The 143,605-nt window shown below is 40.3% G+C and overlaps 5 protein-coding genes across 7 annotated transcripts; 3 read left to right on the forward strand and 2 right to left on the reverse strand.

The window, feature by feature from the left end:
* Positions 1-980: 980 nt before the first annotated feature.
* LOC137294673 (homeobox protein NOBOX-like) lies at positions 981-5,010 on the forward strand. Its single transcript, XM_067825743.1, has 4 exons — positions 981-1,023; positions 1,822-2,007; positions 3,291-3,451; positions 3,770-5,010. Exons 1-4 carry the CDS (start codon positions 981-983, stop codon positions 4,814-4,816), a joined length of 1,437 nt encoding a protein of 478 aa, XP_067681844.1. The 3' UTR covers positions 4,817-5,010.
* A 2,389-nt stretch (positions 5,011-7,399) lies between these two features.
* On the reverse strand, positions 7,400-75,006 carry LOC137294671 (autophagy-related protein 2 homolog A-like). Of its 2 annotated transcripts, XM_067825740.1 has the most exons (44): positions 74,755-75,006; positions 69,432-69,600; positions 67,000-67,161; positions 63,100-63,202; positions 61,866-62,058; positions 60,305-60,499; positions 59,768-59,864; positions 59,380-59,568; positions 58,989-59,120; positions 58,213-58,281; positions 56,964-57,234; positions 56,384-56,570; positions 42,826-42,942; positions 41,367-41,552; positions 39,693-39,796; positions 39,008-39,180; positions 38,771-38,870; positions 38,380-38,590; positions 37,245-37,387; positions 36,606-36,769; positions 36,179-36,333; positions 35,848-35,980; positions 35,263-35,465; positions 34,817-34,897; positions 34,543-34,649; positions 34,004-34,036; positions 32,911-33,003; positions 32,476-32,543; positions 31,811-31,878; positions 29,999-30,169; positions 29,366-29,495; positions 28,401-28,621; positions 27,456-27,660; positions 26,751-26,787; positions 26,372-26,492; positions 19,615-19,782; positions 19,381-19,482; positions 18,707-19,032; positions 17,809-17,878; positions 17,518-17,600; positions 16,547-16,668; positions 15,658-15,812; positions 13,601-13,747; positions 7,400-13,398 (listed from the first exon to the last, which is right to left on the reverse strand). In XM_067825740.1, the coding sequence occupies exons 1-44, from the start codon at positions 74,920-74,922 to the stop codon at positions 13,165-13,167; spliced, it is 6,366 nt and encodes a 2,121-aa protein (XP_067681841.1). In that variant the 5' UTR covers positions 74,923-75,006; the 3' UTR covers positions 7,400-13,164. The 2 variants fall into 2 exon arrangements, with proteins under 2 accessions (XP_067681841.1, XP_067681842.1); XM_067825741.1 differs by lacking the exon at positions 34,004-34,036.
* Positions 44,663-50,934, forward strand: LOC137294672 (leucine-rich repeat-containing protein 15-like). The gene is made up of 2 exons (XM_067825742.1): positions 44,663-44,869; positions 46,298-50,934. The coding sequence occupies exon 2, from the start codon at positions 46,324-46,326 to the stop codon at positions 48,901-48,903; it is 2,580 nt and encodes an 859-aa protein (XP_067681843.1). The 5' UTR covers positions 44,663-44,869; positions 46,298-46,323; the 3' UTR covers positions 48,904-50,934.
* Positions 75,007-79,372: 4,366 nt separating the features above from the next.
* Positions 79,373-87,953, reverse strand: LOC137294338 (26S proteasome non-ATPase regulatory subunit 8-like). Of its 2 annotated transcripts, none has more exons than XM_067825339.1 (8): positions 87,786-87,953; positions 84,601-84,673; positions 83,438-83,540; positions 83,105-83,198; positions 82,664-82,762; positions 81,202-81,275; positions 80,466-80,577; positions 79,373-79,940 (listed from the first exon to the last, which is right to left on the reverse strand). In XM_067825339.1, the coding sequence occupies exons 1-8, from the start codon at positions 87,933-87,935 to the stop codon at positions 79,806-79,808; spliced, it is 840 nt and encodes a 279-aa protein (XP_067681440.1). In that variant the 5' UTR covers positions 87,936-87,953; the 3' UTR covers positions 79,373-79,805. The 2 variants fall into 2 exon arrangements, with proteins under 2 accessions (XP_067681440.1, XP_067681441.1); XM_067825340.1 differs by having other exon boundaries at positions 80,463-80,577; positions 87,786-87,920.
* Positions 87,954-90,567: 2,614 nt separating this feature from the next.
* On the forward strand, positions 90,568-101,147 carry LOC137294011 (protein FAM98A-like). The gene is made up of 11 exons (XM_067824924.1): positions 90,568-90,692; positions 91,952-92,100; positions 93,523-93,579; positions 93,858-93,935; positions 94,287-94,387; positions 95,734-95,844; positions 95,967-96,161; positions 96,889-96,988; positions 99,130-99,212; positions 99,665-99,752; positions 100,139-101,147. The coding sequence occupies exons 1-11, from the start codon at positions 90,655-90,657 to the stop codon at positions 100,588-100,590; spliced, it is 1,452 nt and encodes a 483-aa protein (XP_067681025.1). The 5' UTR covers positions 90,568-90,654; the 3' UTR covers positions 100,591-101,147.
* The last annotated feature ends 42,458 nt before the right edge of the window (positions 101,148-143,605 follow it).

The following is a 143,605-nucleotide window of genomic DNA, read 5'->3' on the forward strand; positions in this document are numbered from 1 at the left end:
CACGTAATAAATTAAGTTTATATGTCTTACACGTTGCGAGACTGGAGGCTTCAGCTCTCAATGGCTGCCAATGAGTGACGTGATAGATCACAGAGTGGTGTACAAAGCGGGTTGGCTTACAGTGTATGCCTACCCCTCTGACCAATGTGAAGCCGAATCTATACACTTCTATCCTACAACAAGAGGAGGGCGGTGCATGAAAACAAAACAAAATGGGGATTTACGCAACAATGCACTCTGGGAAACGAGTGTAGGTTAATGATTTAACTGGTTGAGTGGCTATTGGGGCGGGATTAGTTAATACAAAAGAGACAATAGGTTATGTTGACAGCCCTAAGGAGGAAATGGCCCGTTAGCGCATTTACTTAAGTCCTTCTCAATCCTCCATTGCCGCTGTTTGTGTGGGAGAGCTCGGTAAATATGATCAGGTTGTTAAAAGTTTGCGCATGAAACTTGGCTCCAATAGAAAAATGACTTTTATCTACGATGTCTATGTAACTATGGAGAAAGATAACAGTTTACTCTAGCAAGACTGATTGAGCGGACGCGTTCGCGCTGCTCTCCGCCGTTCGGCGTTGACACCTGAGTGGAGGCAGGCAAGGGGATGCATTTAGCCCTAGTTTGTTTAGCAATACCGCGGACAAGTTGCAGGGACAACCACGAGCGAAGGAGGTGACAACCGGGAACAGCCCCACGTTAGTGCCATCACCTTGGACTTGAGGCAGGTTCATTTCACCAGCTTACTATTACTTGTATGTAGCTATATCATCCTCAGGCCCACCATGTTGGGCAGATACAGTCACCTGCAGTGTTCTGACCATCGACAACACAGCTGACACCTGGATACAGACCCGAGAAGGATTTATGTGCTGGCGACATTTACCAAACTGTGGACAAAATTGGAATATACCTATCTGTGAGATTCAAGTGCAAAGGAAATATTCTGTAGTTTGAACTTCGGGATTTTTAAAAATATCACCATGATTCAGATTGACAGCCTGAGACACTCACATGGCCAGCAAGGTAAGCTATATCAAGTAAAGTACACTACAATATTTCGTTACATTCTTTTGCGTGATCAGTGATACCACATGACAGCTAGAATATGGACAGTGTGTGGTGTGTGTGTGTGTGTGTGTGTGTGTGTGTGTGTGTGTGTGTGCGTGCGTGCGTGTGTGTGTATACTCCACTAAATGATTCTGACTAAAATTCGATTTTGCTATTTTACTATTTGGTTTTACTATTACTATGTTCTTACTAAAATTCGGGTTCAACTAATGTATGTACTATGCATTAAATTAACAAACTGTAATGACTGTCAATTTGAAACATTGTCAAATTACAAAGTGTATTTTTTTTCGAAACACACTTTTTGTTTGACGTAACAGCTTTGACAGTTGTTCACAGATTCGATACACAAACAGATAAATAATATCTTACTTAGAATCAGTTGTTGACTCTCCTCTCTAGACAAACCTCCCTTGAGTAACTTATTACTTGTTAACCAAACAATGACTTCTTTCTGGAGAGTTTGTTTGTGGACGTTACCAAGAGTTATCTCATCTCAAGCCTGTCGGCGCCAACACAGGCTTCTCTCGCAAATTGATAAGGTTCTATGCTAATATTGTGACACAAAGCTGTTGCTTAATGTTCTTTATTTAATATCATATTTATACATCGAGTTTCTTAAGTAATCAAGTTGAAATAGCTGGGGCAGATTTCAATAACGTTTTGACCTGTAGTTCTTTTCAATACAAGGAGACAAGACGCGATGACGTCTTCTGAATTGTTCCGTGTTCATGTGTGACTCTCTGCTTACAGGTCTGTCGAGACAGAGTTTTGAGTCTTCCGATTCTAACAGCTCTACCGTATCCTCCCCTGGCAGCACGGCCTTCCACCCCCTACCAACAGCCTTACCCCCCGGGGATAACAGGAACAATGGGATAATGCCCTGGACGCAGGGTGGGGCAACATTCCCCGCGGCTGAAGGATCAGATGATGACGACGGTAAGTGTCCATCACGTCTATTTCTAACGCAACAATTCCAACAACCCTACCGAAACAGAGTGTATGAAGACATCTTATATATTTATGTCAAAGGGCGAAAAAACGACATAAATAATGACTGAAATGTAATAAAAAATATAGTTTTTGTTGAGCTTAACACGACTGACTCTTCAATGTGGCCTTGTTAAAATACCTTTAATTAGCATAATTAATTAAGTAAACGTTTATTACACACTGCCCAGGTAGTGGGTCTGGTCAGACTCTCTGTCCATTAATCGGCGGGTATCAGTTACACGGGCCCCTCTACAGTAATGGTCAGTGTAAAAGGGGACAAGGTAGGGGGTTTAGGGGCAATTATCCCCAGTTAGGGGGCTCAGGCTGCACCTATAGCCACCAGCGGGGTCCCAGTGATTACAGTCGCATTCATACAATAATAGGTATTTTTCATTGTCAAAATCCGTTAATGGTTAACCGCTTCCTCAGATCCGTTTTTAACGTAGTCGTAGTTTTCATGAATACATGTCGCTTTGTTATCAAGTACAATACTTAACCAACATTTCCAAATTTTGTATATATATTTGAATATATGGGAAATGACTTATATTTAGTGCTGTAAGTAATATGTTTTGTGTTTTGATAAAACTATCCCAGCTATATATGGGGTATAGTAGATGAATTAGGTCGTGGTATAGTCACAGTATATAGTAATCATTCTGAAAGGCCCAGGGCTATCTTCCTACAATAAGTAATTATAATTAGTTAATCCAGTCGTGAGATTAATGAGTGAAAATGACAAGGATGGTTGTAAATTGCCTCGCTTGTCGACCGCATGAAATGAACAAGCTGATGACACTTGACAGGTGCTTGATTATTATGCCGATCAGCTGATTGGCATTTACTCGTGACATATAGGACAATCGTTGCTATTATTCATTGCTATGAAAAATGTATATTGCCATTCGAATGAGATGATCAACCATTTACATCGGTAATGTTAAGAATACAATGTCTTTCTATTGTGTTAAAATAAAAGATGACTGTATGGTTTTGAAATATGCAAAATACGTACTTAGTCATTTACACCAATTTCTGTTTACCTAATACTCCTTTACATCGAGGAAAGGCTACCTGCATTAGTGTTTGAATGTTGGCAAGAGTTTAGTGAAAGAGAAAAATATTTTAGCGTGTCGTACATGATACATCATTCACTCTACAGCTACCCGATAATGACACACGTCCGTATGTTAACCATGAATTAACTTTTTAACTCCTTTATTTTTCAGAATACCGTCCCTTCACTCCTCCACCCCCACGAGAGAGACTAAGCTACACCCGCTATCAGCTTGAGTTACTGAACGCCATCTACTCCCGGGTGAAATACCCCAACAGTACCCAAAAACAGCTGATAGCTAAGAGAGTCGGCATCACACGTGACCAAGTGAAGGTGAGGAAGATGCTTCATGTCTACGTCACTCATTTGCTATTAATATCAATCACTTGTTTCTATGGTCCATATTCGTTAACATGCTGTCCTCCGTCTGATGCGGCATTAAACAACATACACTCAGTTAATACAGACTTAGTGACTTTTTAAATATGACAGGGGTGTAATTTATTTGTTATATCGTAAATATATATGAGTAACTACGGTGTTCATTGCTCTTCCGGTTCCACAGTTACAGAGTATATTGACTATATCTCGTACTATTCTATTGGTTTAGGATTTCATGCATACATCTATAAAGTGTTCTTTTTTGTTCAGATCTGGTTTCAAAACCGGCGCCGCAAGGACGTCGTCGGGCGTAAACCCGTGGATAAGAAAGATGTCGCCGAGGAGAAGGCCGAGAGTCCGAAAAGTGAGAGTGCTAGTGCTGAAGCCGCGCCCAAGGACGCGTCACCTGACGCCACTGATGAAGACGCAGCCACAAACGACGCAGATGAAAAGGTACTTCCCCCTCTCGTCATGAAGAGCGTCATCGCTGAGCTGATGAGGTTCGAAAACGATCCTCTGAAGAACAAGAAAAATAAGAAGAAGTCTAGAAAGCGGCCTGCCCCAGCTCCTGCTGTTGGACCCAAACCTCCCCAGCCCTTGTTCCAGAGCTACGATATGATCTCGCCACCGAACAAAGTCACGCCAACCGCTGCCTTGCTGAACACCGTGCCCAACAAGTTCAACCACTCCAAGAGTGCTTCCGCTTTCCATAACCCCCGCAATCCCCGCTTACCTGGGCAGATGATGCTTCCTGGGCAATCCCCGTTCCTGATGGGAATGCCCCACCCTCCGTCTGCTAGCAGTATAACTGTGCTACCCAATGATTACATCAACCCCCCCAATACCACTGTGCCACAGAGCCTGCCGCCAACAGGCAACCATTCTTTATATGACAGTATACCCGTTCTGGCAGATCTCCTTGGTTACCGATCCCACGTTGAAGCGTCACGTCAGAGGGAGCATTCATTGTCTCAGTCTCACCTACCCTCACAATGCTCAGCAGTTTCTAGTCGCAGCCCTGAGAACAATGTATCAGAAACGCATGTTCCCCCTACCCAGAGTGCACTTGGGTTAAATCGTGTGTTCCCCTTCCCGTTCATCGCTGATCCCCCAGTGATGCTGTCGTCCATCCGCCATTCTGACCCCTACAGGCCACAGCTTCACTACCAACCTCCGTCGTATTCAGATGAACACTACCAGCCTCTGGTCATTTCGTCGCTTAGCAACCCATATTTTAATGCAACATCATCGGTCTCATGGGCCAATCAGAACTCAAGTGACGCTAGCGTTCACCCGTCCTCCTATACACAGTTATAACTGGGAAACGTGAATATGTATATTGTGCGTGAATGGAATTTACAGAAGAGTATTTGTGTGTGAATGTTTATCGTCCAGTCATTTCTGATCTCACAGACACCCTCCTCAACTACCCGTGTTGTTTTTTTGCTTTCACGGCCTCGTGTTGTAAATATACAATTATATATTTTATTACATAAAATATACAAATTCAACCAATATCTCTGTTGTTTAAAAGTTGCCACAAAAGTGGAACTACTGATACCGATGTAGTGCAGTCGATGTAGAAACTCGATTTCAAGCAGGTGAAACTGATATGGCAGTGCTGCTGCAACTACTACTACTACTACTGCTGCTGCTACTATTACTATCACTTCTACCACTAGTGTACTGCTTCTACTACTAATACTGCCGCTACTACTACCACTACCACTACTATTACTACTACTACTACTGCTGCTGCTGCTGCTGCTGCTACTACGACTACTACTAAATGGTGGCTGGATGCCAGTCTACGTCACTACCAAAATATGTTAAAATATGTTACATGTGGTCACTGCCTGGAGCTCGACATTAAAGGTCTGGGTCATTCAATACATCAGACACAGTCAAAAGTACACATATTTTCCATTCAGTACTTATCAGCGTCGTATTCCGGCTGGAGACTGCATGGTGATGCCATAGTTTGGGGTTATCAACAAATGGATTGTTATTTCTGTCACGTGTTTTCTTGCCGTGGCATGTAACTCCAAGTTGGCAATTTTTCACTCAATCACTCGAATTATTGTTACCCATCTACATCTTGGTATGACTGGATGTAACTTTGACAGAAAATAAGACAACCTGCTGAATCATGAAACTGAAAAGAACCAAAGAGAGCACTTTTCTATACAACAGATACTGGCACCTAGCAGCATGAGTGTAGGGTAGCAAGTCCAAGTATCAGTTCGGACAAATGCACTTGTCCTGCACTGTCTCTGCCATCGCGCTGGACTATTACTAATAGTGTACATATTCCACAGGACAGTAATGTTTCCTGAATGAAAGCTAGTTCAGTTGTGTCATCTCTGTACGTGTGTTTGGTGGTTATGCACAGTTCGTTTTCACCTGTTTTCACCTGCAGCATTCATCAGGGTCGTGTATTGTGTCATGTGACTGACTGCAGTTTTGAGTTTATTTTCCCGTCTCTTTTGGACTGAAAGGTACTGGCAGCAAAGGAGTGATGCGCTCGTATTATATCAAGTGTGGTCGTGAAGAAATCTGCGCAGGAAGCTTGACTTCCTTGGTCACCTGGTCTTGCCAGTGCTTTCCATTTCAGAGTGTCATTCCGAACAGCGATTCGCGGCATGTGCTTGCTTGCAAATGCTGAGTTTAACACCGCAGAATTACTCCCAGCATCCGATACAGAACAACCACCACTTCAAAGACATGCAGCTTAGACAAATTCTACCCGTTCGTAACTAACTACAGTGCCATTACTCCTTGAGCTGACGTCATACTACGCACTTGAGAGTTATTCCCCTTTTGTTTAAAAAACCGTAGCAGGTGTTAAGTCAAATTTGTAACCCCTAAAATTTCACACCCTCTTACTATTGCTAAGATGAAATAAACGTTCATGCTGGCAAGAATCACAATGGCCATGAATTTTAATATGGCACATGAGTAATTTACGGGTAGCTGTTATTTACTTGCACACAATATGTGGTATAACCATGTATCATGGGCACTTTATCCTTTTATCAGGTTTTGTAAATTCCACGGGTTGTATAAACTGAATATAAGTAGATCTAAATAATTACAGTGCTGTCAATACAAATGAAGCAACAGCAGTTTAATCATAATGACCAGCAACACAGAGTTGGCGAGTGTCAGCACAATGTAATCAAACTAAGAGAATGGCTGGCTTGCTGTGGAAGCTACATATAAATACTGCTGGATACTACAGTTTCCTCAAACAGGTACTGTAATATAGTACGGGGCAGGTACTGTAATATAGTACAGGGCAGGTACTGTAATATAGTACAGGGCTGTCTGACAGTGAATATATATAGAGAGAATCTGGACATTAGCTGAGACCCCTGTGATGGAAGCTTGTTGTGTTAGTCCCCGAGATACTGTCTGGCGAATACTGAGCTACAAATAAAGCGTTGTGGATCCACTGATGTACTGCTTTGTTTGAAAGACTGATATCAGAGACTAAATAGCCTGGATATTTGTATTGGATGTCAAATGAAACACATGAAACTGGCCCTTCTTTGACTGTTGTACCTCCATCGACTGAAGCACATCCCTGGCACTCCAGCACTTTCAGATAAGAATTCAGGATGGCATTGGACTACATTCATCTGGCAATATCTCCGTAGGTGGATAACAGAAATTGATCAGCTATCAGTACCAGCAGCTCAGCTGCAGGACCAAATCTTTATTTTTCACTGTTTCTGCACTGAATACTGCTGATTGCAGAGTAAGTTATTACTCTCTCCAGCAGAAGAAATACAACAAAGTATGTTTCCAAATGCAGCTATTTAATTATGATATTTTACACATTCATTTCAATCACTTCATGTATGCATACCATTTACAAAGAGCACATTTTTTGGAATAAATATTTTATGTACAGTGTGTATGCATAAATATCCTCCATCCTTCACTCCTGTCGAGTATCACTGAACATTGCACAGGACTCTCTGTACATCCAGACACCACATGTCCATCACGGCTCACTAGCAAAGTCAACAACTGGAAGTGTTTTTGTACAGAAAATACATTCACTCTTCATGAATTCCACTGCAGTATCTTGACATACCTTTCTAACACAATGTAGCTCTCATTGTACAGACTAAATGTCTTGTGTTTTTTCCAAAAGCATATATCAGAAGTATTGTGCATTTGTTATTTGTACAATAATAAGAATAAATTAGAAAATAACTTTCAGTACAATATAGAATCAGATATGTTGATTGTTCTAAATTCAGTAAAATCAAATCAAAGAAAAACAAACACAAAATGGTTCTTTGTTGACTTTTAGGGTATAACAGTGTATGAAAATGAAAAGTTAGTAAATAGTTCATGGAGAAGAATTTGAACAGAATCTTAAAGGACCCATCATGCTTCCTGACAAACTTGTGACTTATTTTTGAAAGATACGAGTCATCACTCATTCCTGCCTCCATCGCAAGTTTTTACACTGACATATTTTTTGACATTCCAAAATGGCAAGGTTGTGACACTTCCTTCAAGACATGTTTTAGAAATACACAACACTCATATATATTCATAGGTGAGTGCCTGTACATGAGATTTTAGATGAAGAAAAGGCTGAACCTCAGGTAATATTTAAGGACATGTTAATAGGAATGATATAACTTGATTACTGAAGTATCAGTAACTAGTTCACAAAATCTGTTATTTATCAGACGTCTACAAAATTTAACAAACTTTTACGTGAAAATATATGTTCTAGTCCACACCTGTGAGATGTATACAAACATTACTGTTTACAAACCCCATTGTTCATAATTATCTCCATTTTAAAGATCTTTCATATGAGGTGTTCGCTGCATGTCAACTTACACAATAACAGAGGTGTACAGATTTACAAATGCAGTTGTCAGAACAAATACTTTAGTATGAAACCACTGAATGTTACCCACATAAATTAAAAAGCACATGTAAAAAATTCCCACAAATTTTCAATATCTAGATGTTACTATGGAGAGCAACAATATTGTTACTAAAATAATTTTCCATACAATCATACACATGGGTGTGGAGACTTTCTACAAGTTAGATGACCTGAAGTACACAGCAAACAAAGCGACAGCAGCATATTTGATCAGTGTGAAAAATCCTTCTCCCAGAAAACTAAACAAATAGCATTTATAAAAGACATCAAACTCATAAAAACCGGATCTTAGTGCTGTAGTGACACTAAGATCTGATTGATGAGACTGAGAAGACGTCAGCAGGTGCTTGTGATGAAGGATGTGCTGATATGAACACACGTACATACAGATCATCATTAGTTCCTATTATACCTCATGATCAGGAATGTTTACTAACAGGAATATTATACTCTAGAGGCAGGAACATGTAAAACATGCACACTATCGGTTCATATGTTCTAACAATGATAAGCCTACCAACAGCTCACACACAGCAGATACACACAGGACACTAAACCTCAACAAAAGCTAGGCATGTGCCTCAGTGCCATTGCACTTTGTGACATTCTTGTTTATTGTCATATTTGTTTGGATCTCAATATTTGAATATTGCGGAGAAGCAAGCTAAAGACGTTCCAAGACTAACTGATCATTCCCCATGTCACAATTAGTCATTGTCAGTCTCTGTTGGGAAGAGGTAGGGGCTGTTACAGTGATGATTTGATAAGCTTTCTCATTTCACCTAGCATGGTTTGATGAAAGGATGGCCCATCACTGAAGGCAAGAAATGAGCTAACCATCCCCTCAAGCACAAAGCTCACAGCACACATACAGCAGCATGGCAGTATTATGCAGCATTCTGAAGTTAACATCCACATGTCACCCACTAAATGATCACTTAAAGAGTCCGAGTCCATCCGTCTAACAGTTTGGACTCTTGAGTTAGTTGAAGTTTGGAGTTTGAACAATCTATGACTATGACAATCACATCATGTCAACATTATCCAAGAATAGGTGCTTAAAGTGATGCCTGCAAACAATGTAATGTGCTGATAGACAAAGGATCATAACTGAATCAAATCTCGGACTCAAACTAGGACAAACAGATCCTTGCACTGACAAGGGAGGCAACTCAGTGCAGTGAGGTCCAGTTCCTTAGACTGCTTGGACAGTACTGGTTCCAGCAGTTGAAGCCAATCAAGAATTCAGAAGATAAAAGAGGGTGGTTTATACCACGGTTTAGACAATAGCATTTCTGTAATTTACTGAGTATAAAATATAACATCAAGGCAAATAACACATCATACATGATTACTCAGCAATATTTTTGGCTAGATATATATACATATAAAACATCTATGTCAAAAGTGGAGTGGAATACACACTGTCTCAATCTTATATCAACAAGTGTCCCATCCCTCAGGCCCTACTGTGAGAAACCTCCCTGTAAATTATGGCCGACATTTGCAGAACTATATAATTCACCATTACTGTTAAGGAACAAAGCTTAACAAACTTATATACAATGTACATTGTCTAAGAAAATAAAGAAATATACACTAAAAACATCACTCATAAAAACCTGATAATTTCTATGAGACCAATAACCAAAAGGTCATGTAGCTCACCTGCAATGAGGAGGATCATCTTGGAAAAAATAAAAGTTTAACATGAAAGGTTAAAAATTAAGAGTAAAAAATAAAGTCAAGCAAGCTGACTTTACCACAGATGGCAAACGAGACCAACAAAATGTTCAAACATGGGTAAGAAATTTGCAGATTATTTTGGATAATATAGTCATAATTGTTCACTAAATGGTAATCGGATAATCTTTCTGTCTATGGCTAGTATGACCGCCATGTTGGAAAGTGAGCATTAGTTGTCAGGAATTTTGCTCAATGAAAAAAATAAATGGGTAATCAAGGATTCAATACCAGATTATCAGTTCTTCATACCACCAAAGGATTTAGCAATACAACAATTGCAACTCAAATGCTATGATGAGGACTTACGACAGTCATATTGCTACGAACACTTTGTGAAACACGGCTCTTATTCTCGAAACGTTCGTGCGCTACGAATTCTTAAGCCCATTCTTAACACATGGGCTAAGATCAAAGTTGGTAATTCTTAGGGCTACGAACGCTTCGAGAATAAGGGCCCAGGTCAAAGGTCCCTGGATGGCTAAGGAAGCTCAGTGACTAGCAGTATCAAAGACCACAGACCACACTCTACCTTCCTTAAACGTCTATCTGTCCAATACACAGAATCCTACATGTACACATCACTACATGTGAGATCCATTCCTATATACAGACACACACTTCCAGATGCAGTGGGACTATGCCTCTACAACTTCAGAGGATGTCTCTAACATGTTTCCACCATTTTCAAGCTTACTGAAATAATTATAGTCATTTCTTGGCATGCAGACTTTCCATACCACTTGCATTGTGGCTACAGTGCCTTGGTTCTACAACATATAAACACCTCTAGAAAGGGATATATCATAACATACCTGAATATGACCTTTGATAAAATATACAACTCAGAGAATGAATGAAAGACAAAAAACATATATATGCCTGTCTCCACACTATGACTACATACACAACTCGGGGTGGCGAGTATGCCTCTGTGTTTAGATATAGTTACATAGAGTTCCAAGGGCCAATAGTAGCAGCAGCAGCAGCAGCAACAATGACCTGGAAACGGACACAATTTGATGCTGTTTCCCTATCTAAAGTTCTGTAGTACCACAGAGAATTTTTTTCAACAGTGACAGCTTTTCATAGGTTCATTTTGTTGGCTATTTAGTAGCTGTGCTCCAAGGAAGCGTACACATGGCTTCACTACAGAGTAGTTATCAGATTGACCTGACACATTCATAGGGTATTTCGTGGATGTGTTTTAAAGTACACTTGCATGTCTTTGAACCACCCACAATACAGTGACAGATTGATCTAGGTACATGAATATTTCATTTAGTAGCTGTGTTTCCAGGTACTACTGCATGGCTGTACTACAGAGTAGCCATAATACATTGATAGACAGACACTGATAATATATAGCTAGTAGCTGTGCTCTCAACTACTAGAACATGGCTTCACTACAGGGTAGCTGTGATACAGCGATAGAAGAAATTCCTATCACTGACTAGTTTTTATGCTCTATGTGTCAGCCAGCAGGAACTAACACAGCACAGTATGAATGACACTCTACAAAAAGCAGCAGTTCGATTGAAGCACCTATCATAGACTAGTCTTTATGCTCCATGCTTCAGCAATCACAGACTAATCTTTATACTCTGTGCTTCAGCCATCACAGACTAGTTTATGTATTCTGTGCTTCAGTCATTACAGGCTAGTCTATATACTCTGTGCTTCAGCCATTATAGACTAATCTTTATATGCCATGCTTCAGCCATCACAGACTAATCCTTATACTCTGTGCTTTAGTCATCAAAGACTAATCTTTATACTCTGTGCTTCAGCCATTACAGACTAATCTTTATATGCCATGCTTCAGCCATCACAGACTAATCCTTATACTCCATGTTTCAACCATCACAGATTATACCATATACTCTGTGCTTCAGCCATCAAAGACTGATCCTTATACTCCATGCTTCAGCAGTCAGAGATTAAACTATATACTCTGTGCTTCAGCCATCAAAGACTAATCCTTATACTCCATGCTTCAGCAGTCAGAGACTAATCGTTATACTCCATGCTTCAGCCATCAGGGACTAGTTTGTACACTCTATGTTTCGAATAATTGTAAACTGTTCATGGCACGATATTCCATGATTATCCTGACATCTCCATTATCACATATGATCACCAGCCTCTCATTGTGAATAAAGGCAGCAAAGTAATGGTGCTCATGGATAATCACAGCCAAGTAACATTCAAGAAAGTAATCAGCAAAGCTGCTGCTGCACCATAAGTCTATGTTAAGGTATAGGCATTAAGATCCACTGGGACAAAGATTGCTTTGCTTTTACCCAGGAGTATGCTGAATTGATCGGTGTCCGTACATAAAGCAATGGCATGTGATTCTTTTGGACAGTGAGTTAGAAATATTTTGTTTAATTGTCTTTTCAAACTCCAAACAATCCAGATCAGTTTGGGATAGACTTTGTTTCAGGTTAAGAACCCTTAGAAATAGTCACAGTCAGGGATCTTGAAGTGAGGCAGGCAAACAACAAATACTCAAAGATAATCAATGTTCGCGAGCTGTCACTTATGATCTTACAACCTTGTTGCCCTTATTCATTCACAGCAATTTCTAATGCAGAAATTATCATATACACCTTCAACATCAACAACAATCATCATCATCATCATCATCATCATCATCATCATCATCATCATCATCAAACAATTACTCCTGGAAGACATCAGTCTTAAAACATCCTTTTGTGGTAACATCAGTTGTCCAGCAACTGCCATCACCTCCCTTCCAAGAAGCAGAAAGCATCATGGTTCTCACAGCCAACAGAAGTCTTCTAACAAGTGCCATTACTTCATAATTCTTTCTACTTACAATGCAACAGTGTTAAGAATCAACATCACAGATAACATCAGCCATCCAGAATTTTACCTAACCCTGACATCTTTTGAGATTTCCATCCAACATTTGACGTCTGCCTTCCACCTTCCACACAACCACACATACACACAGCCTGGTATGATTCTCTCATCAACTCTTGTCTCCTTCTCTCCACTTCTCCTCATCCTCTTTCTTGGCTTCAGGGCGGAGCTGGTTCCTCATTCCACCCAGGACTTTGGATGTGGCTTCAGAGGCGATTATCACTGGCTGCACGATGGTGGGTGGAATCTGACGGAGCACGCCTCCTACAACCCCCGTCAGCCCCTTCTGTTCTTGCTCCTCTGTGGCTGCCCGTACCAGGTTCTGGGCAGTGTCCGAAATACCCTGAATAACACAACATCAAACTACAGCCACATTCATTTCAACACAACAAACCAAGACCTTCATATAATGTCCTAAAAACATTAATAAAACATGAAAGAGCCTTTCTCTCACAACTGTTTCAACTACTGTTAACTAAACATAATTATTGATCCCCCTTGATGCTATTCCATTAAAATATGGCACAGTTACAAAGCTGACCTACCTCTCTTATGACAATGTAAGCATTGGTCATTCCTTCACGCATGTCTGATGGCTGACCCCGGCGGACGTGTTGTTTAGAACGGCGTGTGCTAGTCTTGCGAACGCTTGGCCCCGGGGACAGCATATCGTAGGTCAACTCAGCCACATACTATGAGGACATACAGAATAAGAAGAGATCAAATAATAGTTGCATATAACAATCATAAATGGTCAAAAAACAGGAGGCTTCTGTCAGAATGTCATGCATGATCTGGTACATGGATAGATGAGTGTTAATGACTGGGTACTGTACAGCACAGTTAAGGTGTGACAGTACAGCCATGGTGTGACTCTACTGACAAGTAGTGACTGTGCACACAAGGTGTGACAGTGCTGACATGGTGTGACTGTACTGACAAGGTGTGACAGTGCTGACAAGGTGCGACTGTACAGACAAGGTGTGACTGTACAGACATGGTGTGACAGTGCTGACAAGGTGTGACTGTACAGACATGATGTGACTGTATGGACATGGTGTAACAGTATGAACATGGTGTGATAGTACTGACAAGGTGTGACAGTACAGACAAGGTGTGCCAGTACTGACAAGGAGTGACTGTATGGACATGGTGTGACTGTACAGACATGGTGTGACAGTGCTGACAAGGTGTAACAGTACAGACAAGGTGTGCCAGTACTGACAAGGAGTGACTGTATAGACATGGTGTGACAGTGCTGACAAGTTGTGACAGTACTGACAAGGTGTAACAGTACAGACAAGGTGTGCCAGTACTGACAAGGAGTGACTGTATGGACATGGTGTGACTGTACAGACATGGTGTGACAGTACTGACAAGGAGTGACTGTATGGACATGGTGTGACTGTATGGACATGGTGTGACTGTACAGACATGGTGTGACTGTACTGACAAGGTGTGACTGTACAGACATGGTGTGACAGTACTGACAAGGAGTGATTGTATGGACATGGTGTGACTGTATGGACATGGTGTGACTGTATGGACAATGAGTGACTGTATGGACATGGTGTGACTGTACAGACATGGTGTGACAGTACTGACAAGGAGTGACTGTATGGACATGGTGTGACTGTATGGACATGGTGTGACTGTACAGACATGGTGTGACAGTACTGACAAGAAGTGACTGTATGGACATGGTGTGACTGTATGGACATGGTGTGACTGTATGGACAAGGTGTGACAGTACTGACAAGGAATGACTGTATGGACATGGTGTGACTGTACAGACATGGTGTGACAGTACTGACAAGGTGTAACAGTACAGACAAGGTGTGCCAGTACTGACAAGGAGTGACTGTATGGACATGGTGTGACTGTACAGACATGGTGTGACAGTGCTGACAAGTTGTGACTGTACAGACGTGATTTGACTGTATGGACATGGTGTGACAGTACAGACGTGGTGTGACTGTACAGACATGGTGTGACTGTACAGACATGGTGTGACAGTGCTGACAAGTTGTGACTGTACAGACGTGGTGTGACTGTACAGACATGGTGTGACAGTGCTGACAAGTTGTGACTGTACAGATGTGATGTGACTGTATGGACATGGTGTGACTGTATGGACATGGTGTGACAGTACTGACAAGGTGTGATGGTGCTGACAAGGTGTGACCGTACAGACATGGTGTGATGGTACAGACATGGTGTGACAGTGACAGTGCTGACAAGGTGTGACAGTACAGACATGGTGTGATGGTACAGACGTGATTTGACTGTATGGACATGGTGTGACTGTATGGACATGGTGTGACTGTACAGACAAGGTGTGACTGTACAGACATGGTGTGACAGTACTGACAAGGAGTGACTGTATGGACATGATGTGACTGTATGGACATGGTGTGACTGTACAGACATGGTGTGACAGTACTGACAAGGTGTAACAGTACAGACAAGGTGTGCCAGTACTGACAAGGAGTGACTGTATGGACATGGTGTGACAGTACTGACAAGGTGTGATGGTGCTGACAAGATGTGACAGTGCTGACAAGGTGTGACAATACAGACATGGAGTAGAAAAGCAACCCACCTGGATGGACTGCACCAGTTTGTTGGTGAGCTCCAAAAGAGCCATGGCCGTGGATGTGGTGAAGGAGCTGGCTCCACGCTGGAGACCACGGACAATGCGGCCATCTTTGCGGTACTGCTCCACTGGCAGCCAGAAGAGATCCCTCATGCCGTGCACTGAGGGTGAGACAAACAGGACACGTGCAAGTATCATTGTTATGATGAGGCTTTAGTTACTGCTTCCTCTACAGAGGTAACTCTCCATTAGGGTACGCTGTATACTTAGCCTGGGGTCTATAATTTTCCACACAGTCATCCAAGTACTATGGCTGAAGGTGTATGTTAAACATGGGTGCTATGATTGTCTTTGTGGTAAAATAGTTTTGTTAACAGGACTTAGGTATATTTCCAGAAGCATGTTACAGCCACAGTCCGAAAGACTTTTATGATCTATGTAAACAATACTTGCATTTATGTAAACAATACTTACATAGATATTTTCATTTACACAGATACTTTCATCAGCATACAAAATCTTTCACAACTCCATACATGATAGCATAACGTTGCTGAGAATGCAATGTTACTCTTGTCAGAGGGGTGAATAAAGGATGTACTCCAAACTACTAGTTATCAGACTTTCAGTTTGAAGAGTTCTGGTGGCTGAGTGGGTATGATCACTGACTTTCTATGATGGCCATTAGACGTCTCCTTCTGACGGTATGGGTTCACATCTTGCATTGAAGTCAACCACAAAAGAGTACAATCATTTGTCCTGAGAAAATGTAATCCTACATATAACGTGATACAACATGCCAGTACATCATCATTATCAGCGGTAAATCTGTTAGACTATCACAGTAGACACTGGTTACACAGCCTGCCTTTGAATGCATAGTGTTGTGACTCACCTATCTGTACAAATGAGTACATAGGTCCCACTCCCCCAAGGATGCTGGGTAGCTGGGTCTTCTTGATATCATTCAGCCACTCACTCACAGCATACTTGGCCAGTTTGTCCAAGCCCAGCAAGCTACACAGAGAACAACAGTTTACTGACCTGTGTTCGCTACCAGAAAATGATCTCAGCACTATGATGGATGCAATTTTCATACTTCAAAACAGGTTTATGACATAAGGCAAGAATTTTATGCATGTCAATTTCTTTACTGTGATGGACACAACATTTCGAGGTATATTCTTACTCCTCCATCAGGTGAATGAAAGAATTAGGAAACAGACAGCTATATGTGTACATGCCAAAACAACAACAGCCATGACATAACAAGGGAAACCAGTAGTAAGTGGCACTAAAGTGGTAGATGGACAAGTGGAAGACAACGGTTGTTAATCCAGTCATTATTAATGGGATAACAATAGTATCAATTATCAATTTAACAAGGAATAAGGAAAAACAAAAGGAAGTCAGACAGGTTAATTAGTACTAAATTTGTGGATGAACAAGTGACTCATGACAAGGTTTCTGACAGTTGTAAAACTCTTTGTGAATAGGTCTGGAGCAGACTGCCTGGACCCGTGGAAATAATTCAATCTTAGAACCAAACAGGTGCTACAGCCAGTCAGAATAAGTGGCAGAATTTACTTGATTAAACTTCACTGGAGTTAGAATTGTTACTCAGAAACACATACTTGCCATGTGAGGTGACAAATGTGATATTGTTGACTGAGGTACCAAACAGTATTCATTCAATCATGTCATATCAAACATGAATGGGAGAAAGAAACAACATACGTCTGGCTACTTTCTAGACAATTACATCACTCAGAATATATATTGGGGACAGTAAAAGGTATCTGATTTCAGTGTGTCATCTATTTTATATTTCCCATCTTATATGATCTTTGCATATATTTCACTTACCCATGCTTGTAGTTGAGACGCTTCAGTTTGAGTTCAGATGAATTCAGTTGAGCAAGGCCGACCAACAATCCAGCAAATGTTCCCTGTAAAAATATTTAAGAGACTGTGGTCCTGTAAGTGATAGCTAGAGATAGCTAGAGAGTAATTTACCTGTTGCATGTACACCAAAATATTAGGATGAATTTTTCAGTATTAGGTTCTGCTAATGCATGTTTTATATAGTCAAATCAAGACCTATGTATGACAGACAGCACTGACATACATATTTTTGAGAAATAAAGGGTATCTCACCTGCTCCATGTCAACTCTCTTCCCATGGTAGTCAAGCCGTATTGGCACATCAGGTGAAAATATGAAAGACCTGCAACACAAAGGTGACAACTAAACATTCATATCCAACATCAAGTCTGTACATGCATTCGGAGGAGGAAAAGACAAGAAAGTTTATTGGACAGTAATAAACAGTGCAGTAAGTCAAAGTGTAAGTGAAGTGGTTGAGTACAATGTAAGCCGTTCTTTTGGAAGAGGTTGGGGAAATAGGCAAGGATTTTGACTGTGAAAACACTGCATAATTTTAAACAAAGTATTTAAAATGTGATGATTTTGGTGAACAATTTTAATTCTAATTTGGATCAATCAGATGATAACAAAATATGATGATCTATCATTTGAAAATGACATAAATGATAATGATCCATATGACAATGAAAGTGATCTTCAAATTATCTACTATTGAATCATTTTTTTCTGAATCTATATCATGGTTGTTGATCAATATGCTCAGCAAAAAGGAATTTATTCTGGTTGAAGAACTCTTGATAAGATACAGGTTTAAACACTACTGTGATCTTAGCGCTATGACAACCATACATATATGTTAAAGAGAGTGGGTTATGATAATCTCAGAACTACAAATACTTTCTAGAATGCCTTCAGATTTGCTTGTGAACACACAAACTATGTCAAGTGAAGCCCATTCCTTGATTACATATAATATCTAACTCTAGATACAATAAGAAAATTGCACAGAATGAGTAATCAGCTGTGAAAAAGTCAAATAATGACTTGAGCATAAAATGCTCATTGAACTTCTTATATCATATGACAGGTAATTTCAATAATCTCTCCATCTCAAGGAAATGACGGTCAGTGAAGCAGTTGTGAGTAGGGCATGCTTAGTTGTACTAACTTGAAGAAGACTGGCTGAGACCCATGATCCGATCCTGTGGATGATGTGGTGCTCTCAGTCAGTTCCTCGTTTATCACAGCATTAGAATCCAGGTTCATCTCATCAAACATGATGAGTAGATCCTGCTGATCCGGTCCAGCCTCTTCCTCTGGGCTCAGATTGACGGCCATCACTGGGGCGGGAGGGGCAGGTGGTGTGGAGGAGGTGGTTGCTGGCTTAGGGCTGCCAACAGGACTCTCAGGGACAGGCACAGACTTGCTGTGAGGAGAGGGAGGACTCCCTCCAGACAGCTCCATGAAGAACTTCCTCAAGAAGAACAGGGCATCCTGTGGACAAAACATCCACTGACTGAATAGGATTCCGAACTCTGTGCTACAGTGGCAAATTATTTACTGGAAATCATTCTTGTGCTCATTTGTTTTACAGGATATATTGTTGAATCACTTTACTCACTGGAATTGGACCTATTGAGCTCCACTAACAAAAATATATTAAAAATAGACATGATTTAAATCCATCATTACTGAATGAGTAATTTCACAAGCACAAGATGAGGAGACTTTCCTTGCCCTGTTTTAACATTTTCCATTCATATTTGATTACATCAAACACTGGCATGATGATAACTTGGCTGGACTGTTTAGCTAGCAGTGTGGACACGTGAGGGTACTGACCTGGTCAATGTTGAGTCTGAGAGGGAGGAGGGACACCCGCAGGGTACATTCCTGCTGAATAGGGGAAGACTCTGGTCGGGTGTGGAGTGCCTTGACCAGCAGCTGCAGTACAAGGACACAAGATGTCAGCGGTAGCACAATAACATAGCATCACAATGATTATGACAAATAATTAAGTCCTTAAACTACACATGACAATTAACATCTTTGATGATCTTTTTCATATTTCCTTACCATATTGGCATGTGTTTGTTTTGGCATGTTCTCGGAGGTGTACTGGTATAGGAACTTGTTGATCTGTGACGTTGCTAGGCGGTCTCGGACTTCAAACTCGGAAATGATGAGGACTTGTCTGGACGCTTGCCTAGTGTGTACAGGGTAGACCTCGTGTTGACATCGAACCTAGGGAAACAACAAGGCTTCACCTAATGACATGTAGTGGAAAGCACCTTAGGATCAGGAATGAACACCATCATCATCACTGATCTCAATGAGTCACTTCCATAGTGTGTGATGATATTATGACAGTGGGCAACAAATGGTACAAACAGAATAGCTTCACTGATTATTGCTGCATAATTATTTGTTACTTACCATTAAAAAAAATAATGAAGTTTTCTGTAAAAAATTGATATTTTATACTTATCCTGACTCATGCTTATTATGCTTACCTCTTCCCTCAATGCAAAGATAGTGGAGCACTTGAAATCCCTAGAAGTTCCCTCCTAACTGAAGCAGACGTACAATACACTCACCCCTCAGCAGCCTCCCTTTCCTGCCAATACAGTCACAAGACCAGCCATGCTTGCCACTCTGAATCTCTGAATAGGGCTGACATGAGAATTACTGTGAATTCAACATGCCTTAAAGGGGACACCATGAGTCAGGATAAATATAAAATATCACTTTAATTCAGAAATTACATTTTTTTCCTTATCCCGACTCATGCTTATTATGCTTACAGAATCTGACGGAAATGGCGGTGGGTCAGGCCATGCTGGAGTCAGTTGCCTACCATATAAGTATGTCCAGTACTTACCCCTCTTCAGGAACTACAATGGCGATAGTTCTGTCCTGTTTTTCCAACATTCATCTGTGAGATAGGGGGGAATCACATCCAGTCGAACGTCTCTTCTTTGAAGCATTTGTTGAATGGAACCCGATGATACAGAGATCAGCTAGTGTCCAACTACTGGCCACCTAGTGTATAGTGCAACTGTATCTCAAGATTTCTAACAAAACCAGTTGCTACCCTCCTTCACGTACAAGCATCTTCACTATGAAAGCAGGGTCAGCATGGACTCTCAACCATTATACTCTACAGAGCTTCTTGGTCTCCACACGTCACATGATTAAAGGGTGAGTGAAACTGAGTGCCTTTGTGGAACTGTTGGTTGTTGTGCAACAAGAATGCCAAATTGGTGAATGCCAGTGACATGGAGATGGAGATGTCCCGTGGGTAACGGTTGGCAAACACCACATCTGATTTCCAAAAGCAGCCCTCTGTTATAGTCATAAGCAAGCAGCTTCATGTAGATAGATAGATAATTTAAGTTTTAATAGGTGTTCGGGCAACCAGCTTCATGTAGAGCCAGTATCGACATCAAGGCTCTCATTTCATGTGGATTGGAAGCATGGGGAGGTTCGAATCCTGCTGTTTTGTAGTGCCAAGAATATAGCAGCTCTGATCAATACTGAGATAGCCTTGCAAGATACTTCCGTAGGTGTCTCAGTAGATAATGGGATTAGCATATGCTTGAAACACTGTGTCCTTGTCTTAGTAAGTAGGGGATATATTTTCAACACTCTGATAGGGCATAATGATAAATCCTGTGTATTATGTGTCTCAAGGACTGTAGATAATGCAGGGATGTGGAATTGTCTGTCCAGTTGTCCAGGCAGTTTGATTTGGGGCAATAAAATCCCATTTCAGTCCTAGATGTACAATCTCATGATGATTGGAGTCGATTCATGTAAGATTGAAGTCCAGAGCATGTATTTCTGACATCCGTGCTGCTGTTGCTAGGGCAATTAGGAACAGCATTTACCGTGTCAATAATTCAAGTGATGTCTGGTCTAGTGGCTTGTAAACATCACCTGTGAGGTGTGGTAGTACGACATCCAGATAACAAGCTGTGGGTCTTCCAGCTTCATCTATTGTAGTAAGGCAACTAGTTCATTTACTTTAGTCAGTTGATATCCATTTTCATGGTGATAACTAGGCTGAGTGTGGCTAAAGGTGTCGAAAGTGTAGAACCTTTCAGTCCTCTGGTATGTCGTAGATGACATAAGTAGTCCGCTACTTGAGGATGTGTGGCCTTCATTGTAGTGAAGCCTTTCTTTCTGGCATATGTTTCAAACCATTTATCATCATCAGGGACAGTTGTAATAGGCATAGTTCTAAACATCCTTGTCTATTCAAATCTTGTGTTGATGTGAGCAGGCTGAGCGGACATTGTCCTTGTCGTAGTGGTAATGGAGAGAGTAGAGCTTGTTCTATCATGGCTTGAATTTAGGCTCACAGATCCTCTGGGAAGCTGATGCGGTTCAACATGTTGTACAGGAAGTGGTTGTATGCTGGGAGTTGAAGACTTCAGTCGTTCCGAACCTGATCTTCAGTGCTCTTGCCCCTGGGTGGATGTCCTGTTCCATGGGCTCCGCCACAAGCATTGTACTTCTTGTCTCTCGCTCTTTGGACTCCAGAGTACTTCAACTTGGAGTATTGCTGACAAGACTCTATCATCATTACCTTCCTGGAGTCCATAGTGACTGATTTAGTGACGTCCTCGGTTCTGCCAACGAATATCGTAGATGCAGATGAGGGGCCTCGATATAAAGGTTAAGTAAAGTTGTAACCCAAAGCACTTGCTGATTCAGTCCTGCAGACGTGGAGACTAGATGCTATCAAATGAATTGCTGATCCTTCTTCTGAGTGGCGAGTGCAGAGTGCAGAGAGGATCATCCTTTCTTCTTCTTTCTCCGGTTTGCTGAACTTGGAGATAACAGCCTCCTTGATAGCCTTGGACTGCGTGAGTCTGAAGAAGGTGCGCCAAGTGGTTGTATCAAGTTGAGCCAGTCGCTTATCCTCCACTTTATAAATAGGAATTGTTGCGAGTTTCACTGATGAGCTTGTATGCTTCATCTACTTCCAGGGCTTTCACAAAGAGCTCCACATGATGTAATGCTAATTGACAAACGTTGAAGACCAGATTGTGTCATTGATGATACTTAGTCGCCGTCTGAAAGGCTGCAGACAAAGCTTCCAGGATGGTAGATATCGTCAGAAACGTCAAAGTGTCGATGTCCTCATTACTCATCTTACATACGAGGGGATGTCAATAAGTTTTGAGCCTTGCATAGAAAAACACAAAATATAGTCCCCTTGTGAGTCAAGACACTTGTTCCATCTTTTCTGCCAGTCGCTGATGCCATCTCTGTAGAAGGTGCCATTTTGGTCCTCAAACCAAGCCTCAGTAGCAGCAATAAGCTCATTATCATCCTGAAATCTGTGTTTCTTGAGATTTGGGAACAGACGGTAATCACTTGGTGCCAGGTCTGGAGAGTAAAGGGGATGTGGCAAGATTTCGTACCCGCATTCCTGGACAGCAGCGGCTGCAACGCGAGAGGTGTGTACTGGAGCATCGTCTTGATGTAGAAGAATACCTTGACTGATCTTGCCCCGGCGCTTCTCCTTGATTGACTGTTGCACTTGCCTCAACAAGTTAGCGTAATATTCCCCATTCATTGTTCTTCCTTTTGGTAAGTAATCTATGTGGATGACACCTTTGCTATCCCAGAAGACTGTCGCCATTACCTTCTGCACTGATCTGGAGGCTTTGAACTTTTTGGTCCTGGGAGAAGTGACATGTTTCCATTCCATGGATTCTTGTTTGCTCTCAGAATCACAGTGGTGGAACCAGGTTTCATCACAGGTTACTAGCCTAAAGTGAAAATCTTCTGGATTCTTGTTGTATCTGATTAGCACCCATCTTGCGCACACCTTAGACATGACGAGATGTTCATGAAGAATTGTCTCGATGGATCCGTGTGAAATGCCTGTGGTCTCCTCTAACTCGTGGAGTGTGATTCAACGATTTTCCAGCACAAGTCTATGCACTCTGTCAACGTTTTCCTGACTAGTGCTTGTTGTTGGGCGACCTGGACAGGGGTCATCTTCAAGACTCTCTCTACCATGCTTATATTCATTGACCCATCGTTTGATGGTAGCAGATGAAGGGGAAGACTTCCCATAAACTGCTGAAAGCCTTTCTTCAATGTTCTTCGCAGAGTTTCCTTCAAGAACTAAAATCTTAATTACTGCTCTATACTCAATTTTATTCATTTTCACTGCCGTGAGGGGGGTCTCTTTCTGTCAATGTGAGCTGTTCAATAACTTCTGAGAGTCGGATACCAAAACTTATATATCACATCAGCTACACCCCAAAGTTCAATGTCGTATCATAGGCTGTGACACCTGGGTATGAAAAATGTTCAAGGCTCAAAACTTATTGACGTCCCCTTGTATGTAAGCTTCATTGGAAGCCTTCAACGGTGAGGCTAAGTCCAATCCGTCTGTGATCCATGACATGATCTGACTCTGAGAAGAGGGCTTACTCCGGTGATGGAGATCGACGACGTCTATCTCCGTCTTTCCACCAGTACATTTGTGAGTGGGTGCTGATGTCATGCAGCGAGTGTCATCATAGTGCTCCTGACTATATGTATCCCTGGAACGACTAACATTCCATGAATGCCTACGTTTATGCCTGACAGAATCTGTTGAAGACCATAAACTATGAACGATGACTACGTTTTTGATGAATGTAGGATGTAGACAGAGAAAGCTTGTGGCTCTAACCAGATCAAAGAGTGTGGGCACTTGGCAAGTTGATGGAATGAGCATCGTCCATACTGCAACATGAAGATAAAGTGGATGGTGATGGTTTCCATGAACGGGAGCGTGCATACGATGCTTCCTCTTCACTCGGCAGACCTAATGCAGTCGGTGCACCATAGCTGTAGCACCAGTAGTTGTAGCTGCTGACTGGCATTTCCATTCCTGTTCAAAATGGCAATCCATCAAGTTCATCATATGATTGGTGAACTGTTGTATGAAGAGGCCGGTGTTCAGAGAGTGCGGTGCATGCAGTGGTGGTTGATTTGCAGAAGTTTTCTGACATGTTGAGTGTTGACGTTGTAGATGTCTGCATAGATGGTAGTCTCTGACGGATGCAGCGTTGTTGTCAACTTAGTTCATGAAGGCTTAGTAGACATTGATCGTGACAGCTGACAATCTGTACCTCAGAGGGTAGTAGTGGAGGTTTGTCATAGATATGAGGCTCGTCGGGAGGAATGATCGCATCACTGAAGGACTTTGTAGGAGTCATGGAGTGTAGTTTTAGTGCATGTCTAGTAACTGAAGACTTAGTCTTAGAAAATGATGACTTCAACTTCTCAGGTTGAGATGATCCCAATTATGACAACGTCCTCTTCTGTGATCTAGACCAAGTCTCACTGCAATCTTGACCATGCACCCGGGGTACGTCAGGCTTCATCACTAAAATTATGAAAGCCAGCTGTTAACGAGGGACAGTTGCTAGACGCAGAATCAACTGATTTAGACATGACTAGCGAGGGCCTAAGTTGTTTGTCCTCAGTACGCCTTTGAAAATATAATGCAAATTCTGAATCCGATAAATTCTTGCCAAGTTCACTGTGAACAGTGGAAGAACATATAGCTTTGCATGAACGACATACTACATGTGGATCAACTGCCAACAGTCGTAGTTTAAACTGGGAGCATGATTTCATCAACTAAGACTAAGTCAAAGTTGAAGAAAACATGTCCAAAACATGTGAAAATTTTATAAACTTCCACAATAATTTCACAAAATTATGATAATAATTACAATCCAAATACCGAATATGATACAATTTAGATTATACGACCGAAATATAAGCAAAAACTTATATTGCCATATCAGGACCCAGCCATCGTTGTTGGGGGATGAAGGAGAGAGTGACAAGCATGGTTGGTCATGTCCACTTCAGTTAGAAAGGAACTTCAAGGGAATTGAAGATTTCCACTTCCTTCGCATAGAGGGAGGAGATAAGCCTAATAAGCATGCGTCAGGGTAAGGAAAAGTAATCAAACTTTGACAAACAAACAAACAAACAAATAGTTGGATGGCTACATCTCTAGTGCATGCAAGAAGTGTATTATCATTATTGTATCAGAATGGATGGGTGTGCAATCAACTTTTCATTCCTTTATGTAAGGAGTATATAACCTAACCTGCCTACGAGGAGCGAGAAGGTTTTTAGTACTTCACATGGCAGTATCCCAGTAATGTGATGCTGGGGCCCCTTTCACAAAACTCTCGTAAGGCTAAGGTCTTGTAACTTTTCTCGTAGCATTCGTACCTCCTATACTGTAATGTAGGAATTAGGAATGCTACGAGAAAAGTTACGAGACCTTAGGCTAACGAGAGTTTTGTGAAAGGGGCCCCAGGACTGTAAATAATAGCGCCTTGTCACAATCCTGAGACTGACATTATGAAGACTGATGCAAACTGTCATCCGAGTCTGATCACAAGAACCATGTGTCACCTCATACAGCAAGCACTGGCTGCTGGTGATCAGTTCTAACCCAGATACAACCCCTGAAGGTCCCGGGGTAGAATAGGCCTTCAGCAACCCATGCTTGCCATAAAAGACTATGCTTGTCGTAAGAGGTGACTAACGGGATCGGGTGGTCAGGCTCGCTGACTTGGTTGACACATGTCATCGGTTCCCAATTACACATATTGATGCTCATGTTGTTGATCACTGGGTTGCCTGATCCAGACTCGATTATTTACAGACCACCGCCATATAGCTGGAATATTGCTGAGTGTGGGGTAAAGCTAAACTCACTCACTCTCTCTTACCCAGATACGCTGCAGAGTCTGTCAAAACTGAAATATTTCTTCTTTATTCTACTGACACCCACCTTGGAGAGCTGCAGCTCTATGAGTGTGTTGAGATCTCGCTGTGGCCCTCCCCTCGACTGCCAAGTTGTGGGCTGTCTGGTGGATTTTTTCATCGCGCCTCCTCCCCCATGGCCCGGCAGTCTGTGGTCACATTCCAACATCAGCCTGCATTATTATACTTAGCAACCACTCAGATATAAGTGATATGGTAAACTGGAATCAGGTGAAACAAATGCTTTTAAGAAGTAATTCACTAAACTAATCGGTCATATGTTTGTTGTCCTTTTACTGACTGATATCAGAGTACCTTGGATTATTAAATACCCCACAACTAAGTAAAACAAATATTTACAACCATTCATAATGTATATAATTGATGTCAGCTAGTTGACAAATTACCTTGGGTGTTTGGGTGATGACGATGCACTCGAAACATCTGAAACAGGAAAAGAAATAACAGTCACAAGCACTGAACCCTGGCTCTAGTTCCTCAAAGTAATCTCAACTCAATGGTTATTGTAAACTCACTGAAGTATGGTACTGGTAGTTGTGATCATCTTAGTGTTAAGATTACTTTGAAGAGCTGGTCCTAATATCCAACAGGGTTCAGCTACTAATAGAGGATGCATCCATTTAAGTCTAATTTAATTTAACTTGATGTTAAAAAGAGTTGTGAAAAATATCATTTCGTTGAGAGCTGAAGTGAGTGAGAGTTTAGTTTTATGCCACACTCAGCGATATACCGCACTCAGCAATGGCAGCAGTCTGTAAAAGCAGACAATCAAGTGATAGACAGCATGAGCATTGATCTGCACAACTGGGAACCAATGACACATGTCAGCTAAGCCTGACCACCCAATCCTATCAGTCACGCCTTACAACAAGCATGGTCGCCATTTGTTGCTGAAGACCTGTTCTACCCCGGATCTTCATGGGGCAGAGAGCTGAAGACATTTTGTGCAATAGTATTACCATATTATTATTATAATGTACCAATATTAGTACATTTTCAGATTAAGGTGTACAATCGTTTCAACAAACTGAAAGCGATTTAGTAAATAGTTTACAATGACTATGAGTCAAGTACAGCCTTAGATGCCTCACCTGTTCTCTCCCCAGAGAAGTCCTTGCCCCCGTACATGTACCACACCAGGGTGAGCTCCTTCAGGGTGTAGCGGTACTCTGCCGCAGGAAAGTGTTCTGGTGGTTTCAGCTGGTCAGTCTTACCCAAAGGCTGACTGAAATAGTTGTCCTTGATACAGATTGGGCCCTTGGTCAGCACACGTACCACTGGCTGACCGTCGCGTGGCTGGAACCAAAGTTAAACGATGCAATTTGGATGAAATCAAACTTAACTGGACCATCATATATTTGATGTCAAGGATGATTTAACAAGTTCCATAAAGATCCATGAAAAATCAAGTCTTATAAAGCCTATATTTCAGCATTTTCACAGCTAAACATTATCATTTAGATGTAAACATATAAAAACAAGACATAAGTTTATATGCTTTACTTTATGTTCATTATTTACAATGTATGTAAAATCTCTACCTTCAGTACCCTTCCCAAACTGTAGACACTGTCATACAATATGATGTGTAACGCATACTTGTTCACAAAATATACTGAACAACAAAAGAAATGCAATTTTATTTTTTGTGTCAAAGTTTTAAACAGAAGATATAAACGAGAATGCTTAGTTTTATGACATTTCATTTTCTCAATTCTTGCCTTATTTTTGCTGCTCAGTATGTTATCATGGTACCGCAAGCAATCATTTAGTAGCATGGAGATCTGCTTGAAATATGAGATCACCAGGCTTGTAATCAAAGTTCTACAACTCTTCTAATTTCCCCTTCACAGCCATGAGAGTAGTCTCCCTTGAACACACTTTCATATCACCCAGGCTCATCCTACATGTTTAATGGTCTCAAATTATTTAATTTCATTGTGAAAGCACTGAAGTAACTATTTGTTATTTCACAAAGAATATATAAAAGGTTTGTTACTACTGTTAGCTTCCCTTCATACAACTCGTCAACTTACGGCTATCCCCCAGCCAGGGTCATCAATGATACAGAACTCATCATCATCACTCAGCTTCTCAGTGCGGTCAGACAGGGTGCTGCTGGTCACAGACTCTGCACTAGTCGAGATGACGATTGGGCGCAGCCCAGCAGGAGGTACCTGACCTTCACCTTGGGTTTGAGTATTTGGCAAGAAGAAAACTTGTGTCTTGTTGTCGGAGCTTTGTCTTTCGGGAGATTCTGGAAATGGTAATCATTTTGAAGCACTAACATTCAATTTAATTCAATAACATCCATGACTGGCACAGTAGGCCTGATTCTTATCATTTCTTAGTGTTCGTTTAAGGACAAAAATGTTACAAGACCTGCTAATGTCAAAGCAGTAAGGAAACAATTTGGACTAAAAATAAATGTTATCCATTTTTGTTGGAGCTGTTTAATTTTTAACATTCACTGGGAAATGAATGCAGCAGCACATGACTAGTCAATGACACACAATATGAGACTGCTGTATTGTGGAAAGACTTTCTGAACGAATATTTTGTACAGCTTGTCTCATCCCTTCTCAAATAGTCTGAGAGGCTCTTATCATTACAATCCACTACATTCAGTATAACACTAATCACGACATTCATCATGACACCCACCACTACATTCAACATGGCACCCATCACTAAATTCAACATGACATCCTCTACTACATTCAACATGACACCTGCCACTACATTCACCATGGCACCCACCATTACATTCACCATGACACCCACCACTACTTTCAACATGATACGGGGTGGTGGGGTAGCCTAATGGTTAAAGTGTTCGCTCGTCACGCCAAGACCCAGGTTCGATTCCCCACATCTGTGAGGCCCATTTTCTGGTGTCCCCCGCCATGATATCGCTGGAATATTGCTAAAAGCGGCGTAAAACCAAACTCACTCACTCACTCAACATGATACCCACCACTACATTCACCATGATACCCACCTGAGCTAGACGAGGAGGCCTCTGATTCCTGCATGGCATCCACCATCATGGTGCTGACATGCTCCAAGCGGGACTCTGTCATCAGGTAGCTTTCTGGGACAGTTTCAGGTACAAGTGAAGACTCCCGAGACTGTGAAACATAAGACATCACCATCAACTGAACATACAGAATCAAATTACATCTGCATATTTTACAAGTCTATGCAGAAACCTTTCGTAACAAGCCAAGCCTGCCTCAAAACATCATTTACTGTAGATTTTACACAGTATCTATTAGCTGAAGATCTTGGCAGACTGAAAAGCATTTTACTGGACACGGGCTTCAGACTAGTGTCTGAAGTTGCAGACTATAGGCTAGTGGCCAACAGAATGTCACTGAAACATCACCTAGATGGTATTTATATGGTAAGCCTTTATGACAAACATAGCATGTGTGTGATGCAGATCACCACTCTAATGTAGACTGGAACTAATGTCCTGTAATAACATATGACTCTTCCCCTTCACAATCCTTTCTGAAAAACATTGCATTCTAACAGTTACAGAACGGAGTAAATCCGCAACTAATAAATTCAGCGGTGACAATGAAAGGAACATGTCACTTGGAAAGAGTTGTAAGGTGAGAGTACTGACTGAGTTGCTGGGCATGAAATGGGAGGCCTCCTGAGGTTGGCTGTCGGTGGGAATGAGGTCCCCGTCATCGGCAAAATAACGTATCAACTCTGTAAGGGCCCTACACGAGTCAGCACAAGTGCGGATGTTCACACGATTTGTAGATATTCTCAAGTCTGTCTTGGCAAACTTCTGTAAAATATATGATAATAACTGATACAGAACAACTGTAATTCAGGTAGACATATATAACACAAAAACATCAGATTATTTGAAAGGACAAATCATCTGAAGGTTCCTTGATGTATGTTTTAGACTAAGTTTGAATTGTTTTCCATGGAAATCATGAAAAATATAAATGCCGTATATAAAAGGCACCACTTCAAGATCTGCCTCTTATATCTGCCAAGATCTGTTGAAAGATATCAAATGGTTTTCGAGTTGTGCTCCGGAAACGAAACCCATCCCTCCATTTTGAGTCTAAAACGTTTCGATGGAAACTGAGAAAATGATAAATCACAAAAACCTGTAAGTAGCAAAAGGCACCGCTTTAAGTTTTGATTGATATATCTACCAAGTTTTGCAGAAACATATTGAATGTTTTTTGAGTTATGCTCTGGAAACAAAGCCCATCCCTCTATTTTGAGACTAAGTCCGAAACATTTCCATTGAAAAAGAGAAAATAATACATCACAAAAACCAGTAGGTACTGATAGGCACCACTTTAGGTTCTGGCTGATGCATCTAACAAGTTTTGCAGAAAAATATTGAATGGTTTTTGAGTTCTACTCTGGAAACGAAACCCATCCCTCCATTTTGAGACTAAGTCCGAAACGTTTCGATGGAAACCGAGAAAATGCTAAATCCCCAAAACCTGTACATAGCAAAAGGCACTACTTGAGGTTCTGATTGATATATCTAGCTAGTTTTGCAGAAAAATATTGAATGGTTTTTGAGTTATGCTCCAGAAACGAAACCCATCCCTTCATTTTGAGACTAAGTCCAAAACATTTCCACAGAAACGGAGAAAATGATCACAAAAACCTGTAAAGAGCAAACGGCACCACTTCAGGTTCTAAATGATATATCTACCAAGTTTTGCAGAAAAATATTGAATGGAGTTTGAGTTCTGCTCCGGAAACCAAACACACCTCTCACTTTTGAGGCTATGTCTGAAACATTTCCATGGAAACCGAGAAAATAATAAATCACAAAAACATGTACATAGCAAAAGGCACCACTTTAGGTTCTGATTGATATATCTACCAAGTTTTGCAGAAAAATATAGAACGGATTGTGAGTTCTGCTCTGGAAATGAAGCCCACCCCACCATTAGACTAACATTTAACACCATGTTCCATGGAAAAACAAAAAAAATAAAAATGCCAAAAATCTGTAAATAGCAAAAGGCACAACCATAAGTTGAGATTATTATATCTATCAAGTTTGGTCTAAAAATATCGAATGGTTTCTGAGTTATGCTCTAGAAACAAAATGATTACGGACGGACGGGTGGGCAGACAGATGGACAGACGAGGTGTCGACTATACCCCATTACATGCCAGGGGGATAAAAATCACAGAATCAGGTAAATAGCAAGGTAAGGTCAATGTTGAATGGCAAATTTGGACATCTAGTCAAGGGATAAGTAAAAATCTGCCTGCTCAAAATCTCAGTTCTTAATTCACTGCATCTGACATGTCAGATTTGTTTGGGAAAGATGTTTGGATTTGAAATGATTTCAAACACATTCCGTACCTTTATAATTTTCAGAACCCCCAATACACTAATCTACTAGTGTCTATACACAGGTCCAGCTGCAGCTCCACCTACCTGGTCCTTGCCATCACTAGTCCTCAGGGAAAGCTCAAACCTCTCCAGATCCGCTACACACACGTAGTCTGTAACACAATGTACAGCTTGCAACAGAGCATCTCATACGTGTCTGGACACTGTTACATGACATGACGATAGTGACATCACAGTTCCTACACGAACACCAACATGGCAATTGTAATGTCATGAAACAGGGAGTTCATCTTACAGAGAAATATTTAAATACAATTGTATTTGATCATACTTCACACAGTGAATATCTTATATTGCAACAATATAAGGTACATGTTTCAGCAACAGCAAAACTGTTAGTAAAGAAAAAAAAAAAATGTCATAGTTCATAGCCTCCGTGCTCTAGTGAATGCAGCCTCTTCACAGAGACTGTAAGGTCTGTGGTTTGATCTCTGGCTGCATCTTATCAATAATGTTACAACATGGTAATTGTTGTGGCCATGCCAGGTGTTAATATCTAAAGGCATAAAATAATATCTGAAATGGCATCTAAGGTAGCCAGCCTAGAGCAGGCCAAGCACCCACATAGACAGACACACCGCTTAATAAAGTCAGTAAGCCTGAACTCTAAGCCCTATTGCGCTTCACCTCAGCACTAACATTGTCACTCTAGTGGTGGAGGACAAAGTTATACTGTCTGTATGTCTTACCTCGTCTAAGATTCACCTCCATGTAATTCTTGATGGACAGAAACAGAGCTGCATCATCAAGGTGGAACCTGACAGGCAAAAACGACAAGTGTGAAGGAATGCATAAGTATACACAAACAGACATGAACAGTTATCTTTTAACATAACTACACACCAGTGAATATCCAGGTTAGACTTGATCTTCAGTAACCTATGCTTGTCGTAAAAGGCAACTAACAGGATTGGTGGTCAGACTCACTGAGTTGATTCAGTAAATCACTGTATTCCAGTTATGCAGAATCGATGCTGATGATGTCAGTCACATGACTGTTTGGTCCAGTCTCGATAACTTACAAACTGCTGTCACAGCTCATGATTGCCGCATGCAGCTTTAAACAAATACATGACTAGGGTTGTATTGGTGGTTTTGCATGAGAACGGTCATGAAAGTTTTACCTGAGTAGGGTTGTTGGAGATTGGGCTACAATGTTGCTTGATATACTAAAGGTTTCGGCAGTCAACATGGCCCGTTGAGCAAGATGAATAGGTCTGGAACATACATACAAATGCTAGTTATCATACACTTATGGCATACATACATGAACCATTCTGTTATTTCTCAGACCAATATGAGTTAATTTTTTGTGTTACCGATGAACCTAAATTTTCATTTCTCAAAACAAGAAATGTAGGTGGTCTGTCTTTCATATCTGACTCAGTTGTGACAGTGATATACCGAGTCTCATCGGAGCATCTCTACATATTAAATATGTCAACACAACCTGATCAGAGCTTGATAGTATACTGCTTGATGATGTGTTTGCACTTTTATCCATAAATGTTGCTAAGTTTGGGTATTTATGACATGGGAGCGAGTGTCTATTTGTGATTCAAAATCAGTCTACAAACGTTTCTAGCTTGGGAACAATGACAAGATGCCTGAGTGAAAAAGGTAGTACTGACCAGCTTCATTGTGTTCAGTTGCAGAGATATCAGTTGTGTAATATTGATCATGGTAACAGTTGACATCACAATGATCTGAGAGGAGAATCGCTGACAGTGGTAATATTCCCTGAGTGATATCAGTTGATTGGAAGATGGTTTCTACTGTGGCAGCCATTTTGGGCTGATATATGTACGACATACACAGAAAGCATAAACAATGTTAAACAGGTGACAGGAGAAGATCAGTGCTTTGGTCACAACAGAAGCTGGTGTTTGAGTGAGTAGTGTAAGTACTACTGAGTGTGTGGGGTGATGCAGTCAGTGGGAGTTTGCAGTTGCAAGAAAGGTTTCCATGCAGCCATATTAACTTAGAGATGGATTACAGTATCAGCTTGAGAACTATCATATAGGATAACATCAAATAACGAGTCACTGAACGTCATATTCTAAAGGTTTGACTGATGAAAGTGTATCAAATTAAAGATTGCAACAGTTTAAAATTTATTCTGTCTGGATGAATTTCAGCAATGCTGTAGTTATTGAATATCAAAATGCAAGGCACTGATTTGGAAAGCAAGGGAAAGCTATAAGTTAAAACCATTACTCAGCAACCAATTCATCTCTGTCTTGGAACGGTCTGAATGTACACACAAACAGATTATTACCATCACTCACACAAAGACAATTTTTCACAATTTTCATTTAAGTATGAATCACTGAAGCTCTTGTGAGTTTGTCAGTATGCAGTGATTCGTAGCTTCCAGCAACATGAATCCTACAGACACCCGGAAAATGCTTCACACCTTGTAGGTAGGTGTGTAACTGTATTACAAACTGAGTTTCCAAGCTATTATTATTTCCTTAAACCCAAAGCTACCCTACCACTGTAGAAGAAAGAAGCAAATAAAACTAAAGAACAAAGTATCAAATAAAAATGAAAATCTAGGCACCAGTGCATAAAATCCTTACAACATTAAACACAACACAAATCATGATGGAGAACAGCATGTGTGTTATTCCTTAAAGACACATCTACATATTAACAGACATGCTGGATCTAGACAATCCAACAATCAGTACAAGTGTGACTCACAACAGTAAAATTACAACAGTAAAACAGTAAAGTACAACAGTGCTTCTGACCTGTAGTCTACAGCACAACTCCATAGATGAACATGAAGCTCTGTGATCACCTTGGGCTCAACATAGCCGAGGATCGGGTAGTCCTTCACATCCAGGAAGTCTAGACACTGTTAACAGAGGAGGGCTGTTACAGTACTACAGGGAAACACAGAAAAATCATTGTATTCACAGTGGGAGTATACAAGCTGCATTGTGAGCAAAGTGATCTTACAGAAGTGATTTTTTTATCCAAAACACCCCAAAACTGGCTTCACACATTATTCCAATAACATACCTGGGAAATCCAGCTCTCTCCACTGGCAACCATCTTGTGTCGTAGAGTTCCTCCTCTCACATTTACTGACACAATGAAGTCCTTGAACATACAATGTACAAATTTTAAAGATCAAAAACAATCAAAACTTATGCTGAGTTACAGTTCCAAATTTTTCATGATGAAACCTATGCTGACTTAAAACTACTGGCACAGACATTGTTCTCATGTTACAAAAACATGTTGAGTCTCGGCTAAAAATGTGAAATATTCTGACACTAAAATTATCTAACTCTTAGCCCAGATTATTCCTATGATCTACCTTTCCTGAACAGAACTGGTGTCATTTCTTTTGGTTGTGTACACTTCCATTGTATCCACTGCATATTTGGGAATAGAGCCGACATGTTACACATAAATGCAGAAAAGACAGGCTGAGTATGAGATGTCTCTGACTAGTTCCTTACCTTGGTATTGTTGAGTGTATCTAGTTTGATTTTGATGGCCAAGCTGACCATGTCCGGGCTATCTGAGCCCCGCCCTACACAACTGGCAGACTTGGAGGCCACACCCATTTCTGACTTGTATATTCGGGGCTCCAGGTGGGCTGGGAGAGAGTCTTGTTTCAGGGGCTCTAGATTGCCAGGTATTACTGGGTTACTAAGGTTACCTAAAAGCAGAATATCAAGTTTTCATTCATCAAGAATGCCAAGAACGTTACTTGCATTGAAAAGGTCCTGAAAATTTCCTTGAATTGACTATTATTTGGTTACAGCCAATTACAGTTTCAATCATTTGACAACAAAATGCCTGCCAGCATTATGTAAGCCTTAAAGATATAGGTTAGAACTGGTCTTCAGCAACTCATCCTTGCAGCAAAAGGTGATGGGGTCATGTGGTTATACTTGCTGACTTGGTTGCACAGATACATTCCAAGTGCAGCTTCAAAGAAGAAGCAGAGCAAAATGTAATGCTCAAAGATTGAATCCTTTGTATCTCTCTGGGACTGTGTGTCTTGTTGCTGTAATGTGAGGGTTAACAACTTATCCTACCATTGTTACTCATGGCTGCCTTGTTAGATTGGAAACAGAGGTATCTGAGGTCAGGGTCACCGTTGTAGCTGATGACGGAGAAGAGGACAGCTTCATCCACCTCCAGACACACCTCTCCATGTTTTCCTTCCTCCTGGAGTGAGGCAAGTAAATATTTTGCACAAACACATCAATATTTAACATCACAATGGAACAGGATGTTTTCATATTGGAACAATAGTTCTGTAATGTAATTTTGCTATGACAAGTGTGAGTGTTAACTGTATATTAAATGTAGCAACACATTTTATTCCTTGCACCATATTATGAGGCTTAGATTTAGATAACTCACCTTATGTGGTGTGACCATAAGAAGTTTTCCTTTGGTGATGTTGAGAGAGAAGCAGAACTTGCTAGGAAGCTGTTGTTTGGAAGTGCGGTGGCTGCGAGAACGGCTATCATGGATGGAATACTGGTAGTCCTCCGAGTCTGAGTCCGAACCAGAGTCTGGAACAGTCGGCAAATGATTCGAGCTGCCTGAAGAGCTGACTTCGAGATGTACGGATAGGGTTTACATACTGAAGAGCTGACTAGGAGATGCACTAATGGTGGTTACTGTACCAGTGAGCTGACTCTGAGATGAAGAGATCCTGTCTACTGTATTGAAAGCTGACTAGGAGATGTACTGATAGTGCTTACCATACTGGAGAGCAGACTCTGAGATGCACTAATTGTGCTTACTGTAAAGCACACTTTGAAATGCCAGTGATGGTGCTTACCGTACTGGAGAGCTGACTTGGCCATTTGGAACTTCTCCTGGTCCCCTGCCTGCTGCAGGAGGTGGAGGATGTCCAGGTTGGCTGGATGAGCCAGGTTCATAGACTCCTGTGTTCTCAGTGGAGATGGAGCACTTGGTTCCCACAGTGTCAGGTCATTGTTTACCCTGTAGACAAAACCACAGACACCATAGGTGATGTTCTAAAACAATGTTTCATCTTCCATGTGTGAACATCACATATGTTGGTATAGCATTCACTACAGTCCACCACTCATATCACCTTTTCATACATAGTGAGAGACAATACCTTGATAAAATGAAAACAATTCACACCCTGAAATCTTTCTTTGTGTGTGTGAGGTAAAGAAAGTTAGAATTATGAGACTTATGAGTATCTTAGGACTTCAACTAGCTCCTAATTTATTGAGAAAATCATTCCTGGGCCCCATTTCAGCATAACTCCCCTACTTTAACATAAACTTACAACCGTCGCATCGCAACAATCACTTTGTGAAGTGTCCCCCAAGTCTTTAAAGTCCATGAAACAAATATTCACACCATACTAGTACAGACAGAGGGTTGGTCTAATGAATAAGGTGTCAGCTTGGTATGGCCGACACAAATGTTTGATTCCACTGACCTGTTGTAGAGCACCTCAAACATACTCCTGCTGGGGAGGCAGGCAGTGACAATCGGCAGTGTGATGTCCACCAGCAGCTTTGTGTTGTTCATGCAGAAGTCCTGGAACCCTCGCATCTCCTCTTTGTCTCCAGGAAGAACCATCTGGTAATTCATGCATGAGTAGCATATATACCATTTGAAATTTTTAAAGAGATTGTGACCAAACTGTTTGTGCTGTCCTTATTCTGTTGTATCATGTAAATTTCATACTTAACATGTTCTCTGTTGGATTTTCCAGCTGTAAAACCATCACTCAGCTTTCTTGATGAGTGTGCTTGTTCTTAAGCAAGTCTTACGTAGACCAATCAAGATATTTGAACACCCACCTCCCTGCTTTGGAATTTCCACAATTTCCAGCTGTAAAACCATCACTCAGTATTCTTGATGAGTGTGCTTGTTCTTTACCAAGTCTTATGTAGACCAATCAAGACATCTGAACAGCCACCTCCTTGCTTTGGAATTTCCACCAAGAATAATGCATTCCAGGTTATACATGCACTGAACCAGTATGCACTGGATGGACTGAACCAGCATATGCTTGCAGGACTGAACCAGTAAATGACTGATGGGTTCAATAATGATATCCTTGGTGGACATGTAATAAACCAATATATGCCTCATACACTGAACGAGGGAGCATGGTTTTATGCCACGTTTAGCAATATTCCAGCAATATCATGACAGGGGACACCAGGAAAGGGCTTCACACACTGTACCAGTGTGGAGAATAGAACTTGGATCATGTTTCACAAAACTCTCGCAAGCCTAAGATCTTGTAACTTTTCTCATAGCATCCGTAGCTCCTGTGTTACAGTATAGGAGGTACAATGGCTATGGGAAAACTTATGAGGTTTTAAACTTACGAGAGGCCCTGGGTCATATGTTTGACAAGCAGATGCTTTAACCATTAGGCTACATTCGCCTCAAGAGTATTTATGACGGACTGAATCAGAATATGCATGGTAAATAGAACCAATATACACAACACATAATAAACTAAGACATGTCGAATCGATTGGACAAGCACACATGCCTGATGCCTAGATACACTGGATAAGCAGAAACAACACATGCCTAAAGGAATGAAGACTCACCTCCTCGCTGGTGTGCTTGCTCTCAACCTTGTCACCCAGACTGCTCAGATCCTCCTGTTCATACATAGACTTGCGAGCTGAGAAGGGTGATGGTTCAGACCGATCAAACTGACAAGCTCCATTCAAAGAATCCATTGGAAGGGAGTCATCAGTGTCTGCCTGGTCATCCTCCAACACAGATGGCTCTTTCTGGCTTGTCACAATCACAAGTCTGCCCATGTGCAGGAATACATTTTAAATTGGGAACAAAATAAAAAAATACTACAGGGAGGTGTCATTACAAGAAAAATTAAAAACAGTGGACACATATTATTTCCTGACATATTCAGAGAAAAAATATTTCATAAACAGACAACATATACAACTCAGTGAGTCTGCTGGCATTTCTCACCGTGGCCAGTTGAAGCCTTTCTCTGACGAATCACAGCCATCATCAGAGGAAACCGACACCAGTAACACAGGGGCATCATTGGGATCCTCTTGGAAGTAGCCTAATAAAGAAAGGCAAAATGCAACTGCACATTCTGTGATAATTCTGTACAAAATGTACTTCTGTATGAAAACACCAGAAAGGCTCTTAAAGTATCTTTGGATACGTAACAATATTTATTTAGAAAATTGTTTGGACCTGCAATATCACTGCACATGAATTCCATCTTCTGCTGTGGTCCTGAGTTGCCCAGATCTGTCTGGAAAGTGAAGTCCTTCATCTCCAGGATCAGGACTTCTTTGTGGAGGTTCCTCTGCCACCAGGGCTGTCTCATCACCTGGGGCCCTGTCCTCAAGTCAATGATAGGGAACCTGAAAATTGCAATAACCATTACTTGATCATGAAAAATATATTTCTATGGACAATACGCTGGCATTACAGCAAGGTTCATACAATGACTTGTCCTGGACCTGGGATATATTGTGAGGACCTGTATATTTTTCCAAAAATGCAGCACCCTGGGTCATGTTCAAGTCCATAAAAAATATCTTTATACTGGATCAAATCCTATCTTCCTAATAGAGAGATTTATTCAGTTAAAAAGCCACAACATTTCTACATGTTCTAACAGATATACTTATGTGCATGTTCCAATAGTGACAATTTTGCTAAGTTCCTAAGTTGAACTGTCAAATATACTCCAGCTTATATACCAGTTTAATAGCAGTAAACGTAAAATAAAATTATCTAGTCCATATTATTTAAATTTGTCTCCAGAAGTTTGTTTTGATAGCCATTCGACAACTTTACATTTACAGGGGTGTTCCAGATAGTAAACATACATAAAGAAACAATATGGAGATGTATGGTTGTGCTATCTGACCTGACTCTGAATGTCGACCCACTACTGGAGATGTGCAGGTCCATCTGCTTCTGTTCCAACATTGGACCCTCTTCCATTGCCGAGCTGAAACACTGTCGTCCCAACTGCAACCAAGACCATCCATGGATTAAACTGGCACAAATAAGGGGGTGGAAGGGTAGCCTAGCTAATGGTTAAAGGTTTTGCTTCTCACACCAAAACCCTGGCTTTGGGTAGCCTAGTGGTTAAAGGTTTTGTTTCTCACACCGAAACCCTGGGTTTGGGTAGCCTAGTGGTTAAAGGTTTTACTTCTCACACCAAAACCCTGGGTTAGGGTAGCCTAGTGGTTAAAGCTTTTTCTTGTCATGCTTAAACCCTGGGTGCAATGTGTGAAGCTTTTTGAGGTGTCCGTTGCCATGACATTACAGATACTGCTAAGAGTGGAGGAAAAACACACTCACACTTGTACAATTAGGGACCATGAATACTGCTAGGAGTGGAGAAAAAACATACTCACACTAGTAGAAATAGGGACCATGAATACTGCTAAGAGTGGAGAAGAAATACACTCACACTCGTACAAATAGGGACCATTTATATGCTGAGTAGCATGAAGCAATGCAAGAGTTATGCCCCTTTGGTGAGATTTGTAACTGGAGTGGGGAGTGAAATGCATGACAGTGAAAGTGAAGGAAAGGCTGAAATGTGTCACAACAATATGGGATGGCCATGAGAATTTGTTTTCACACAAACACATATATACCCCATAAGTTAAGGATCATTAATCCATGATAGGACTGTGTGGTGGGCTTGTCAGGAAAATACATACTTAAGAGTGATGCAAAAATGTTTAACAAACTTAATGGTGGGAGCATCACCAATATATGGAGTCCTCTGCTGAGGCCAATTATAAAGAAAATCTAGACCGTGGTGTGTGTGCCACAGAGCGATCAAAGCAAACAATGATTGTAAGCCCATGTTAAAGGATGACAGTGAAGATCTCCTTTGTGCTGAGATCATTTTGTGAAATATGGTTCCTAGTTGTCAGGAAGGGCTTAGGGTCTTGCGTGGAACGTATTTGAACTTTACTAACAGTATATTTATTTGTGTGGGTCTCATATCTACGACCTGCTTTCATTCTTTCCACACTAAGGAGTCATTTAACAACAGAGCTGAAATACTGTTCAAACAGTAAGAAACTCACACATTACATTACATTTCATGAAAGGCTTGGCTGTCAAAACAGAACTATTTAACTAAAGCTAAGAATAATAATTGGATTCTATTCTCGAAAAATTACATATGATTTGCAGAAATTCTGCACATTTTATTAAAAAAAGAATCTGACCTGTGGTATATTTCTGAGGAGAGTGATTGAGTGAGCGAGTGAATGAGGTTTTACATTGCTTTTAGCAATATTATGGCAGGCGTCACCAGAAATGGGTTTTACACATTGTACCCATGTGGGGAATCAAACTTAAGTTTCAGCCTGATGAGGGGAGTCTTTAAAAAATAGGGAATACCCACTGAACACCAGAAGCCAATGTCACCTTGTGTTTTTCTAGTCTGTAGGTAGTTTGTAACAATAGAATATGTGATGTGGAGCGCTTAATGGCAACAGGGGAGAGGGAATGAAATATATGAACACTAGCCCACAGTTCTGACAGTGAAGGATGAAAAGGAATATGGTCTCACCACACTGGTTTGTTGTTGCTGTGATGTCTTGAACCTTGCACCACCTCCATGGTCAGTTGGGGCAGTAGGTTCAGGAGACAACAGGGCACTGATGCGGTCCACAATGGTGATGTCAATTTCAGATGTAAACTGACCAAGTTCAAAGTTGATGTTGGTTTTAGGCAGCTTGCGTGACTTGGAACTCGACTGGAACATTAAACATGGAATAATGAAGACGCTGGGGTTCTGTTCAATACTGTTTACATCAGAGACGTGTAATTTCTTGTTTCAGTATGCCAAACATCAACATTCTGTTTCCACTTTCATAAAATATAGGTGCCGTCATGTCTTCAATATCAGAGGAAACTTTGTTCCAGGCTCACTGAATTTGCAATACAACTGAGTTTTTAGTGTGAAAGATTCATGTGAAAATTATATATTTTTAATATTTATCCAAAATACCTGAAAATTAATAACATAGTATAAGGATATATCCATAAATAAGAGCTTTAGGATATGAATGTTCCCAACTGCTAAAAACTATACGAAAACTAGTACTGTGTATCATCGTATCTCAGAACAACATAATGGTGTATCAAGTCCATCAGTAAGTCTGCACCTTTGACAACTCTGGGGCCAAAAGGAAATTCTTTCGTAACATGATATAACAGAATCACATGGACATCCACAAAAGTTTATGTCACACAAATATAGTTTTTATCATAAATTTCAACATACTATATCTCCACCCAGGAATGTTTTACATATCTGTCACTATTTTAAAATAAATTAACTGTCCAAGAGATCAATCAATCACACAGGATAGTTACAATAAATTTTCTCGTCCATGTTTCCCGAGATAACAAAGGTGATCTATGTGCCCCATCTAATCCCTAATGTCAGTACGCACTGACAGGTAGGCTGAAATCAGGTGATAATGAAGACCCTGATAACAATAATACCCTGCCCAAGGCCACTGCACTGTACCCAAGTAATCCTACAGGTTGTACTGACTGTGTAAGTAGAAGCAGTCAGTCATGACTATCGCTAACTCTCTCCATACTGCCTCAGGCCTGGACCCCCCCTGTAGAGCCAATATGCTTACATGACACCCACAATAAACTAATTACTGCAACAACCTTGCCCTTAGCTGGCAGTTGACTGCTCAATGACTTTCACAGTGTGTGCAGCAAGAAAATAATCTTTAAGGAAACACAGATAAGCGTGAATTTGAAATAAATAAACGTGACTTGTCTGTTCAACACAAGCCTTAATGGTAAGATGATGAATCATTAAACAAACACTCCCAGCTGTGATGAACATAAAAAACATGAAACATCTCTTTCACAGTTTAAATTCACTACTTTCACATAATATATATTTTGGATAGATAAGTTCCACCTATGTAACTGAAAAAGGAGCATGAGAACTGTTGGTAAACAAACGCATGTCAATTTATTTTTGGTGACAGTAGTCTTACCTTAATCCTGTCAGCGGTGACGATGTTGAGCTTGACAGCTGGTGCACCGCCATGCATGCTGCTGTACATGTTGCTGGGGAAGGCTTCAGGTCCATCTTTGTTGTCAAACACCAACAGCTGAAAAAAATAACAATATGTTTCACAGCATCAAAGTGGCATGAATCTACAAAGTTACTAGACACTATAGTATCTTGGGTACGATCTCATTAAAACACCTAAATGTGGGCGCAAATTTGTCACTTCACCAAATGTGGCTCAACATCAACCAAAACTCGTAAGAAATATATATTAGGTACAAGTCACCCTGACACAACTAGCATATAGGCAACTTCATGTATACAATTGGTCTGTTGATTAATGCTGCACTCAGCAATATACCAGATATATGGTGGTGGTGTGTAAGTAATCAAGTCTGGAGCAGTAATCAGTAATCAACAGCATGAGCAATTGGGATATGATACTGTCATACGTATATAACATGTCAAGTTGCCTAATTTTGTTTCATCACCATAATTTCTTGTCTAAAGCAACTTTGTGTTTATAATAATCGTTTTTAACCTTTATCATGTGTAAACCATTATCATAAATCAGCTATTGATGATTTTCCATGTTGGTTTGATGATTACAAAAACTTAAATCATACACACATAAACAGATCCATCTGTAGAGTCAGTGACAAAAGTAAGGAAAAGCTTGCAAAGTAAATAAACTGATGAAAATTTAGAATTGTAAATCCAATGATATGAATTAAACTAAATTAAGGGCAATGATTAAGATGAAGTGGGTGGCTAGTACAAGGTAAGGAAGCTCCAGAAGTCATAATACAACAATGAGTGGGCTGAACCTTGTCAATAACAGTTTCAACACAAGCAACTGCTTGAGATTTTTCTCAAGTTACATCATGACTTGGACACACAAGAGGTGACGACTGATTCTACACTACATGCCAAATCCCACTACACACACGCACTCTCATTGAGTTGAGAAGTCAGCTAGCCCACAAAACACATTCTACTCCCTGCATGTTTGATGAACAAAGCTGTAAATATTGAAACATGGCCAGCACATATCTGACCAAGAGCACCCTCTACTACACAGTTCAGGAATTAATCATACGGTCCAGACCAACAAACGCTCTACTCGTCACTGTTGTACAAATCATCTCAGCTGCTAACTGATTTATTTAGAGCAAACAGTCAATATGCTGCTCAACCACAAGCAGTTTCTTCTTGTCTTTCAGACTTGAATTTAAAGAATTAGGGAAGTGACAAAACCATTTGAGCATACATGTTTTCTATGTTATTCAGTTTGTGTTCCGTTCATTCGGAACTGTAAACCTTACTTGATGATCGCCTTCAACGCTTCAACATTTACTGTCAACACAAATTTGGATGGATGGATGGATGGGTATATAGATGGATAAAAAACTTGATAAGTAAATATCTTCATTAATAGCTCTTGAAATAAATAAATAAATAAATAAATAAATAAATAAATAAATAAATAAATAAATAAATAAATAAATAAATAAATAAATAAATAAATAAATAAATAAATAAATAAATAAATAAATAAATAAATAAATAAATAAATAAAGAAAGAAAGAAAGAAAGAATGAAAGAAAGAAAGAATGAAAGAAACAGTGAACATTAGCCTCAGTTAATGCTGATTGCCCCAACTGCTTTATGCTCCTCAAGAATTTCTTTACCTGTGCATGTGACTCTATTCAGAGACATACAATTGTCCTGCTGCGACAAAGTGTGACGAAAGCAGAGAGCTGTATTCTGACTGGCTGAGCCTCTCATGTTTGTTGCACAGGTATGTGGGCGAGTGAGTCATAGCAAGGGTGATCCTGCTTACAGGTAATGGACTGGATAAACAGGTAGACGTTCACTTGGAAGCTGGACCCGGGACAGTTGGAGTTTGACATTGTGACAACTGTACGTAATGTTGGAACCAGACCAGCTGGACAGTCTATTACCTGAGGGAACATTTACCACTGTGTGTTGATGCTGAGACCAACAAGTGTACATCTTACAGCCAGGTGTGTATCTAGGTCATGTGAATAGTGGTATGTGAGACTCTTACCTTGACACTAAGATGTTAGGGAACATATCCCAAAATAACATGGCTAGACTTTTTAATCTCTTTAGATATAAAACACTGGTTAACACCTATAGACAAAAGGATAATTGTGACAGGGCAAAGCGTCGGCTAGTATTTACAATAATCTCACATCAACAACGACACAGCAATATCAGCGTTCCTCACAACTCTGCTGCATAAGGAGCAGAACAAAGGACAATAAGTATAGCCAATTCTGGTGAGGTAGCCAGACAAAGGTGTTAGGTAATTACATTGACACACTAATTAGCTAGTGTCCAGTGTTGACCTAATTAAGGCCAGGTTGTTGATACCTGTGTGAGTGATTACATGAGAAAGGTATGCAAGCCTCCGTCCCATTCAACACAGCAGTCTATAGTGGGGAGTGACCTGCAGCTGGTGAGACAGACTCTGACACTGTATCAACTCTTGTGTTTCGTTATGGTGTGACAAATGTTGAGCAAGGAGACCAGGACTAGTGCTACATGTTGGATTCCTGCTGCCTCATTCCATCAAGGTGATAGATAATATAAATTATGTTCTTTGTTTTAGGTATGTAGATCATTATTTTTCTTGACATGGGTATTAGTGTAGAGACATGAGCATGAAACATGAACTGTTTCAATATTCTTTGTGGAAATACACAAACTTGAAAATAGATTCACTGTTTCCATGCATGTTTCCTACAATGATGAAAAAGATGTAATAGAAACATTTCATAGCAAATGAACAGGTAAGACCTCTGACCGAAACACCTGCTTAAAATGTGAAAATGGAAATGGGTTTTGTAGTGAAAATAAAGATTAAAAAATAAATCAAGTAATCTTGACAATAAAGAAACCAATGAAGTATGTATAAAGGATTTTCAAAAATATGAGGGTTAGAGTTAGAGTTAGGGTTAGGGTTAGGGTTAGGGTTAGGGTTACTGTTAGAATGAAAAAAGAAATCAGTGGAAATCGCCAACAAATACATGTGAGGGCAAGAGTTCCGCCCGTAACCGAATTGTAACCTATTTATTATGATTATTTCTAGGGGTTAGGGTTTAGGTTTAGGGTTTAGATTTAACATTATGTTAGGTTTAGGTTTGGGGTAGGCAGAAATATTTCCGAAATGAGTTGGCAAACTGGGGGTTGCTAAGTGTCCACTCCTTGATATTAATAGTGCAGAATTTATGACTCAGTATTGGAACAATACGTACTAATGACAACACATGCATTTCATTTTTCACATTTTGTAACACTTTGATTAAATACATGTTATGCTTGTTAATATTATAGTATATTGGTAGTGATATGAGCTCAAGCATACACATACTGTATGGAGTTGGTGCCATAAAACTGGACTCATTATTATTATTCATCCTTTTCAGATTAGTGACAAGTTTCCACCTGCATCATGATGAAGCATTTCTACTTGACTGCTGTGGTTGTGTATATAACAGCAGGATTGTACAGTGTAGCCTCTGTGCCAGCAGACTGTCCTCAACTCAAAGCCATTATACCACAATGTAACTGTGAAAGCAGTCTGGACCAAGCCACTGACATAGTTATCAACTGTCGATATAAAGGCCTGTCTACCTTTCCAACCATTAATGGATCTTACCCTGGATTAATCTCTGAATTGACACTGGCTCATAACAACATTGAGACAGTACCGGACAATGCTTTTCAAGGACTCCGCATCAAAAGCCTGGATTTGACCAACAACAAACTGTCCAACATTTCTGATGAGGCATTCCGCAATTTAGAAGCTGACCTCGCAGTGCTGAAACTCAGTGGAGGTGTGAATGGCATGAGCGCACCATTCACTGCCATTCGCAACCTGGTCAACCTTCAAGAACTGAGTCTTGAAAATTTCCTGATTCCAAATGGAGACTTAGAAAACAGTACCCTCTTCCAGCCCTTCTCTGCACTTCAGAAACTGACTCTTAATAACTGGAACCTGAAGTCAATTGGCAGTTCAGCTTTCACAGGTCTGATAAGCTTAAAAGAGCTGTACATACAGCAACAACCAAATCTCACAACACTGCCTGTTGGAGCTATCAACCTAATGGCGGATACCATGGAGAAAATTGAGGTATCAGACACGAAAATTGAAACGCTATATGCCTACAGTTTCCAGAGAATGAAGGTCTTAAAGACAATGGTGCTTACTTCAAATGAAATAACAGAGCTAGAGGATGATTGTTTCATAGGTTTGGAAGACAAACTCCAATTTTTGGACATGAGTTTAAACAAAATTCCATTGTCAGATTTGTCCAAGTTGCAGGTCCTGCGTGACCTACAAACACTCAAATTACAAAACTCTGGATTAACAACTTTTCCAACTAGTGCAGCACTTTTCCGCAACAAACCAAATCTACAGATTCTAGATCTACGAGGCAACCACTTGACAGATATACCTAATGGAGTATTCACAAACCTGTCATCGCTGTTAGAACTGGACCTTTCTGAAAACCAGATTGCAACAATGGGGGACACTTCTCTCAGTGGACTGACAAGCTTGAAAAAGCTTGACCTTGGTCGTCAGGGTCTGGTGGGCAGTTCCCTCACATTACCCTCTCTATCGTCCCTGTCCTTGACAACCCTAATTCTGGTGAACACGCCCCTTTCCGCCCAGAGTTGGAACAGAATTAGTCAGGCTAGTTCACTGACAACACTCAACTTGAGACAAACTGGCCTTAGCAGTATCCCTAACATGTCTTTCAGGGCAATGACAAATCTAAGTACCCTTAATCTTGGAAACAATCAAATCACAACCATTAATCAAGAAACATTTGTAGGTCCTAAATCCCATTTAACAAGCATTGATTTATCTTCAAATTTGATCAATTACTTTGATAGCTGCACTTTCCATGAATATGGCACACAGTTGAAGTTGAACCTGATAGGCAATCCTCTCCATTGTGACTGTCATCTCTACTGGCTCAGTAAGGCTGTCAAGGATGGACAAATCTCTTTAGAAACATATCTACCGAGCACATGTGTATACCCATCTGTAAGGAATGGTTCTGATTTCTCATCATTCAACCCTGCTGACTTGTGCTCAACAGCCCCAACTACAGCAGTGTGCATTGACTACTACAGCCCTACCACCACGACCACATCAACAACTACCACTACCAGCACCACCAAACCAAGCATTGCCATGACGGTCACCTTAGTGAGCGCCACTCTTAACAGCATCACTATCTCTTGGACAGTGGACCTACCCGAACTTTTGAATCACATCACAATCAGCCACATAGAAGTACCTGGTGGCACTACCCCTAGTTATTCAAGGGAAGTCACCCCAGGTAATTCACAATACAGCATTGCTGGATTAAAACAAAATACAGCATATGAGATTTGTGTTATATTAAACAGAAAGGATGGCCAACCTCAACAAACATGCATCAGAGAAAAAACCCAAGCAATTGCAACATCATCACCCCCTACTGATGACTCAACATCAAACTCAACAGAAATAGGACTTATCATTGGGTCCATTATTGGGGGGCTAGTGCTGATAGCCATCCTTGTTGCAATCATCTATCTTATGTTTCTACGGAAAAAGTCTCCCAAAGAAAAATATCCTGTTCAGCCTCGAACCTTCAAAAGATCCGAGCTTCCCCAAATGGGATATGATTCCAAAAGGTATGGCAGAAAGAAGAAGAAGGATACTACAGATGGTAACCAAAACCAAGTCACTGTGTCAACAGTAACAGACGGTAAAAATGGCCAGCCTAACCTAGGTCGTATTTCAGCTGGAAGTTATCAATACTTGGATGAAAAGCAACCAATCAGCAGTAACCCAGTTCCTCCCTATGTTAATGATGCAGCAGCAAAACAGTTGTCCTCTCCATATGAGAATGATGTGGACATGCGTCCACTACCACAGAAGCCACAAGACTCGACTGGTTACTATAACCCAGCCTTCCGGAACAGCATGTACCCAGACCAACAGCCCCATACATACTCAGAGATACACTTGTAGAGTAAGTAAGCCAATATGTGCCTCTACAAATCACCTCTTCAATGTGCCTTGACACACAAAATCAGTGACTCCGGCAGATAATCCAACATCAAGTTGGGTCAGTCCCAAGGTTCCACACATGTGGTCGGTGTTCCTGGTGCAAAGGCTTCAGACTGAAGAACATGTGCATGTGAAAGACGTACTTACAGGTACATAATACCCAACAATCCAGTATTTGTGGAATGATGTCCACATTATTTTCATGGAAACAAGATCTGTTTATCACGCAACAGTACTTAAGGCTCCATAATATATTTCAGAGTCCTGACTATTCATGCTTATGTTTGTGTGGCAAAAATTATGTTACTTCCTCAAGCTCTTTACAGCATAGAACACTCCAGCAGCAGGAAGTGCTTACTGGTGCTTTGAGGTGCATAGTACAAGGTTATCTAAATGTGACTCATCTCAAGCACCTAACAGACTTGTATCTGGTCTAACGGAGGATGTGCCTTTCAGATGGAACACTTAACAAGACTCTGCAGGTATCAAACAACAGGCCTGCCCTCCCATTTCACAAAGCATTTTGGGGACTAAGGAGTTGCAATTAAATTAGCACTAACACCACTTTGTGAAAGGGGGTCTTGATCTTCCAACAGGTTTGAACAATGTGAGTGCCGTCCATCAACAGTTTTAGACATAGCAAAGACTTGTGATATTAAATATCAGAGCATTTACCTTCCATGGACATTTCTACAAAACAGGTGAAACTGTCATACTTCAAAATAAAAAAGCCCTGCTCATTTGATATCCTACATGTAAAATATATTTTCAGTGTTGTGAAGTTATTTGACATGACTATAACCTAACCACTACAGTCAGCATGTGGATGTTTCTACATTTAGGACATGCATGTAAGGATATAGTTTGTCATCAAGTAATCAAACTGAATTTTTACCAAAACTTGTCATCTCATTACCTCACTTTAAAAGATTTTTTAATGAAATATGAATTCATTACATTTCAATGTTGAAATCATCATGATTATGTGATCATAACATTAGAGTATTTTTGTACCAGTTTATAAATGTTTGACTATATCCAGATCCGATTCAGGAGTAATACACTCACTCTGAAAATAACTGTGTAAATGTTGGGTAATAATGTATTTATATTTGACAGAATGTAATGTGAATCAGGAACTACTTCCTGGACCTATTATGCCAGGTGCATGAATCCAAAGGGCATGTAAATGAAATTTATGAATATTCATGAACCAAGCCACCCTTGAGGCAAATGGGGCTTTGTTTCATGAATATTGATAATTTAAAGTCCCCTCATCCAAGTCGACGTCTGATTCTGAACCGACCATGTACAGCCTGAGATCTCAATCAAGTGCTAGTCGAATTCTCCGACATCATGTACATGCGTATTGACTATTGGTGAACAATGGTCCCTGGCAAATTATGTGTGTATGCATTGACCAGAGATAGCTGAATATTATATACATTCCAGTTGATTTTTGTTCTGATATACTTTGTATACCACACTATACAGTTTTATTTTCATGTTTTAGCTTGTATATAGTGTACAGATGTACATATCTGATATTATAAGTGTGTAAGCAGCTAAGGCAGCCAACCGTGGACAGATGACCCTTGCTTATCTCCATAATGACCATCTAGGTTATCTTGGCAACTGACAAATCATGGTATTATGTTAAAGGGGGACTACCCTCAAACAAACTGACCAGTACTTGTTTCAGCATCTCAATCTTGTGGTTAATGATTACCTCATGAATTTGTATCCCATGATGCAGTGACAACCTGGTGCTTAAAATTCCGACAACTGTAAAACACAGTCCCCCTTTAATGGTTTTAAAGCAATCATCAGTAACATAAGGTGTCCATTGTGCCTATCTTAAGCCTGTTCCTTTGTCCAGAAGTGGTAGAGTATACACTGGTATGTAAACAGATATTATGTACAGACTTTCTTATATTCTTATGGTAATAAATGGAAAATTATATTCTTATGGTAATAAATTCTTAAAACCAATTGGTAAATCTGACTGTTTTAACTCCTCTTGCTATGTTTGTAAAACTGAAAAACTGCTGTGTGTACCATGGATGTGACACCTGTGGATCAGGGATATGAACAGAAACATCTGGACTACTGAACACGATTTCTGAATCAATATGACATGTCCGGAATTCTCAAACATTGATCATCAGCAGCAGTTCAACTGATTCCGATTATGGCATGTCATATGATCCTACTGTGGCATTCAAAAGTGTGATGCTGAATAAAAAGCATAATTCTTATTTCTCTGTTCTCAAACCTTACTGAGAAATAGCAGAAAAAAAACACACACAAATAATTTGTCACCGTATACACAATTTTTCCTCCTTTACCTTTCAATGGTGAAACTATCTAGGGAGCAAAAATAAGATGGCTAGCAATGTTACTAACTGACTTTCTGAAAATATTGCAATACTTGCATACCCATTAACCCACAAGACCAAAGCAAATGTGTGGAATGTTCATGAGATGGAGTTTTCTACCTCTTGAATGTCAACAAAACTTAGTTCTAGTTTTCTCAATTGTTGTATTGTTTACAATGCAGAACAGTAAGACAACCTGAAAGTCTATCAGATATATGTCATACAGCACTGACAAGTATAATACAGTAGAGACAACACAGGGCCATATTATATCAGCACTCAAGCCAGGATTTACGACTGACTGGCACACCCAGCTGCAAAGGATGTAGGAGAATTCCCTTGTTATTTGTATTGCCAGCTTATCTATCACCCCACCAACGTGACCATATTAGGGAACTCTTGATTCAGCCATGCTTGATTGTAAGCTTGAGGTTCAAATATGTTAAACAAGAGGCTTTGGGTGACAAATTATGAAATGTGATATATCTAACATGCTGAGATTTTAAGTTGGACAATTACAGGATTTATTACCTACGAGGCTGAACATATTTGGGTTCATATTTTTCATACGATGCCTTAAGGCAAAGTATCACTTTGTAATGGTGACATGATGTCATGAACAATGCTATGATGTCACGGTTCTTCTGTCACTTTGCGTTCTACATGTGGTGACGGCATGAAGTCAGCCCATGTTTGAATGTAGATTTGGGTGTATTTTCCTCAACTTGATGACTTCGGTATGAAACAGAATATTATACTTGAGCCCCCGACATACTATGTTTACGACTCAATGGGAAATATCAACACTCGTGTCGTAAACATAGCGTGAGATGGGCACTTATATTATATCCTCTACGTACCCTCAGTCAAAAGCTCTAGAGGAATGAACAAACCTATGATTCAATCATGTTTGTACACATTTCAAGAATGTAAGGTATGCTCAGTCTCAGTAAAATACAATGAATATCTATGTAAATCTCAGTGTTTCTTATTAGAATCGTATTAGTTGCGAGCAGTGGTGGAGCGGTCAGTATTGTTGATTACAAGGAAATGAACAGAACACCACCAGTCCCTGAATACAGTCCCAACATGTCTCAGCTGGTTGCTGCCATTGTTGACGCTGGGCAAACACACGAGGTTCGAGCGCTCATGACAAGCTCATATCAAACATCTGACCCAGGTCACTTTGCTTGCCTAGTTGATACCTAGATAATATGTAAATTTTCCAAATACCTAACACTACTGTAGTCTCATTCAGAGGTGAATGAACACAGTGTGAGAAAGCTGTGTTGCTAGTATAGTCCATTGCCCTCCATGTCAGCTCATCAAGTGTGTTTAAGTACAACTCTTATGTTACTACAGAGACAGATACTTAATTGTAACATGGACAAATGTTATTATTCCAAATATACGACAAGATGCTTTAAATCAAAGCTGTGTGCATTACTAAACACGTTGGGACAGATCTTCACACATGTGACACAATGACAGATTGGAGTGCAACCTACTAACATGGTACAAATCATCATCATCATCATCATCATCATCATCATCATCATCATCATCATGAGAAGTAAATGATCAACATAAGAAAACAAGAAAGAACATGAAATGATGAAGCATCTAAAAGTATGGCATAACAGAATATATCAGGATGTTAAAAAATGATTCTAAAATTATGAAGAATGGAAAATCTTTCATACTTTCATAATTTTCAGAACAATAAGCAATACGGCCATGACAATACCAAAGAATATTTGTACTTAATCTTGAATTTTCAACATTCTTTCAAGTAAAACTGAACCAAATAATGAGAAATTTTTAAGAATGTGTGAAGGAAACTCATGTGGACTCTCAAGCACACCTGTACCACCTGCGTGTGAGTAATATTGATGAGGGATTGACCAGCCGGAACTGAAGCGCTATAAATAGCTATGACCTCCTGCTACAACCAACACAGCTGAATAATACGCAAACAGCTCTCAGTAACAAGGGACCCTAATGTTAGATAGTTGTCAGCAAGCTGTGCTGGTATACAGCTACCAAGTGGAGAGTTGACAAGGCAGACCTGTGTAACAGGCTGCCAATACATTCAATAACAGTCACTTCAATATTGGACTTACAAATGGGTTTTCCCGGATTTCATCTGCGTGTCTGAAGGACTAGCTGAGTCACCCCAAGATCTAAAATGGGCCCGGAAAACAGTATGCAGTACATGAATTCAGCTGGGGCTTTGATGATGAGACTTTCATGATAAACTAGGATGTAAGATAACCTGTATGCAATATTTGTGACATTAAGTGCCCAGGTCTGATATGAATCCTGAGACCAAGTCTGAGTCATGATTATATTTGGAACATTTTGAGAATTACTATAATAGCCTGTGTTTTTTTTGTTCACATTATTTCCCCCAATCCTGAAACAGCTTTGAAACAAGGGGTATACATTTTATATACAGAAATTAAGTTTTAAGTTTCCAAAATAACAATACTGTGAGGTATCTTGCCATTGTATTGCAGGCCCTGTTTTTTTATGAAAGATAATAGGAATTGGTAAACAATTCCTGTGACAGCATTAATATTTTAAGTGAAACATCTGGCCACATTAACATCAACATCAGACTCTATTCTTCCCTTCTCAATCTCTGATATGAATTTAAATATGTTGTGTGGTTTAAATTTGTAATTTTATTTTCCTATTGCTGACTGTGGATAGACATTATGAATATGGACAGCACATGAAACTGTACCAGCTCATGGGCATATGACATTCATCTCATTCTCTATTATAGGCGTACCTGCTCTTCAGTTCAGCTGTGGAATAGAAATTATATTTGGAGAAGTAGTCAGCATTGACATTCAGTACTGTATGTGGAAGAATCCATCCCTTCCATTGTGCCTGCCATGCCCTGTTGATTACAGGTGAGATCACACTACCAGGTGACCTTCGTCTCACCTGTGTCAGGGTGGGTCAGACGGAAGCACCTGACAAACAGCTCACATCACATAAATCATAAAATAAATCATTAAATAACACATAATATGTGGATATTTAGGGCGACAGGGTCATCTGCTATATCACTTTTTACAAAACCCAAATCTTTAAAATTATCACAATAAAACATGGCAAGAAGTATCATGGGGCATTTCAGCATGAAACTTCTAAATTGTCCATTTGAACTTTTAATCCCCACAATGCCATTTAGAAAGCTTTTAATTATAACATGCAATATTTAGGGTTGCATTTTCTCAGTTAAGTACAGATTCTAGTACTTTTGTTACGCTGAGTCTGACTTCTACATTTAATACGTCAGAATTCAACACATAGATTTACCTCCTTATTCATCATCTCACTCACAGAAACAACTGCAGATATGTGTACACAAAGTATACACTCTCTACAGAGCTGTATATTGACACAGGAGATAAGACTTTGTTGTGTACATAGGTTATACAAAAGTTGGTGAACACCACAAATATAGTACTAGATTATATTACTATGGTGTGGACACTTAATTCATGAATGAAATCATGAGACAACACTTAAGAATGGGTTGCCATGATATATCATAACCATACAGGGTGAGGAGTGTTACAAAATATAGTCTCGAGACACAAACACTCACACCTACACTCACATAATATTGACATACGGGTATGTTAATGTAGTTTCGTTAGCAAGGTTCATATTAAAAAATAAGCGCACCACTGAAAAGTTCATATTCTGTATGTGGTATAATAGAATTTCACACCATAGAATTTCATACAATACACAACTACAAAATAAATGAAAATAAAGATGAAATGAAAATACCTCATTCTCAATGACACTGAACACAGGTCAGTATTGTTCACAACAGGAAAATAATCATGTTGAGTGAGTGGCTCACAAAGAGTGGCTCAGCAAAACAATTCAACCAGAAGCTTCTTCATCAAAACCTTCAAACTACATGCCATGTTTCACAAGAAGTCATCAGTATCCCGCAATGGCAAAATTTTCCTCACAAATATGCCTACTAGTTATAATAATATAAAATGTTTTGGTGTGTATATAGAAAAGTGGACAGAAAGTAGTGAAAGGTTTTTATGTTCTGCTCTAGAAATGAGTACTACTACCACATTCAGTCAAAGTCAAACTTGTTGGCATGGAAACACCAAAAATATCTTAGTCAGAATTCCAAAACTACCAAAATGCATTAGTACACCACCTGACCTTTCCATATATGGCAAGTTTGGTAAAGAAATATTGAACGGTTTTACAGTTCTACTCCAGAAAAGAACACTACCACAAAATTCAGTCAAAGTCAAACTTGTTGCCAAGGAAATGAAAAAAAATGATTTTATACAGAAATTCAAAATTACCAAAAAGCACCAGTACAGCAACAGACCTAACTGTGTGGCACGTTAGGTGAGGAAATAGTGAATGGTTTTGAAGTTCCTCCACGAAAAAGACAAATATGCATGAACACACACATGGACCGACAGAGCACATTTTCTAAATCACATTGCAGGGGATAAAAATGATATCGTTCTCCTGAAAATATAACAGAATATTGCTCTGTTCACAAAGCTACAGTTCCAGAACACTGTTAAATCTAACTTGAGTGCCCCATCAATGTTCACTTGTTGATAAGAACAACCTCTCAGCTGGGTATAATAGCAGAGTGAATGAGTTTAGTTTTATGCCGCACTCAGCAATATTCCAACTGAATGGCAGTGGTCTGTAAATAATCGAGTCTGGACCAGACAATCTTGTGATCAACAGCACAAGCATAAGTCTACACAACTGGGACAGAATGAATGTGTCAACCCAGTCAGCGAACATAACCACCCAATCCTGTAGTCGTTTCTTACCACAAGCATGGATTACTGAAGATCAATTCTAGCCCCAATCTTCATGGGTTATAACGGCAGAAGTTCACATATGAGGTAGGCATGTATTGACACTTCCAGTTGTCTACATGTACCTAGAGTCTAGGCAGCACATGGAAATGGCACATGGTTTCCAAAAGTCTATTCGTAACACCTGACCTCAGCCAGAAACAGCAAACTTAGACTCCTTACCTGGCTGTACTCAGGCAGCTTGTTGTCAATGGGTAGACTGAAGCCCATCATGGAGGCAGTGAAGTTGCGTCGGTCAAACAGACACTCAGTTGCCTCAAACATTCCGATGGTCACGTCTAGACATAGACTCTGAACATGCTGGGACGTCTTCTGGGCACACTCCAGGGTCAGGGGCTTCCCTAGAATCCTGAAGTCACAAAACATAATCAATGATGTGGTAAATGGTGTATACAACAGGAATATAACTGTGGTGAAAACACAAGCAACAAAAACAAATACTTACATTGACTCATATATCAACTCAAACTATCTACATGTATGTAACAGAGCCTTAGTTTTGACTTCATCATCATATCAAATCCTTAAAAGTTTACCAAAACTACTAACTGTGCTAATGACAAGTAAAAGTCCACTGACAGCACTACTCATTTATGAAATAGAGTCCAAATTTGGACTGCTTTCTCCGGAATCAAATGGGGCATAGTGTTCCAGTTACAGTTACCTGCCCCTGAGTGAATAGTTATTTTAGTAACCTCTACATTTTTTTACATTCATCACATTGTAAGCATTACCAACTCACCCAATGTGATCATATGGCAACGCTGTGGAGAATTTCTCTCTCAGATCCTTCAATGTGGACGTCATGCCGCTGAAGGCAATCAACTTTGCCTTAGTGAAGTAGGTGTCCGAGATAGTCTTCAGTTTCTCTGAGGCGGGCACCTCAGGGGAGAAGTGGTCCCCTGGGGTGGAGGTGGGGTTCTCATGGAGGAGGTTGATGGAGATAAAGCTCAGCTTGAGTCTGTATCTGCTTAGTTCCGCTGACGGGTCGTCCAGCAGTTTCTGTATGTGATCTGCAGATAGAGCCAAGCTGACAATGAGCAATGAGTCATGTTATATGCCACTTTCAGCAAAAATTCCAGCAATGCCATTAATGTGACAACAGCAACAGGCTTTACAAATCATAGGCATTGAAGGAACCTGGGCCTTCAGTTTTTCAAGCAAATGGATTACCCTGCTCACTGTACCCACTTCCCCTCTCCACCCTGTCTGGTTATAAACAATCATGAGAATATGGATATTTGTTCCTTCCATTTTCTTTAATACTGCACTCTGCAATATGGCCAAATGTATATGGATGAATCCAGATCAGGAAAAGCAATGTCTGACATCTGGACTATCAATCAGTACAAAAGGGTCAAGATGACATACATCAACCAAGTTGGCCAGATTACCCAACTGGTGCTATCAGTTGCCTCTTAAGAAAAGCATGGGTACTCTGCTGACAAATTCTAACCTGATCTACACAGGCTTCTTACAAATCAGGGAATAGAATCTGGACATGTAGCATGACAAGCAAATACAATACCCACTGGGCTATCCCACCACGGTGATAATGAACAGACACCTGGATATCATTATAGGACTTTTCGACATAAACTTCATTGTTTGTGTAGGAGTGAAGGAGTGAAGGATTGAGTTCAGTTTTACACTGCTTTTAGCAATATTCCAACAATATCATGACAGGGAACACCAGAAATGGGTTTTATACATTGTACAAATGTGGGGATTTGAACCCAGGTTGAACGCTTTATCCCACCACCCCTGTTTATGATGGATGTGACTAAGTCAACTGAATATCACATTTACAGCAGTTGTATAATGCTGTGAAGATTCACAAAATAGTATCCCATAATACAACCGTCAGTGATATCATATGATCATATAATCATTCGTTTCAGGATTAACAGAAATATGGCCGATGTAACTAAAAAGGCCTTAAGAGTTATGTCCCCTGATTATCCTCTTCACATGATATCTGCTACTTGTACCTTTAGGTGACTTTGGTGCTGATGAGGAAGTTTGTCTTCTGTAATCTGTAGACTCACTTCTGGGGAATGCTGAAAAGTATTAAATAACAGTCAGATACAAAATGAATAAAAAAATTCAAATCAACTTGTGTAAAAAAATGTGTCAACTTATGGTATTTCAATACAAACATTAATTCAAATACCAAATTTTCGTAAGAGGTCATAAGCATGAAACCAACCCAAATTATCTAACTTTCTAACTTAATCACACAATACATCAGTTTTCCTTTCAACTGACAGTGACACATATGCTGTTAAATGACTACTGCGAGGAATACTTCTACTTCAGCATAAGAGGAGATCACAGGGGACCATAACAAATTTTAACAGGATTTCTGTTTTCAAACTCCATCAAGGCATTCATGTTGTGAAAACACACACCAAGTTTAGTTTCCATATCTTTGACAGCTTCTGAGAACATTTGTCCCCACTGGGTCCTCATTGTGCACAAAGTCAAGAAAAGCATGACAAGGGACACAACTGTCTACCACATTGTAATGCTGTTTCCAATATCAAACTCCATCTAGGCATTCATGTCCTGAAAACATCCACTTTGTAGCGGGATTCTCTCTCTATAACAGTAACTGTGAAAATCTGTTCCAATTGGGGATAACATGCACTATGTCCAGGGATTCCCATTGGCCCTCCCGATTTCCTAGGAGTCCGTTTTGATCATTCACATAATATACAGGTAAGAAGTGAGAATGGCACATTGTATGTACTGAAAGAAGGCTTACAAGTTGCTGTGGTGGCAGTCTTGGTGGTGCTCCCACTGTAGTTGCTGGAGAAGGAGGACTCCATCTCAGACTGAGCCGAATCTCGAACCCCACCATGCATGGAGTAGTACAGGTCTTCATCTTTCAGCTCATCTGCAGAAGGACTCAGGAGGAATCAAAGCTTCCAAGCCAATGCACATACATAATTCAAACCAAACCAGTATCTAATCCTTGACAACTCAAAGGATGGTCCATTTGAAAGTTTTCATTGGCCCAAAAAATGAGCATATTACCATACTGGCTTGATGAAACAAGCAAAGGTAGGTTTTTAACAGTATGAACAAGGGTTCGAAAATCGTAAAATGAAATAAAAATTGACTTCTATGGTTACAGATTACTGTATGATTCTCACCTATAGATTCCATCATGATGTCCTCCTGCATGAACACTGGTGTTTGTGGTGCCAGATGGGCCAGGTGATGCTCCATCCTCCCGGTCTGTAGATGGCGCTGTAGCTCATACTCCACTCGCTGGAAGTCAGCAGCCTTCATAGGCTTGTCTTTGCTGGACCGTTTCTTGCCATTGGAATCATCACTGTTAGCTGAAAGATACACAGGGGCATCCACCAGAAGGTTAAAACATAATTTTCAATGTAAACATGTATCTCTTCAGAATAAAGTTATTATTTATAATTATGCAGTTGCCTGATGTCAGTAATTTGTTTCATTGCAAACCTCTTTCAATTTCATAACACAGTGAGGAACAGAAACAAAGTAAGTGGACCTGTCATGGTCACTCACCTGGGGAAGCAAGACCACTGAATATCTCTAGAATCCCATGGAGCTGTCTGGGTGATAACAACAAATGAAGGGCTCCAAGCTGACAGTCAAGCTCAAGCTGAAATATATTTGCAATCATTAATTCAGCTGGAATGTGATGATGTGACATATGTTGACAACTTGAACAGACTTAAAGAGCTGTGCTAAACATGATGCAGCTAAAGATTAGCATAAAGGTTCTCTTACATTTTCCTGATCTGCAAAATATTGGTAGCCTTATGACCAGTCGTGACTCTTTAGTTTGTCATAGGCCTAGGAATGTCACAATTACGAACTTTTTTTGGTTCTGGGCCCTGTCCTCTAAGGCTACATTGCTACACTGGGACCCATTAATACTGATGATAGCACTCCATGTGAAATCTGCAAGATTACAAATGATGGATACAAAATAATCTTTTCAGCAGCAATATTCTGAATAGTACAGTTTCCTGCTCAACAAGTCCTTATCCACAAGGTTTTGGTGTACACACATAACACATACTACTCAACAACTGATACCTTTGGTCCAGGTAGTGTGTCCACTTGTTTGAGCTTGGCCTTGAGTTCCTGTCTGCCAGAGAACACTGCCACCTGAATGGGCTGAGATCCAGACACAAGGGATGCCCCCAGAGACTTAGGCTGTGTGGTGATACTTTGGCTGACCAAATTCTCCGCTGTGCTCTTGTACATTGAACTCACTGTAGAATCGTACAGCTAAAATACGAAATAACATTGACAATTACCAAGTGAACAACTGAAAGTACTGAGATACATCACATTTCTTATATTTGTTAGCTTCTGTGTAATAATGTAGGGCCAAACATGCCTTGCATCTTGCACAAAATGAAACTTTACATTTCAGAAACGGTAATGTTTCCAAGATCGAGGAACACCATGAGACCAGATTCCAGTCAATTTGCATTTTGAATTCGCACATTATATAACATTCACACATTACATAACACAGAAGTCCTTCAATCCTCTCATGGGGCCAATGATCGCAGATCTCACAATCATAACAACACAGACTTTCCCCCTTTCACCTGTACACACTGGCATCACAGATGCATCAGAGTACACCATGACTTGGAAAATTGGCAAGGACCACATTGCACACATTTCACGCTTATTCCAAGCATCTGGTCCACAAGGGACCTAACTCCCATGAATCAACATGACTCCCAACAGCTAAGAAAACTTGTCGTTCCAGAAACTATAATAATTGATGTTGATCTAAACAAATGGAATATGATGACATGTTGGAAGGGTGACCACCCGATTCTGTTAGTCACATCTTTTCTGAAGATTGTTTGCTGAAGATCAATATCAACATGGATATTCATAGGTACCAATAAACGAAAGCTTCCATGAAGATGCAGTCTGTTATAACTGATCTTAGTGCTTTCTACTGCTACACAAGTATCTGAGGACACATGACACAAGATCACATGACAGATACTGAAAGAAAGATGATCAATCAAAAGTGTAAATGTATTTTGTAATAATGAAACCTTGTGAAGGTTATTTCAGGGCATATACAACAACAGTTAAAGGTTGAGTGATCATGAATGCCAAAATTTGTCTATTTGTCTCTTTCCTTCCATGGGATTAACAGATGCAAAGGAAAAATTTTTTTCCAGAGTCCAATCTTGAACAACTATTCGACATTTTTGAATTTCCTTTCTTCATTTTGACATGTCATTGTATACCACTTGCTTAGATAGGTGCTCATGCTGTTGATCACTGGATTGTCAAGTCCAGACTCCATTATTTACAGAAGACCACCATATAGCCGGAATATTGCTGGGTGCAGCGGAAAACAGACCTCACTCACTCACTTTCTCCGTTTTGCATATTTGGAATAAAAATATTATGTCATTGCACAATCTCAAATAAAAGTTGCCATTCTGTTTACTAGTTCTCCTGATCTTGAGAAATCTGCTTCATGACAGGTTAATGTGAACAGTCTGTGTTTTCCAGATTTACTGTAGAATAACATTATCTGTGGAATGTTGTTATATCGCTCACTATTGTTTCTCACAACACTCATTCAGCATATACATTTGCTTGAATGTCTTACTCTTGGTGACAGCTCAGGTGAGTCGGGCCCTTGGTGCTGGCAGGGGTCTCTGAAGAACTCATCAAAGAACAGTGACACCCCCATAATATGGATGTTCTTGTGAGCAATGCCAGCTGGCTCAGACAAACTTCCTACTGGATCATCAACAGGACTACCATCCTGCTCAGTGGCAATGTCGTCAAAATATTCCATCCTGACAACAGACAATGAAAGCAAACCTATATAGATATATTTCAAGCAGTTTGACAAAGGGCATTATCGACTGTTCCAGGATGTTCAAACTCGATCATCCAAAATATTCTTCCCAAAATCTCAAACGCAGCCACACCAATATTTCTTTTGTTTCACATTCAATAACCTTCAACAGCATAGAACCTTTCAACACCATGGGACTGTAGAATTGGCACAAATTTCATGAAGGGAGTATGGCTTTTTTTCATGAAGGGAGTATGGCTTTTTTAACTCTTTAAACTTTCATGTGGCAAGCATGGCATCATTGTAACATGTTTATCAACTTAACAAACAGATATGTAGGATGGGGATACTTTTTGGATATGCAACTTCTTTGTTTTGTACAGGTCACATTTCAAAATAGATTCTAATGTCGGTGTCTACCCAACTTCTGGACTGCCAATCAAAGAAAACAGATATGCATAAAAACATTCACTGAAAATGGGGGACAGTGGGGTAGTTCTAATGGTTAAAGTATCCGCTTGTCAAACTGAAGAAACTGGTTCCCACATGGGTACAATGTGTGAAGTCCATTTGTGGTGTACTCCACCATAATATTGCTGGAATATTGCTAAAAGTGGCACGAAACCCCACTCACTCACTCACTCACTCACTCACTCAGAAATGGCAACTAAGCTTATTGTAAGTGGGGACTAAAAGGATTGGGTGGTCAGGTTTGCTGACTTGGTGGACACATGCCATCATATCCCAACTGTGCAGATTGATGCTCATGCTGTTGATCACTGGATTGTCTGGTCCAGACTAGATTACTTACATACCGCTGCCGTAAAAGCTGGAATATTGCTGCAGTATAAAACTAAACTCACTCACTCACTCACTCACTCACTGACAATGGAACCATATAGTGACAATGACAATTTTTACCAAAATGTGACATGTCCATGTAACCATAGTAACTGTCTAGTCAGTTATTGCCAGGATCAGTCAATAAGACTGAATTATCTCTGGTTCTCACATACTACACATGCAGGCAACAGCATACCTTTCAACCTTGAGCTCCAGAGCAACTCCTCTGTCTGCACCCTTGTGGAGATGCTCTAGCCTGATGGTGGTCTCCACGAAGGACATCTTTATCCTGGACAGAACTGGAACATACAGTCATCTACATGAACCACTAATATAGTATCCAGCAGTATTGCCATTCTCAATCAGACAATAGTAACAACAGTCAATGTATTATTTAATATCAGAAACAACATAACTATTTTTTCTCTTCAATTTTGATGCACTGGAGCAAAACATAAACCTGCGAATATAATCCAGGGATTTACTGGGTGTGAATTCTTGCATCCTATACACATAAAAATCGACTGTGGATGCACAGAAATTTATCAGTTCATCCAGAGGGGCACAGAAAAAGTCCAAATATTTTACAAAAATATAATCTAATCTACTAACAATAAGTTCTCACTGAATTTAATACTAGTTGGTATATGGTATTCATTACTGCAACAATTTATGTGTTGATCATGATACACAATACAATAACAGAATTAATAATGATATTTAAGTGTCTATGACCCCATTTTCTTGTCCTTTTATGAGCATGCATCCAAAGGACCCTCCAATACAGGACTCAAGGTAAATCCCTGATAATCACATGTAGTGTCTGCCTACTCCATCATTTTACACATGACAGATACTTCCACTACCAATTACAATTACAACTTTGAATGACAGAAAAAATGACTAACAGGGAGTTAACAGTAACCAATCAGAAATCTGTGTTCTTCACATACTCAGTCTAAGTAAACTTAGTCTCAGTGTATTTCGTTACACTCCACCGCTGAGTCAGTCTAAGTAAACTTAGTCTCAGTGTACTCCGTTACGCTCCACCGCTGAGTCAGTCTAAGTAAACTTAGTCTCAGTGTACTCCGTTACGCTCCACCGCTGAGTCAGTCTAAGTAAACTTAGTCTCAGTGTACTCCGTTACGCTCCACCGCTGAGTCAGTCTAAGTAAACTTAGTCTCAGTGTACTCCGTTACGCTCCACCGCTGAGTCAGTCTAAGTAAACTTAGTCTCAGTGTATTTCGTTACGCTCCACCGCTGAGTCAGTCTAAGTAAACTTAGTCTCAGTGTATTTCGCTACACTCCACCGCTGAGTCAGTCTAAGTAAACTTAGTCTCAGTGTATTTCGTTACACTCCACCGCTGAGTCAGTCTAAGTAAACTTAGTCTCAATGTATTTCGCTACACTCCACCGCTGAGTCAGTCTAAGTAAACTTAGTCTCAGTGTATTTCGCTACACTCCACCGCTGAGTCAGTCTAAGTAAACTTAGTCTCAGTGTATTTCGCTACACTCCACCGCTGAGTCAGTCTAAGTAAACTTAGTCTCAGTGTATTTCGCTACACTCCACCGCTGAGTCAGTCTAAGTAAACTTAGTCTCAGTGTATTTCGTTACACTCCACCGCTGAGTCTAACAAAACCTAGTAGAAGGTCGGGTCAGGTAACCTTTCAGCAACCAATGACCACCCAATCACATGCAATACGGTTAAATAGATTTAAACAATCAGACAACGGCTATTACTTAGGGATCGGAGGGACTTTCAAAATATTCAGGTCACTGACACAGATCTCTCCACGAACAAAAATCTGCATATAACACAGTTATTTGACCTGCAGTATATATGCTTTGGGGTTTCTGTTCACATGGTTACCATTAGCTAATATTTCCGCAAGATAACATCCTTGAATATTGCCAAAAACAATATTTTGAGTGACAGTATACTTGTCATTGTCATGGTTGTACGTACGCTGTGTGCATGACGCGGAAGCGAGTGTAAGCTAAATACCATTCGGAATTGTTCGAGATAAAAAGTTCAAAAGTTATGTGCGAATGTCCACTTTCGCGATTTGGTAAGCTGTGTTCCCATGAGGTTTTCTTTAGACTCAGTGGTGGAGTGTAACGAAAAGTACTGAGACTAAGTTTACTTAGACTGTCACATGCTCAAGATTCAGCATGTTTGGAGCACCGTTTACAAGCCACATAAGCAGTCACTCGAGTGACACACATTGAACATGTTAACTTGGGCAACTTACTCCTGAAAATAAATTATAAAATCATTGACACCCTCCTTCCCATAATTTTTAAGCATAATAATTTAATAGTTTTATTCACAAAACTGCTGACTCCAACCTAGTCCATGTGTACAAAACTGTTGACCTTCCTACCTCCCTAGAACAAGATGGGCGACGCCACCTTAAAATAATCACACTCTCTACTCACCACACACCCACACAAGCCACTAATTGCCATAAATTATGAACGTCCCCTAACCAACCAATACCTTTCCCCGTATGAATATGTATACATATGTGTTTAGTTTAGTTAGAAAATCTAAGATAATATTTTCAAGATAATATTGATATAAGACATTTGTCGCAGGATTCACAGTGACCAATAATGACAGTGACTTTTACACTCATACTGATAACAAAAGAAAATTTTTATTTGCAAGCTTAATTGGGGCAACAAATATGAAGTCGATATACAATATTGCAAACATTTTCCATATTGAATTACACACATTATTTCAGGAGAATGCCATTAGCACAATAAAAGTGACACTGACATTTGACAGACTGCCACAACAAACACATTACATATGGCAGTTGTAGATTTTACTAACTATATTTATTTTTCACCTATTTCAATGCAGTTATTGATATTTGCTGCTATTCGCATTGTATAGTGAGGCAGTCAACTGAACTGAAGCATTAGACTTTTTTAAAAAAAGACAGTGTTTAGTAAGTAATCAAGTTTGGACCAGGCCAAACCAATGATTGATATTATGAGCAATTCACATTTAGAATTATAATTATTAGCTACATGCCATGTCGATTAAGTCTGACCAACAAATCCAGGATGTCAAATCTGAAGCCGTTTCAACCCATGGCATCCACTAACCTGCATCAATGGTCTGGGCAAACATCTGCACTCCCTCAAATCTGAAGCCGTTTCAACCCATGGCATCCACTAACCTGCATCAATGGTCTGGGCAAACATCTGCACTCCCTCAAATCTGAAGCTGTTTCAACCCATGGCATCCACTAACCTGCATCAATGGTCTGGGCAAACATCTGCACTCCCTCAAATCTGAAGCCGTTTCAACCCATGGCATCCACTAACCTGCATCAATGGTCTGGGCAAACATCTGCACTCCCTCAAATCTGAAGCCGTTTCAACCCATGGCATCCACTAACCTGCATCAATGGTCTGTGCAAACATCTGCACTCCCTCAAATCACTCCCTCAAATCTGAAGCCGTTTCAACCCATGGCATCCACTAACCTGCATCAATGGTCTGGGCAAACATCTGCACTCCCTCAAATCTGAAGCTGTTTCAACCCATGGCATCCACTAACCTGCATCAATGGTCTGGGCAAACATCTGCACTCCCTCAAATCTGAAGCCGTTTCAACCCATGGCATCCACTAACCTGCATCAATGGTCTGGGCAAACATCTGCACTCCCTCAAATCTGAAGCCGTTTCAACCCATGGCATCCACTAACCTGCATCAATGGTCTGGGCAAACATCTGCACTCCCTCAAATCTGAAGCCGTTTCAACCCATGGCATCCACTAACCTGCATCAATGGTCTGGGCAAACATCTGCACTCCCTCAAATCTGAAGCCGTTTCAACCCATGGCATCCACTAACCTGCATCAATGGTCTGGGCAAACATCTGCACTCCCTCAAATCTGAAGCCGTTTCAACCCATGGCATCCACTAACCTGCATCAATGGTCTGGGCAAACATCTGCACTCCCTCAAATCTGAAGCCGTTTCAACCCATGGCATCCACTAACCTGCATCAATGGTCTGGGCAAACATCTGCACTCCCTCAAATCTGAAGCCGTTTCAACCCATGGCATCCACTAACCTGCATCAATGGTCTGGGCAAACATCTGCACTCCCTCAAAGCCCGTGGTTTCATCTGATGCTTCTTCTGTCAGCTTCTCAGATTTGAGGACTTCCTGAGCTAGCTGCATGCTGGATGTCATGTGCATGCTGTTCAACATGGAGAGTGTGTCCAGGCTGTCTCCTTCAAATACATCACAGTGTCTTATACCAAGATTTCAATGTGATTATGTCAGGGTTAGGACTAAACACATCCTAGTAAGCCAGGGCTTCAACAAATTCCTCAAGGCTGGTTATAAATTTCCAGATTTATGGTTTAAAATTACTTAGGTCTAAACCTGTTCTGGTAACATGGAAAAAACTGAATTCGGCTCAGACATTGGCAGAGCTCATCTTCTTATGATAAGTACTAGCCATGTTAACCCAGAACAAAGAATGGCCTGTCCTGCAAGCCTTGAAACAATTTATCCAAGAAAGCCCATGCAAGTCCAGAATATATGGCAATACTACATTACCACAGTTACATAAAACCAAAGAAAGTCTCTAGGCACCTTTTCATTACAATTTATCATTATTCTTTATGAACCTTGCATTCTGTAATATATGTTCATTTCAGGAACTAGATGTGAGTATAACAAACTGGTTTCAGACATATAACCATGATTATAACGCTCAAAGCAGGGCGTTGTTGTTTCTGTGTGGCATGTGGTTAAACCATGACTTTGTTAGTAGTTAGTGTAGTCACAAGAAATAGCACAAATCAACCTCATGTTTGCCTGGACTGAGTCTTTTTAAATTTTTTTCAGGCCAGTTAAGAATATTAACTTGTCAAGGTAGGGAAGGAAACTAATAATATATTTTATCAGTAGGTTACACATTTTCAAACATGTTAAATGTAAACTTGATACTGATATATCAAGTGATCTCTTTTGGGCCACCTAGTAGTAAAAGCATCTCTTCATCACGCCGGAACTGGGCCCTGTTTCATAGCTGGAATATTGCTGAGTGCAGCATAAAACTAAACTCACTCACTCACTGTTTTACTATGCTCTTGCAAGCTTAAGATCTTGTAACGTTTCTCGTAGTATTTGTACTTCCTATGTTATAACATAGGAGGTATGAATGCTACGAGAAAAGTTACAAGGTCTTAGGCTTCTGAGAGCTTTGTGAAATAGGGCCTTGGGTGCAATGGTTAAAATGTTGGAAGCTGATTTTGGGTATTCCCTGCCATGATATTGCTGGAATATTGCTAAAAGATGCGTAAAACTAATGTCATGACACTCATTCTTTCAAGCACACACCCTGAGGATTTAAATAAAAATCGAAGGGGGTGAAGACATGGTTGAAAACTCTGACTTCCAGTACATATGTGAACCACAATGACTGGACGGGTGATAGCAAACATCTGAGATCATGTAAATATAAAATTTCAGACTAAAAAGTGCTCTCCTACTAGAATTTAAAACGGAGAAATACTATCTGGGGTTTCAATACCAAGGAATTTGCCTAAAACAGGACAATAATCAATGATCAGATTCCTTGTATGTTTAAGGAAGAAACACTGAAAACATAAATAATGTCCATGGGTTTAGGCCACTGGCATATATATATATATACAGTAGTGGCTTTGAAGAACAATCAAATTACCATATTTCCCCTGTTAAACAACAGTAGAAAAAATTGGCACAAACTGTCCTGCTTGTATCTTTCAGTGTTACACTGACTGTCTACTATTAGATATGATGTATTCTGCTTAATGGTAACTGTGGCAATATACATGTTACAGAATCCAAGACTATATCAGAAGAGAAGGATACTAGAAGCAAAAGGAGTAATAATTACATATCATTCATGTGATTTCATCAAAAGATGTACCTTAGGTTCTGTCAGAGACCCATCATCCAAAAAGACCCAGTTTCTAATGTCTGGACAGAGTATATCGGTGAGCGAGTTTAGTTTTATGCCACACAAAGCAATATCACAGCTGTATTTCAGCAGTCTGTAAATAATTGAGTCTAGATCACACAATACCGTGATCAACGCATGAGAATTTATTGGGAACTGGGAACATGTGTCACCCAATTGGGAACTGATGATGTGTCAACCAAGTCAGCAAGTCTGACCACCCAATCCTGTTAGTCACATCTTACGACAAGCACAGTCGCCTTTTTGTGGCAATTATGGCCTGATGAAGACTTAGTCTACTCTGGTCCTGAGCATATGCACTGTGGCCACATGCACAAAGTGACTACTGAGCTAATATCTTCTTAGACCTCTGTTAGAGCATGGGACTCATGATCATCACAGCGCTAAGACTGCTTTGTGCAAGAGGCCCCAAGTATACATCCTGTGTACTCAGGTGACAAGGCATCAAATAGAGGAACTACGGTATGGTTCAGCAGCTGGCACCTTAACAGCAACTACTAAAAGTCTCAATAGGCATTAGGTCATTACCACTGTCATCCCATTGTTTGGGTTGTATTGTGAGCTCGAGGCCAGTGACCTCTACTGTGGTGCTGTCTGTTAGCAGCGAGGTCCATGGGATGGAGACTGAGATACTGCCAATAAATCCATCCACGATTTCAAGGGGGATGTTGACACTCTCCAGTGCCTCGTTGAGTGCCTGTCATTAAAAAAAGTCATTAATACTAAGAACAGCTAGATACCAAAATTCAAATAAAACAGCGTTGTTAGCAGTTTCTCCTCAATAATGTCAAATGTCATTATTTGCACATATGTTTGAGTACCATGAGTCAAAGCTATCACCAAAAACAAAACATCAAAATAGGGTGTCATAGTCTAACAAAATGTGAATTTATTCCCCTTTCACAACTGCAACAGTCATACAGCAAGAGTGACACAGTATCACTGCAGTGATGTCAGAGACTATAACATCAACCTGTAATGATGTTGCATGTTAAAGAGTGAGGGAAATTTGTAAACACGTTTTGAACTATTTGCCAAAATATATGAACACAATTATTAACAAATTATGAAGTTTTGTTATCGATGAACATATTATCCACCATCCATTTCATTCCAATATTATGACAGGTGTGACAATCTGATACAGCAACAGGGCTGCATCAATGTCACTATTTGTCAGATCAATAGAGATGGGCCACTATTGAGGGCCAAACCATTTGAGAGAAATTACTACCATAATGGCTTGAACCTTTCCAATCTACACCCACCTTATAGCATTACCTGGTGAGTATCACTATGCCATAGATATCTTGTAAACGTCGCTGAAACTACAGCTTTCAGCACAGACAACTACTTAACCTTAACCTTAAGCAATGTTCATTACTTCAACAGACAGGATACTGGCCAGCTTATCTACTGGCTGATGTGGTACTTTGTGAAGGGTTATCTATTTAACAATGAATCAATTCTTTTACACTTTGCTACAAGAAGACATACAGAGAATACTAAATGATAACCTGTGTAATACCATATTTATGAAATGAGTGAATGGTTAGGTATCTAACAAACGAAAGTGAGTAAGATACCGATACTATTGACACGTTTCATAAATATAGTACTATACGGGACATGGTTTAGTATTTTATTTAGTACTCTCCCAACACTAGCAAAATGATATTAAGCGAAGGACTTCTTTCCTAAGAATTCAATGAGTATGGTCAGCTTTAAGCAAGTCAAGCCAGGTCTAACACTATAGTGACAGAGGTATTAGCATTGTGATGTCATAACTGTGAGTCTCTTTGACTTCATACGTACAGCATAACCTGATGTTATTTTACAATGTATAATAACAATGTAAAATTATTAAACAGTGATATCGTCAATGGAGGAGTAATAAAATGTATTCTTGTACACATGAATCCTTATCAGTATACATGCAGAGGAAGGAGAGTGGCTGATCAATCTGGAAGTCAATTTGAATCCTCATTTCAATAAAAATTCATGCACACATCAATAAATACTATATACATGTGACAAAACTGTTTGTGTCCACTGGTCTGATAGCATGAACAAGATTCTTTGAAACATTTTCTACAGATGTCAAGGTAGTTGATAATTATTTAGTGTTAATGGAAGTAAGAAGTAACACAATTTCTTCATATTAAAAAGGGAACAAAATAAGAAAGAAAACATACTAATAGAAATGATAGAAAGACTTAATAGTGACTTTAATATCAATGTCAGATTGTTAGAACAATTAAACATGAAACAGAAGACATGAGAAAACGTAAAATGGAAGGTATTTTTTTAAAGATCATGATGGGTTTAAAATGGAGAAAAAGTAACAAGGTATTTTTGGTGTCTACATATGAAAAATTTTGTATGCAAAGTAATAACTCATATCAAAAAGCCCAATGGAGTTGTTTTCACTTAGGAGAGTCAAACTATGGAGAAACAAAAATCTTCCACAAGAATTTATATCAAAGTGACAATGTCATGAACAAGACCAGTTATGATTTGAACAGTTTACTGTGTGATGGCAATATCCTTACTTTGAGTAAACCATTATCTGAAAGTTTAGAAACTGCCCTGAAATATGAACTGAGAGATAAAAATTGTGCTTAATTTGTGTTAAATACTGAAATGGCATGGAAGAAATATCTTCAGTATGCCCTGGTGGCAAGACTAAAATTTATACAGATAATACTGACTTTGATTCATTTAGTGGTAAATGAGATAAATTCCACCTACTCTAATGGTTTAAAACATATTTTTGTGCATCATCAAACTATTCTCAGAGACAAACATGAGCACAGCAATTTGAATGCCAGTGGGTATAACAGGAAATCCAACTTTGGATGATAACATAGTTTGTGGGTTAGTTTATGGGTCCAGGTCAACTGTTCTTGCAGTTATGTGTTCAGGAATCCAGGTCTCGTGTTTACATAATATGTACTGATTTATTAAACAGACTGAAACGACATAACTCTAGCGGTGATTTAGTTGTATCCAAAATCAAATTGAAAATGATCGAATTGAGGGTCCAATGATGAAAATCGAATCAAGGTCTGGGTGATTTGTTGTAGACCTGCCATGACATAGGGCAGTGGTCACGAATTGCGTCTCACCCTCTGACAAATTTGGCAGATGTCGCCAGTGGTCAGATAGAAATCATCAACCGCCAGTCCCAGTGTCTGCCTGAACATTTCACAATGTCTTTGTGTGAAGTTGTTATTTGCGGCATGTGACACTTGTTTGCTGTTTAGAAATCTAATGTTTATCATATAATGTTTATAATTTCAATGCCAATTATAAGAAATGTTAAATCTAAAATGTTTATTTAACTTAATTCTGTGGGTCCTGTGATTTTTCAGTGGGTAACACAGACATCTGAAACTTACAGGACCCAATGACCTGTTACTTTGAAACACCATCGTGAACACTGATACGGACCTGTCAACAAGCCAGAAACATGTCATCCAAATGGACATAGGCCTAAACAGTTTTTGTGGAATAAAAATACTGACGAGATTAGTTGTTGCAGTGCTTGAAATGAGAATATGTCAGAGAATTCATCAGTGATGTGCAGCAGTAATCACTTGGTATACTGGGATATTGGCATAATCAACAACACAGTTTTAAAATGTCTGTCCAGTATTACTAGAGCATTTCAGATCCATATCAATTAGACTTAATAATGGCAATAAGAATCTAGTTTGTGGTCTGTATTTGAGAGAATGACTACATATAGAGAGGATATTACTAGTATATGAGTGCCCATGTCATACTGTACTTATGATTTGAGTGCCTAAATGTTGGTATTTCTCGAGAAAGAGTGGGGGATACACTGATATTTAGACATGAGTGTCATAAACATAGTATGTTATGGGCATGAATGTGATATTCTGTTTATTACTGAAGTCGAATTGAGGAAAATAAACCCAAATCTACTTTCAAACATAGGCTGGCTACCAGCTGTTGCTGCATGTAGAACGCAACGCAGCAGGGGACATGTAACGTCATAGTGTTGTTCATGGCATCACATCACTAAGACAAGGTGAAATTTTTGCCCCCAGTCATTGTATAAAAAATATGAGCCCCAATACATGTATTTCCACTCTTGTAAGTAATAAAGACTTGTATTGTTGCATAACAATGATATGGGGCATGCCAGTTGATCATGATATAAACAGGACTACACTATGTTTTATAGAAATCCAGATAAACCAGTGGTCAATGGCATGAACAACTTGTCATGCAGTAAAAGCATGACACAATCAGCCAGATCATGCATGACACACTGTTATGTAAACACATAATCTCCTTCTTAATCAACTCTTACTTACAAGCATAGGGATCTGGGATTGAGCCTCTCTTAAACCAGCATGCCTAACTTCCATACATATACTTAGCATGTTTTAGTTTTTCAGCATATAATGTTTCAATGACAGCAATTAACACATAAGAAATTAGTTTTGATGAAGTTAGAGATTCATGATATATGATATGATATGACTGGGTCACAGTGACATACAGCTACTAGTGTCTGTCATGTTGCTTTCCATTATATCAATTTTCCAGCATTATCACTGAGGAAGTAGTTCTGATGACACGTGAGATTCATGACCTTGGTATCACTGGGTCACAATGACATACAGCTTGTACAGTCAGACTGATTAGTCATGATGAGAGTTTGCTGGGGAGGATGCCTTTATGAGATCAAACTGTATGCATTACTCACTTAAATTTTCTAAGATAATGAGTAAGTGAGTTAAGATTTAATGTCACAACAGCCATATCATGACGATTCTATGATAATGATGTGGAAAGACTTATAGATGTACATACCATAAAAGTACCCAACATTAATCTGATGTATCCCCTAAATTCATTCATATTTTTTTTACGGAAACTATTTACGTTTTGTCCATGCTTACTTGCATAAATAGCACATGATAAACATGATGAAGAGTAAGCAGGTAAAACAAACTGTCAACATTATTCAGTAGGACAGTTGAGACATTCCCTTTGTTTTCTTTGTTCACAGAGTCAGTCATCTGTGTCAGCATAGCTGGCTATCAAAGGTTCACATACATTTACATGCATTATACTGAATCTCTTTATAATCCATTTCATGATGTAAATACTTGTTTGCATCATTGTTTATTCAAATCAGAAAATATACACATAATATGCTGATAAAAACATTTTTGGCAGGAACTGGCTTGACAGCTTTAATACCCTTACTATTTTAACCGTTATTCATGGTAAAAAATGCACATTTCAAGAACACAAAATCTTAATTCAACAAAATTTGAATTTGTGGGGTAACAGCATAGACATTACTGCTGGCAAGTTGCAATCAAACCACAACATAAAAAAGATGACGTATGTTACTATTCTGAGATGAAAATAATGACATATAGTGCATTTATCAACTAGCTGTTTAATAATCACGTTATTTTAACATGTTTCAGAACAAAAGATTCGTGACATATTGGCAATATGTCACTTTCTGGCCTTCGTCACAACACTTTTATTTTCTTCCTGGCATTGCTTAATTTTGCAACAAAACTACGAATAATATATTCCAATAGTCATTAGTTATGATCGTGTTGAGACTACAACTTGTCTAAGGCGAAATAATGTTGGAAACAAAGAGAATATATTACATATTACTCCGCAAGAGCCATGACACAAAAGTAAACAAACGAAGCTAAAGGTCGAGTACTGATGTGATACGATTTTGTTGTTATTGTCAACTGTATTGGTTGTACGAGTGAAATCAAACGGGATATGTCTTGACATAAAATCAGGAAAACTGCCCTTGATAGTTTTCTCATTATCTTACCTCGACATCTAAATTTAGCTCTTTGATGACACCTTTTCCACTGTACAAATCAACGCTCAGCTGATCCAAAGACAGCTTTTCTTTCAAGAAATGACCAACATATCTTTGGAGAAGATATCTACATGCTCTCTTTTTCCAAGACTCTGGAATTAATTTGTACCAAGGCATCTTGATTCCCTGGTAAGAGCTGTACAGTTATGATGAAAACAAAGTACAGTCTCGCGAATCAAAACAAAACTACGCCATTTTCCTTGTAACGGGACTAGCGCGAGTATTTTCAAGGGAGATAATGATTTATGTTGTCGAACACACGCGAGTATGCTGAGCGCGAATTTTAAATTTTAGAACGTATCTTTAATATTATACCAAGTATTTTGGACATGGGCGTCTTTTTTCGCCAAATGTAATAAAAACTAATTCCATGGAAGCTAAGATCATATTGGTAACTGATAATTCAGTTAATAATGGCACTTATTTCTTGAAATATGGCCTGTACTAGAAACATTAAGTAATATCAAGAAATAATAGTTCCCTGCCGTTCTAAGTGTGTTTGGTCAAAATAGTCGAACCTCAGTTCCCCAAAATGTATTTTTTGGAAAGTTCAAGCGTTTGAATTAACAAAGTTGAACCACCGAGGAAGGATCACTTACATGTCAACCTGGTTGTGTTGCGAATATATACTAACCGCCAAAAGAAACTTTACAAGTATAAAAATGAAATAGTTAGAATGAAAAGTAGTCTCTAGGTCCGCAAACCAATGAAAGCACATTGTTAGAATGAAGCAACCTTCGATATAACACTTGAATTGCATGGTTTGCATGTTAAGATGTAAAAATGCGAAAAGATCAAAATCATGTGAGTCGTTATGATATGAAAACTGCGCGCGCATGCCGGTTATCAAAATGGATTTAAAGGCATGTCCATTCTCTGCAATAGAAAAACGCAAAGAAACACCACACCAGCTTCAAAGAGAGAACAGGCCATCGGAATGGCCCAGCTCAGGGCCATCCACGCCCTCATTGCAAGAATCTTCGGTTGCTCACATGTTACTGTAACCAACGTGATGCAACATATCCGACAAACTGGGCAGAACACACCAAGATCAAGAAGACCCAGAGTTATTGCCATTACCGAAGATCGGTTTCTGCGCACCTTACACCTCCGAAAACGATTCCTCACAAAGACGTCATCAATGACGAATGCCTAAGGTCATAGAACCAGTCGACAGACTGTTGATGAGTAGACGCTGTATTACAGCATACCAACCCTACGTGGATAGTTGCATGGCCGACGGAGACTGACATGGACCCGAACTACACGTTGTTGGCAGCGACGTGACTGATAGAGGGTCGTCGTGTTCAGGACTGATGGAAGACAACGTTTTTGTCATTGGAGAGGGGAGAAAACAGATCTAAAACTATTTTCATTCCAATTATTTCATATTTCCGTTGGAAATTATACATACAGATTTTTACATAGCAAATTGTGACTTGTCCGCTCCTCACTAAATTTTCAAAACCCTCGGTCGGTCCCTGAAAGCTGACCTATCTATCAAGTAATATAAACATAAAACTTTCAAACTATTAAAAAATATAGTATTATCTTTTTACAAGGCCTGCGGTGTGAGAATATTACCAGCATTATCTTCTCTCAAATAGTATTCCCTTTTTTTATTCATATAAACACTTATATGACAAAAGAAATATGTCATAAAAATACACATCTCAGATCATTCATCAATTCGTTACTGGAACTGCAGCCATGACATCTAGTACCTCAGGTGTGTGTTTAAACAGGGAAATAAAATAAAAGAATTGAATACTACATAGAGGAAGGAAGCCGTTGTGTTGCAATACATTGTATTCCCCTGTCCAGAATGTTGCACAATACACACTTATGAAATGTTTTCATCTCAAAGAACCAGTCATTGCCCGAGGGTCCTATCCTAAAAGATTGTGCGCCGGTGGGGAATAAATCTGAAGCAAGGCATGCTACACAGCGTCACAAAATATCAGGAGCTAATTCAAAAGCTATGGATATGGATTTTCATTCCAAATCTGATCATCTCATATACTTGGTCAGTGCAGTACACATTCAGTGACTTTGCTTACACTATCATGGCCTATGTACAAGGATTAGACAGTCTCATTGTCCCTCAACATTACTTTCCCTTCCGCCCTGCCCATTCTGTAATGCATATCACTACATGAAGCAGATTTCGTCGGGTTCTGAATCTCCTATCTCTCTAGGCTCTCATGAATTTCTGTGATGTTAGGGATATGAAAATCTGGGCTTCTGTTCCGACAAGGCATTCATCGAATTGATTTCATGGTTTTATCCTAAAGAATGACGATAAAATACCCCAGATTATACAGGATGTCTTTCGAATAGCCTGACACATTTATGGCAGGGTGAAGATTGTTCTAAGGAACAGATTCTGCAACAGATTCTGCGTCACACGTTTCGAGTTGGTTGGTAGGTTTTTAAGGTAGCATTCAGCTATATTCCAATTGTAAAGAGGCGGTCTGTAAATAATCGAGTCTGGACCAGACAATCCAGTCTGATCATGAACATCGATCTACGCAACTGGGTCAGCCAAGTCAGTGAGTCTGACCGCACGATCCCGTTTATCGCCCCTTCAGGCAAGCCTAGGGTGCTGAAGATCAGTTCACCTGATCTCCTCGGGTCTATGCATTTAGGGGATAACAATCATTATGTTATCATGTGTTCTACAAACCATGTTGTGCCCAGGACCTGTTTCAGAATCGTTGGGGATTAAACAATATCACTCACTCACGGACTTGAGCTTATGCTCGAGGGTAAAGCTATGATAATCCTCTGTCGGAGCGTTTGTTTTAGCTTCTTGAATATTGTGAATGTTGAGTCGCACAAATGTTCATTGTCAAATAACACTGTCTATGTGGTGTCGGATCAATGTTCATTGTCGTTAAACAATACCCTGGCATTCCCTTTCATCTAGACACCTGTCTCATTTAACCGAATCTACCCTTGTGAATGAACCGAGTGAGCAGGTGGCTTTTGTGATTATAGTGAACAGACTCACTAGACTAATGCTTAGTCTCCGAATATATGTGTGTGTGCGTGCGTGCGTGCGTGCGTGCGTGTGTGCGTGTGTGTGAATATAGACTAGCTTCATTTGCGGTTTTAGCGCTGCAGAGATGAAGTGGCAGTAGGCAGGTAGCTCACCTGGTCATTTAGTAACAGCACCAGCCATTATGCCAAGCCCGTAGCCAGTCATGTTTTTTCGCGTTAGCCCGTTAGGTTGCTAAGCTTTATATTTAGATAGTATTGAGGGTTTGTCAATCCTTTTCAACAACAATCATGTGTAAGATCGAACCTTTTTCAAAAATGGTAAACTAAAGAGAAATTCTACCTTGTGGCATTTCCAAGATGGCCGCCAATTTCAAAATGGCCGCCAAAATCATTAAAATGATTATACACACAGATATTTTGTCATTAACTTTGTACTTTGCACATGGCAATGATGTTCTGAAGCTTTCCTGAAAAATCCAGCTTTCTACTATTTTTTTTCCAATGCCGTGTCTAATGCTCCTGGCCTATTAGGCCCACTTCCTAACACATTGGATACGATCAAAGTTAAGAATTCTCAGGGCTATGAACGTTTCAAAAGTAGGGTCCTAATGATTTTCACCCAGACAGCAAGAACCACCTTCGGGGTCACGATTTCTTTGTTTAATGCTGGACCAGACTATCACGTGATTTACATGAACGACCTACATCACTGAAGTAAATACGTTGCTACCCAGTCAACTGAGTGCCTGACCACCATTTTACAGTGTAGCTATGTACGGTAAGCAGACGATCACGGGGACCCATTCTAAATGTTAGGGCGTTTTGGAATTCAGTCTTGATACTGCATGTCTCCAAGTCTGAATTCTTGGGAGTTGTTCCTGTGGTGTAGTAAGATTCAGTCCTAACAACACTTGTGTTACGTATTTCTGAACCCAGATGGTGCATAAAAATATACAGCTGGTCACACTGGCATTTCTGTGCAGTTATTTCTTTTTTAAAAAAAAGAAAAATATATTGTTTCCTCAAAAGCAAACATGTTACAACAGATAATGGTGGGTAAAATGCATTATCTTGCGAATTCGTAATGCAGAATATGACAAAAATACATTCAAACATTCCATATGCTAAACTTTCTTCTATCAACAGTTTAGTCAATTCTGGACTGATATGTAGAACTCCAAACTGATTAGCAGATGTTGGCAGGAAATTAACTCCAAGATGACCCGAGAAACACATTACAATCCTGCCTTAAACGAATTACTGGAATTTATATTACCTCTGTGAGTGCTCTGTGTGTGGTCTCTGTGTGTGGTCTCTGTGTGTCTGCTGTGTGTGCCTGTGTGTGTGCATGCCTCTGTATGTGTGTGTGTGCGTGTGCCTGTATGTGTGCATGCGTGTGCGAATGTGTGTGCGCCTGCGTGTTCGTGTGTGCATCTCTGTTTGTATGTGTGCGTGCGTGCGTGTGTAGGCTGGAAGAGCGGAGATTAGGATGACCTCACAAGGGGCAGATTAAGTGCTTCAACAAAGGTTGAACTGAATCAATGATAAATGAATCACAGTAAACAACAGTTTGAATTGGTTTATTATCCGTGTCCATTACAAACAAAATATTACATAGTATCATTCAGCAAAAGATAACCTCTTCATCACGAACATTTGTCAGGATGAACTGTGAATCCAGTACTGTAACAAACCAAAGATGATATTTCTCGAAGAGTTAACAATTTCCAGATTGTCAGCTGGTTAAAAATAACCAGTGTGGCTTACTCTGTAACATGAAAATGAACAGTACTGGGGCAAGTTAAGCAGGTACTCTGCCCCAAGTAGCACTTCTGTACATAATGATATGCAGCAACTGAATGTCTACTTCCAGGGCCCAGTTGACAAGGGAGATGACTCCTGCATCAAAGTGGAGGTAACTCTGTGACAACCTGGTGAGCTGTAAACCTGGCACTTGCACACAAAGTCAGATCAAGAGATATATGAAATTGCTTTCACTAGACAATCATTTCTAACTCCCTGGCGTATTCTATCGTCTGTTCTGCGAGCAATTTTGCCGGAATAACTTCCTCTGTGTCTTTTGTGTCATGAGAAAAACTGAAAAAGTTGTCTGGTCCTACAGTCCACTTGCGCTGCAACAAATATGAAATGTCAATAAACACACAGAAACGTGTGGAGACATGTGTTACAAAATGCAGGGATGAGAAAGGGTAAGAGTGAAAAATAAGCCACGGGACTTGGAGGCCCTAGGTTTAGATGATAAACAGAATGACCCCTGTGAGATCAAAACGATGGATCCGCAGAACATTCTCTTCCCTGAGCATATAAAGGTTTGACATCATTTTCATATAATCAGACATCTGTTAGGACAAAAACTCACAGTTGTGTACCTACCCCTTTGTGTGAGGATTTAGTAATGACTGGTTATTTGTTTGCTGTTGAACGTTGCACTTAGTGATATATCCTCCAAATAATCTGAACCAAACACTCCTGTCATCAACACCATAACCAATGATCTAGGCAATAGACGTGTTTCAACCAACTCAGCAAGCCTGACCACCCTATCTTGTAAGTTACCTCTTGCGACAAGCATAAGTTGCTGAAGATCAACTCTAACCCTGATCTTCATGGGTTATCATGCAGTTAGAAACAACTACCTGTGTGGCATACTCCTTCATGGGTTTCTGGGACTCAAAGAACAACATGCGACCTGCTTCAGTCAGTGCTATTCTTTCATAAGCCTTCTCAATGCATCCAGCAATTTCATCTCTGAAAATTAAACAACAATCACCCATTTAACAGTTTGTCTTGTAGAAGTGAATGATTTTCTGTAAGTTAATGACATTACCTGCTAAAACTTTCAAAACTAAGTAGAGAATTCAATCTCATATAGATATAACACCACTGGTGATATCTAACTTAAACAAAATATGTTTCAAAGGTAAATAACAGTTTGTTCATTTAGCCACTAGTCTAAAGTCAAGGTCCAGAAAATCACATCCTGTCTTCTAAGCCTTGTCTATAAATATACATACATTAACACTAACATTTATTGAAAAGGACATCAACAGACAGGCTCAGTCTATTGGACTCTAAAGGTTGGGTGTAGACTAATTATGGTTTTCAAACTAGTGCGAAGATAATTGTATTCCACAAGTATACCTAATGTCTGAGCACAGCCCTTCATAATGTATACACCTCAAATGAAATTAAGGAACACATGATTAGTTTGAATTACTATACATAATCCATCCTTACTATACATAATCCATCCTTACTATACATAATCCATCCTGTCTTCACATTAATATGATATGATAGAACCAGATGGTGAGTAAACTTCTTTACAGTGATAGAGGACAGATATAAGAGGCACACATAATTGGTACACACCTAATTGTATTCAGTAATATATCTATGAAGAAGTTGTAGTTCTCTGCAGGAACATTTCCTCTTGCTAAGAATACCTGCCAGACATAACACACAGTTCAATTAAAAACATGAACAAGTTTTTTATTTTAGTGAATGAGTGAGTTGAGTTTTACACCGCACTCAGCAATATTCCAGCTATATGGGGACGGTCTGTAAATAATCGAGTCTGGACCAGACAGTCCAGTGATCAACTGCATGAGCATCAATTTGTGCAACTGGGAACCAATGATATTTGTCAAACAAGTCAGCGAGCCTGACGCTCTGATCCCGTTAGATCGCCTACTACGACAATCATAGATGTCTTTTATGGCAAGCATGGTTTGCTGAAAGCCTGTTCTACCCCAGTCTAAGTAAACTTATCCTCAGTACTTTTCGCTACACTCCACTACTGAGTCTAACAAAACCTTATGGGAGGTCGCGTCAGGTAACCTTTGAGATTGGCCAATCAGAACATAGCTTACCAAATCGCGAAAGTGCACGTTCGCACATACCTTTTGAACTTTTTATCTCAAAAAGGTTCGTGCTCGAAAGATTCTGAATGCTATTTAGTGTACGCTCACTTCCAGGTGGTGCACACAGCGTACGTACAACCATGACAACGGTGAGTAAACAGTCGCTGAAAATATTGTTTTTGGCAATATTCAAGGATGTCATCTTATGGCTATTAGCTAATGGTAACCATGTGAACAGAAACCCCAAAGCGTATATACTGCAGGTCAAATAACAGTGTTATATGAGGATTTGTGTATTTTGAAAGTCTCCCTGATGCCTAAATAGTAGCCGTTGTCTGATTGGTTAAATCTATATAACTGTCTCGCATTTGATTGGACGGTCATTGGTCGCTCAAAGGTTACCTGATGTGACCTTTTACTAGTTTTAGTTTTGTTAGATTCAGTGGTGGAGTGGACCGAAATACACTGAGGCTAAGTTAACTTAGACTGATTTTAGATGGAAAGCATGTTTCGAAGATATCAATGTTATATTCAAGAAAATTTCATTTCTAAATTAATGCACGTGCACATGTATTTACTTCTGCCTCTACTTAACTGTACTAATGCCTGTTCTATACTTCTCAGCTGTGTTTAAACACTCAACCACGGAGGCAATCACAAGCAGTAGAAACCTTGATTGCTATGTCATATCTTTTGCATGTTATCATGTAAAAGTAAAGAATTAACTTCACTACAAAAGGAGTCCAAAACAAAGTTTGTTTACAGGATGACACATATTTGCTGCAAATAACATAAGTTGACTGAAGGGTACAAGTATATATTTAATGTTTTATGTTGGAGCAATAATCCAGCGATAACATATCACAGAGGCCTGTCAACTTTGGCTGTATGGGTTGGTTCAGACAATCCATATCTCATGACAAGAAAAGATAACTGTTGACCTGATCCCCATTCAAAGGTCCATCACAAACCTTGTTATAACTGCCTTCCATGAGATACTGCTCCATGGACACCGGGTGTTTGATGTATATATTCGTCTGGATTTCCTTCACAGGTAATAATTCAAGTTCCTGCAAACACAAAGACCACCCATGGAATACATCTGATGTCAACATTTCCTACACTACAGACAAAAGAACTGCTTGACCTGTTATATAGAAATACACCTGAGATTATAACATCACTGACCACTTCAGAAATATACTTTTAATATCTATTCTTCACTGGAACAATGGAACTGCAACACTTTCATCAGTGTGATAAGAAATCTATTTATGAACAAAACTCTTGTATCAGATCACTGATCTTAGGTATCACCACTGGTATTGTCTACAAACATGTGAAAAGTGCTTGCAAAAAGAAATAACAATTTCACACAGACAAAAAACTGAAACAATGTAACTGAAGCTTACTGTGTGAAATTCGGCTAATCTGTTTTGAGAAAGTAGACAAAGCAGATTGAGACCCAGTAATTGGTATTTGTAAGTTGACTCTGGCAAATTGTCCCTGAAAGAGAAGATGACAATATCATCAGCATATTTGAACAACTTACAGCATCATCAGCAGATTCACATTCACCATAACTAATATCAGCAAAGCATTCTAAGGAAACCAAGTTCACATCTTAAAAAGTAAATTAATTCATATCACACCATGTTCTGAAAACTATGTCCCTCCTTAGTTTTGCTGAAGACATAAAAACTACTAGAGTTTATGTAACTTCGTGTTTCACTTGGAACACTCACTTGTAATCCATGTAGTAACATTTCAGCTGTGCCATGTAGCGCTCGAATGATGGAATGTCTCTCTTAGCAATTGCCCATTGTGCACCGATTTCAAGAATATCACCTGGAAATATCATAAGCACCAATTTCATGTGCAGTTTATCTCAATGTACAATTGATCAGTTGTGGATAATATGCTCTGAAATATTCAGATCTGCAAGGCAGCTATGTTGAGTTAACTTGCCCTTTTAGATAAAACAGCATTGCACATGAATAAACATTATTTCATTTTGATGTTAAGTCATTCATCCACAATTACACATATCTCATACAGTCATACATAAACTACAATGCACTAGCTGCGAATAAGGTTGTATTCCTAGCGCTTACTATGAGTGTCATTCAATTTTGCATTCATATGTTCGAAAAGAAAATATTTCATAGAAATGTCTCTCATAAGACCTGAAATAAAATGTTATGTCATAACCCTAGCTAGAACTATTACAACATCTTTATTTACACTGAGGCAGTCTTGAGTAGACAATATCTAAAGTACAACTTACATCTGTATGAGTAGATATTTCCACTTCTTTCACTGTTTCAGACAACACTCAAGAAAGTGTAATAAGCATAAACACTTGACATAATAATAATTCAGCTGTAATTCATCTGATGTGAAAACAAATCTAAACTGTGATTTCTGAAATGTTTGTTTAATGCTGCCCTGAGCAATTTCTGGCTATATGAAAATGTTCATGAATAGCATGTGACCCTGTGACAAATCCAGCAGACTTGCCAAAGGTCTGATAGAAGTCTACAACCCACTGACCCCAGTGTCTGACTGTATATTTCACAATGACTTTGACTGAAGTTGTTACATGTGGCTGTTCATAAATCTTATGTTTGTTAATGATTTCAATGCCAGTTACAGGAAATATTAATTTTATTTGATGTGTCCTGAGAATATTCATTCAGTGGGTCAGACAGACATCTGAAACTGACAAGACCAAATGTCCTGTTATTTTGAACACCATTCATGAACACTGCAGCGTGAACAAGAATCAGCCGGTTCCATATACAATAAAAGTACTTGTGCTGTTCCCTGACATCTTCCTCCACTTGGTATCTTTTGAAGCTTCATATCTACAAATGATACTTGATAGAGTTGAGGGTTATTAACTTACGAGCAATGAGCAGTTCTTGCTTTGATGGATTTGATTCATCTGTAGGCAAAAACGTCACACTAGTGAGTGCAATCTGAAAATTAACAATGTCAACACATCAAAGTACAGATAAAATACAACTATCACAACATTATTAACTGAAACAACTTTGTAACAAACAAGGATCAAAATGGCACACACTCAGTTTTTTTATGTGTATCTTTAAAGACATAACTGATCTGTCTTTCATGAACATATGTTAAAGGTCACATGCAACGTAAAACACAACTTTGCAGATTCTGGTACCTTTCGGTATGCACTTACCGAAACAAATCATAAAAAATGCCAATTCAACCTATAAAGTTGAAAAAAACGCGATGAAAGAAAAGCCTGCGAAATCGGAGTTCAAACGTTTCACTAAATTCCCCCCAGAGCTGGGGGGAAAACTGGTTTCAACTGCTGTGCTGCGCTGCGTCCATAACGCATGCGCAGTGAATAGGTTCGTGGAGCTTGAAACAGTATGCATGTCCAGCGTCTTAGGTCGTGAGCAGTAGTCTAATCTTGGTTGTGTACACAAACAAGTAAATAATCTACTCGTTACGTAAAAAAACTTGTTGATTGTGGTAGGGAGTCTCTGTCACAGAGAAAGCTCATTGTCTGGTATATTCACACCTATATGACTGCCTGCCTGTCTGCTAAAGACAACATGCAATACACAGCTTCAATCACTGACCACGTGCAATTTAAACTTAGCACCTATCAGACTATACGACATAAAGAAAACAAGTTGATTTATGACTCGTGCACCCGAGTCCCGTGTCTGTCACATTATGTAATTAGGTACGTGTGATACACATGACATGTTTTTATGACTGTGGGTTGCAAACAAACTACATTCATTTTTTTCGGATGACTGGATTTGACGGAAACTGGTGCAAACTCAAGTCCTGCTTTGTACTTGGACAGATTCCAGCCACGCACTAGTTTACCATCTCTGCTGACATGATATTTGATTGGATCGAACTCAAATTCAGAGAACATGTATTTTCCAAAGCCAACATCTCTATGTACATTCTTCATGGATAACGACTTCTTTTAGTGTATGCGATTTTGTTTGACAACACTATATGAATCCATACTGAAACGACGCATCAAGTACACAAAAAGAAGTTGTTATCCATAAAGAATCTTACTTTCTTGTAACTGGCTATACTTCTAAAATGCCCATCAAACAGATCATCTTTCTGTACACACAATGAACCCTCAGCATATCAGCAAATGAAACAGCCAATCGGAAGCTGTCGTTACACTTGAGTGCATATCCACCCGCTATGACTGGGTTCGGTCTCCCGAAGGCTTCGTTTCGGGGGAAGTAAGCCTAAGTACAAAATATTGCACTTTTTACGCTTATAATTTTGTTTATTTGTTTTTTTAAAAGCAGCAACGTATATTATATGTCATGAATAAGTGATAAATGTGTTTTAATTATGTTTGATTTTTTGGTTGCATGTGACCTTTAAGCAGTCACACGTCTCAGGTCAGGTACAAAGGATGTTGTCAGCAAGTGGTCACCAGCTAGATAACATACTACTCGCTAAACTGATGTGTTGGCCATGAGGGTGTACACTGCAATAACCTCACGCAATCAATATTCGCGCCCCTGACATGTTTCGGCACGGTAAGAGGAATTAACAAGTCACATGAAAATCAACAATTATACAAACCATCATCAATATAAAATGTTTACAAAAACATAAGTTTTAGCCTTTCACAGATCGCTATTGTAGCAGGACAAAGCCATCATCCACACAACAGTATCAAGGACAGCGCATGCAACATCATCAATAGTTGTGATGGCTAAAATCCGGATAAATGGTATGGTGAATAGTTCAAGCCCACAGCAGATATCAATGTAATATTGAAGTTCATGTCTCACAATGCCGATAAGGTTTTTTTGTAAGGAATTGTTCAGAATTTATCTGCTTTTGTCTATTGTCATCAAAAAGACGCATTTAAACAGAAGTTTAAAGTTCAAGTTATTATGAATGAAAATTTAAATAATATTCTACATCACTTTGGAGACTTTGAAAGAATAAACACAAACATATGTTCGTAATTCTGTAATTTAAACCATTTGATTTGATCATATAAAGTCATAATAGCTTTCAATAAGTAACTTTTCATGAAAATGTGTTGTAAATTTATAAAGATTGCATTGGAAATGGGCTTCCATAGTTACTTTTCCTGCAAAACATCCCAACTTCTGGGGTTGTGACCTTTAGCATTATCATTTACCAATGCAGACAACTGGCCTATCAGAGATGTCATGAATGAAAACTAGTTTTTTGGGTTCATTTTTGTCTTCATGTTTTTGTACTAGTGCAGAAGCATAAAAATATGTTTGCTGGAAAACTTTGGATAAAAAACCCCTCTCCTTTGAAGTTTGTGATTTCCAGATCTTGACAGAAGAAAAACAAAGAGGACTTCTTGTTTACAGTTTATACAAATATGAAATTTTACACCACAGCTTTATGTCTAGCAACCACAAAAATGTGGAAGTGATAGGTGCATGAAAACATATGTCCACGAATTTACATTAGGCCAGGATACTATTGCTTTGATGTACAATATGGGTTATTTTGTTGTTTAATGCCATACTCATCAAATTTTCAGCCAAATGTAGGAGGCATGTAAACAATCTAGTGATTTATATCATGAATATCCACCGGGGCCTATCCACCTGTTCAAAAGGGATACGATGACATTCATCAACCATGGTATGGAGTCACTTCATCCCGCATTGAAGGAGGGCATAAAGATGCCAAAATTTAAGCGCATCTTTACATCTATTACAGCAAATACATTTGTTCTTAACCCCAAACCTGAGAATAATACTGGAAAATGTTTCCCTTGCTAGTGTGTGTTTGCGCTGAAGGATCTTCTATTAGATCTAGATCTATGGTATAAATGTCATCAATTTATCATGATGAATAACACTGATTATTCATATTAATGGTCATTTACTGGCAATCTAGCATCACAGATCTACAGCTAATCAAGACAACATGATTTGTTAGTTACTGAGAAGATATCAAAATGGAAATGACAAAGCAAATCTGTGGTTGACTTGGTGTTGTTTGAGGACTGATATAGAGGCAATAATACAGCAAAGAGTAAATATTGATGGGACATTCGAAAGACTATACCTTTAGCTTTGCTAAAAATTCGCCACATCTGTCAAGGTTTGGTGGTTTGCGATCGAATTCACGCTTCAAATTCTGATACATTCCAACGATTTCCTTCAAGGAAGACATGTTTGTCGTGTTTGCAGGAACGTGTTTCAGTTTGGAATTCATTCTGATTGGATGAAAATATAAATCACCTTTCCCGGACAACTACGTTTCAATCTGCGTATCGTCTGCTGGATACTTCAACATACCGTTAACACAAACGTACCTTCTCATTGAACACCACACAGTTGATGTGTAATTAAGGGATTGTATATATAATGACGATGCGTTATAATGTGTATTTTGTCTCATAAATATGCTTTATCTACTATTTATTGTCAGAATTGTCATTTTTGTCGCTGATAGAAAACAACAGAGCACAAACAAGAACAACCTGCGACGCTTTTCACAAGAAGACGCACCACAAACACCAAAATGATACCATATACTCCATAATAATACCTAGTATGAATACAAGCATGTTGTGCCTCCATATTGTCTCTGGTCATCAGGGAGGCTGTCTCAGCATATTATTTTACAAACACCCAATTATTGGAGTCTCCTTCAGAGTCAGTTGTAGCAGGGATACTCTACAACAGGGATAGATCACTCGCTTGCTTTCTTCACCATTTGTACTAATTAACGTGTACCTCGTCATGCTCCAACGCACACAGCGACTTGGCTCGTTCCCAGCGCATCAGTTGTGTTTAACAGAACTTCAGCCAGTGTATTAATTAATAAGAATTTTACAATGAATGAATGAATGAATGATTGTAAGAATTAAGAGCAAGGATTATGTGATGTGAATGAATGAAAGAAATAAAGGAAAAGAATAAAAGAAAGTACATTTGTGAATGAATGAAAGAATAAATGATACACCTCGGCCTGCCCTCCCAAAACATGTTAAAGAACGCAAAAGTATCGCGAGAACGCGTGTTAACATCAGCTGTCCTTTTAAAAAATCTACTTTGAGACATTTTTGTTTATATCAATAATTAATTCAGATATCTTATTACATGTGGGGAATGGAATGGACATTAACAAAATGTTAACTGACACTGTCACACTGCCCTCAAAAATAAAGTGTAAACCTGTCACAAAGCGTTCTAAAACACCTTTCCAGTTTTGTGAAATAATAAGATGAACAAGAAAGAAAGAAGTTATGGAACTATAACATTCAATCAATAGCTAATCAGATCAGATCGGCAATATGCCACATTTTTCACACATCTCACATACACCCTAACATTCTTTTTTTAGATTATGAAACTATCACTATTATTTGCAAACACATTTCCCCTGATAGTATATTCTCCTCCTATGAATTACAGGTGTATGTGAAAGATGTTTTTGAAGAAATAACTAGAAACACTCAAACAATGGCGTGTAGCATTTCAGTTGCGGATCAGAACCGATCTGCGAAATGTCATATTTTTCAAGCACCTCAGTTACACCCTAACAATTTTTGAAGTCATAAAACCGCGACTATTACTTGCAAATACCTTTAAACTAAGGGTATGTTTTCCTTCTAAAAATAAAACGAATGTGTGAAAGAGGTTTTCATCGGCACAATTTAGTCTATGTTCGCGGTGAATCGAGAATAGAAGCCAGAGAGCTATAACATACCGACTTTAAACTTGATTTCAATAAATTATTTGACTTAAACTGAAGTGGCAAAATAGTTAACCTGTCTTCTACATGTAGGATTTCAGTTGTTACAACACTCAGCGAACTTAATCAGCTGTTCAAAACAAACCGGGCTCAATCTTAAATACTACGCTGCCACCATATTGGCTACACTGGTTTCGTAACGACCCGAGATATACGTTCGGGGGCTTTTCGAGGAGTCTCTTCTCCCCCTCTATATAGGCTCCATGGTTGTAACTGGTGCAATGCTTTACGACCATTATTCATGGATAGTCACTAACTATCCTTGTTGTTCTGCATTTAAACTATTCAACAGCAGTTAGAGAAAATATCGGGGTGAAAAGTCGAATGTAGACAAGGAACAAGGTTGAAACCGCCTCGCTAAAGTCTGGTTCAGAATTGATCAGTGTCAATTTTTGATTATCCGTAAGTCGACTAAGTTTTTCTTTTGGTCACAACACTAATAGAGCTGCAATCTCATACTTCAACAGATACAGCGTTAAATCCGATTGATGGGTTCGTTCACAAGATGTTTTAGATAGTGTCAGGTGACAGTTTCTTTGAAACTAATATATCTGTTCAATTACTGGACACCTACACTTTGGAGATAGATATCAGCCACCAAGAAGGCTTTCCATTTCTTTGAAATTAATATATATCTGTTCAATTATTGGACAGCGTGATTTTGGAGATAGATATCAGTCACCGAGAAGGTTTTCCAATTTGAATGAACTTGTTGTCAATTCCATTCCATTCAGAGCAGTTTCCTTTGAATATAAACGGTATAATACTTACATGAGCAACATCGAATTTAATGCCTGCCTGACATATATTATTTTTCACTCTATGTGAATAATATTTAGTAACATGTGATTTCATACTATATTCTGTATGTGTTCTCCAGAAAGACAGACAGAAACTTTCCTGATACAGTGGAATCTAGTTTCTCAGGTGAGAATACCCTACAAACGGTATTATGTGGTTTGAGTGTTTCAATTTCGCAACAGGGAATGCTCTCATTTTCATTTCCACACAAACCTATTTTGTTTCATTACTGCCACTAGATGATCACCAATATGTATCTTGAATAACATAAGTTTTATGGAAATAAGTACTCTGCATTTCGTAAACTCAAGCACATGCGGAGTAAAAGTCGGCATTTGTGTATGATAATTTGACGGACAACAGCTGACTTGTGATGGAGAACGACATTCTAGATTCTCTTGAAGATCTAGGGTACTTCTTTCAATTCACTGTCAATGTTATCTCATAACGCCTCATTATATTTTATGTCAGATAAACTCAACGGTGAAGTGCCGCAAGACGGAGTGTCAAACGCATTGCAATACGTCACTACGTTTTACAGCAGACTTGCTTTGTCAGCACAACCGGGATATTTATTGACAATCTTTTCCTATTTCTACATAAACTATATGTTTTCCTTTGACAGTTATAAGTGCGCAGTACAGTCAAATTACCTATGCCAAAATAAAGTTTAGGATAATGCTACAGTAGATTAGTGTTCTGTGCACTGGTGCATCTGGGCTTAGAACGGTAACGTGGTTTTGAAAAAAAAAGATGCGATAGTTTCGTTATTCGTACAGTTTCAAAAATGACTATTAATGATGGACATACATTAATATGCAGTTTGTTTTTCCCATACTCCTTCACCCTTTAAGCTTACATTACCATGTCATATGTATGCATGTAGAAGCGGTGAAACTACTAAGTAGATCGACTGCACAATCAAGGACCTAATGTTCGCTATCACAGGGATTGAGGGTGTGAATTTTCAAGGGATCATCCCCCTACTTTGTTTAAACATGTTCCAATGTACATTCAGGGAGACAGGAGACATGCTGTTGATTATCCCTGGTATATTGAAAGGGTCTACAGTGTGCACAGAAACAAATGATATCTTGACAATAACAGGAATTGCTTAGTGTTAATAATGTTTATCTATTTATTTCAAAAGATAATGCCCCAGTATAACTGTAAGCTGTTTATCATCATACATATTGATTAAAACAATAGAGAATGGTTGTTGCTATGTTGTTTAATGCTGCTGCCAGCGATATTCCAGCTTTGTGGCAGTGATCTGTGAACAAAGAAGTCTGAACCAGACAATCCAGTGATATTAGCATGAGCATCGTTCTATGAAATTGGGATACTATGACGTGTCAACCAAGTCAGGGATTACTGAACACACCATTGCGTTAGTCACCACTTGCAACAAGCATGAGTTACTGAAGATAAATTCTAAATTCTAACACACATTTACTTGTCAAGTGATCAGTATTTGACTAAAGAAAGTACATGTATTTGAGATCTCATCTATCAATACTTATGAAGAACTGTGAACATGTGTGAAACGGAGATGTATTTTCTGAATTATGTATTATTTTTCATACAAACACTTTAACCTGACACAAATGGAAATGAAATTGCAGTTTTTGTACCAATCAGCATTTGACTTATATTTTTCCTTTTCACAGTTTCTCGGGGAGTCTTCTTGATGAAGCAGTACTTTCGTCATCAGTTGATCCCAGCAACAAGTCCGTGGAATACACTCACCTTGTTGAGTGGCTCACCAGGCAACTGAAACAGTTCTGTGGATTAGAGGAACATGTCAATGCCATCACAAGTTAGTTCTGTCAAACTGTTAGAGAAACATTAGTCTGTTTCACAGTGCTTGAACCATATTATTTCACTTCTGATGGAGCAAGTCTCGATTGAACAAGTCTAGATTTATTTGGGTTTAGTATTTGAATTTCTGATCTCATTTGGGCTCCTTTGAAATTCAAGTGGCATTTTTTGGTAGCGTGTGGTCCTGTGCATAGAGCTCAGGTCACAAATCAGTTGAAGTAAAGCCCCATTGGGAATGGATAATCCTTTGCTGGCTGACTATATTAGGCAGCTTGACCCCTGAGAATTTCTAGGACTTCAGTCCAGCCTTACAACAAAGCATGTTTTTTTGTGCACGCATGCACAGAGGCAAGTTGCCTCTGTTCACCCAGCAGTATATGGGTACCCAGTGGGATAAGTCATTTGACTGTAACCTGCCAGCAGAAAACAGGCACCTTGGTTTATCTGGAGTAATAATGTTTTAGCTCTTGGAGCAGGCACAAGTGTGTGGAAATGTGCTTTATAAATGGCTATTAGTATTTGTATATTTTTTTTCAGAGACTGAGCATTGTGAGGGATAATGTAAAGTTTGAAAATGGATCTGAAATAAATTTGACCCACTGTATAGTAACTTCGGAGAGTTGAACCTACGTGATTTCTTTCAATTGTACATTCAAGAAGTGTTCACATACACAGAAATCAGTGAGCATTAGATAGCTCATAGTTTCTTTGGCATTATCCATAAAGTACTGTGTATTCTAGAGGATCAGTTAATCAGTAATTCATTAGGATAAGTTGCTAATGTAACAGTGCTGAAAGAATGCTCAAAGTCTTTGTAATCACCCTGTTGTCAAGTGTGTAGAGGGTACCTGACTGATACTTGTGCAATAATATGTCATGACCTCAATATGCTCAGTATGCAAGTCTCGGGAAACATTGTGAAGTCCTGGTGCATTACACTTACATCAGAATACTAGTGGACATGCCCAGACAATGTTCGTCATCTTCCAAATTCTACTGAAGTTGAATTTCACTTCCAATCTGAATGTCAAATCTGTTTCAGCTGTATCGATCAATAGATATTGCTTGCCTTGTAATTAGAACTCTGCTTTGCAAAAATATATCAATCACAGCAAGTTGTTCAAGCTGTGTAAGTGATGCAGTGACAAGCTATATATAAACAATACATATACCATTGCCTCTATTAGTCAAAACGTCTTCGACTGTATCATTCATCACTATGTGTAACACAAATCATAGTTATTGATATGCGCCAGGAACTCAGGATGCACCTTTCTTTCTGTCAATGTTCTATATTATTGCATTTTGGATATAACTACTGTTTTCTGCAACTTGTTACTGGTCTTGCACATGTTGGAAGGCCACTCTGAATGTGGTGACGTATTTGAAAAGTCAAGTAACGAAAACAAACATTTTGCAGATGCCGGTGACTGGCCTAACTTTGAACTTGAGTTAAGTGGCTTCCTCCGAGAATATGGTATGTCTTACTTTAGTTCTGTTTGGAATCATTTTTCCTAATCCAGACAGTAACTGGCTTATGCAATGAGTAATGTGCAAATATATTCTTTGTAATTGAATCTGTATTTGACTCTTGGTCTGTACGTCTAAGCTGATTCTGCAGTCAAAAACACAAAAAAACTGTGGCGAGAAATAAGTGGAAATTTTATGTAATTGCACTTTGCTGGCACATTTATCATGGTAAATATCTTCAATATTTGCTGTACATTGGCCTTAATTCATATGGTTCCATTGCAGGCTGTCCCTACCCTGCTCTCAGTGATGGCCCTATCAATCAGCGGCTTACCACCAGAATGAACAAGCTGCAACTTCTGGGTTAGTCTCTTGATATTTCCTAACCTACCCATGTCTTTTTCTTATATCACCTTCCAAAGTTTCCTTCTAGAGTCACTTTCTCATGTTACCATTAAATGTCTCCTCCTAATGCCTATTTTGAGCCTAAGACATTCACAAGCCTCAAAAGTTATTACACAAATAATTATACTTGAAAACACATGAAATTAGACTCTACTTCAGGATAGCGATAACACAGATTGACCTCACTGGACCAGGACTTAGTGGTCTCATACAAGTTTAACTATTTAACTTTCATGACATTATGAGGTGTAACATGGTGTAAGAGTGTCGAGCTAAGCTTGATCTGACCGTGTACATTCCATATTGCAGACTATCTGTGTACAGAGCTGGCCAGTGTACGGATATTGGCAGCTGGAAAACCTGGCTTGTTGAAAACAGCATCTACCACGCCTGATGGTGTGTCTACTCAGGTACTAGCTTGTGAGGATGAGTTCTCTCCTATGGAATTAGATACTCAGTTCGTCATTGTAAATTTCATAAAGCAGGTTTCCATTGTCTCTTATCATGTATACATGTCTTGCTAGCATGTGCTATGTACGATGGTTGATCAGCATTCCAGAAGTTGTTGGTCAGTAATGAAGCTTACAACTTTACGGATAACAGCTTCTTGTTTTATTGCATACAGCAATGTTTTGATGTAGATTCTCACACTATTAAGAACTTATTATCCATAATGTGGTCTGCTTTATTTTGTTCGAAGCTATTTTCGCTACTGGTTCATGTTTATGGGTTTGTTTCTGGTTGATTTTGCAAAAGTTGTTAATATCTAAGACTAAACATAATGTCAGTTCTTGTACTTATGAATCTGTGTCATTGTGTTTATCAGAAATACTGTTGGAAATGTCAGTACCCATACTCACTTGTAATTTAAGACACTAGCAATAGCTAGGTAATGGTTGCTGTTGTACATGTTTAATGATGGGACTCTTGTTGCTGTTGTACATGCGTTATGACATTAATGATGAGACTGTTGTTGCTGTTGTTCATGTGTTATGACTTTAATGAGGAGGCTGTTGTTGCTGTTGTACATGTGTTATGAGGAGACTGTTGTTGCTGTTGTACATGTGTTATGAGGAGACTGTTGTTGCTGTTGTACATGTGTTATGAGGAGACTGTTATTGCTGTTGTACATGTGTTATGAGGAAGCTGTTGTTGCTGTTGTACATGTGTTATGAGGAGACTGTTGTTGCTGTTGTACATGTGTCATGACTTTAATGAGGAGGCTGTTGTTGCTGTTGTACATGTTATGATGAGACTGTTGTTGCTGTTGTACATGTGTTATGAGGAGGCTGTTGTTGCTGTTGTACATGTGTTATGATGAAGCTGTTGTTGCTGTTGTACATGTGTTATGAGGAGGCTGTTGTTGCTGTTGTACATGTGTTATGAGGAAGCTGTTGTTGCTGTTGTACATGTGTTATGAGGAGGCTGTTGTTGCTGTTGTACATGTGTTATGATGAGACTGTTGTTGCTGTTGTACATGTGTTATGATGAGACTGTTGTTGCTGTTGTACATGTGTTATGATGAGGCTGTTGTTGCTGTTGTACATGTGTTATGATGAGACTGTTGTTGCTGTTGTACATGTGTCATGAGGAGGCTGTTGTTGCTGTTGTACATGTTATGATGAGACTTTTATTGCTGTTGTACATGTGTTATAATGAGGTTGTTGTTGCTGTTGTACATGTGTTATGACTTTAATGATGAGACTGTTATTGCTGTTGTAAATGTGTTATGATGAGACTGTTGTTGCTGCTGCAGGCTGAGAGTGAAACTGCCTCCTACTTGAGACAGATGCTGATGGCCCTAGGTTTTCCCAAGCCACCCACAAACATCACACCATTTCAACTGTTCAGTAAAGTGGAAGCTAAGGTGAGGAGTCATTTTCATCTCTGTAAATCATTAACTCATAACAGAAGTCAGACTGTTACATGATGGTCACATCTTATACTGGTTTGACAGAAATGTCCTACATGTTTAACTTATGTGCACAGATTAAGGAATTGGTCGCCAAGCATCCAAGTCAGCTCGGCAAGCCGTTGTTGAAGGCACGTCTGTCTGACAAGCAGTGGGAGCAGGTTCTGAAGGTGAACATGGCGCTGAGTGAGGAATACAAGCTAAGAAGGGACATGCTGATTAAACGACTTGACGTTACCATCCAGTCCTTCAAGTGGTCTGACAAAGCAAGGGTATCCTTTCATTCTTTGTACATATGTACTATTAAATTTATGCTTATCGAAGGGATTCCATGAAGGAATTGGTCATTTTCATGCTGGCTGCAGATGTGTGAAGATCTGAGTTAGAATTGGCCTCAGTAACCAATGTTTGTCATAAGAGGCGACTAACAGGATCAGGTGGTCAGTTTCACTGACTTGGTTGACATGCCATAGGTTCTCAGTTGCGCAGATCGATGCTTGTGCTGATGATCCCTGGATTGTCTGGTCCAGACTTGATTATTTACAGACCGCCGCCATATAGCTGGAATATTGCTGAATGGGGCGTAAAACTAAAGTCAGTCACTCGTGCTAATAAGAGATGACAAAATTGACTGGTTAATCAGGATGGTGGCTTGAGGTTGATTGCATGTCGTCATGCATTGATGGCATGGATCAGTATTGATCATTGGTTTGTCCATTGATTGTTTACAGACTTCTATCACAAAAACAACGTGGAAATGTCTGTGGATACACAACCTCTTTATTCTTGTGCTGCCCCATAGCTGGAATGGTGCTGAATGTGGTTGGAAACAGCAAATACAGAGTCATACCGAGTTAGATGCTTCACTTTTATTCCTAGATTCAAGAGGATGCTTATGGCCCTATTTATTGCAACTTTCGAGTATCAGATGGTTACTGTGTGGAACCCAGCTGATTGATTCATCACTTTTATGGACATGTTTACTGTTTGTTTTTGCAGCATAATGAGGACAAGATAGCCAAAGTATATCAGCCCATTAGAAAACAACTTTCATCTAAAACGAATATAGGAGTGCCCCAGATCCTTGCAGCAAGAGATGGTATGTTTCTCCAATACTGTTTGACTCCTTGTTTGTCCTGTGATGTTTCTCAGTTTGTTAGCTCCACATCTGTCTGTGACAGTTCGTCAGATGTAGCAGGCATTTCAGAAATCCATCATCACCCTATACTTCCATTCATGTTAGCTGCCACGCAGCGGTATAATGAGAGTAACGCAGCGGTAGGATGAGAGTAGCACAGTGGTAGAATGAGAGTAACACAGTGGTAGAATGAGAGTAATGCAGCGGTATAATGAGAGTAACGCAGCGGTAGAATGAGAATAACGCAGCGGTATAATGAGAGTAACGCAGCGGTAGAATGAGCTGCCGCGCAGCGGTATAATGAGAGTAACGCAGCGGTAAAATGAGAGTAGCACAGCGGTAGAATGAGAGTAACGCAGCGGTAGAATGAGAATAACGCAGCGGTAGAATGAGAGTAACGCAGCGGTAGAATGAGAGTAACGCAGCGGTAGAATGAGAGTAGCCCAGTGGTAGAATGAGAGTAGCACAGCGGTAGAATGAGAGTAATGCAGCGGTATAGTGAGAGTAACGCAGTGGTATAATTAGAGTAACGCAGTGGTATAATGAGTGTACTGTTGAAACAAGCAGTGAAGTGAACTCACTTATTCACTCCTCTTCAAACTTGAATGATTAGTTACAGAAATGTGTGTATATTCTTTCCTACAGTGAGATGTAAGTTTAGTTGTTGCAATCTAAACCACGTATGACTGCATGAATGAAATATAGAAAGTATGCATTTAGTATATCAGCCCATTAGAAAACAACTTTCATCTAAAACGAATATAGGAGTGCCCCAGATCCTTGCAGCAAGAGATGGTATGTTTCTCCAATACTCTGTTTGACTCCTTGTTTGTCCTGTGATGTTTCTCAGTTTGTTAGCTCCACATCTGTCTGTGACAGTTCGTCAGATGTAGCAGGCATTTCAGAAATCCATCATCGCCCTATACTTCCATTCATGTTAGCTGCCACGCAGCGGTATAATGAGAGTAACGCAGCGGTAGGATGAGAGTAGCACAGTGGTAGAATGAGAGTAACACAGTGGTAGAATGAGAGTAATGCAGCGGTATAATGAGAGTAACGCAGCGGTAGAATGAGAATAACGCAGCGGTATAATGAGAGTAACGCAGCGGTAGAATGAGCTGCCGCGCAGCGGTATAATGAGAGTAACGCAGCAGTAAAATGAGAGTAGCACAGCGGTAGAATGAGAGTAACGCAGCGGTATAATGAGAATAACGCAGCGGTAGAATGAGAGTAACGCAGCGGTAGAATGAGAGTAACGCAGCGGTAGAATGAGAGTAGCCCAGTGGTAGAATGAGAGTAACGCAGCGGTAGAATGAGAGCAGCGCAGCGGTAGAATGAGATTAGCACAGCGGTAGAATGAGAGTAATGCAGCGGTATAGTGAGAGTAACGCAGTGGTATAATTAGAGTAACGCAGTGGTATAATGAGTGTACTGTTGAAACAAGCAGTGAAGTGAACTCACTTATTCACTCCTCTTCAAACTTGAATGATTAGTTACAGAAATGTGTGTATATTCTTTCCTACAGTGAGATGTAAGTTTAGTTGTTGCAATCTAAACCACGTATGACTGCATGAATGAAATATAGAAAGTATGCATTTATATTGTAATTTGATGTGATAATATTATGGTATGATGTGATGTGGTGCGATATGATATGACATATGCTATGGTTTGATGTGATATATGATATGCTCTGATATGGTGTAACATGATATGATATTGTATGGTGTGATATGATGCATAATATGGTATGCTGTGATATGGTATGATATGATATATGATGTAGCATGATGTGTGTATGGTATGGTGTGATGTGATATGATACATGATAAGATATGATGTAATACAACACAGTATGTGTATTGTGATGCTATATGATGTGATACATTTGATGCGATGTGACGTATTGTAATGTGAGCATATTATTCTTTTCTATGATATTGTGTAAAATTTGTGATTGCATAAAATATTGGATAAATCAGTTAGGTCAAAGAGATTTCAAAGTGCACCTGAAATATGATGTGATAAGGTAATACAGGATTGATGTCAACTGTTTCCATGACTGGTTTTGCAATGAAGTATCTGATGTTTCTCCACTTCAGATTTAACAAGGATTCAGAAAACAAGCAGTGGGGAAGCCAGGGAAAAGACAAAATGTGCAATAAATAAAGTCATGATAGGACAAGTGAGTACTGGACACTCTCTCTCTCTCTCCCTCTCTCTCTCTCTCTCTCTCTCTCTCTCTCTGTCTCTCTCTGTCTGCCTGTCTGTGTGTGTGTGTGTGTGAGAGAGAGAGAGAGAGAGAGAAAGAGAAAACTAACAACTTTCAGGGTTTGTATTACATGTTATGTATAGAGCTGAACTTAAAATGTGTCCCAACAGGTGTTATTAGCTAAGAGTAAAATTTCACTCACTAAAATGGTTGTTCAATATGTCAGTAGCCAAAGAACCAGTACTGGTTGTTGGAGATGACAAAGTGGATTAGGTAGTTAGTCTCCATGACTCTGCTCCAGATCATTGACAGAGGCAAGTCACTTTGCTGGGTACCACTAGCAACTAATAAAACCTAATCACTTGGAGTGAGAATGAATCAAATCGAGGTGGTGAGTCTGTAAGAAGCTTTTGTTGATTAACCAGGTTCCAGATCGTGGAGGTCGTACCACAGAGCTAGAACCACCGCCTCCAGAGATGCCAGCCTTCATGCAGAGATCAGCCGCGCCTCAAGGTAAGCCTGCCAGTGTGTTCCAGATCAATGTAATTAACATAAAAACATGCACATTTATTTTTGCTAAAAGCCTACAATCTGAGACAAAATAAGTCTTAAATCATGAGTATGTGAAGCAGTGTAAAATACACCTTGAGCCTGTTTCACATGGCGATCATAGCGATCTATGACTGTCGTAAGTCTATGTTAAAGTATCAGAGTTATGATCACCTTAGCACTACGATCGGTTTATGAAATGGAGCCCTGGAACAGTTTCAGCATTGCTCCATAATAATGTTACCTCGTTGTTTACATCCATGTAACTGTGGGAAACATTTAAAGATACAGTGTCATGAGCATGTCCAGATATTATATGTAGTAGGTATAGTTTCTGTTGATTATTGCAGGACGTGGCAGAGGTGGTGGTCAAAGGGGAGGAAGAGGAGGAGGAGGAGGTGGTGGGCGTGTTCAGGGTGGGTGGGGTGACTCCCAGAATCAGAACCAGAACCAAGGAGGAAACTGGGCACAGGGTGGGGGAGGATACGGAGGGTCAAAGGGAGGGTATAATCAGGGTGGAGGAAATTACAGCCAGGGTGGGGGTGGTTACAATCAGGGTGGGTATAGTCAAGGTGGGGGTGGAGGATATGGCGGGGGCGGTGGTTATCAAGGGGGTGGATATCAAGGTGGTGGGGGTGGATATCAAGGAGGAGGTGGATATCAAGGTGGGGGCGGATATCAAGGAGGGGGTGGATATCAAGGTGGGGGTGGATATCAAGGTGGCGGGGGTAGAGGAGGAGGAAGGGGTCGGGGAAGAGGGGGAGGGAGGGGTAGAGGTAGGGGTGGAGGAAGCTATAACTGAATATACAACTGTCACATATGATATGTCGTTGATGAAGAATGCTGCCTTTGCAATACAATTAAATGACTATTAAGCTGTCTTAAATGGCATTACAGTTGTCTCCCCTTGGTTGTCATTAAGAACTTTGTTTTGTGTATGCTTAATACACACCAGGCATCTGTTGTCCTGATCATTTTGGTTGTTACAAAGAATTAATGAATTAGTTTGTTGAAGTTTTCAGATGTTGAATGGGACATGAGCAATTTTTGAGATATGACAGATTATTCTTGTCAGTGAGTGGACAGTACCAAGGCATTAAAGTAGATGGTGCATCATTACACATACGATAAGCAACTTTCTCCACAGCAGGGAACACCTGGTGTCAAATAATAGTGAGGAACTCTAGGTGTTTTATGCAACTAATTCAGAATAGAAGTAGTTGGTTTGTGCCTCATAATTGTTGCATAAACGTACTGTTTACTGCTCCATGTGTGTATTTATTCCACTTCATGTTTTTTTTCTGTTTGTTGCTGTGCTGCAACACCAATTTTATAGCAAAATAAATCTATTTATATGAATACTTATGTTTTTATTTGACTGATGATTGTGACATCACTGACATGGTCTCATCAAGGCAATGACTGGGCAATGACTGCACACTAGAGCATGGACAATTGGGCTGCTGGGTTAAGTAGCTGAAGCGATTGTGCATGTATCTGAAGATCTGAGTACAGTGTGTGAAGCCCATTTCTGGTATCCTTGTCATGATATTGCTACATTATTGCTAACAGCCACTTAAGAATTAAACTCCCTCAGACTGACTATAGTGGGTCAAACCCGTAGGGGTGTGCCACGCTTTGAAACAGATAGAAACATATATAGAGGGTTACATAGACCGTACCCCATTACTATAAGGTTACATTTCACCACGTAAAATAGGTTAAGGCCCCGACTGGGCCTACGGATAGAAAGGTAGATACTTTCCCTACAAAATGAGCTATAGATTGTCACAATCTGATTATCATTTCAAAAGTTCCACACCACGGCTCTCCAAAAACATCTACCTCAGCAATTCAAATCCATAACCATGGCTCAAGCAAGACCGCGATAACTCGCCCTTTAAATTCGTTTATGAATTCCAGCCCCGTTGATGGCACCTATGTAGGGCTAGATTCGATCGACAGGGGCATTCCACAGGTGTAATGGGTAGGTAATAGGTTAAAGCGTTTGATCATCACACGGAAGACCCCGGCTCGATTCCCCACATGGGTACTTTGTGTAAGGCTTCTGATGTCCCTTCTTGTGTTGCTTGAATACTAAAACCGGTGTAAACCCAAAGTCTGGTGAAGAACCGTTTTACACACCAGCAGATGCAATATTTGCAGTTTTTCGTTTTGTCCCACACATCCACACAGTGACAACAGTTTACAGAGGTTGAAGGACGTGATTCGGCACTGTCGTCGAAGGTTTTCTCGATGATGTTGCGTCAGGAGAGGTCGTATGGCGGGAAGACGTAGTCGTCTGCCGTAGTGGAGTAAGCCGTTCCTGTCTGCTTTTGAATTGATGCACCGAATGTTCCGAGCGGTAATCACTGCTACGTGGAACCGTGCTGGAGATAGGCCACTTGTCCTGTCGCATGGTGGCGAGCGCCAACCCCATTATTGTTCTGAGACTGCTGAAATTGTTTCTGTGGCAATGAAATTTCGCAGCCCTCTGCAAGTGAAACGTTTTCCCTCGGACCTGCCCAAGAGGCCCATCACACTGCGAGACGTACGTTGTTAAAATTTGTGGACCAATAAAACGTTAATCAATTAAGGTTCCCAAATCGATTACGGCATACAAATGTGTTGCGTGTGTCCATGCCTAACATATACATGTGTATCCAGTTCGCTCCACTTCTGACTCTGTATGGGTCGGTGGGGTAGCCTAGTGGTTAAAGCGCCCGCTTGTCACGCTGAAGACCCCGGTTCCATTCCACTCATGTGTACAGTGCGTGAAGCCCATTCCCGTTGGAATCTTCCTAACAATGGCTCAAAACCACTCATTCTCACTCATTCACATTCACATTGTGTCTACACCTATATTTCTTCACAGAAGTAAAGCTTTCTCTCGGTGGGATAGTCTAGTGGTTAAAGCGTTCACTTGTCACGCCGAAGAGACCCGGGTTCGATTCCCCATATGGGCACAGTGCGTGAAGCCCCTTTTCTGATGTCTCCCCGCCTTGATATATATATATCAGGAATCAGACATTATTCTAACATAATTAAAACATAAGTTTTGTTTAGCTTAGTCATCCAGACAATAGTATAATATGAGGAGCCTTATTCCCATTTACTAACTTCCCAAAGCTCAAAACTTTCTTAAAACTTACAAAGGCCACACACATCGTTTGCAATGAATAAGTGGACAACCTTAGTTTATGGATTAGTGAAACTGCTTCCATTGTAATATTTAAGTAAACGCCTTTGGGAAAGGCATTATCCACGTTTTGGCATTCTCTTTCCCACAGGGGATACTTTTGATATCTTCCTGCGAACCTCTGTTCTAATATGACCCTTCCATGGTGCAAGTGTTCAGGATTCGTGATTGGTTGCAATGAGATTAAGTGACTTCTGTCGGAAGAGAAGGCGTTTTAAGATACAATTCCTTTTAACATTTCAGTTATAATACTGGCCATACCTGTTTACTATGGCATCATTTCAATGAAAGATTGAATTATGGATTTCTGAATTTCTTAAAGGAGATTCCTATACACTGTGAGGGACATCGTCGACTAGGGCACAATCTCACTGCTTTTAAACATGTGCAATAATTGTAACGACCTTCTTAAGTGTACATCATACTGCTAAACCAGCATTTAATAAGTATGCTGCAACAATTAAAGACAAATGTCATTTCTTGTTTTATTTTCAATAATGCCTAATCTCGAAATGCCACGAACAATATTCCACAACCCTTTTAGACACACCGCTGTTTTTAAGTCATTGGATTTCTTTAATATATATAAACGTTATTTTTCTTAACAACAAATGACTTGCTTTTTATCTCTCGTCAAACAATATTGTCTTCTTGAAATACGCTTTTTATTACCCAGTAAATACAAAATATTTTTAGCTTCACATTTGATATTTCTACATTCGGAATTCTAAAATCCTATTAATTGTTTCTACGTACCACATGCTGTATTAAAATTGGCAGTTTCATTATCTTTTACTTCCTTTGAGTTGATATTGATTAAAAGTCAAGAGAGAATGTGAATTGTTATGGAAGGATGGTTTAAAGTTACCGTATACTCCTCATTGCACTGGAATTTAATTGATTTGCCGTCTTTGAAAATATCATCCTTCCCTTTATAGTGTCATCAAAGAACATCAACAGTGACGTGCTTTGAATGTGAATAGTGTTATCTCTGAAGCTGGTAAAATATTAGGATACAATTAGAGAGGCTTTGATATAGGTTCACCCTTCCGTATCCCATGGCGTATCATCATCATCATCATCATCATCATCATCATCGCCATCATCATCGTCGTCGTCGTCGTCGTCGTCGTCGTCATCATCATCACCACCACCATTGTTCTCAAGTCTTTGAAGGGCATTTAGAAGTGAAATACATAAGAATGAAGATTTTTTATGGATATCAACTTCTTTATTATGAGAACACAACGTTTCGGAGTTAATGAAGTTGATATCCATAAAAATCTTCATTCTGACCCATTATTCATACTATTATATACAGAAAAAAACACGCACATGCGCATTGCGATTGTAGATGACATTCTACTGCTGCAGACGAAAAGTTCTACCAGCCTCTGAACTTTTTGTTCAACACCATTTTAGCCGGACACATGATGGTATGTGCGTTACAAACAATAGAATATCATCATTAGAGATACATGGCAATCTGGACATTTTAATGTCCGCGGTATTACCGGTGGATAAAGTGTTTTGTACACAAAAACAAAAGATTTGAACCTAAGGCCATGGTAAACTTGTCTTGATAAGGGGGCAATATCAATGTTACATGACTGTTAATCATTGATAGAGTGAATATTACGCCGCTTTAGCACTGTCCCAGCAATAGTCACGACAGGGGACACCTGAAATGGGCTTCACTCTTTGTACCCATGTGGGGAATCGAACGCTTTAACCACTAGGCTACCCCACCTCCCTCATCACGTTAGAGACGGCAGCATGCCTTCAGTTGGCAGCATGTCTGCTGATCTAGTCCTTATATAAGGCACATAACGTTTCTCCTTTACAAGCTATATCTGGGATTACCAACATCCGTCAGTGAATTTGGTTTACGTTGGTTTAGTATTATTCCAACAATAACGGAGAGGTTGGCACCAGAAACGGGTTTCACACACTGAACCATTATGGGGAATCGAACCCAGGTCCACTGAAACGAACCATTAGTCTATCCCACCGCCCCACAAGCAATATAAAAAATGTTATGGTAGGTACGGTTTCGGGATAGCAACTGGTCCTGTCGACCAGGGCTGGAATAAGTGAATCTACCTCAAAAGAAAGATGATGACACTTGAGAATATTCATACCATTTAATAGATCATTACCGGATACAGTAACAACGTCAGTAATGTATTAAGTAAGACGATTTCCAGTGGATCATATGAACCGTTCTAGAAGCATTGTGGAAGAGTTGAAGACGTCAGTCAAACTGTCAGCTTCAAATTCATGTCTGTTCCATTCATAATAGTGGCCATTAGCGACAGGCTTGGTTTGGTTGTAATATTCAATATTCCAGCTTTGAGGCGGCGGTCTGTAAATAATCGTATCAGAACCAGACAATGCAGTGGTCAACAATATGTGCATGTATTCGATGAGTGCAACTGGGATATGATAACATGTATCAACCAAGTCAGCGAGCCTGACCACCCGATCCCGTTCGTCAATCTTACGACAAGCATGGGTTGATGAATTCTAATCCGGGTCATTACTGGTTCATTAGCGAACGAGTCGTAGCTGAATGCATCGACATTCACTTAGAAGAGTTGCGTCCCTTGTACCAGAACCCTGCGCTCAGTTCGCCCTGAATTTGATCCTAGGTTTTGATCGTTCATTCAAACACGCTATAGGCTATGTCCAGTAACACGTCTGGCTTTTTTCCAGGTTGATATATTGACGAAATGCTCTTCAAAACACCTGGACACAAATAGCACAAACTATGGAAAACATTTTCACGAGTAAACCATGCGAAGAGTCGTAAAATATTTTTGAACCCGTTCGCCTGTGATCATTTGTGTTTCGCCAGTCCTACTGACAGATGAACTCCAGTACAGTGTACCTGTCGGGAGAAAGGGTTGTGTCGGAAGGGTTGTATATGTGATAGTTACACATATAACTATTTAAACTGAAAAAGAGTCTACGTATGATGGGAGATTCTGCACGTGAGGAAGTCCAGACTTGGTTCATCTTGGGCTTAAGAATTGCAGGGAGGGCTGGGCACAAGGCAGTATGGATGTGGTTCAGGGAATGTGTGACTACAGTGACGGTATAGGTTGTGAAAACGCTACCCAGTCACATAAACCTGAAGTGTGCTTCTCACTATGTATTAGTCTTGTTTTCACAGGATAACCACACTTGAGGTTTTTGTTTTGTAGGGACAGGTTTTATGTCTCGCTGGGATAGCCCAGTGGTTAAAGCGTTCGCTCGTCATTTTGAAGACCAGGGTTCGATTCCCCACATAGGTACAATGGCTTCATTTCTGGTGTCCCCCTCACGATACTGCTGGAAATTGTTTAAAGCGACGTAAAATCTTACTCACTCACTCAGTACTATTCCCTGTGCTCTGCTTTAATTAAGATAGTACAGTAAGGACTGGCTTGCTTTAGACATACGCTTAGTCTCAGAATATAAATAATCGTGACAGTATCAAATAAACCCATTTTGACTGAAAAGGAACACTAGTCAGATGGGAGATTTAGAACCTGAGGAAATCTAGACTCCGATACACATGCACGTAGAGGCACGCACGCACGCACGCACGCACGCACGCACGCACGCACGCACGAGGACCCTTTTGGGCTCTGCAAACGGAAAAAAGTAACGTACTCGAGTTCCTCACTGATTGGACACCTGTGAACATCCGGGTTATAAGTCGTAAAGGGCGACTAACGAGATCAGGTGGTCGGGCTAGCTGACGTAGTGGACACATGTCATCGTATCCCTATTGCGCAGATCAAATCTATGCTCATGCTGTTGATCATTCTACTGTGTGGTCCAGATTCCATTATTAACAGACCACCGTCACATAGCTGGAATATTGCAGAGTGACTGACTGGACGATGTACACAGTGGCAAAGTGAACCTTCTTAAAACAGATATACTTGTATTTGTGTGTCTGAGTGCATGTTTGTGTGTCTCTCTGTGTTATTCCCCGTAAATTCCATCACCACTACCCTCTCTCCTGGAAAACCATCGGTTTCACTTAAGTACTCTCACTACCTCTATGGAAAATGAATTACTACTTTGTAAAAAAACCCAATAAACGTCGAATTGTTGGTGCCTAAGGAAATACATTAACTTTGCCATGGTAACCACGTAACAGCTTCTTTTTTTCGACAAGCGAGGAAAAGCCGTTGATGTTCGTGAACATTATTTGTGAGCCAACACTCGCAGATACTGTTCTTGATACTGTACCTTGTCCATTTAGGAATCATTAGGCGCGGATACCCATGTCGACGGTTGTTTCCTTTACAGCCACGTCTCCACAGTCACCTGCCTAGTCGTTCGACATGGAGACTAGGTGCGTTTCCTCGTTTAATGAATGGCTGTCGGGTCAGAGCGTCTTGTACTTTGAAATGATTACATCGCAGTAATTGGAACAGCTGCTGGAACTGTTGACAGTATTGGCATGTGTAGAGTTGTTGTTGTTGTTGCTGCTGCTGTTGTTGCTGTCAATTTTGTTATTCTGCCTTTTCGGCATTGAAACATGGTTGTAAAGCATGCGCCTCCGTCAGAAAATGTTCAACTTGAGTCGCACCCCACTGACTGGGTACCCGGTAGGATTGGATAGCAATCTATACTAATACTGTTTGGATGTTGTTCATGGGGTAAGTGAATATGGTTGTTCCCCGCTTTTGGCAATATCCCAGCAATATCAGGGCGTGCTTCATACATTGTACCCAATACAAAAACCGAACCCGGGTCTTCGGTGTGAAGAGCGAACGCTGCTACTCAACCACCCCTGTTGGACATTGAACAGAGCAGGGATGGTGGAACGGACACAGAGATCAACTGACCGGGGTAATGATATATATACCGCGTCTTTACATGTTTCTGTGTTAAGCTTTTTACTGCGGAGTGGGCAGGTAGATAAGTTTCTGCATAATCAGCTCAATGGTCCTGTTCTTACCCAGGTAGTATGTACATTAGTGTTGGTATAGCTTGGCTTGTAGCCCACGATGATTTTACTCTATTTTGTTTTATGTAGATAGTGCCGATATCCGGACCACCTGTCCAAAGTGCTTTGTTTTCCTCTCGATCGTTGGATGTCAGTCCCAATCGGCAGAATTATCAATCTCAGCTCCATGGGGACTATACAACTCTTGCAGCCACTAGGCGCACCAGCTTAGTGTAACTTTCCCATCTTTACGAGGTACCCATTCACAGCTAGGTGGACTGGGACTCATAGTTAGGGTACTTTGTCCAACTTTACTGCACGTCGCTGTACCCACAACTAGGCGTTTGCATGTATTCATGTGGCCACCATCAGCATGACCATATACCAGTGGATTCGTGTCTTATTTTAAGTACACAGGGTTGTGTAGTGCACACTGGGAGTTGTGACAACACTGAAAAAGTCTGCACACAAAGTTGACTCCAAGGTTTTTGCACCCAGTCACAGGTGAGCTCGATCCTGGCTCCTTAGGCTCGCTGGATCACTAGTCTGACGCTTTAGCCAGCTCGTCCACCGTGATAAAGTAAATGTTGTCAATTGAAGCTGAGATACAATCCACAATGTCGGGACGACACACAAGGTTGAAGATCTTAACTGTCATGGCAGAACCCAATGATCCAGGTAGGGTTAGTTATCAATGGTTGTGTATTCACGACGTATCCAAACAATATTCATGACGTATCCAAACAATTTTCATGACGTATCCAAACAACATTCATGACGTATCTACCCTATACAATACTCACGACGTATCCAAACAATATTCATGACGTATCTACCCTATGCAATATTCACGAGGTATCCAAACAACATTCATGGCGTATTCAAACAACATTCATGGCGTATCCAAACAACATTCATGACGTATCTACCCTATACAATTTTCACGATGTATCCAAACAATATTCATGACGTATCTACACTATACAATATTCATAACGTATCCAAACAATATTCATGACGTATCTACCCTATACAATATTCACGACGTATCCAAACAATAGTCATGACGTATCTACCCTATACAATATTCATGACGTATCCAAACAATATTCATGACTTATCTACCCTACACAATATTCACGACGTATCCAAACAATAGTCATGACGTATCTACCCTATACAACATTCATGACGTATCCAAACAACATTCATGGCGTATCCAAACAATATTCATGACGTATCTACTCTATACAATATTCATGACGTATCCAAACAATATTTATGTTTCCAAACAGTATTCATGATGTTTTCAAATAATAGTCGTGCATACAACTATCAGCTACATGGACGGTACACAACTACATGTTCGGCATGCAACAACATGGACGACATACAGCTTCATCAAGGTGTCTCATGACTGCGTGAAGCCGCAGTAGTTTAGCAACTACATTACTAACTTCAGACTTCAAACCCTCATCTTCTCGCCTCTTCGTTGTTTCTAAATAGCGACTGTCTTGGAGTAATCTCTTTGAAGTCTCTTTATCTCGACATCGTGGAACAAACCGTTGTAAGGCGCTATTGTCTCTACAGTCTCTCAGAGACTTACGACAGTCGTGGGGCTAAGCCAACTTGGTGGATCTGCACTCTGATATGTTGCGTCCTGACCGTTAATGCAGGACGAAAGTCCTTCATGCACTGTTTGGTGGCTTTTCATCAAGACATTTTGATTGGTGAAATGTTTTTGCAGATTGACCTTTCATTTTTGTGGAGGCTTTGGTCGGTGAAATGCATCAAGCTTTCAAGGATCTTTGGTGAAGGTCGTTTATTCTCTGATTGCACAGCATGTTAGCAGACTTGAGGAGAAACTAAATACAAGCCGGATTACATTTATGTCATGATGAAGAAGCATGCCGCAATACTTGAACCTACAGCAGACCTCACTTAGAAAGGCATCTTTATAAACAAGGAAACTATGTAGAACATAAACATTTTATCTTTGCTAGATGAAAATGCATGTGAGCAACTATATCTGCGTTAGCACATACTAATAGGCGTTTGTCTGCCTTTCCAGAAGACCCGTGAAGATCCGGGTGGGAATTTATCTTCAGCAACGAACCCGTGGGTGGCCAGGCTCGCTGACGTATTTGACACATGTCCTCCTATCCATACATAAATGTTCATGCTGTTGATCACTGGGTTGTATGACTCCATTATTTAGTAACCGACGGCTTATAGCTAGAGTATTGCGTTCTTAAACGTACGCACCAAAGGCTACAGTAAACTGGCAAGAAGTTCCCTCCTTTGCAAATAGATGTCGAAATCCACCACCCTGGCTCCCAAACAACAAACCATTCTTCGACGCCGTAGGACGCTTGTCTCCTGTTGGGGCACATCTAAGTTTTACAAGACGCGGTGGACTTTCGCTTAGTCTCCTGAAATGCATAATTTAGATAGGAATCGGTAACTTTATTGGAACTGGTCCCCGATGGGGAGGTAGGTTCACACTCTAGCCCGAGGAAAGTCTACACGTGCTTCTTTCATAGTTTTTGTATTGCAGAAAGGGTTGGAAGGAAGGGAAACAATAGGGTTGATGGACTGTGATGCTGTAGACTTGACCCTAAGCGGACAAGGCAGCTGGTGATCGTTTGGCCTGTCCATCCGTCAGAATCAAGATGAGATAATACAGAGTTAGGTTATTACAATAGTACATGCCAGCTAATATGTGTATTGTAAAGGAGAAATCAACTGAATGTGTTGGCACCGGATGTAGGATGAACTAAATGACAGATTGGAAATGCATGACAATAACCAGTCTCGGTTTCCCCCACATAACAAAGATTGTTATGAAAGACGAACTAGTAATGAATAGCACACGTATCGATCACTGAAAACAGTTATGAGCCACGTCGTACAAGGGTAAAACACATCCCACGGCTCTTAGCATCCGCCGCTCACACAATGTGCGTGAAAGTTTGCTTGCTTCTTGATGCTCCATTAGCATGGAGAAGACGTGTAGAACAACACTGAAGTAATGGTATTTGTTGTTAGAAACAACGGTATTAATGATGCCTTTTTCTCGAGGTTGGTAGACCTGTCATCCGACGAGTTACAGCCAGCATGTTATTGTGCCTGAGAAGCAAGTATGTTGATTTCATCCCAGCGGAGCACGCCCCGTCCATTGCCGCAGGACAGAGAGACTGCTGACCTTAGCATCATCAACATCCAAACTGCCATCTGTCACGTTACAGAGGAGAGCAGTTTCGATTTTGCCAGCAGTTGACACTTGACTTCTGAGCCCACTTACGCAAAGCGACTATCTTAAGGTGTTACAATTATTGAAGCGCTAAGATCGCATTGTGCATGTGTGCCCTGTTCTCTTACACATTGTAAAGACATATCCTTAGTCACACTAGGCGAGAACAGTGATGAAGAACCTTCTGACAATGATAGCCATGATATAACAGTTAAAACGTTTCTTACAATGATAGCCATGATATAACTGTTGTAACATTTCTGTCATTGATATCCATGCTATAACTGTTGTAACGTTTCTGTCATTGATAGCCATGATATAACTGTTGCAACGTTTCTGTCATTGATAGCCGTGATATAACTGTTGTAACGTTTCTGTCATTGATAGCCGTGATATAACTGTTGTGACGTTTTTTCATTGATAGCCATTGTAACGTTTCTGTCATTGATAGCCGTGATATCACTGTCGTAACATTTCTGTCTTTGATAGCCATGATATAACTGTTGTAACGTTTCTGTCATTGATAGCCATGATATAACTGTTGTAACGTATCTGTCATTGATAGCCATGATATAACCGTTGTAATGTTTCTGAACGTGATAGCCATGATATAACCGTTGTAACGTTTCTGTCATTGATAGCCGTGATGTAACTGTTGTAACATTTCTGTCATTGATAGCCACGATATAACTGTTGTAAGGTTTCTGACAATGATAGCCATGCTAGCTGTTGTAACGATTCTGAACGTGATAGCCGTGATATAACTGTTGCGCTATTTCTGACGATACAACCGTGTTGTAAGGTAAGGTCAGTGGCCTGAAAAACACACTCTTTCTGCAGAAACCGCACCGATGATAATTATAACTACAATCTTAACCCTCACAACCCAAACGTTTAAAACCGTTGCCGGGCAACCATTAGTTAATTTCTTCACGGATTCACTTAACGGTTACGTTTCTCAAAATGGTGGTTAATCACAATCTGCGGTAAACGTGTCAGAATATGAAACATATGTTTAGAATTACGAAACAGTAAGGAAAAACACAATAGCAACACACACCTCATACTCCTAATAGATGGTATATGATACCACCATGTCCTATATCATTAACCAGGGTTACAAACTGTTGTTATAAGTCGTGTACCGTTTAAACCGGCGGTTCGGTATTCATCGGCAGCATAAACGTGATTCCGAACCATTCGACTGTGTAGAAGTAGCTCCTGGGTAACTCTGTTATCTCCCGGAAGGATTTGTCGGGGCTAATGAAGTCTCATCTGAGGGGAGTTCGTTGTACCAACTTCGCGCTTTCAGTTTGGCGACCAGAGCGCTTCCGTTCGGCCATATTTGTACAGGGCTGCGTGGATAATCTCCTCTCGGATGTTGGCCATTATTGGTGTTAGTGCCTTTTTTGGTGTACCCGGATGTTTCAGAACGATGATCAATAATTACTTTCTACAGACAAACATTTCGTCTATATCGATTAAAAAAAACACACACACACACACACACACACACACACACACACACACACACACACACACACACACACACACACACAAACAAACAAACAAACAAATAAAAATAAATAAATAAATAAATAAATAAATAAATAGATACTGCAGTGTAATATTTTCACTTCAGTTTTACACTAGTGTAATACCGCTTGACGTATGACGTCAAATTGGTTCAAAGTTGTGACGTCACAATGCTGATGTTGATGTCGCGATTTACTAGACCTTGCTTGACTTGAAAGCTGAGAGTCCTCACGCTGTAGGCAGTTTCGCTGCAGTTTCTGTCAATATGTGTTGGCGAGTAATAAACAGAATACTAAACTCGCTTCCGTGAAATACCATTTTCATTAAACTCGTTAAAGATTTAGTATCAAACTCGCTTTCGCTTGTCTGATACCAAATCATTAACTCGTTCAATAAAAATGGTAGTACACGGAAGGTCGTTTAGTATCCTCCATGTATGGTTAACAAATGGTTTTGGCAATGTGAAGATATTTATTTACGTCTTTAAACAAAGATCATTAACAGATTTAATGATCATAATTGTTTGATAATATTTTACTGATATAATACATGACTGCTATTTTTACTTTCCATCAAACGGAATTTGTTTCCTGGGTTGTTCAAGCATTCTTTTGCACTGGCGGTCTACATCTATATTCTATCAGTTGTGCATTTGATACCTTGATGTTGCAAGTTTGTACAATGGAATCGGGGAGACACACACAAAAATTAAGACAAACAACTGTAGCATACACTGAACGCATCTGAAAATACCTGAAGCATATCGTGTTTGTTAGAACACAAGTTTATCTCGATATAAAGTCCAAAGGCGTATGGATGCTGATCTACGAATTTTGAAAGGAGATTAGCGACGCCAAAGCAAAAAAAAAAAAAAAAAGAAAGAAAAAAGAAAAAGAAAAGAAAAGAAAAACACTTCAGTGTGATCATGAGTCATTATCAAAAGGAGTGTGCGGGGTGTGCGGAGTGTGTGTGTGTGTGTGGGGGGGTGCATTTCCAACCCCCTGACCCCTACCTCTGGCAATAACCTAATACAATCGGGTACCTGATCGAATAAATGGGTCATGCAATGAAACAGTGTCCGGACCAAAGGTTTTCTCATTGAATAAACTCTCGGTCTGTTTGTTATAACCCAGTTATCTCCCTTTATTTTGTTCTGCCACTGATGTCGATGTTGGTCTTATGCTCCTCACTAGTTTTTTTTCCGGTGTCCTATATTCACGGACCAAGGATGACATATGCGTGTAACGTGCACACATTTCATTTAATGGTGCAAGACTGCCCTTTCTCGTTTAGACCCTTCAAGATCCGAGTTAGCGGGTTAGAAATGATCTCCAGCAACCTATGTATGTCGTATTGAGAGGCGACAAATTGGATTGGGTCCCTCTAATCACGTGACCCTTACCACCTTAGCTTTGTCTATGGTTGTGCTGGTTCAAGCCGGGGGTGATAATACAGATTAATTAACTGAGCTGGGTCTCGACACACGCCTGTTCGGTCGGCAGATACTCCCGGCCTCGCCCTTCTGGCGATATAAAGCTCACGACCAATCAATAACCGACAGGGTGCACTCCTCCAAACGTATTTATACAGTGATGTCGAGACAGGAATATAGTGTATTATAAATGAGTCAGTGAGTTTAGTTTTACGCCGCACTCAGCAATATGCATTATAAATGAATTGTGTGATCAAAATAGATAGAAAGGAATCATTCTACTTCAAGAGTCCATGCGCTTAATGAAGGCAGACACAATAATGCTAAACGCAATAACGTTAAAGACAAACAGACAGACAGAAATTGTAAATCATTCGTAGAGTTAAACTGTCTTAATCCAGAAGTGATAGTACTATAGTATATACGGGCCCGTGAAGATTCGTGAACGGGTCATTGTCAGCGACCCGTGCTGGCCACAAAAGTCGACTAAGTTTGTCGTAAATTATAGGCTTGATTATAGTTGGAATATTGGAATACTGCTGAGTGCGGCGTAAAACTAACCTCACTCACTCACACAAACCTTGATGCCAGTTTTTTTTTGCGTGTGAATTTTGTGATTTTTTCATCACCTCCATTGAAGTGAAGTCTTCCTGTCAAACAGTGCTGTGACACATTACAGGCACATGGATCTAGTTTTTTTCAACAACAATTTGAAAACGATTAATTATATCATGTTTGTCGAAGTACTTTTAAGAATGCTAGTAATATGACCATCCATTTTTTAGTTCTATTTCACTACGACTGTTTGATATGTATTTTTGAAACTAGCACATTTTCCCCTGAATAAACCATTAAAAACCCAAAACAAACTATTTTCAGGGTCATCAGCAAAAAACTAAATCATTGTCTAAAAATTCATTACAACAACGAACACACTATAACCAAAAATGCAAGGATACTTTAACGTTTTATCCAGGTTTTGTATCTACGATGCTGCATGTGATATTAATGGAGTCTCTCCAAATGTCAACTTTACTCTAAAGCATGTCTGAGTGATCTATTTATTGATCTCTTTACGTGAAATCTGCCAAACCTGATTGTCGGGAAGAGATTGTTGAAATCTTTGCCATATATTAAGGCCCGCTTAAACATCCGACCGCCCTGCTAATTGAATCAAGCTGTTCTAATCCTGAAGCTTATCGGAGGAAACGCCACCTTGAGTGGTGGCGAGTTAACAGTAAATGAGATTCGTTGCTAACAGGCCAAGTTCAGTGTAGGAGAGGGTGAAGTCTACAGTTTTAGTCGGAGAGTTTCAGGGGAGTGAGGTGGATAGTTGTTTGCGCCGCAGTCTTTACTGTGCACGCGAGTGAGTTCGGTATATGAAGTTTTTGAAATTGTTAAAAAATGAAAATGTACACTAGAAATAACTTTGACTCAACTTCCCAACATTGTGATCGAACTCGTGTTTAACCTCTTGGCTGCATCAGTCCCGATCCTGGTATGCCAAGGAAGCCATTGTCTTGCTACATGGCGCTATTGAAAACAACACGTGACAATACTTATATATAGGAGTATATATGTATAAGAGTTTCAAAATGATGTTTTGTTACACGATTCGACCTTGGGAAATGCTTAATGTCTTGTTATTACCTTGATGCAGATTCGCCGAAACAAAGAGGTCATTGTGTTTATTCTAACAATATATTACAACTTGTCAACCCTCTTGTCAGTTTTGACTGACTAATGTTCATGACGTCATCATTACAAGGTTGTGACACGTGGGGACATGGAACATGCATGTCAGATGTACCATTGGAGACGCCCATGTCAGTTTTGCCATTGAAGACGTCCATGTCAGGTTTACCATTGAAGACGTCCATGTCAGTTTTACCATTGAAGACGTCCAAGCCAGTTTTACCACTGGAGACGTCCATGTCAGTTTTACCATTGGAGACGTCCAAGTCAGTTTTACCATTGAAGACGTCCATGTCAGGTTTGCCGTTAAACACTCCCCGTTCAGTAGACTACCCCTCTGCTAGTACAGTGTGCGACATAGCCACTGTCCCACTAGTAAATATCAAGCCTTGACAGTAAATTAATCACAATAGCCAGTGGCCCGAATGGCTTGTAAGTTTTCTCGGGGTCATTTTGTAAACAGAAGTCTCTCCGACTTGTTAAGCTACAACACACATATAAATCATGCAAGGGTATGGCTGAAGATGATATAATAATCACGAAACCCGCGTCGTGCTGACAATATCTTATTCTTATCCATTATAATTTGTAACCTTTTGCTTTCTACATTCAAACTTTAGACAGGTCAATGATGTTATGGTCTAGCAACTTTCAGGCATAGCCTGCCTGTCTGGCTAGCAAAATTTGAAAACTATTTCTCACACTGCCTCGGTATGAACTGATTGGTGAAACAAGCTTGGTACACATACCTGATGAAGAGGTTTATCTCCCTTGGCACCTCTTGGGGGGATAAATTGATAACAGTACATGATACAACAATTACTCATAAACAGGTATGTCGCATTGTCTGATCAAGAAGTATGTCTCACTTCGTACTATTTTAGGGGGTAAATCGGTAAGAATACATTATACAACGTTTACTCATAAATAGGCCATTTAGGATGTCCCCCACCATGATATTTCTGGCATATTGCTGAAAACGGCGTAAAAGTAAACTCATTCACTCATAAACAGGTATCAGTATTATTTCAATGGATTTACTTCAAACATGGAAATATGACCAAGCAATATTTTTAAAACTGTCACACCACAAATTAAGTGACCACTACAGCCGTGGGTGAAACTGAATTACAGAGTATGAATTATTCTTAATTAGTCACTGCTTGTTGTAGAATCGCATGTCACAGCCTGTCCATAAAAAGAGGTTTTGGATGAGTATATCTACTTTAAAAAGGAATTGTTTTACATCTTGTTATACAGCACAAAAACGGAAATTGGTTGACCACAAACTCGCACGGATAAGCTGATCGCCGAGTCAGTCACCCTTTTAGTGCATCCATCCGCACTGAGCGAGTACGACTGAGAGTAACTGCTTCTCTGCGTGGTGCGTTTGTGGTCGTTTTGTGTTCGTGCGCCAGAACGTTTGTGCTAAGAACAAAACGACTGTTTAATGGATGTTATCTCAAGTGCTGAAATTATTAAACATAGAACTTTCACATGACTAGACTACACGAAGGTAGAAACTGTTACACACATGTGATGTCAATCGATGTCAGTTTTAAATCACAGAACTATTATTGTTTTATATTTGAGCCTGAAAAAGAAATTCGGAGAACTGAGGAGAATTTGGATTTTGATAATGAAATATTCTCGGATGAATAATGTTTAAATTTGATTCGTCAAAGTGAAATAGGCTGTACCTATCATCTCACCTATGTTCATGTTACTCGATGACAGGTTCACTAGACACGTGGAATAACCCCTCCCTCTCTCTGGGACATAAATACGAATTCTCATGTTCCATTGTACTCCGCAGATTCCCGTTATTCTCCATATGTTCAAATGTACTCTCTACAGTTCATTCTCCCTTGATTCCACTGTCCTCTTTATATTCTCGCTACTCTCTACACCCCCCCCCCTCCCCCTCCCTCCATCTCCATTACTTAGTAGATCTCCTTTTACTTTTTCTAACTGTGTCACATTTCCTTTCTTTCAGTACACGAGCCTCTAACACCTATGTTTCACGTCAACGGCACTCTGGAGGTTCATCCTCAATACGGTGTATCTAGTAACTCCATAATCCCACCGAGACTGCCACTAATTGAGCCTTGGCATTGATCTCTCTGGAAAGCCGGTTATCTGTTACAGGTCGCCAGTGTCGATGATGTTGTTCGCCAGGAACCAATGTTGATGTCAGTGGTTACGGAGGCTCAAAGTTAAGCCATCTGTATCTCTGGAGACAAGGTGGCAAGCAGAGATGGAAACAGACGTCGTAATGAGACTAATGGCATGCTTTTAGAAGCTGGCACTGTCGAAGATGGACTAACGTCCTGTGAGCCTGTGAGCCTCTCAGAGTCTGATGAGGATGAAGAGGTGAACTGGCCAGTAGAGGATTTGGGGAATTCACGCAGAGTAAAGGGAGTCATTGACGACGGGGTGATAGAATCGATGTCATCAAAATGCAGTAACAGCATATTTATTCAGTCGTATCCAAATTATTCCTTACGTGTGTTATCTCTTCCATCTGGCAGTGTCAGCTTCATTCGCAATACCAAATATATGGTTGCCGGTTTATCAGTAGAATGTATCAGTTTCATGGTGTCTCCCTTGCAGATATACAACTGTCTGTATATCGAACTCTCTGTGTCGATGATACCACGTAGATTGCACATACCGCGACATGTCCAGGGACAGGCGAAGAATGGGAGAATGTCGTGCTTGCTGACTTGACACTTGAACTGTATCCCAACTGATTGATGCTCATGCTGTTGTTCACTGTTTCAGACCGCCGTCATACAACTGGAATATTGGTGGAGCTAAGTGGTCCCTGTAGTGTGATCTGTTCAGGGAGCCACGGGTGCCTTGAAGACAGAATGTTTTGTCCTCTTGGTACTCTCACCAGTTCAGGGAGCCACGGTTCCACTGTTGGTACACTCACCGGTTCAAAGAGCTACGTGTCCTCTGCTGATACTCTCACCGGTTCAAAGAGCTATATATTTGTCCTCCGTCGTGCACTCACCGGTTCAAGGAGCTACGTGTCCTCTGTTGGTGCAATTCACCAGTTCAGAGTGACACCATCAGCACACTCACTCGGGAAACACGTGTTCCGTTTTCATACTTGGAACACCAAATGTTGCAGGGGTTAACTTGTCTTTCATTTCACGATAGAACGCAAACTGAATTTGTTGTATACAATGTTTTACGTTAAAGGCAGGTGGAGCGCTATCACAGACCATTCCAGTACTCGAGCCAGAGTTCGTCTCAGCTCCCAAGGGGAGATAACCCGCAACTGTTGGAGTCCAATTCATTATTCCCGTCACCTCTGTCAAGCTTGATAGTCTGCGATCTCCGGTTTCACAGAGTCCAGTGACTAGACAGACAGAAGCGATATAAAGCCTGATGCAACATTCACTGTAGCAGGGATCAAGCCATACTAGACCTGGCTACAGATGTGATCGTGTCTAGGCAGCTTCGTCGTCACCGACACAATCTGCAGCATGATGACATGGTCAGTAACCATAGCTGCTGCAAATAGCAGGATTCTTGGTTCGAACCGCAGATCCTTCATCATTTTGCCCTTGTCTTTTACCCCAGAATATATCAACATCATGGTCGGTGACGATAGGGACAGCACCATGATTGAAACAGTTCCAGAAGGTCTTCTCCTTCAGACACGTTACACCAAGTCTCCCAGGAAACATGCCGCGGGAGGGATATGGGAGAACTAGTTAGATATGATATTTATAACTAATTTGTCTGGCGATAGGAGTGCAGCCATTCTCATGTTGTTGAGTGGCCTCAGGAAAAAGGGGGGTTAGGGGGAGTGGCTGTGATGACATGTAGGATGTGCCTCACGTGACAACAGACATTGCCATCAATTGCCGGTGTCATCATACAATCGTCTCTGATACCAATATGGCTTTCTTCCGTTTTCATTACCTCTTGTGCAGATATTGCATTTCAAGCTAAGTAGAGCTCAAAACTTGACGCTTTCTATGTCAACCCGGGCATGCCTAACTCCATATTGTTTTTAAAGACTGTAGTCCACCTTCAGATAGACAACCCTCTACAAACATTGGAATCAAGCCATACCCCTTCACGCAGACGGAGTCTATTTGTTTCCTGCAAAGTATGTTTGTAATTTAGTCAAGAAACAGAATACAAACAGCCTGTGTTGACAATATTGAGCTGGGATACCTTTTGTTGATCTACCATGGTGTTTCCAGTTATTTTCAGCCACAGGCATCAGTCCCGATCCTGGTATGCCAAGGAAGCCATTGTCTTGCTACATGGCGCTATTGAAAACAACACGTGACAATACTTATATATAGGAGTATATATGTATAAGAGTTTCAAAATGATGTTTTGTTACACGATTCGACCTTGGGAAATGCTTAATGTCTTGTTATTACCTTGATGCAGATTCGCCGAAACAAAGAGGTCATTGTGTTTATTCTAACAATATATTACAACTTGTCAACCCTCTTGTCAGTTTTGACTGACTAATGTTCATGACGTCATCATTACAAGGTTGTGACACGTGGGGACATGGAACATGCTTGTCAGATGTACCATTGGAGACGCCCATGTCAGTTTTGCCATTGAAGACGTCCATGTCAGGTTTACCATTGAAGACGTCCATGTCAGTTTTGCCATTGAAGACGCCCATGTCAGTTTTACCACTGGAGACGTCCATGTCAGTTTTACCATTGGAGACGTCCAAGTCAGTTTTACCATTGAAGACGTCCATGTCAGGTTTGCCGTTAAAAACTCCCCGTTCAGTAGACTACCCCTCTGCTAGTACAGTGTGCGACATAGCCACTGTCCCGCTAGTAAATATCAAGCCTTGACAGTAAATTAATCACAATAGCCAGTGGCCCGAATGGCTTGTAAGTTTTCTCGGGGTCATTTTGTAAACAGAAGTCTCTCCGACTTGTTAAGCTACAACACATATATAAATCATGCAAGGGTATGGCTGAAGATGATATAATAATCACGAAACCCGCGTCGTGCTGACAATATCTTATTCTTATCCATTATAATTTGTAACCTTTTGCTTTCTACATTCAAACTTTGGACAGGTCAATGATGTTATGGTCTAGCAACTTTCAGGCATAGCCTGCCTGTCTGGCTAGCAAAATTTGAAAACTATTTCTCACACTGCCTCGGTATGAACTGATTGGTGAAACAAGCTTGGTACACATACCTGATGAAGAGGTTTATCTCCCTTGGCACCACTTGGGGGGATAAATTGATAACAGTACATGATACAACAATTACTCATAAACAGGTATGTCGCATTGTCTGATCAAGAAGTATGTCTCACTTCGTACTATTTTAGGGGGTAAATCGGTAAGAATACATTATACAACGTTTACTCATAAATAGGCCATTTAGGATGTCCCCCACCATGATATTTCTGGCATATTGCTGAAAACGGCGTAAAAGTAAACTCATTCACTCATAAGCAGGTATCAGTATTATTTCAATGGATTTACTTCAAACATGGAAATATGACCAAGCAATATTTTTAAAACTGTCACACCACAAATTAAGTGACCACTACAGCCGTGGGTGAAACTGAATTACAGAGTATGAATTATTCTTAATTAGTCACTGCTTGTTGTAGAATCGCATGTCACAGCCTGTCCATAAAAAGAGGTTTTGGATGAGTATATCTACTTTAAAAAGGAATTGTTTTACATCTTGTTATACAGCACAAAAACGGAAATTGGTTGACCACAAACGCGCACGGATAAGCTGATCGCCGAGTCAGTCACCCTTTTAGTGCATCCATCCGCACTGAGCGAGTACGACTGAGAGTAACTGCTTCTCTGCGTGGTGCGTTTGTGGTCGTTTTGTGTTCGTGCGCCAGAACGTTTGTGCTAAGAACAAAACGACTGTTTAATGGATGTTATCTCAAGTGCTGAAATTATTAAACATAGAACTTTCACATGACTAGACTACACGAAGGTAGAAACTGTTACACACATGTGATGTCAATCGATGTCAGTTTTAAATCACAGAACTATTATTGTTTTATATTTGAGCCTGAAAAAGAAATTCGGAGAACTGAGGAGAATTTGGATTTTGATAATGAAATATTCTCGGATGAATAATGTTTAAATTTGATTCGTCAAAGTGAAATAGGCTGTACCTATCATCTCACCTATGTTCATGTTACTCGATGACAGGTTCACTAGACACGTGGAATAACCCCTCCCTCTCTCTGGGACATAAATACGAATTCTCATGTTCCATTGTACTCCGCAGATTCCCGTTATTCTCCATATGTTCAAATGTACTCTCTACAGTTCATTCTCCCTTGATTCCACTGTCCTCTTTATATTCTCGCTACTCTCTACACCCCCCCCCCCCCCCTCCCCCTCCCTCCATCTCCATTACTTAGTAGATCTCCTTTTACTTTTTCTAACTGTGTCACATTTCCTTTCTTTCAGTACACGAGCCTCTAACACCTATGTTTCACGTCAACGGCACTCTGGAGGTTCATCCTCAATACGGTGTATCTAGTAACTCCATAATCCCACCGAGACTGCCACTAATTGAGCCTTGGCATTGATCTCTCTGGAAAGCCGGTTATCTGTTACAGGTCGCCAGTGTCGATGATGTTGTTCGCCAGGAACCAATGTTGATGGAAGTGGTTACGGAGGCTCAAAGTTAAGCCATCTGTATCTCTGGAGACAAGGTGGCAAGCAGAGATGGAAACAGACGTCGTAATGAGACTAATGACATGCTTTTAGAAGCTGGCACTGTCGAAGATGGACTAACGTCCTGTGAGCCTGTGAGCCTCTCAGAGTCTGATGAGGATGAAGAGGTGAACTGGCCAGTAGAGGATTTGGGGAATTCACGCAGAGTAAAGGGAGTCATTGACGACGGGGTGATAGAATCGATGTCATCAAAATGCAGTAACAGCATATTTATTCAGTCGTATCCAAATTATTCCTTACGTGTGTTATCTCTTCCATCTGGCAGTGTCAGCTTCATTCGCAATACCAAATATATGGTTGCCGGTTTATCAGTAGAATGTATCAGTTTCATGGTGTCTCCCTTGCAGATATACAACTGTCTGTATATCGAACTCTCTGTGTCGATGATACCACGTAGATTGCACATACCGCGACATGTCCAGGGACAGGCGAAGAATGGGAGAATGTCGTGCTTGCTGACTTGACACTTGAACTGTATCCCAACTGATTGATGCTCATGCTGTTGTTCACTGTTTCAGACCGCCGTCATACAACTGGAATATTGGTGGAGCTAAGTGGTCCCTGTAGTGTGATCTGTTCAGGGAGCCACGGGTGCCTTGAAGACAGAATGTTTTGTCCTCTTGGTACTCTCACCAGTTCAGGGAGCCACGGTTCCACTGTTGGTACACTCACCGGTTCAAAGAGCTACGTGTCCTCTGCTGATACTCTCACCGGTTCAAAGAGCTATTTGTCCTCCGTCGTGCACTCACCGGTTCAAGGAGCTACGTGTCCTCTGTTGGTGCAATTCACCAGTTCAGAGTGACACCATCAGCACACTCACTCGGGAAACACGTGTTCCGTTTTCATACTTGGAACACCAAATGTTGCAGGGGTTAACTTGTCTTTCATTTCACGATAGAACGCAAACTGAATTTGTTGTATACAATGTTTAACGTTAAAGGCAGGTGGAGCGCTATCACAGACCATTCCAGTACTCGAGCCAGAGTTCGTCTCAGCTCCCAAGGGGAGATAACCCGCAACTGTTGGAGTCCAATTCATTATTCCCGTCACCTCTGTCAAGCTTGATAGTCTGCGATCTCCGGTTTCACAGAGTCCAGTGACTAGACAGACAGAAGCGATATAAAGTCTGATGCAACATTCACTGTAGCAGGGATCAAGCCATACTAGACCTGGCTACAGATGTGATCGTGTCTAGGCAGCTTCGTCGTCATCGACACAATCTGCAGCATGATGACATGGTCAGTAACCATAGCTGCTGCAAATAGCAGGATCGACGTATTCTTGGTTCGAACCGCAGATCCTTCATCATTTTGCCCTTGTCTTTTACCCCAGAATATATCAACATCATGGTCGGTGACGATAGGGACAGCACCATGATTGAAACAGTTCCAGAAGGTCTTCTCCTTCAGACACGTTACACCAAGTCTCCCAGGAAACATGCCGCGGGAGGGATATGGGAGAACTAGTTAGATATGATATTTATAACTAATTTGTCTGGCGATAGGAGTGCAGCCATTCTCATGTTGTTGAGTGGCCTCAGGAAAAAGGGGGGTTAGGGGGAGTGGCTGTGATGATATGTAGGATGTGCCTCACGTGACAACAGACATTGCCATCAATTGCCGGTGTCATCATACAATCGTCTCTGATACCAATATGGCTTTCTTCCGTTTTCATTACCTCTTGTGCAGATATTGCATTTCAAGCTAAGTAGAGCTCAAAACCTGACGCTTTCTATGTCAACCCGGGCATGCCTAACTCCATATTGTTTTTAAAGACTGTAGTCCACCTTCAGATAGACAACCCTCCGCAGACGGAGTCTATTTGTTTCCTGCAAAGTATGTTTGTAATTTAGTCAAGAAACAGAATACAAACAGCCTGTGTTGACAATATTGAGCTGGGATACCTTTTGTTGATCTACCATGGTGTTTCCAGTTATTTTCAGCCACAGGCATACTGTTGCGCAAATCGGGTTGCCCAGCATAAAGAATATGACAAGTCCTCTTATGTGCGAGCGAAGCGAGCAAAGGTTGGCAACGTACTTTCCTCGCTTCGGATCGAAAAATATTTTTCATGTCAACATAAAACATCGCCACCATCAAAGGTACACTTCCATTTCCTCACTTGGTTGTGCACTCACATTTCTTACCCCATGTTTAGTAATTACTCACATGAAATATGTTTTATTCAACATTTTAAGCGCCACTCGTGGTATTCAGATCGTTCTTCGCCTCCATTACCCCTGCCAGCTTCCGGTTGAACGGAGTGACGGAACAAGAATAGACACTGTCAGAAATTAGAAAGAAATACCACATTGCCTAATTTTATCATGAACACGTTGGAGTTTATTTGTCTTATCTGTCGTCGCTATTGGTTGAAGTTTCGTAAATTTATACTATATAAAACCACTTCTGGCGCAATGGGCGAATGAAGCAGGGGAGGTAACTGTATGTATTCCATGTAGAATAATACCCTCCTGTTCCTTCACTCAGTTGAACCGGAAGCTGGAAGGGGGAATGGAGGCGGTCTGACATACCACAGTTGCGCTTAAAAAGTTGAATATAAATATTTCACGTGAGTAATAGTTCAACATGGAGGTGGAAATGCGAGAGCACAACCCAGTGAAGAAATGGGTGTATGCCTTTGATGGTGGCGATGTTCTATTTTGACATGAAAAATATTTTTCGAACCGAAGCGAGGAAAGCACGTGGCCAACCTTTACTCGCATCGCTCGCATGTAAGAAGACTGGTCATTTTCTCCATGCTGCGCAACCCATTTGCGCTATAGTTTGCCAGTGGTTCAGCGTAGTTAAATCTACAGTTGACATAGCTCTGCAATATAAACACTCTGTATATCTTCCATAATTCACTCTGTTACTGAAATATGAAAACCAATTATTTAATTGATCGCAACTTTCTTATTGATTTTCACAGCCTTACGGGCTTAGATCTTCTAAAATACAAAGACAACAAGATAATAGGAAACCAACGGGATTACCGAGACAAGGTGAGGTTAAGAGGGAAGGCCTCGAGATTGAGCTGGAATGGAAAAGAGCTTACTGGGACAATAGACTCACCAATGATGGCAGTACAGCACAGGTTAGAATCAGGAGAATATCTCTAAAAATACATCTGACACAATATGGAGATACGTGATGTATGAAAAGTATCATGTTAAGCATATTTATTTCAGTTTGACTTGATATTTAGTAGTCAAAGATTAGAAGCCGTAAGAAAGCTATCTGGCGTGTGTAAACTATTCATGGTAAAGTTCTAACTTGGAAGGAATGTTGTAGAAATATTCCTACAAATTATTAGAATTTGTGTATTCTCTGTGATCCGATTGTTGGGAAATGTGCTTATGAGACTGATATTGATTTTATGCAAAATAATGTTTTTGTTTTAAATGTAATTCAGTTCATTACAGTGAATGTCTGGCTTGTTGGTTTGAATTGCTTTGGTTTTCTTTAACGGTCTATAAAAGATATGATCTCAACAGAACGTTTATTAATTCACTATATTTATGTTTCATTACTTGCGATTCACGGCATAATTCACTGAAACAAGTTGACTGTCGGTTAAAGTACCTTCCATATATACAAACTGTTGCTGGCAGGAAGTTACTCCACGTTGCGATGCTTCAACTCACAAGGGTTCTTGGAGAGGAATTTCCATGACTGAAAGAAACACGCATCAATTGCACATTGCTGACTTTCGGCCATCAATCAGTCTTCTGTTTTCTTCCTTCCTGCTGAAGATACTACTCTAGTGGATGCAGTGCGGAATCAACAAGATGCGCCACCAGCAGGTGCCACTACTTGCCTCAAGAGGTATGCTTATCTGCCTGCCCTCGGCCCCGCAGTAATATACCACGTCGCCACACTCGAAGGCAGTCGTATCTCACAGTGCCAGATAATCGACATGGGGTGATCCTAATTTCCAGGGAATGGCACTCTGTCTGCAGTAATTACACAGACACTGCAGACCCTGCTCCCAGGTGCTTGTTTCAGGGAGGGTCACCCTCAAGTACAGCATGTTTGTGGTGGTTCAGGGAACGGTTTGTGCATTACTTCATGGATGTTGTCGCATTTGTTGCCTACGTCCACATGCAATGAAACACCGTTGTATCGAACTTACGGTTGACTAGAAATCGTTGTGTTCAAGTAGATGTATTATATTTTGGGTTTTGTTGAACCCCGGAAAACGGGAAGCGTTTGCGTATAAACAAGTAAAATATATTTTTGCCGTTTTTGCCTACTGGTAATTCTGAAACCGATATTGTAGTCTAGTGGATGCAGTGTCAGCCAGGATTTTTATGGTTCGAATCCTGGACGTGAACTTGTTGTTACCTTGTCGTGTTTGGTTTTAATATAAGTTGATAAAGCAAGGACTGGTCGGCTTTGAGTTGAGCCACCGTTCATAACCGGCGTCAAGGTGGGTACTGCCATCAGATACGTCATGATGTACTGACTCCATGTTCAGGATTTTATGCTTACGTCTTGCATTACATTGTGTACAGACATTGTGTACAGGGCACTGTGTACCTACGTCATGCGTAATCACTGGTTTTTGATGTCATGTGCAGCCATGTGTACCGAGTTTATCAACAACACCGTGTACTGACGTCATGTGCGACATTGTTTACAGACGTCATCTTAGGTGATGTGTACTGACTCCATGTTCACCAGTGTATAGTCACATTATATCCAGCCGCTGACATAAATTACAATACATTTGTGACATTGCGTACTGACGTCATTAAGTCGTTTACAACAATGTGCACAATGTATAATATTATTGCGTACAGACGTCATGGATGACATTGTGTATCAGCGATATGTATGGAACTGTGACTCTACTTTGTGGATGACATCGTGCACTGAAGTCCAACCCGATATGGTGCACAGGGTATATGCGTGGCCTGCAAATGGTACCTGGCCTTCTTCACTTAAGCACATTTTACTGTTTTAAAAGTCTATTACACTGTAAAATTACACGAAACCCATCACATCAAAACCGACGTGTTTACTGCAAGTTAGTAAGTGAAGTGTTTGCTCTTCCGTCCGCCAACACTCCTCAATAACATAAACATTTCCACACCTGCTGAAACCCTTCCAGCTTGATTCATGCTGCTGAAACTACATCTCCAAAACCTCTTCCCACACCATCACCAACCTACGCCCAGGGCACCACGGTGTCGAAACAGATGGAGATGGATGTGTCGATGGAGCGGCACTAATTACCCGACCTTGAGATGGTATATTTTGGCACCACGCGGCTTCCATCCAGTTAGTGATTCTACTTAGTCCAGCAATACCACCGGAAGAAGGATTTAGTGCGTATGAGCGAAACATTACCGCATTAATGGCGACACACAAGTGTGAAGCAATGAATAAGGTAAATTCCCCTTGGCTGGGTGCAATACATGCCTGACGTGGTCGGCTTTCTCAAGAGGCGTGTATTAAGTTCTGATGAGTCATGTATTTGGAGGTGTGTCTGTGCATGCGTTTGTGTTTGTGCCCGTGTGTGCGCGAACACGCGTATGAGCGTTGCAAATTAAAGAGATTAACTATATACCGTCGTTTCTGTCTGGCATGTTGGAATAGGTTTGATTGATGGGGTGAGTTGTAGGCTCTCTGCGAAGCATAGGGTTAGATCTTGTGTTCCTAATACGCCCATGGCGTAAATACATGCACATAGATGTTCACTGTATACGTGCACGTGTTGAAATGTACACACTTACTACATGTAGTACACATTGAACAATCCAGGGCACTTAACATCTATACATGATCAAAGATTAGAACACTTGAATTCGATAGAAGCATTCACAGACTGAAAACCTAAACACAACTTGCACATACAACAACCTGTGGATACCGATGGCGGTGAATCCGTCCGGCTGGTCCAGCAGATAGAACTATGAAGCGAGGGGAATATATGTTTGTGTTCTTTATATTGTATATGTCCTTTATATTGTTTGTGTCCTTTATATTGTTTATGTCCTCAGGAACACACACACTGTATGCTGAAAGACGTATTACACAGCAGAACAGACACAACCACTAAACTCAGGTTCCGTTAATGAGTGTTGTTAACCTGCTGTCCAAGAATTGATGGAAACGGAAGAAAGCCATACTGGTAGACAATTGTATGATGACACCGGCAATGAATGGCAATGTCTGTTGTCACGTGAGGCACATCCTCCATGTCATCACAACCACTCCCACTAACCCCCTTTTTCCCTGAGGCCACTCAACAACATGAGAATGGCTGCACTTCTATCGCCAGACAAATTAGTTATAAATATCATATCTAACTAGTTCTCCCATATCCCTCTCGCGGCATGTTTCCTGGGAGACTTGGTGTAACGTGTCTGAAGGAGAAGACGTTCTGGAACTGTTTCAATCATGGTGCTGTCCCTATCGTCACCGACCATGATGTTGATATATTTCGGAGTAAAAGGCTAGGGCGAAATGATGAAGGATCTGCGGTTCGAACCAGGAATACGTGGATCCTGCTATTTGCAGCAGCTATGATTACGGACCATGTCGTCATGCTGTAGATGGTGTCGGTGTCGATGACGATGAAGCTGCCTAGACACGATCACATCTGTAGCCAGGTCTAGTATGGCTTGATCTCTGCTACAGTAAATGATAAACGATGCATCAGACTTTATATCGCTTCCATCTGTCTGGCTACTTGACTCTGTGAAACCAAAGATCGCAGACTATCAAGCTTGATAGAGGAGACGGGAATAATGGATTGGTCTCCAACAGTTGCGGGTTATCTCCCCTTGGGACCTGAGACGAACTTTTCCTCCAGTACTGGAATGGTCTGTGATAGCGTTCGCATAACTGTCTGTAGCACTCGAAAACTCCTGGACACATGGCTCTTTGAACCGATGAGTGTACCAACAGAGGACACGTGGCTCTCCTTGAACCGATCAGTGTACCATCAGAGTAACCGTGGCTCCCTGAACTGGGGAGTGTACTAAGAGGACAAGTCATTCTATCGTCAAGGCACCCGTGGCTCCCTGAACAGATCACACTACAAGGACCAATATTCCAGTTGTATGGCGGCGATCTGAAACAGTCGAGTGAACAACAGCATGAGCATCACTCTTTACAGTTGGGATACAGTTCAGGTGTCAATCAAGTCAGCAAGCACGACATTCTTCTATTCTTCGCCTGTCCCTGGACATGTCGCGGTATGTGCAATCTACGTGGTATCACCAACACAGGGAGTTCGATGAACAGACAGTTGTATATCTGCAAGAGAGACACCATGAAACTGATACATTCTACTGATAAACCGGCAACCATATATTTGGTATTGCGAATGAAGCTGACACTGCCAGATGGAAGAGATAACACACGTAAGGAATAATTTGGATACGACTGAATAAATATGCTGTTACTACATTTTGATGACATCGATTCTATCACCACGTCGTCAATGACTCCCTTTACTCTGCGTGAATTCCCCAAATCCTCTACTGGCCAGTTCACCTCTTCATCCTCATCAGACTCTGAGAGGCTCACAGGCTCACAGGACGTTAGTCCATCTTCGACAGTGCCAGCTTCTAAAAGCATGCCATTAGTCTCATTAAGACGTCTGTTTCCACCTCTGCTTGCCACCTTGTCTCCAGAGATACAAATGGTTTAACTTTGAGCCTCCGTAACCACTGACATCAACACTGGTTCCTGGTGAACAACATCATCGACATTGCCGACCTGTAACAGATAACCGAATCTCCAGAGATATGTTTGAAGTAAATCCATTGAAATAATTCTGACACATATTTATTAGTGAGTGAATTTACTTTTACGCCTCTTTTAGCAATATCCCAGAAATATCACGGTGGGGGACACCCTAAGTGGCCTATTTATGAGTAACGCTGCACGATGTATTCTCGATTTATCCCCTTAAAATCGTACGAAGTGAGATATATCTCTTGATCAGACAATGTGTCATATCTATTTATGAGTAATTGTTGTATCATGTGTTGTTATCAAATTATCCCCCGAAGTGGTGCCAAGGGAGATAAACCTCTTCATCAGGTATGTGTACCATGCTTGTTTCATCGAACTATTTATACCGAGGTAGTGTGAGAAATAGTTTTCAAATTTTGCTAGCCAGACAAGCTAGCTATGCCTGAAAGTTGCTAGACCATAAAATCATTGACCTGTCCAAAGTTTGAATGTAGAAAGCAAAAGGTTACAAATTATAATAGATAAGAACAAGATATTGTCAGCGCGACACGATTATTATATCATCTTCAGCCATGCCCTTGCATGATTTATATGTGTGTTGTAACGTAACAAGTGGGAGAGATTTATGTTTCCAAAATGACCCCCGAGAAAACTTACAAGCCATTCGGGCCACTGGCCATGGAGATTTACTGTCCCGGTTTGATTTTTACTAGCCACGGGCTAGAGGGCCACAGGTTATTTCACGCACTGTACTAGCACATGGGTATTATACTGAGCAGGGAGGTTTTAACGGTAAAACTGACATGGACGTCTTCAATGGTAAACCTGACATGGACGTCTTCAATGGTAAAACTGACATGGACGTCTTCAATGGTAAAACTGACATGGACGTCTCCAATGGTAAACCTGACTTGGACGTCTTCAATGGTACATCTGACATGCATGTTCCATGTCCCCACGTGTCACAACCTTGTAATGATGACGTCATGAACATTAGTCAGTCAAAACTGACAGAGGGTTGACAAGTTGTAATATATTGTTAGCATAAACACAATGACCTCTTTGTTTCGGCGAATCTGCATCACAATAATGACAAGATATTAAACAGCATCAGCATTTCCCAAGGTGGAATCGTGTAAACTATATACTCCTCACGTGTTGTTTTCAAAGTTGAAACTATATTGTTAACAGGCATCAGACCGAAAAGAATTATGTTTAAAAACCAACAAACGGATGCCCTGTAACTAACTACTGTATTCTGGAATTATATAAGTTCACAAATCAGTAATAACTCGGTACAAAGGCATGACTATGACAGTCCCAAGGACACAAATTCAGAGGTAGATGTAGTATAATACAAATAGCAGTGATTATATCAATAAAGACAAAAGTGATAGTATTTTATTATTACCCCTTGGCAACAGCTAGTAACCTGGCTTGGCAGAGTTTAAAGTGATTAAACAAATGCTGTTCTCCGTGTGACTTGAGATTGAATGTGAGATGAGAGCCAATATCCCTTTCAACACCCACGAAAACACTCTTGAAGGTAGACGATTCTAGAATATCATTTCCAGATCATTCTCTTTGATCTCAGCGCCACTATGGATGCCTATAAAGATGTGTAGATAAAGCTCACCTCTCCCTCACCTAGCTCTCCCTCACCTGACAGGTGAAACATTGCACACGGTATAACGCCGCCTCTTGGTATATTTTAGCCTGATACAAATTACCAATCGGTTTAAATTTGAACAATTGTGAAAGCAGTAATCGATGAAAGGTTCTCTGACACTGTAAACAATAATGTGATTGTACTAGTCTCTATGGTTAAAGTTATAGTTTCAATGATAATTTCCAATAAAAATCTAGACTTGCCTATTTAAACGATAGAATTACTATACATGTGTGGACTTATCACTCGGTAGAGTCTTGTAGCAAGAGTAAGGCACAGCAGGATGGGGACTGATGTAGTCAAGAGGTTAGACCCGAGTTCGACCCCAATGTTGGGAAGTTGAGTCAAAGTTATTTCTAGTGTACATTTGTATTTTTTACAATTTCAAAAACCCCATATGCCGAAATCACTCGCGTGCACTGTAAAGACTGCGGCGTAAACAACTATCCACTCACTCCCCTGAAACTCTCCAGCTAAAACTGTACACTCATGTAGGTCAAAGACTTCACCCTCTCCTACACTGACCTTGGCCTGTTAGCAACGAATCTCATTTACTGTTAACTCGCCACCACTCAAGGTGGCGTTTCCTCCGATAAGCTTCAGGATTAGAACAGCTTGAATCAATTAGCAGGGCGGTCGGATGTTTTAGTGGGCCTTAATATATGACAAAGCTTTCAACAATCTCTTCACGACAATCAGGTTTGGCAGATTTCTTGTAAAGAGATCAATAAATAGATCGGTCAGCCATGCTTAAGAGTTATGTAACGTAAGTTGACATTTGGAGAGACTCCATTAATATCACATGCAGCATCGTGGATAGAAAACCTGGATAAAACGTTTTAAATATATCCTTGCATTTTTAGTTATAGTGTGTTTGTTGTTGTAATGACTTTTTAGACAATGATTTAGTTTTTTGCAGATGACCCTGAAAAAGTTTGTTTGGAGTTTTTATGGTTTATTCAGGGGAAAATGTGCTATTTTCAAAAATACCTTGTAGTTAAATAGAACTAAACTACCCTCGGTTATATCGCTAGCATTCTTAAAAGTACTTCCACAACCCAGTTAATTAATCGTTTGTGAATTGTTGTCGAATGAAACTAGATCCACGTACCTGTAATGTGCCATAGTTTGACGAGACAGGAAGACTTCACTTCAAGATGTGATGAAAAAATCACAAAAATCACACCTGACCTGGCCCCAAGCAACTTTCACCTGTTTCCAAAACTGAAGGAACATCTCTGTGGAAAACGCTATGCCAGTAATGACGAGCTCAAATCTGCTGTACTGTACTGTATACCCAAATATGCTCCAAGGACCTGTTGCTTTCGAACTGGTTGATCTATTTGAGTAAAATAACTGGAAATGCTGATGAAGAACACTGTCCAACAACACTCCTAAGATTAGTTGGTGTCACCAGTCTAGGAGTTATGTAGACTAAGAACCTTTTGACCAGCCCGCGTACAATTATTTCTGTCTATATTTTTTTATCACACAATTCATTATATACAATTTATTACACAATATATTCCTGTCTCGACATCACTGTATAAGTACGTTTGGAGGAGTGCATCCTGTCGGTTATTGATTGCTCGTGAGCTTTATATCGCCAGAAGGGCGAGGCCGGGAGTATCTGCCGACCGAACCGGCGTGTGTCGAGACCCAGCTCAGTTAATTAATCTGTATTATCACCCCCGGCTTGAACCAGCACAACCTTAGACAAAGCTAAGGTGGTAAGGGTCACGTGATTAGAGGGACCCTTCGTAACATTCTGGAAATATCGTCATGCAGGTCATGGAAACTGTCGAGCTGTTCCAAATGAGGTGGGAAAGTCGGACTATGTTTTTACCTTGCGGCAAACTTTGTTTCATAAATTGAATCTAAGGTCCGTCACCTGCAATATTTGAAAATGTGAGAGAAAGCTCAAAATTGGATTTGGCCTTTCGGCTGACATCAGCACTTTGCTCCCTGAAGCCCAGATATCGTGCTAAAAAGTTCATTCAAAGCTCCTACTCAGTGTCATGGGTGCACAAACGGGAAAGGTTGGTTGTTGTTTATCGCCGCATCCGCAATATTCCAGCTAAATTGCAACAGTAAATAATCGCCACACAATCCGGTGATCAACAGCAGGAACATCGATTTACGCTCCTGGCATTAGGTGACGTGTAAACCACATATCGTCGGTGACGATAGGGACAGTACCATGACTGAAACAGTTCCAGAGCGTCTTCTTCTTCAGACATGTTACACCAAGTCTCCCAGGAAATATGCCGCGGGGGGGATATGGGAGAACTAGTTAGATATGATATTTATAACTAATTTGTCTGGCGATAAGAAGTGCAGCCATTCTCATGTTGTTGAGTGGCCTCAGGGAAAGGGGATTAAAGGGAGTGGTTGTGATGACATGGAGGATGTGCCTCACGTGACAACAGACATTGCCATTCATTGCCGGTGTCATCATACAATTGTCTACCAGTATGGCTTTCTTCCGTTTCCATCAATTCTTGGACAGCAGGTTAACAACACTCATTAACGGAACCTGAGTTTAGTGGCTGTGTCTGTTCTGCTGTGTAATACGTCTTTCAGCATACAATGTGTGTGTGTGTGTGTGTGTGTGTGTGTGTGTGTGTGTGTGTGTGTGTGTGTTTTCCCCCTTGTGTTTAGGTTTTCAGTCTGTGAATGTGTGCATGTTTTTATCGAATTCAAGTGTTCTAATCTTTGAATGAGTATGGATGTTAAGTGCCCTGGATTGTTCAATGTGTACTACATGTAGTAAGTGTGTACATTTCAACACGTGCAAGTGTACAGTGAACATCTATGTGCATGTATTTACGCCATGGGCGTATTAAGAACCCTATGATCTAACCCTATGCTTCGCAGAGAGCCTACAACTCACCCCATCAATCAAACTTATTCCAACATGTCATAGAGAAACGACGGTATGTAGTTAATCTCTTTAATTTGCAACGCTCATACGCGTGTTCGCGCACTCACAGGCACAAACACAAACGCACACACGCACGTAAACACACGCAATCACAGACACACCTCCAATTACATGACTCATCAGAACTTAATACACGCTTTTTGAGAAAGCCGACCACGCCACGTTACACCCATTTATTGCTTCACAGTTGTGTGTCGCCATTATACGGTATATTCTGCACATGCGCACTAAATCCTTCTTCCGGTGGTGTTGCTGGACTAAGTAGAATCACTAACTGGATGGAAGCCGCGTGGTGCCAAAATATACCATCTCAAGGTCGGGTAATTAGTGCCGCTCCATCGACACATCCATCTCCATCTGTTTCGACACCGTGGTGCCCTGGGCGTAGGTTGGTGATGGTGTGGGAAGAGGTTTTGGAGATGTAGTTTCAGCAGCATGAATCAAGCTGGAAGGGTTTCAGCAGGTGTGGAAATGTTTATGTTATTGAGGAGTGTTGGCGGACGGAAGAGCAAACACTTCACTTACTAAAGCACATTAAGTCTTGTAGTAAACAATTAAGTCGGTTTTGATGAGATGGGCTTCGTGTATTTACAGTGTAATAGGCTTTTAAAACATTAAAATGTGCTTAAGTGGAGAAGGCCAGGTACCATTTGCAGGCCACGCTGTCATGGGGCGAGACAAAACAGTATTGCTGATACACAATGTCAGCTATGACGTCAATATGCAACTGAGCACATTGTTGTAAATGACTTAATGACGTCAGTACACAATGTCACAAATGTATTGTAATTTACGTCAGCCCATGGCTGGATATAATGTGAGTACACACTGGTGAACAAGGAGTCAGTACACATGACCTAAGATGACGTCTGTAAACAATGTCGCACATGACGTCAATACACGGTGTTGTTGATAACCTCGGTACACATGGCTACGCATGACATCGGAAACCAGTGATTACGCATGACGTAGATACAGAGGGCCATGTTTGGTGTCTGTACACAATGTCATACAAGACGTAAGCATAAAATGCTGAACATGGAGTCAGTACATCATGACGTATTTGATGGCAGTATCCACTGTCCTATTGACGCTGGTTATGAACGGTGGCTCAACTCAGAGCCGATCAGTCCTTGCTTTATCAACTTATATTAAAACCAAACACGACAAGGTAAGAACAAGTTCAGGTTTCGAGCCATAAAAATCCTGGCTGACACTGCATCCACTAGACTACGATATCGGTTTCAGAATTACCAGTAGGCAAAAACGGCAAAAATATATTTTACTTGTTTATACGCAAACGCTTCCCGTTTTCCGGGGTTCAACAAAACCCAAAATATAATGCATCTACTTGAACACAACGATTTCTAGTCAACCGTAAGTTCGATACAACGGTGTTTCATTGCATGTGGACGTAGGCAACAAATGCGACAACATCCATGAAGTAATGCACAAACCGTTCCCTGAACCACCACAAACATGCTGTACTTGAGGGTGACCCTCCCTGTAACAAGCACCTGGGAGCAGGGTCTGCAGTGTCTGTGTAATTACTGCGGGCAGAGTGCCATTCCCTGGAAATTAGGATCACCCCATGTCGATTATCTGGCACTGTGAGACACGACTGTCTTCGAGTGTGGCGACGTGATATATTACTGCGGGGCCGAGGGCAGGCAGATAAGCATACCTCTTGAGGCAAGTAGTGGCACCTGCTGGTGGCGCATCTTGTTGATTCCGCACTGCATCCACTAGAGTAGTATCTTCAGCAGGAAGGAAGAAAACAGAAGATTGATTGATGGCCGAAAGTCAGCAATGTGCAATTGATGCGTGTTTCTTTCAGTCATGGAAATTCCTCTCCAAGAACCCTTGTGAGTTGAAGCATCGCAACGTGGAGTAACTTCCTGCCAGCAACAGTTTGTATATATGGAAGGTACTTTAACCGACAGTCAACTTGTTTCAGTGAATTATGCCGTGAATCGCAAGTAATGAAACATAAATATAGTGAATTAATAATTGTTCTGTTGAGATCATATCTTTTATAGACCGTTAAAGAAAACCGAAGCAATTCAAACCAACAAGCCAGACATTCACTGTAGTGAACTGAATTACATTTAATACAAAAACATTATTTTGCATAAAATCAATATCAGTCTCATAAGCACATTTCCCAACAATCGGATCACAGAGAATACACAAATTCTAATAATTTGTAGGAATATTTCTACAACATTCCTTCCAAGTTAGAGCTTTATAATGAATAGTTTACACACGCCAGATAGCTTTCTTACGGCTTCTAATCTGTGACAACTTAAAAGCAAGTTAATTTGAAATAAATCTGTTGAACATGATACTTTTTTTTATAAATCAGGTGTCTCCTTATATTTTTCAGATGGATTTCTACAGATATTCTCATAAAACCCAGCTGTGCTGTACCGTCACCATGGCCGAACCAATTGCTGTAGTGGCGTATTGTCCCAGTAAGCTCTTTTCTATCCCGGCTCAATCATGAATCCTTTCCTGACCAGCTCACCTTGTCTCGGTAATCCTATTGGTTTCCCTGTTATCCTGTTATCTTTGTAGATTGGAAGAGCTAAGCCCGAAAGTTGTGATCAATAAAAAATTGATTTTCATATAGGCTGTTTGTATTCAGTGTGATCAATAAAAGAATTTTTTTCTCATATTTTCAGTAGCAGATTAAAATATGGACACATGCACTATTAGAGAACTTAGTCAACTATAGCTTTAACTCTGCTGAATTGAATCAAGAACCCCCTTGGCAAGTCACTCAACAAGCAGACCAGCTCAACAATGTCAACACTGGGTGTTTGTAGTCGTTTCTTATGACTAAAGTAAACACAAACACACTCAATGGGAGAGAAGGTGTATGGGTTGAATCCAACGTTTTGAGTGAGTTGTCTATCTGAAAAGGTAATCATCAACAATATTCTTTTTAAAAAATATGGCACCGTACATGCTCAAGATCGGACCTTGAAGTGCATTCTTTGTGCATTTTTAGTCTGTCTCACTTGTAACTTATAAACTCCCAGTAACAGGAGTAGATGGACAAATATTATTAGAGAAGACAGATTATGTACATTGTGTAAGAGCACAATAGAGATGAACCTAATTTCATGTTATACTGTCCATAATTAAGACATGTAAGAAATTCATTTCTAAAAAAACTATTATTGTAATTATCCACCACTAGAAAAATTTATATCCCTCATGTCCTGTACGCATAAAACGCTTTTGTTAAAAATAGGCAGCTATGTGAAAGCCGGTCTCTGCATGTTTCCATACAACAAATCTGTACATTTGTTTCTTACGGAAGCGTATTAAGGCCACGGTGAATTTGTTTTAAAAAACTCATTATCTCCTACGTAGGACTTAGATATTAAGTCCTATGTAGGAGATACTAAGTCTTATGTAGGAGATACTAAGTCTTATGTAGGAGATACTAAGTCCTACGTAGATGATACTATGTTCTACATAGGAGATAGTGACATAAAAAAAACAACAAAAAAACAAAAACAAAAAAACAAACAAAAATAAAACACGTGGTCCTGCTACGCTTCCGTAGTTTCTTTCTCCATGTCACTGTTGTGATTTTTATGAGAATAAACCACTCATTCAGTCATTTCATAGTCTCCGAATCGCGTCATTTTCCCTTCTGCCTAACCCTTTATCGGCGGTCACATCTTACGGACACGCACGCAGTTGGCCTTAGAGGGGGATGAACGCAGTAGACCGTAGTAGACCGTAGACCTTCGTTAAACGTAGTTCGACGTCCATCACCGTCGTTATAACCGTACTTTGAACTTCAGCAAGCCCATGATTTGGCCGTGGTTAGACTAAACCGTTTCAAAATACCTCTACAGTTAGCGTGGATGCTAATAACCTTATTTTATAAGGGTTTGAACCTGATTGACCCAAGTTCACCCTAACAGACCGTAACTGACCCTACTGCACCGTTGCGTTGATTGTTGTACAACGTGGTAACCTGACACTATGATAAAACTACACTTTACTTTTCTACTTCACCCTGCTTCACCCTACTTCACCCTACTTCAATCCAGTTCAATATGGTAGCACTACGGTGAACTTCGAGTTCAACAACATTCATGACCGTAAGATGTGGCCACTGCTTTTCTGAAATGTTAAGCAGTAAAGGAAGCAAGCCTAGTTTTCCTCTGAATCTCCCTTGTCACTGGGGCGCCTTTTCAATTTAAAAGTAATTCAAACTCAGTATGTGGTGAATTTGTACCCTGAACCATTTGGCTGTATCGTAATCAAACGGGACATTGTTAGTTCGAACTCCACCATCCTGGGACAGTGATTCACAGTTACCCCGCTTGTCTGGGAACAGTGTTGATGTCGTCGTGGGAAGTGGAGGGCCACGTCAACAGCCGGTTCGTGATGTCACCGTACTCACCTTGTAGGGTTAATGAACACAACAACAGACTCAGGTTGACTTTGATCCTTTCGGCCGGCTGAGAGTCGGTCAGCCTGTTACTGTCCACGCCTTCCTCTCGACTTGGTGTTCCATTTTTACTGTCGTAGCTAAGTGACGATGTGTTTCGGGAGACCAGGCTAGAGGGGAAACAATGCCAGTTTTGTCACAGCCAAAACGTTAATAACGCAATATGCAATATCATGTTGGATCAAAATAAAAATTGGCAAATGAGAAAAGTCACGAAGTTGGAATGTGAGCAGGGACTGTAGCTCTCTACTGTAGGTCCTCTTCTATGCGGTTCTCTACCTTAGGTAGTGTCTAATATGGCTGTCTACTGTAGGTAGTGTTCTATGAATCTGGCTATCTACTGTAGGTAGTGTCCTCTGAATCTGGCTGTCCACTGTAGGTAGTGTCTATGTAACTGTCTGCTGCAGGTGGTGTTCTGTGAGGCTGTCTACAGTAGGCCGTGTTCTATGTGTCTGTTTATTGTATGTCGTGTTCTGCGAGTCTGTCTACTGTAGGTCGTGTTCTGCGTGTCTGTCTACTGTAGGTCATGATCTGTGTGGCTGTCTATCGTAGGCAGGCCTACATCATCAATCACACATTCCAAGAAACAGGTCTACATCAATCAGGCATCTCAAGGATAAGATCTACAACAACCATGCAACCCCAGAAACAGGTCTACATCAATCAGGCATCTCAAGGATAAGATCTACAACAATCATGCAACCCCAGAAACAGGTCTACATCAATCAGGCATCTCAAGGATAAGATCTACAACAACCATGCAACCCAAGAAACAGGTCTGCATCAATCAGGCATCTCAAGGATAAGATCTACAACAACCATGCAACCCAAGAAACAGGTCTGAATCAATCAGGCATCTCAAGGATAAGATCTACAACAACCATGCAACCCAAGAAACAGGTCTGCATCAATCAGGCATCTCAAGGATAAGATCTACAACAACCATGCAACCCAAGAAACAGGTCTGCATCAATCAGGCATCTCAAGGATAAGATCTACAACAACCATGCAACCCAAGAAACAGGTCTGAATCAATCAGGCATCTCAAGGATAAGATCTACAACAACCATGCAACCCAAGAAACAGGTCTGCATCAATCAGGCATCTCAAGGATAAGATCTACAACAATCATGCAACCCAAGAAACAGGTCTGCATCAATCAGGCATCTCAAGGATAAGATCTACAACAACCATGCAACCCAAGAAACAGGTCTACATCAATCAGGCATCTCAAGGATAAGATCTACAACAATCATGCAACCCAAGAAACAGGTCTACATCAATCAGGCATCTCAAGGATAAGATCTACAACAATCATGCAACCCAAGAAACAGGTCTGCATCAATCAGGCATCTCAAGGATAAGATCTACAACAATCATGCAACCCAAGAAACAGGTCTACATCAATCAGGCATCTCAAGGATAAGATCTACAACAATCATGCAACCCAAGAAACAGGTCTGCATCAATCAGGCATCTCAAGGATAAGATCTACAACAACCATGCAACCCAAGAAACAGGTCTGCATCAATCAGGCATCTCAAGGATAAGATCTACAACAATCATGCAACCCAAGAAACAGGTCTGCATCAATCAGGCATCTCAAGGATAAGATCTACAACAACCATGCAACCCAAGAAACAGGTCTGCATCAATCATGCAACCCCAGAAACAGGTCTGCATCAATCAGGCATCTCAAGGATAAGATCTACAACAACCATGCAACCCAAGAAACAGGTCTACATCAATCAGGCATCTCAAGGATAAGATCTACAACAATCATGCAACCCAAGAAACAGGTCTGCATCAATCAGGCATCTCAAGGATAAGATCTACAACAACCATGCAACCCAAGAAACAGGTCTACATCAATCAGGCATCTCAAGGATAAGATCTACAACAATCATGCAACCCAAGAAACAGGTCTGCATCAATCAGGCATCTCAAGGATAAGATCTACAACAACCATGCAACCCAAGAAACAGGTCTACATCAATCAGGCATCTCAAGGATAAGATCTACAACAATCATGCAACCCAAGAAACAGGTCTGCATCAATCAGGCATCTCAAGGATAAGATCTACAACAATCATGCAACCCAAGAAACAGGTCTGCATCAATCAGGCATCTCAAGGATAAGATCTACAACAACCATGCAACCCAAGAAACAGGTCTGCATCAATCAGACATCTCAAGGATAAGATCTACAACAACCATGCAACCCAAGAAACAGGTCTACATCAATCAGGCATCTCAAGGATAAGATCTACAACAATCATGCAACCCAAGAAACAGGTCTGCATCAATCAGGCATCTCAAGGATAAGATCTACAACAATCATGCAACCCAAGAAACAGGTCTGCATCAATCATGCAACCCAAGAAACAGGTCTGCATCAATCAGGCATCTCAAGGATAAGATCTACAACAACCATGCAACCCAAGAAACAGGTCTGCATCAATCAGGCATCTCAAGGATAAGATCTACAACAATCATGCAACCCAAGAAACAGGTCTACATCAATCAGGCATCTCAAGGATAAGATCTACAACAACCATGCAACCCAAGAAACAGGTCTGCATCAATCAGGCATCTCAAGGATAAGATCTACAACAATCATGCAACCCAAGAAACAGGTCTGCATCAATCAGGCATCTCAAGGATAAGATCTACAACAATCATGCAACCCAAGAAACAGGTCTGCATCAATCAGGCATCTCAAGGATAAGATCTACAACAATCATGCAACCCAAGAAACAGGTCTGCATCAATCAGGCATCTCAAGGATAAGATCTACAACAATCATGCAACCCAAGAAACAGGTCTGCATCAATCAGGCATCTCAAGGATAAGATCTACAACAATCATGCAACCCAAGAAACAGGTCTGCATCAATCAGGCATCTCAAGGATAAGATCTACAACAATCATGCAACCCAAGAAACAGGTCTACATCAATCAGGCATCTCAAGGATAAGATCTACAACAACCATGCAACCCAAGAAACAGGTCTGCATCAATCAGGCATCTCAAGGATAAGATCTACAACAATCATGCAACCCAAGAAACAGGTCTACATCAATCAGGCATCTCAAGGATAAGATCTACAACCATGCAACCCAAGACACAGGTCTACATCAATCAGGCATCTCAAGGATAAGATCTACAACAACCATGCAACCCAAGAAACAGGTCTGCATCAATCAGGCATCTCAAGGATAAGATCTACAACAACCATGCAACCCAAGAAACAGGTCTGCATCAATCAGGCATCTCAAGGATGAGATCTACAACAATCATGCAACCCAAGAAACAGGTCTACATCAATCAGGCATCTCAAGGATAAGATCTACAACAACCATGCAACCCAAGAAACAGGTCTACATCAATCAGGCATCTCAAGGATAAGATCTACAACAATCATGCAACCCAAGAAACAAGTCTGCATCAATCAGGCATCTCAAGGAACAAACCTGCATGAATCACGCATCTCAAGGATAAGACCAACAATCACGCATCTTAAGGAACAAGTCTACATTAATTACACATCTCAAGGAAAAGGCTCACATCAATCACGTATGTCAAGGATAAGACCCATATCAGTCACCCACCCCATGGATAAGACTTACAGCTGTCAAGCATCGAAATGATCAGGGGAACATGAATCTTACAATAAATAGATTAGGCCAACACCAGTGAGACTCTCCAAGGATGAGGCATACATCTTTAGAATCACACCCGCATCAATTTCACTGACGAACGACACATGACGGAAGCAAGTAGACATTGACGACCTGATATTGTTCAAGTTTCCTGCTTATAACTACAACCGGAAGTTCCACGTCTAGACTTTCCACGAGGGGCGCAATTTCAGTGATGGAAATAGACAAAGAGGATCAGACGATTACACCTGACATGCTATGTTCAGGTTGTACGAGAACAGATCGAATATAAAAACTAACGGAGCTCACACTAATCTGGCTTTGGTTTCGATTTTCAATAAATCAGCTGGAAAACAGATGTATCCATATGCAAAATTGCAAATGAGCTGAGCTCATAAAAGTTGAATGTAGCACCTGGTGAACTGTTGCGTTCATATGGAGTGTGATTTGCCTGGACTTATGTTTTGTGACATTATCTTACCTTTGGTTCAGAAATTGCTTCATTCTTTCATATTAGTAGAAAGAAGTTTCACTGTCTGATTTCAGGTCTAGGGCGTGCGTGT

The sequence above is a fragment of the Haliotis asinina genome, chromosome 8 (assembly GCF_037392515.1).
Source record: "Haliotis asinina isolate JCU_RB_2024 chromosome 8, JCU_Hal_asi_v2, whole genome shotgun sequence".
NCBI lineage: Eukaryota > Metazoa > Mollusca > Gastropoda > Lepetellida > Haliotidae > Haliotis > Haliotis asinina.

Excerpts from the sequence above, each read along its gene's own strand:
- LOC137294673 (XM_067825743.1), top strand. The coding sequence starts at position 981 with ATGATTCAGATTGACAGCCTGAGACACTCACATGGCCAGCAAG. Across the intron at positions 1,024-1,821 it reads ACACTCACATGGCCAGCAAG|GTCTGTCGAGACAGAGTTTT; the intron begins GTAAGCTATATC and ends CTCTGCTTACAG. Across the intron at positions 3,452-3,769 it reads TCACACGTGACCAAGTGAAG|ATCTGGTTTCAAAACCGGCG; the intron begins GTGAGGAAGATG and ends TTTTTTGTTCAG.
- LOC137294672 (XM_067825742.1), top strand. The coding sequence starts at position 46,324 with ATGATGAAGCATTTCTACTTGACTGCTGTGGTTGTGTATATAACAGCA.
- LOC137294671 (XM_067825740.1), bottom strand. The coding sequence starts at position 74,922 with ATGCCTTGGTACAAATTAATTCCAGAGTCTTGGAAAAAGAGAGCATGT. Across the intron at positions 60,500-61,865 it reads CACCTGAGCTGTCACCAAGA|CTGTACGATTCTACAGTGAG; the intron begins GTAAGACATTCA and ends TTCGTATTTTAG. Across the intron at positions 58,282-58,988 it reads GACTGCCACCACAGCAACTT|CATTCCCCAGAAGTGAGTCT; the intron begins GTAAGCCTTCTT and ends AATACTTTTCAG.
- LOC137294338 (XM_067825339.1), bottom strand. The coding sequence starts at position 87,935 with ATGAATTCCAAACTGAAACACGTTCCTGCAAACACGACAAACATGTCT. Across the intron at positions 82,763-83,104 it reads GATTAGCCGAATTTCACACA|GAACTTGAATTATTACCTGT; the intron begins GTAAGCTTCAGT and ends TTGTGTTTGCAG. Across the intron at positions 80,578-81,201 it reads ATATTACTGAATACAATTAG|AGATGAAATTGCTGGATGCA; the intron begins GTGTGTACCAAT and ends TTTAATTTTCAG.
- LOC137294011 (XM_067824924.1), top strand. The coding sequence starts at position 90,655 with ATGGAGAACGACATTCTAGATTCTCTTGAAGATCTAGG. Across the intron at positions 92,101-93,522 it reads ACATGTCAATGCCATCACAA|ATGCCGGTGACTGGCCTAAC; the intron begins GTTAGTTCTGTC and ends AACATTTTGCAG. Across the intron at positions 99,753-100,138 it reads GAGATCAGCCGCGCCTCAAG|GACGTGGCAGAGGTGGTGGT; the intron begins GTAAGCCTGCCA and ends TGATTATTGCAG.